This window comes from Cynocephalus volans, chromosome 1, assembly GCF_027409185.1.
Source record: "Cynocephalus volans isolate mCynVol1 chromosome 1, mCynVol1.pri, whole genome shotgun sequence".
NCBI classification, from domain to species: Eukaryota; Metazoa; Chordata; class Mammalia; order Dermoptera; family Cynocephalidae; genus Cynocephalus; species Cynocephalus volans.
The window spans coordinates 59,590,177-59,734,355 of NC_084460.1; the positions used below are offsets into that span (position 1 = coordinate 59,590,177).

Genomic DNA, 144,179 nt, shown 5'->3' on the forward strand with positions numbered 1-144,179 from the left:
CAGCTGTATTTGTGTGGGTCTGTTTCTGGGCTCTGTTTTGTTCCATTGATCTGCCTGTTCTTTCACCAATACCACAATGGGGACCCTGTCTGCTGGCATCAGGCTGGTTGCTTCAGACCTCCTCCTCTTCCCGGCCTCTTCCCCGTGCCCTCCCCTCAATTCTCATCAGTTTACAACCAGGGAGGAAAGAGGCTGGTCAGGGCACCTGACCGCAAAGCCCACACAGCCCTATGCCACAGGGGCACTCCCTCGGCAGGTGCTTTTCTCTGCTCAGCTGACCCTGTTGCATGTCTGTCTGATTCCACCTCCACTCTCACTACTTTCTTCTTTCTTCTCCACCCTGGCCAAGACAAAGTGTGAGTTCCAACTCAACCCCCTGAAAACCAGGCAAGAGGCGCCGGGGCGGGCTCTGCTGTCTTTGTTTCGCAGAGGAGGAGACTGGGGCACAGACAGGCACGTGGGAGCAAGGATGTGAGCCCAAGTCCCTTAGTCTCCAGACCAGGGCCTTTCCCTGTCACTGGTTTCCCCTCAAGAGGTAGACCCAGTGCAGGGCCCTTCAGACGGCCCCTCCTTTCCCACCAAATTGTCTCAGTGGACCTGAGGCTGGGTGGGGCTGGGGGGCTGGGCTTTTGTCATGATGTGATTGCCTCTTGGGGCATGCATGTCCTGTGTGATCCCCAGGGCTCTGCCCCACCCCCCACTTGTCTGGGCAAGGGCTTGACACAGGGATGCAGGAGGTCACTGGAACCCCCCAGGGCTGAGGTGGGAGAGCCCATCATGGAGCAGGGGGAATGGGTGGCCGCTTGTGGCTGTTGCCACCCTCACAGTCACTCTAGTCGTGCCTGGTTTATGAGCAAATAATCCAGAGCATTTGGTTCTCCAGGCCACAAACAGATTCCTCTGTTATTTAAAAAGAGGTGAATTTGGTCTACTTTCAAGCGACCTTGGCAGAGTTCCCACCCCCACCCCCACCTATTTTTTTCCTTGGTTTTGTTTCAGGGAGAGAAGGCGCCATGGGGGCGATCACAGTGGAACTGAGTGACAGCACTGAACCCTACAGTGCAGCCCGTTCCTCTAGTCATCAAGTCGTCTTTGTCCACGGCAACGTGTTAGTCTTCAATTCAAACACAGATGGGTAATCCTGGTGGGATTACTCCCCCTCCATTCATGCAGGACAGGTGATGGGAGCTGATAGGAAGCCGCATCCTGTCCCCACACATACTGTGCAGCAGCCACAGATACAGAAGGGGGTAAGTGGCGGGTTGGCAGCTCTCGGCGTGGTGGGTGACAGTGTTCAGCTGACAGTCAGCGTTTCTGCTGCAGAATAGCTGCACATAAAGCCATTTGACATATGCCAGGAAGGGACCACCTTCTACTTTACCCTTCTAATGACTTCTTGAAAAAATTACTCGATAGGCTTACTTAGCATAAGTGGACTGTTTATGAGGAAAGTTCTAAAATAAATAGAATGTACTACTAAGAAATGCTTTTTTTCTTTCATAAAAGGCAAACACCCAAATGAGATGGGCTCCCTATCTCGCTGGGACACCCAGGCATCCGTGCTAAGCTGATTAAAGGAGAAAAACAAATACTAGTTTGAAGGTCACATGCATCTGACTTTGCTTAAAAATATCCCAGCTCCACATAAGGCCTGCCACCGCCATTCTGCACTTCAGTGGCTCGTATGCTTTGCCAAGAGGAAATGTGTGCTCCATATGAACGAGGTTGCTGGGGCAGGGACGAACAGGACCCCTCCCCCAGGACAAGTCCTGCCTGGGCGCCACATGCAGGCGGCCGGGCCACCGAGTCTTGGGAGCCTCGGGACTGGCTGGAAGTCCACTCCCGGGTGCTCCGTTGTGGGGTGACTGCTTCTTTGCGGGCAGTACCTGAGAAAAGCACCCCACCTCCCTCAGCACTGGGAGGGGCAGCCAGGCCGCAGCCACAGGAAGGGGCTCACAGAGAAGCAGCGTGGGGTTTTCCTCCTCTGTGTCCCTGCATATACTTATAGTTCACAACTAAATCTCTTGATGACAGGATTTTTGTATTCTTTTGTTTTCCCAAAGAATGTGATTTCTGGCCTAACATAAATACTGATGTTTTAAAATGAAACCCTTTCACTCCTCCTTTACATGTCCACATTGGTGGCTCCTCTGACTTTGACCGAGCCCCCCCATACCCCCAACTCCCCAAGGCAGGACCTGTCTCTTGTTCAGGAAAAGCTCCAGGAACCATGGTCAAAGATCCCAGAACTGTGGGGCCCACAGCACCTGGCGTGGAAGTGACTGGATTCACTGGGGTCCGAGACCATGGAGAGGAGAGGACACCTCCTGCTTCTGCTTCTGCCGCCTCCAGGCTCTGGACAAACCCTCTGCCCCGTCGGAGAGTCATCTTCTGAGAGCCAGAGTCCACTTCTGGCACAGAATTTGACTCTGTGCAATAGTCTTTCATCTCTGAAAGTCTTTTATGCTCGCCCCATCCTACTTCTCCACAACAAAAGCTTGATATGAATCAAAATTTTAAAATTTACTTTGTGACCCAAAAGGCTTTGTTGATTTCTCCTGGATTAAGTTATTTTCACAAGTGCTATCATTTCACAAATTTTCAAAAACCATAAATATGTTGCAAACCGATAGACCACTATCACCACGAAAGGAGAATTTTACGAAAACCGCGTCTCAGTGAGATGCACGAGATGTTTCCCCAGCCCATGGCAGCTGCATGGGAGGGTGAAGACGACTGCCCCGAAGGCAGGTCCAGTCGCAGCTACTCTTCCTGTTCTGTCTTCATAGACACTACTGTCTAAGTCACTCTTTTATAGAAGGAAAGCACCCAAATGACATGCGCTGCCTGCCTCACTGGAAGCCCAGGCACTGTGATGAGACGCTGTACACACAGAGAAAAGTGGCAGGTGACAGCCCGGGGCTGTGTTCGCACAGACGAGGGGCACGTCACAGCAGTGTTCCTCAAGTGTTGTCTCAGCTCCTTCTAAGTCACATCCCCCAAATCAGAAGGTGATCTGAAATAAAAACAGTAAAAAACTGCTTTATCAGCTGTCAACTCAATTAGGGTTTTACTCAAGTGTTCTGGAAGCAAAGGCTTAGAAACCACTTGACTTGCAAATGGACCTGCTAGCCTGTCATTCTCTTTTTCTGGGATGGTTACTAGGGAAGCCTCATCTCGACTGTATCAAGAGACTGTCATTTGTCCATGATTCTCTGTCACTTGTTTAACCTAATATATTCCAAGGGGGCTGGAAACATTGAAATGTTAGTTTCATTGCTTTTTGGCCAATTCAATATTTATTGAAAAAGTGCTTTTATCATACCATTATTCTAAATGCATTTTCATCAAAACCTTGGGGTTACAGATTTAGTTCATTCTATTTATGGCAAATGCCCTTGATGTAACCTAATCCTCCTTCTCAAACCAGTGAACCAAATTAGACTTATTTTCCATCAGAAAAAGTCTGACCTACTTTTTCAATAGAAATAAAAGTGTTGGCATACTTTTCCAGGGATATTAAAAAAAGAAAACCACTTAGCAATAAGTTACAGAACACATCTTGTAAGATAAATTACCGAAGACAATAAAGTCAAGAATTTAAAACATGTAGATCTAACACAATTAATTGACCCACTTTATAACATACCATTAAAAGAAAATGAGTCTGTATACTGCTTTTCTTACTTAATTTGTAACACTTTAAAGAAACATTTGTAAATTTTCAGGTTATGTAGTAAGTGAGAAGAATGATAAGACTTGTGTTTATTGAACATTATGCTCACGCACTACACATTAAATAAGAATCAAGTATAAAAATCACTTTAAAATTCTTCCAGATTAATTCTGTTAAGGATCATGACCATAGTTTCCTTTGTGTATAATGAAAAAAATAGTACATATTGCTAAAAACTAACTACTCCAGTAGCTAGCACACGGTAATGGGTGTTTACAATGTTTTTTGAGTATTCATCGACAGAAAATAAGTGAAATGAGGACAGAAGCAAGAATCTGTGAGACACAGGAGAGGAGAAAAGTTAGGAGACAGTGTAGAGAACCAGAGAGGCACTCAGCGGGCACGAGGCACTCAGTTCACAGGACACCCAGCGTTCACAGATGCTCAATGTTCACAGACACTCTATGTTCACAGACACTCGACGTTCATGTGGCACTCTGTGTTCACAGACACTCGACATTCATGAGGTAAGACAAATTATCCACCCGTAATTGACTGCCATTTGGGCCCTACTGTAATCTGCCTGAGACAAGCAGATAAAAAGTCAAATGCACTAATCTAGTACAGTCAAGTTCTCAATTGAACCAAATTTAACATCTTATTAGTTCCCTCATTAACAGAGTTAAATAAATCTTTGACACAAGTGTACTAAAGAAACAATGGATGTCTGTACCTCTGCCCCAGTAAGACAAAACTTTAAGCACAGTCTCACTTGCTTTAGTCTTCACATCACCCCTGCCCTCAACATGCCAATATTATCCGACTTTAAATTCTGGGTTATTAAGGGTATGTTCTCTCTTTTACTTTGACTCAGCTTTTAAAAAATCACCATGAAACTTACCAATGTGCTGAAAAATTTTCCATCACAAACTTCTTGTAAGATTTCCTAAATTTTTCCCTCAATTCAATCATCTCAACCAGAACTTCTTTCAGTGTTGGTCTTGGTGTGGCAAAGTTCTGAGGCATTGTATGCCTAAGGATTTTTATTAACTCACAGTATGTCTATCAAATGTCTGCAGCATGGCTGGCTGTACCAAGTGAACAGCCAGGAACCAAGCAATATTTCTGACTCCACAGTGTTCACTATCACATGGGTCAAATGAACACGTATGAGTTATGTTGGAACAACACGTGTTAGGAAGAAAAACCATGCAGCGTGAGCAATAACATAAGATTCAGCTGATGCCTCCACAGACATGCATTTAAAACGACTCGCCAAGGAAGTGATTGCAACTTGAAAATATTCCTGATATTTCCTTCATTTTTTTAACTTGGAAAATTTACTTTTTACAGTATTAAAAGTTTTTGCTTTTGTGTAAAAAAGAAAAAATCCCACGAGCACTTACAGTACCATTGAAATGGTATTTTCAAAAGTCTATGCTAGAACTTTTTAAAACTTAGGAAAAATTTCCAAACACACCAAAGTAAAAGAATAGTGGTATAATGAATTCCTGTACCAGCCCCAACAAGTATCAGCACTTGCCCAACACGGTTTCACCTAAATCTTCTCTTCCTCTCCACTAACAGCTTCCTTCCCCTCCAAGAGCGTCTCCCACATCTCGTCATCTGCGACAGCTTCCGTGTGTATGTCTCACGGCATCTGGTATGGGCCACGGACACCCTATTAGCCAGGTGTGGGCACTCCTACTTTTATCACCCAAATATTTTAATATTGCTTTTATGCTTTCTTTCTCTTTGTCCCTTTCTTTCTCCATATGGTCTTCCAGTTGTGAGTGTGTTCCGTTATTTAGTCATCTATTGTGTTCACTATTTCAAATTCTGCTTGGTTCTCTGTTGTTTTCTTATCTCTTTTCAAGTGTTTATTAATTTTAAATTCTTGGACTGCCTGTTCTAAAATTTTAGAATATATTGTAATGGAATCTCTAATTCAATATTGCTTTTTTTATTTTCAAATGATTATACTCTTCACATGTCTTATTTCTCCTCATGAAGTCATTCTCCCCTGGGGGTACTGTTTACTTGGCCAAGAACTGTGCTTGGGGAAGGCAAGGCCTTGTTCCCACTGGCCCCAGGGAGCTGAGGGGCGGGGAGAAGCAGGTGAGCCCAGGGCGGGCAGGGCCAGGCACCAGAAGCTCACGAGGACTCATCTTGGCTCACACTCTGTGCCCCAGGTATGCCCCCTTTGCAACAGGAGGAGGGGCCCTTATGCTGGGATCAGGTGGGGTGGGGGAAGATTAACCCCCCAAACTTGCAGCCCCTCACCAGCACAGGGCTTTTGCGCTGCCCTGATTTTCTTTCCAAGGACATCTGGGAACCTGTGGTGTGCTAGTTAATACTAAACCACAGGCTTCCCCTCCCCAACACCTGCACGTGCATGTGAACTTGAGCTTACTGTAAGTGTCATGGGTATGAAGGATGCAGTGCACAATTTAAAACACTGATAAGTTATACAACACTTTCGTAACCCCCACAGGGTCGATCCTCACAGAATGCTTCCGCTGGTTTTTCTGAAGCCTTATGTCTGCCGCCAGCACAGGGCTGCACTGATGAGTGGGGCAGCTCCAACAAGCATGTTGGTGGGTGCGTGCACTTATGACCAGGTGAAGGTGGAGTGACATGTGTGCGCCAGAGTGTCCCTTGTTCAACACGCAGCCCTCTGCCCATGCAGGCGTTACTTCTCAGATGCTGCAAGGACAGCTCCTCCTCAATGTTTTGTGCCATTCACAGAGCAGCAGCTACTTCCTGAGGGTGATCTGTGTCTTCCCCTCCACTTTCTTAGATCTGGAGACAATCACAATAAACCAAGTCCTGAGTTGTGGCATCTGCAAATGTGCGGTGGAAAGCCTCCCCTGCTAACCGCAGACTAAGAAAGGTGGTATGTGCACAGGAACACAGACTGCAGTAGAGTGCAGCAAAATAATTAGGAAGGGATGAGTTTTGAGCATTTATTAATATAACTTAATTGAAAGTTTATATAATGCAATTTAAAATAATGATTGTGTTCAACTTGCAAAACTCCTGGAACTTCAGCTTTCGGCAGCAGCTCTGACACCTGGACCCGCACCCCACCCGCACCCCACCTTGTCAGGCCCCCTCCACAGTCCCCTCTGCGTGTGCTTTTACAGACCATCAGCTGGCCTGCCCATCTTCTCCGTGAGGCCCAACCAAGCCCCAGGACTTCAAACGGACCTGCCTCTCCGGCTCGCTCACCTGCTTTTTCTTCCCAGGCACCGTGTGGTGCAGAGAAGGCCGGCATGCTCACTCCTCTCTCCTCCCTGCAGCAGAGTGTGAGGGCTCGCGGGCGTGCTTGCCGATCTGTTCCAAGCACTGGAACCAGGGTCGGCACTCAGTACATTGTTGTTGTATAAAAGTTCTAGAACCTAACAATTTAAGGTCAGGCTCTGTGCATTCACTACCCAGTATTAAAAAACAAAGCAAAATTGTCTCCTTACTTGATAAAATACAGGACGTTTCCTCAGTGCTATCACAGAGCATGGCACTGGACGTTCTGCACAGTGCACCACAGGAGACGACTCATGGGGAAACACTGTTCTGAGAAGTTAACTTGTCAAGCAGAGGTTTCCTCCATTCTTTTCTCAGAAGCTTCATTATCCTTTTTCAATGCAACGTATTTTCATTTTAATGTTGCTTTTATCATGGGAAAAGAAATAAAATACTCATAGGTTCAAAATTGATGCAAAAGAGAACCCAGTTATTCGGTGATAACAGTGCTGCTTCTTATTTGCATGGTGCTTTTGATTTTCCAAAACATTTTTCTAAGTGTAGAGACATGAGAAAATGGACGCTTTTTTAAAAAGGAAGAGAAAAATCACTTCAAATCCCATCACGCATGGACCACAGCCAGACCTCCCCGGCCCTGCACGTGCTGTGCGCACACACGGAGCCTGTGGCTCGTCGTGACTGTGAAGCATGAGTGAGAGTACAACCTCACAGCCGACTCGATGCTCCTCAGGATGCCCTTCCAAAACAGGAGTCCAGCAGCGACAGAGTTCCACGCAACTTAGTACCCACACTGTCTCACAGCATCCAGACATACATCCCCCCCCATCCAGCGGGCACCTGTGGCTGCGTCTAGGTCCTCCTGTGTCCTCCCACCCACGTCACCCTCACACAGGCGCAACAGTAACATGGGCTGTGTCACCATCTTTCATACACGGGCAAGAGCAGGGCAGCTGTGTAGCCTTCCTCAGCACTACCAGCTATGGGACTGGAGCCCCATGTGCTCTCCAGGAAGACGGGGAAGAAGCCAACAATCCAAAGGGGCTGGGGGATCTAGAGACTTCCCAAGCCGGGTCAACGCACCACGTGCAGGTGACAAGGCCAGATGGAGTCTGGCAGGCAGCTCCTGAGGGTGGCATCGCCCATGGCTTTTCATGCTTTGCTAACTAGGACTGACCCCCAGACCTGTTAGTGGAGCCAAGGACAGAAACCACTTGAAAGGAAAAGAAAATCTCGGCAACAGTATAGTAGTGAAACATTTTATTTTTTATTGCGAACATCTCAACTCCTTTGTCTACATATGACAGCGTCTCATGCTCAGTCCCGGCTGGTCTCGGTGAGGAAGCTCATGCAGGCTGTAAGGTGTGGTATATATATAAATATACAGACAGAGAACACCAAGGATTGTATCTTAGCAACAAGTTTCTTGGCTGAATTACATTCATATAAAGTGTCCAGATTCTAAAATCAAATTAAAAGCACATAACCCAAAGCCTGGAAAAGCAAATGGCTTTAGGGGCTTACTCCATTAACATTCCACAGACTGTGCTTCTAATCATTCGTGCTCAGGTTTAGAAGAGCGGCCCATCCGTTCCTTACGCACCATCAGCTTATGCTGTGGCCAAAACAAGCATTCTTGGGGCGTGGTACTCGTCCCCCAAACAGTAAACGAGGGAGCACAGACGGTGCCACCAGAAGCAGGAGTGGGGCTCTCACGTGGAACTGTAAGAGTCACCATCAAGTCGGACCCACCATCCACCTCAGCTCGTCCTGGCACCTGGCGGGCAGAGGCCTCCCTTATGCCATTCCCCAGCACCACGTGGCGACCAGAACCCTGGTGTGGCAGCGCTGAGTGGCCACCAGCCTCCTCACCACAGGGAGATTGTCACTCGATAGGTTAGGGGACAAGGACACCACACACAAACACAAACACTCTGCCCTTTCCATTCATATAGTTTGGGGTTGATAAAAAATCTTTTGAGAGATTCTCTAATTTCACAGAATTTAGAGATGGGAAGTCAGCTAATTTTATTTCTCTTGCTGGATCAAATTTAGGATGGGGACAGACCTGATATTTCTGGTGTAAAATATTTTAGAAGTGAAAAAGACCCATCTGTGTTTCAACTACTGACGTGTTTACTCTGAGAAAAGGGGTGGTGTGTGCTCCCCACAGCTTCTCTAGGCCCGCCCTCAGATCTGTGCACGTGCTGCGACGGAGCTGCCACCCTCCGTGTGGCTGTTGGAGATCACAAGGAGCAGCAGCTCTGTCTTCACAAAGAAGGCAGTGACCTAGAGCCCGGAGACAAATACAGTTGCCAGAACAAACTCAGAGAAATCAATGCCTTATGATGTTGGCTTGTACGTTTTAAAACAATTGTTTTTAATTACAAAAAAAAAATCTCCAAAATAGAAAAAGATGACGAGAAGTTAAATGGAGACTCAATCAAAATGGCAATTCTTCGGCGTACCTTGCTGGAAGAGGCGAAACCTTCTGATACTCTGAGCTGGGATGAGGGCTGGTGAAGGAGGTTGCGACATCCCTGACCTGTGACGGTCCCTGGGCCCTGACCCAGCGTGCAAGAGCCCTGGCTCACATCACAGAACGCCACCCCACCTGAGACTCTGTTACAATGCTGACCTCCAACCTGCAAGACGTGAGTCATCCCAAGGGACAGTGTCTCTCTGGAATTAATACTTGAGGTTTAGCTGTCAGAACAGAAGAGAAACCCTCCCACTCCCCACGTGTCAAAAAGTCCTCAAAATTTAAGATTTTTCTCAAAAAATCAAGTTCCCATTTGTGCCAAATTTTCTAAGTCTCTAAAAGCAGATCACAGACACTGGATGCAAAGTGATGCAGCAGCGGAACCGCTCAGGTGCAATTGAGGCACCATGAGCACTGGGAAGGAAGGCAGGAAGTGGTTTCCTGGTCTGTCGGGGGTGCGGGGGGCATTTATTTGCTTTTTTTTTTTTATTACAGATGAGCTGTTCAAGTTGTCCTGACCCGGAAGCAGTGGGGCCTCTTGCCCCTGGCTAGGGAAGTGACTCCTAGATGAGGTGGTGCTCCCCACATGCCACCGCCCTCCTCACTTGCCCACCCACTCAGGACTCCTGGGCTGTCTGCCTTCCTTCCACCAGGACCCAGGCGGTGGTGTACCCTGTGCTGGGCCTGCCCTCTCAGCCGCACGCATCCAGCGGGGAGAGGCTCATGTGGTCCCAGGCCCTGCTCAGGTCCCACCTGATAAGGCGTTCATTTATGGGTGGAGGAGGCCACGCTCATTTCAGTTATTACCTGACAGGAGGGAAAAGACAGACATGCCGAACAGTTTGTGTGTGTATATGGAATATATTTCCACTGAACTTTGCAACCAAAATCCACATCTTGTTTTAAAAACTACATCCATCTATCAATCCCCATTAGAAAAAATATAATTTATAGGGACAAAAATAAAGCCACACAGACTCACAAGATGTTTAAAAGAGGCTGCTTTGGGGAAGGGCAGAGACATCACCAGATACCTTTCCTTCCATAAGTGCAATGAAAACTCCAGCCCTGTTCACCCCAACAAGACCCCCATGGCATGCAGGGCCTGAGACCCTGCTCTGACGGTCTAAGGGCAGTAGCCACCCCATCAGTAGAGGGAAGGCTTGTGTGGGGCAGACTTCCACTCTGCTGAACCTGGTTGCATCCCCAACAATGAACCCTGAGTGTCCCTTCCTGCCCCACGGGACAAGAACAACTGTGACGCATCCATATGGACACGTACAGGGAGGTCTTGATGGCCAGAGGCACACGCCTCCACAGCCATGATGCTCCAGTTCTCGAGGTCTGAGCTCCCGGGATCCTGGGAATGATGGTGGCCACTCTGCTCCTGTTCTGGTTTTTCTAAGCCCGTAAAGGACACAAAATACCCTGGTGAACAGCTCAATGCCACTGAGGTACCAACACCCTAGATTTGGCTGTAGCAGGTGTGTACTGTGGGGTGGGGTCTGCACCCGTCTCGGCCCACAGCCCCCGTGACAGCCGCCCCAGCACAACCTCCAGAGCCATGAGGGTGCTGGGCACTTTGCTCCGACTCCACTCTAATCCTGAGCAGACACAAGGCAACTGGTGCAAATCTCTGAGCTCGGGCCAAGGCAGGCCACACCAGGTCCTCAGCCATGGGGCTCCTGACCTGCTGGGCTGGCTAGCGGTCGTAGGGCCATCCTGTACGTGTGGGGAGCACATGTCCCTGGGTCCTCCATGAGATGCCAGCAGCACCCAAGCTCTCCCCATCATGACAACCAGCCTGGTCCACTGCACCAGCAGCACTGTCTCACTGGCTTTCAGCTTGACTCCTTTTTGTCTTTCAAACATGTCTTTGATAAAGCCGGAAGGAACAATTTAAACACAAGCCCGACGTGGTATTTTCTGAGAATGAACATCTATTAAATAATTCTACTCCTACCCCGGGAAGATCTTGGGGCAGCCCTTCCCATCCACAGGTGCAGAGCTAGGGGTAGAGGGGGTGTCTGCTCTGTGTTGGGCACTGGCCCCGGCTGATTCCTTCCAGTCCACACAAGCTAAATACTGTTTAAGAAACCCAGCAAGTGGCCAGTGTAGTATTACTGGACAATGTTTTATCTTTGATTATGTGAAGGAAACCAAGAAAAGTTTCCATGATCTGATCCTACAAGAGGTATAGAAGCTTCTAGAGGCAGCTGAGGACTATTGGGCCGGGTCATGACTCTGCAGAACCTGCATGTGCATCAGGGTCACGCCACGTCATGCTGGGGTCTGCTCCCGGGAGAGATGGTTAACATCTACATGTGAAACTAATAGTGGAAGTGCCTTGGAGAATGGGTACCTAAGTTTAGGTGCGTATGAGGATTTTCTTTAGGTTTCTATCTCCTACCTCTATTTTCTCACCCTCATCCACATATAAATGCTTTTCTGCAATTAAAATAATGTGGCATAAAAGTGACCTGACATAATTACTTATTTTGTAAACCACATTCCTAGCTCTGAATAAATTATTTTTTCAATAATTTCACACAAAGTAATTTCTATTTTCCTAAATTTAAGGAAGCCCTACTCAGTAGAACTCAATTTCTAAACGTAAACTGAGGTTGAAAGCAGTCACTGGATAATCAAAAAGGGAAACACTGTGGCAGAGATGCCAGGTGGCAATGCCAGACCCCAGAACCCCCACACCCTGCCCACCTGCCACCTGCCCGGCTCAGATGTGAGATGCCAGGATGACACCAGATGCTCAGTGGTCCCTATGACCCCCGTGCCCTCCCCAAGGTGTGTGCTGGCCCCAGCTCAGATGTAGATCCTGGGGGCCAAGGCTGGGTGCCCAGCAGCCCCCTGCACTCCCTCCTTGCACCCGCCCAGGTCAGGGCGTGAGTGAGAACTGGTCCTGCTCCGTGGGCTTCTCCACCCAGGCGCCCAGCCCTGCCTTGATGAAGGCTGTGAACAGACGCGCCTTGGCAGCCTGGTACTCCTTCGCCGCCAGCTTGGACTCATGGTATGTGTTGGGTTTAGTAATCTTGGAGCGTAGTAAGTGGGGGGGAACCTGCAAAAGGATAAAAGAACAAGTACGACTGTTGAAGTGGTAACAGGTGAAAATAAAACCTAGTAAGATGTTTGGAAAATGGCACTGAGTACTGCGCTGGCTTCTGGGGAAACAACCTGGGTTAAGGCGGTTCCTGTCTCAGATTACATCTCCCCAAGCACATGCCACGGTGTCTCTTCCACTGGCTGGGCTATCATCTCCCAGGAGCCGCCTCACCAGTTAAACAGGCAAGTTCTGAAGACATGCTTCTGGCAACCACAAACAGCTGATTCAAATTTCATTTTTAACTATTAAAAATAGCACCACTAGTGTTCTGTACCTTTTACCACACTGGAGTACCCTGAGGCATTCCCTCATGTGGCTGGCTGGCTCACTCTTGTGCAGATGTTAAGACTCACGTGGTGGCCAGCACGGGTGCTGCCCGTGTGAACAGGCCTGCAGGTGAGTGACTCCTGCCCCTGCATCCCACACCAGCCTTTATGCTGGCTGCATGAGAAGTAAAGGCTGTACACTTGACTCTAAAATGAATGAAAACTAATAATATACTGACTCACTGTAGGAGGTTTTATTCGGGGGGAGAAAGGGTCCTGTGTCTAAAACAAAAGGTTTACAAATCTTCATAGAGGATATAACAGAATCCAATGCAGTACTTGTGCTTCTGAGCAGACAAGGTGAGAGCGGCGTGACTGCCCTCCCTTTTTCATAAGGATTTTCAACATCTGAGCAGCAAGAGAAGTTTCCACCAAGAATACAGCCCCCAGGGTGGTGAGTTTCAGATTCTGTGGCAGGAAAGGAAAAAAGCTGCCTTTGAGACAGCTTTAAGATTTGAAGAGCCAGGGCCACCCTTCTAAGCAAGTAACAGAAAAGGTTGCAAATGATGACTTTTTAGGAAGTTGGGCATGATGGTATGATGATGAAACCACTTAAAGGAACTCAGGTATGAAGACGGACAGGCTGTGGGGAGGTGGAGCCGGCGCATCGGCCGCGAGGGCACCTCAGTACCTTGCCGTGCACACGCATCCAGCGACAGTACAACGCGTGCTTACACAGGCGGGACGCGCGGCCCAGCTCATCCTTCCCCGTCGTGGCGTTGATGACCTCAATGGCGGAATCGCCTACCGTCCAGTTGACGCTGAAGTTGGGCGCCTTCCCTGGCTGCCGCGCTTCTGCATTGCTGATCCCTGAAACAGCAGACACAGAGGAAGGTGACACGGAGCCTGAGCTCACACCCAGGGAGGGGTGGGGATGCCAAGCACAGCACTGGGTGCTCAGACGCAGGCACAGAAACAGGCACTTGGGGAGAATGCTGTCTGCTGAGCGTGTGTCTGCCACGGCTGGCAGCATTAGGTGGCTCCCCTGCCATGGCTCTGCTCTGCCTCCAGGATAGGAGCGTGCAGAGAAACTGCACGTGACTCACAGGCATGTGCTTGTCTGTGATGGGGTGGGCAGGCGGGAGGTTGACAGAAACCTAAAGCCACAAGACTTCCTGTCAAGTATGTCCTGGCTCACTGTGGGGCTAACAGAGGTAGAAAACTTGGCAGCTTGTAGACAGATGGGTGAGCCACTTCTGGGATGAATTCAGGTTCCTACAAAGTTGTGTACGTGTGGGCTGCTCCTCAGTGGATCATGCCGCTTCTGGGGCTCAGGCCCTGCACACGCTCCCAAGAGCTCGGGCACATTCAGGCCACATGGCTTTGCATGCATGACACCCACGTAACAGGAAACCCTCCTTTTAAACAAGTGCACATATATGTTTTTTCACTATATTTAAACTATCTCGTCTGTAATTATGGGCTCATTTTGCAAAGTTGACAGTTTTTTACAAGATGCTTGGATAACTGGGCATTAAATGCACATATTTCCCCCTGTATACTGCACGTGATGATTCATGACACACAGATGTTGCAGGCCACCAAAATCAAAGTGGCTTAGGACATGCATCTTTAGAATATGTTTAGACACGAACTGACCCATATTCTGGACCCATATGCTGAGCCATCAGCCCACTGGCCCAGGCAGCACCTGCACTCTCAGATGCACTCAGTGCAGTTACATTGCACTCTGGGGGCTGCTTCCCTATTGCCACGCTCTGCATTTGCCTTCAAAGGCCATTTACTCCTTCCTTGAACAGAATACTAAAACCAAGGTGACAGCTCACACCCAGGCCTTGTGCAGAGTGGGGAAACAGGCAGGTGTGGCAGCCTCTCTGAGTGGAGAGTCCAGGGAAACCAAGGTGGCCGGTGTGCACAGGGCAGAGTACCAGAGTGCAGCAAAATATACACAGAGAGAAGCCTGGGGACTGCAGAGGACATCTCTGAACACCCACACACAGAAAATACAGACATAAAAAGACCTAAATCAAACTCCTAGAGATGAAAACTACAACGTCTGAGGTGAATAATATACCTGATGGGATTAACCACAGGACAGAAACTGCAGAAGAAAAGATTAGTGAACTTAAAGACACAGCAACAGAAACTGTTCAAAATAAAACACAAAGAGAAAAAGAGGCTGGGGGAGGGAACAAGAAAGAAGAACAGAAAATCAGTGAGATATGGGACAAATTTAAGCATCCTAATATATGTGTAATTGGAGCTCCTAAGAGGGAACAGAAGATACATTTGAAGAAAAGATAAAACTTCTCCAAATTTGATGAAATCAACAAACCCACTGATCTAAGAATTTCACTGAAGCCCAAGAAACATGAATAAAACTACACCAAAGCATATCATAACAAATTGCTCAACAGTGTATAAAGAGAAAATCTTAAACATAGCCAGAGAAGCAAAGACAGGATGATGCAGATTTCTCAGTGGAAACAATGCTAACAGGAAGACAGGGGTCTACATCTGTACAGTGCTGAGAAGAAAAAAGCCTGCTTGACTGATCATCACTCAGTGCACACAAGTGAAACATTGCTCCGTACCCCCTAAACACACTTATTGTTGTCATCTAAAAAATAAAATTAAAAAAAGAAAATTGAAAGACAAACCACAGATTGGGAGAAAACATTTCTAAATCATAAATCTGATAAAGTACTTGTATCCAGAAAATAAAACTAACTCTCAAGATTCAGTAATAAGATGCTAACCAACCCAATAAATAATGCACAAAAGTTTTGAACAGTGTACTAGAGAAGACATAGAGATGAAAAATCAGCATGTGGAACGGTGCTCAGCTTCATCAGTCACTAGGGAAATGCAAATTAAAACCTCGATGTGTTACATTATGCACCTCTTAGGATGTGTAAAGTGACTGTCTGTACTAAGAGTTGGGGAGGATGTGAATGCCACAGCCCTCACGCACTGCTGCTGGGAACATGAAATGGTGCAACCACTCTGGAAAACAGTCTGACAGTTTTCTAAAAAGCTCAACACACGCCTGTCTTACGACCCAGCCATTCCACTCCTACGTGTTTACCCAAGAGAAAGGGAAGTAAATGCCCCTGCAAAGACCTGCACGGGAATGTTCTTGGCAGCTTCATCTGTAAGAGCGAAGACGGGAAACAACCTAAATGTCCATCAACAGTTGAATGGCTAAACAAGTTATGTTCATCAACACAATGCAATGAAAAGGAATGAATGAACACAACATGGATGAATCTTGAAATAATTAAGCTAAGTGAAATAAGCTACACCAAAAACGTACATTCCTTAAGATTCCATTTATGTAAAATCCTAGAAAATGCAAATGAATCTATACAGGCACCAGTGGTTGTCTGAAGATGAGGACGGGGAAGAGGTGGATCACCAGAAGCACTAGAAAACTCTCAAGGTGATGCATATATCCACTATTTTGTTGTGGCAATGGTTGCACAGATGCACACATCAACGTTTACTGAATTCTGTGCTTTAAATATGCAGTTTATTATATGTCAATTACACCTAATGTGAAAAAATACTACAAGATAATTTAAAAAGAAAAAAATATTATTCTCATTAAAAAGTAACAGTTGGTCATTGTGGAAAATTCCAAAAATTCACACAAACTTCAGAGAAGAAAATTAAAGGTACAAAACCAGAGACAGCCACTGTAAATTTGTGGTCCTTAAGCAGATATATGCTGTAGAATCAGATAGGAAGCTTTAAACAATAAGCACACTTGTGTGCCACCTCTGAGATTCTGATTGGGTAGGTTTTGGATAGGACCCTATCCACTGTCTTTAAAAGAAAAAAAAAAGCCCTTTACAAGTAATTCTTAAAGACTCTAAAGATTCTTCAATCCTCCCAAAGTAGTAATTCTTTTCCAGATGAAAGCCACCACTTTGATGCATACCTTCTAGCGTACACACACACACACACGTGTGCATGAACACATACGTCCACAATCACATGCTGACTTTTGTAACGTATTGAGATGATATAGATCCTTGCTTATACCCTACTCACGGATGAAGTATATTAATAAGTGTAAAATTAAACTATACTTAGATTCCTGGGTATATTGCTAAATTTGACTTTCTCGTATTTCATTTACGAGTCCTCTGTCTATAGTCATAGGTAATACTGTTCTGTGGTTTTCTCTTTGTGTTCTGTCCGGTTGTGCTATCAGGAGTAGGTCAACTGCCCTTCTCTGTGGCCTGGAAGTTTTACATAGAGGTGGAATTACAAGTTCTTTGGCAGACTGATTAAACCATCTGTAAATTTGTTGGAAGGTAATTTGTTGATAACCTCTTCCATATCTTCCCTGGAAATTTCCTTTGCCAGATTTTGTATTCTAGAGTTTGATTTTTTAATTTACATCTTCTTACTCTTTATTTTTGAGATTTTCAAATTTATAAGCATTAGAGATGAACAAAGAATTCTCTTGAAATTTTGATTCTCTCCTCCACATCTGTACATGGACCTCAAATACTACTGTTAATTTTATCTGTCATTATGTTAATTAGACCCGGCAGTGGAATATGTGTTTTATTGCTTTTTCACATCAATACCTCGTTTTTATTGATTTTAGTCTTTTTTTCCTGTTTCCTGTCACTCATGTCCTTCGTCCCCACCCCCTACCAACTGTCTCACTTCTACTTTCTTTCTTCTTTCTGTATTTCCTTTTCAGCTTTCCTGTTGCTTTCCCTCCCAATTTCTGCAACCATTTATTTTCAATCATTCGAGGCCATGATTTTTCTGAGTGTGACTGTGGATCCAACACACTGTTTTTGATTTGTGTACTCTAAATGGTCAGCAGTCTTAAGTTCTGGTTTCTTCTCTGATGTAGGAATTATTTAAGAGAATCTAACTTCTAGTGGCTGAGTTTCTGCTTTTTTATTTTAACCCTGCATAGCTAACCTTCAGTTTTAATGCCTTGTAGTCAAATAAATGTACACTGCACAGTTAATGAGCTTGGATTTAATTATTCATAATGGTGACTGCGTGGTGCACTGCAGCGCTGAGTAAAGTGACAGACTTGCAGAGAAAAGTGTTAACACTGTCCACAAGCCAGAGCTGCTCAAAGCACATCATTCCACATGCAAACTTCAGCTGGAGTCTCTCTGACCGATCCCCAACAACCGCCCAAAATCATGCCTTCATTTTGATTGCTTCATACTTAAACCATTCCTTTCCTGAATTGCTTTTTGGGTTTCCGGGAGTTTCCACTTTCATTTACTTTATTTTATTGTTGTCCACAAAAGACGTGTTTGCTCTCATCCTACCATTCAGCTTCTCAGTTTGGCAATTTGTTAAAATAAATTCACTTTCTTCTGAAAACATTCTTTTTGGTATTCTCTGACATGATTCTTTGTTCTAATTTGGAACTGTTACTTTTTAGGTTTGCTGTGCAGGCATCCTTTTCATTGTACTCTTGGATTTATAAGGCATTCTTTCTTGGATCCTGTATTTTTCTTTCTTAGATGTCTTTTCATTTTGCTAGAGTATCCTCAGGTGGTGGTGGTTTGTTTTTTTCCCTCCAAAAGTCTAAATTGGAGGTAAATCCTCTTAATCCTTGAATATCTAAAAATTATCACCTTGTTCCAATGCTTGGTTAATATTTGGTTGGATAGGAAATTATACAATAAAGTGTTTTCTCTTCAGAACTGGGAAGTCATTTCATCACTCAGTTCTGGTTTCCACTGTCCTGATAATGGTTATATAAATCTGATATTTACTGTAGTTAACTTGGAAGCTTTTTGCACCTTCTCTTTTATCTTTGGTATTCTGAAACTGCACATGGATGTGCTGGGCATGGATATTTTTCAGTCATTCTGCTCAGTATTTAGTGTATCCATTCAATTTCAATACTCATGTTTCTCTTCAGTTCTGAGAAATTCTCTTCTGTTATTTCTTCCTCTGTATTTTCTATTTTTAAAATGCTGTGACACACCTTGAGCATTTTGAATCAACTTTCCACATCTCTCTACTCTTTTCTCATATTTTGTGCCTTCCTGTCCAAAGTTTTATGAGATTTTACCTTCCCCTCTACCCTCACCAGAGTGTCCGGGGTTTTGACTCCCAGAGGAGATGGCCAGCCCCTGTCCATCCCGAGACCATGAGACACCAAGCCTTGTTAGAGCTTACCATTTATCACTGTTTGCTCACTTTACTAATTGCTGCCAGGACATTTCTTACCTTACGCTCTGGGGTTTTTCCGTTGACACAGTTTTGTCAGCAGTATTTAGATCTTTGGCCTGCATGTGTCAAGTTCCCACATGTCACTGAACTGTCCCCATGCAGAAGGTGGCAGCCTCAGGAACTTGCTCAAGGCCACAGCCTTTTAAGTGGACAGAGTCCAGGGGTGGGGGTCTTTTTCTGAGGGGTGGGAGTGGGTATCCAATTAGGAACAACTGGTGGGGGATATATGACCATAATGGGATTAAATCTTTTATGAACAAGTGGATAATGCTGACATTATGTTATCTTCCCCTGCAATTCTATTACTTCTCTATGACAAAGTCAGAATGAGGGATCACTGTTGAATGATACTTAAAGCTTTGAATTACAACAGTTTGCACTAAAACTAAACAGTCAATTTACTAACAAAAAAGTAAGACCCTAATAGTTCACATATTTTTTATGTTGTAAGCCAAATAAAGTGCTGTCTTTAGCAAAAATGGAGTAAATAAGGCAAAAAGAAAACAGCTAGCCTGAGGTTCCAACACTGATCATATGCTTTTTCTAGGGCAGAGCCACTTAATGGTCACAAGAGCATATTTGTACAAGTCCCTGGGGCCAACGCATTATGGGGACTAACACTGTGAGGAGCTCATCTTCCTGAGGCCGCAAAGCAAGAACTAGGGTAATGAGTTAATCATAGGCCACGGCGCAGAGACCAGTAAAAGCAGGAACAACTTGGCTGGTAATGAGAGTCCCTCTGTTGTTGTAAATTAAGTGTGCTGAATCAGAACTTTCAAAGCAAAAACACAGAGAAACTGTGAATTTGCCTAATAACTGACACAAATAAAAAAGAAGAGCTGCCATTGGCATTTTTTCTTATTTCCACCTTAAAGATATTTTCTAATAGTTTCCTCATATAGTAGGGTGATCAAAAATAAATTATGTGCATAATGATTAATAACAGGTATCTTAGGGTTACTATGGGTTCATATTATAGGAACTATTAGTCATTTATTAAGGATCCAGGAAAATGTATGATTTACAATCTTGACTGAAAGTGGCCTTTGTTCTGCACATAAGAAACAACAAAGACCTGGGCAGGAGTCACAACACAAGAATGACAGTGGGCCCAGCACCTGGCGGTGACAAGGATATAGGCCACCCAACAAGGAGGGGGCCCCTGAGACCCTCTGGGTCCACAAACAACCTGTCACGTAAGCTGGGAGCAGAGCACCTTTGAGACTTTCATTTTAATTTCCTTTAGGAAAGGAAACTCCTGAACCAATAGAGAAGAAAAAGGCCAGTTGAGCTGCATGAGAGTCCGTGTAAGGTGAGATGTCAGATGTCTCCTGAGCCCCTTCAGACCCCACTCCCCAGGGCTGGCCCTGGGCTTTCCCGGCCAGCTTGGACATGCCTCATTATGGTGTCTACTAATCCCAGGCAGGGTACCAAGGACTTTATACAGAACCTCTGGCCAAACATTCTTTCTTCCTTAGAGGGGGCCTCAGGGTTTTAAAAACCAGCTTTGGGAAGGAGCCTGAGTGCTGTGGTCCAGGGTGAGGGAGTTGATGTTGGGACCCGGATGGGGAGTGCCCCCCATGCTGCAGCAGGGATCACATGGGTCTCAGCCAGGCTCTGCATTCCAGGAAACAATATAGTCCCCTCCCCAAAGCATGCCCAGAGAGTGACAACAGCAGGAAATTCGAACTTTAGATGAAGGATGAAGGAGACCGACCAGGTAGGGTTGGGGCTGAGATGATCGCACACAGTGACCCTGCCAGTTCTGACTCCTCCCTGCAAGCAGCTTGCAGGAAAGACGTAGCACTCGCACACTGTCCTTGGTCGGTGCATGGCACGCGGTGGCAAAGGGTCAGAGTACAACTCTGAGCTCTACTTGTACAACAGTGATATGGCCCACAAGCCATGCTGTGTCTGCCAGCCACACTTGCTCTACCTGTGATGGGGTAATGGTGGGCTCCACCCAGGCATTGGTAAGGACTCAGGGAGGGAGGTAAAGAATTTGGCTCAATGACTTGGAAAGAGTCAGAAAATGATCTGAAGATAATATTCAATGAAGTATAATAATTGTTATTTAAAAAAAATCTACAGAGATGTCATCAATAAATAGGTAATTGTACTTTACCATTAAAGTTGTCAACACAGAGAATTTTAAAAAAACAACAAATGAACCCTGTTCCAGAGGATCTTAAGAGTTTAGAAGATACTGTGAGGTCATGTGGGTCAATCCCTCCAACCAGAACCCCCTGTCTCCATGTCCATAATAGACAATGTCCATCTATCTCAACTTGAACACTTCCAGTCAGGGGAGCTTAGTTCCTTCCAGGAAACCATTCTCTGGACAGTTCTAGTCACTAGCACATTCTTCCCCTTTGATGCAGAAGGAGAAAACCTAACAGAGATGTGGCAGCCCAGGTGGAGTCATCTTCTCAGGAGAGGACTCTAGAGCGAGAGCAGGGAGCTATAGGGGAGCAGTGAGGCACAGAAGACGGACCCCACACGAGTTTCCGCAGAGAACAGGGCAGGTGCAAAAGGACACCGTGCAAGGGGAGAGACAATGGCTTCGGAGTTCTGCTCAGCAGAATTTTGAGAGGCAATGGAGAGAAAATGGAAAAACTCTCTCTGAAGATTCGGCTGTCAAAGGGTTCAGAGCAGTAAGCAGGAGAAAAAGAAAAACTAGCCACACATCTAGGCTTAGTCTGTGGAAATTTCTAAGTTTTAAGAGAAAAAGATAAATTTAATCCTACTAGAGAGAATACAGAAATGAGGTACCGAGAAAGGAAAGAAAATCAAACTGGCCCTGTGACAACAGGTGACCGTGAGGGATGCCCATGGAGTTCTTGGGGGATGGATGGAGAGCCCAGGTGTCTGCAGGTTGTGGCCAAAACCCAGCACATGGTGAAGTCAAGACCCAGAGCACCATCCACTCAGGCTTTTCTTCCAAAAATAAAACAAGAAAAACCCCAAATTACCGTGTCCCCCAAATTAAGGATGTATTCCAGTAAAACAAAAAATAAATCTGAATGTGGAATTAAAGAGGGGGAGGCTGCAGGATATGGAGAACAGTGGCTAGAAGAGAAACTAGCAGCCCTTATGTTTGTGTCAAAACAAGTGCTGATACTATGGCTGTGAGGCTTATAAAGAAAGAAAAAGCATGGTACTGAAAGAGCTCCTAAAACTTGAGATGATGTCAGCAGAATCTGGAGAAGGAGGGTGGAATAAAAATGAGGCTTAGATTTCAGCTTTTCTCAGGTTCAGATTTTGCAAATGCTGATTAATTCTTGATGCTAAAATAATTTTTAAGTTGTTTAAAAATATTTGTTTTTAAAATAAGGATAACCACGGGGTAAAACAGAAATAAGATTCAGAATTTCCAACTACCAGTGTGAAAAAGACGATCAATTTAATCAATCCAGCAAAAGGGAAGTAAAAAAAAGCAAGATTTGTATCATAGAAAACGTGTAAAATGAAAAGAAGAATGTTGTCCACTGAGCCAAGATCTAGTCCCTCCCACCCCATTCAGGGTGGTCAATCAGTTCAGAATGATCCGTGGCATGGTTACGTTCTCTTCTAGACACATGACAAAGAGGAATATGCTTTTACTGCCACCTTCTCCTCCCACGACACTGATGCCTGCTCTTACCTGGAACGTGCATACACACTCATTCACACTGATGCTCCTTCTCTCTTGCTCAGTCCAGGTTCTGGCCGTATCAAATCGGCTCTCATTGCTGCACTGGACACAGAGTCAGCTCTCCCTACCCACTGTTAGGAACAGCTGTGGTGCTCCCCTGGTGGGGGGTGTGGCTTCCACTTGGCATTCCCAACAGCTTTCTTGCTATCTCCTGTCTGCCATGAGCCCACGCCCTGCTGCCACCTCCTCTGATCCCTGTACTATCTTCACAGGGGTCCCCCAAACTCAGATTGGATCATCAGGATTCTACCCTCAACGCTGCCTTGTTTGTTAATGTTTTGTGACAATGTTTGGCACTGAAACCAGACTATGTGGAGTCTCACCAATGACCCCCCCCCCCATGAAGCCTGTCTCTGTTCCCAAGGCCCCTCCCTGAAGCCACAGCCCAGGCGGCCAAGTACCACTGGTCTTTCTTCTCGAATTCTTGGGGAGGCTTGGACAGCAAACTGGGCTAGTCGAGGAACTCAGCCTCAGGGACCAATGGATGTAAATTACAGCTGGGACTGTCCTGAAATCTGCAAGTGCCAGACTTGAGGCTAATTTGAAAGAGGATGAGAGGAAGCTGGAGAGGCTTCATTCCAGAATGCCTGTCATGTGAATGGTCACGGCAAAGCTCCAACGTTCTAGCTCACCCTCAGGAAATTCTTCCTAAATAAAAACGTATGTTTATGCTAAGGGGCAGTTAAGTTCTTGTTCTAACCTTGACAGCATGAAAAAAAACAACCTATTGCTAGATTTTTCTCTCGATTTGCTTCAGTTTTTAGGTAATCCTGTTTCAGTTAATTTGGTCATTCTTGTGTTGCATTTATGTCCACTCTTGTCCCTCCCTGGAGACGCTGTAATTTACTTGGCACCTTGTTCATTCCCTTTTGCATGTACGAATGATCTTTATGGTAAGATGTGTGGTGACAGAGTACAACAAAAACGTGTGAACTGTACTAAATACGCCCACACGCTGCGTGTGCACAGCAAGAGGACCAGAAGGAAATAATCCAAGATGTTCTGGTTGTTCTGCTGTCCAGGTCACCTGCTAAAGGTCAGACCTAAGTTTTAAAAAAGTTTTCAAGGCTCTACTTTAGGGCCATTTTAAAAGAGTGTGATCTCCCTAATCTGTCAGGATACTGACATTTTCTGCTCCAGACTTCCCTTGCTCAGTCCCCTCTGACTTCGGCAGTGCCTGCCTGCTATTTGCCCTGGACCTCTGTTCAAAGGCTTTGCCTGTGCCTGGGGCACTCAGGCCCCAGACTCATTTCCTGCAATGCTGCCCCTGGCTGGCCTCACAGGGCTGTCCTGGACCAACTGTCTTCTCCAAAGTCACTGATTTGAACTCTTTTCAAGGAAAAAACAACAACAACAAAATACCACTGTTTCCAAAATAAAATACTTCAAGCAGTTTGCAATTCAAAAATAGACTTTGATGCTAGAGAGACATCATCCACCAGCTCAGCACTGAGTAACAGTCTGCTTCCTGATGCCGGGACAGCATCGCCTTACCGTCACAGAGCTGCAACAGATTTGTCCAGCAATGTCACACAAAGCCCCAGTCTACCCCCATCACTGGGCGAATGAGGAAACCGAGGCACAGAAGCTTCCAGCAAGAGAGAGCTATGCAGGGACCAGCCTCATGGCGCTTGCCCAGACTCTCTCTGCCACCTGCTGGGTCGGGTCAGCATGGACCTCACAGCAGGCGTGGCCTCCACAGCAGGTGCTGCCTTAGGGAGGCAGGAGGACCAACAGCTACATGCCTTAGTCTTTTTGGATTAGAGGGGATAGTGGGGAGGGGAGGATAAAGAGTAGATTCTTCTATACAGTTATATACATAGCCCCTTACCCTTGGGGGATAGGTTCCAAGACCCCAACAGATGCCTGAAACCTCAGACAGAACCAGACCCGACTGCCGTCAATCAGACCATGCTTCTGTTCATGTCCTCTACCCATAGACGTGAGGCTTCCCATCTTCACCACGTGCCTGTCTCACATGCTGTCATACTTCTGCAGCTGAGGAGGGATGGCAGAGCTAGCACCAGATCCTTCTTGCTCCTTCACAGCGTCACGGGCAGAAGATTCGTTCTCACCGCAGATCTCAGCAGCCTCAGCCTGCGGTTTTTTCTTTCTTCATCAAGTTGAGAACTTTCACCTTTTTGCTTACTCTTCTTTGACATATCCAAATTGCCAGGATTGACATTCTTCCGCTTTGGAGCCATCATGAAGTAAATTAAGAGTTACTTGAACACAAGCACCATGATCCCTCAAGAGTTGATCTGATCACCGAGATAGCTACTAAGTGATATCAGGTGGGTGGTGCAGACAGTGTGGATACGCAAGACAAAGGGAGGATTCACGTCCCAGGCAGGATAGCAGGACAGTGTGATAGCATTTGGATGTGTTGCCCCCTGAAACTCATGTCAAAATCTCATCCCCAACTTGGCAGTGCTGGGAGCAATGTGGGTTGTGGGGGTGGATCCCTCATGAATAGGTTAACACCCTGGGGAAGAGGGTAGTGAGTGAGTTTTTGTTCTATTCTCGCGAAAGCTGGTTGTTTAAAGGACCCTGGCACCTCCCCCCTCTCTCTTTCTCTCTCCCTCTTGCCACATGATCTGCCTGTAACCACAGCTGCCTGCCATTTTCCACCAGGAGTAGAAGCAGCCTGAGGCCTGTGCCAGATGTAGCTGTCCCAGAATCGTGAACCAAATAAACCTCTGTTCTTTATAAATTACACAGCCTCAGGTACTCTGTTACAGCAACACAAAATGGAATAATAAACAGTGTGAGACTTTATGATGCTACTCAGAGCAGCGTGCAATTTAAAACTTAAGAATTATTTCTGGAATTGTCCATTTAATATTTCATACCGCAGGTGACTGCAAGAAACTGCAACCCAGAAAGGGGGGGCTACTATACTTCTTTTTTTTTAATACATATAAACGCATCGGTAACTTTAAAGTCTCTATCTTGCACACACTATTTTTCATTGTCTTTTTATAAATATATATGCACTTCATACACTTAGGATATGATAAAAATACATTTGACTTTTATAAATGAGCTCTACTTTCAATATCTTAGAATATTTCTTTAGCAAGATGATCCTGTCCTTTCAAATTTTAGTTATGGGTACAATATTGCTTAGAGAGCACTATTCAAGAAGGCCCTCAGTAACAGCTATTTTTGAGCATCTCCTATGTGCTATGTATTTCACATGCAATGTTTTACGTATCTACACATATGAATGTCAACCAAAGCACTCCTACCTCAGTTGTAGAACATAGAGAACAAGGAGGGAAAATTATTTTCTAGCTCCTGAGAAATTCATACATCAATACACCACAGAATACTCCAACAGACATTGATGTTACAATCTCAACTTACCCCACCATCAAGTTTCATCAGTCTCTCTCTTTTGTTTTTCTTAAAAAATAACGGTTAAGGATAGGAAGCAGTAAAATTTTACCTGAGATAACTTCTGTTTTTCCCCATTCCTGCTTACTATGCCTGCGCTAACAGACATGTTTTCAGATAACATTCCATTCTACTTTTTCTCAAATAAAGACCAGCTAGTGGCCAAGCACTACAATACAGGCAGAGTTAACACTCACACCCAAGGAAATATGTTTTAATTTAGACTTATGGCTTTAGTTTTGAGCTTAAAAAAAGTAAGTAAAATGATATTTTTAAAAGGATAAAAATATTTTAACTGTGTCCTTTTAAATAAGAGTGAGCTTAAAAGTTAGGATCCCTGACTTCAAAAGCTCCTGGTTCACTTTACTGTTAGCCACTGAAATTCTAAAAAAAGAAAAAGCAGCAGCAATAAAGGGCATAGCGGGCAGCACAGGGTACCACTGGACACCCCAGCGTCCCTGGCACATCTCGGCCACACCTGCCGCAACCCCCAGAGTGAGCCTAGCACCACCTCCAGGGAGCCCTGCAGGTTCCACTGACAGTTCCACAGGGAAGCAGCTATCATCATGATGATGGACCAGGTGGCTCTGCAAGAGGATGCAAGACCCGGCCCAAAGTCAGGCCAGACAGGTGGCACTTACATGATTTCATGGAATCTATGAGACTCTGCCCTGAGACAGGAATGATACCATGCACGAGTGAAAGAAAAACAGAGGTGCCAAGCTCGGCTGTGATTTCCTCTACGAATAACAAGTTTCGCAATCATAAGAGAGATTAATCCTGCAGAGGGACTCACTTAAAAGGACCTAGAGACAAGGCCCAGAGGCCCATGTGCGCTTCCAGAACAGCTTTGATGTTGGTCCGAGGGCCTCAGATAGCCATCAGGTGGTGCTGCTACTCTGAGGATGTGGTCGCTGCAAGATCAAGGTACCTGAAGGAGATGCAAGAGCCACCGCAAGAGATACTTGCCGCTGAGCAAGGGCTTGTTGAGGGTGTACAGAGGCGGCAGGTCCTCAATGTTGGAGATCCGCTGGTACATGGCCCTGGAAAGATGGTCCCCGTGGTACAGGCTGCCCAGGATGATGCTCGAGAAGTAGATCGGCTCCACAAAAACACTGAGCAGGGACCCCTGGATGCCCACCACGTTCCAGCTGGGGGGAGAAGGAAACAGCCTTCAGTGGAAGGAGAGCCTGTTTGCGTCATGCCAACGCAGCACAACTGCAAGCCTGCCCAGTCACACAGACGTGCTGTTGGTTCTGCAAACACTTCAGCCACTTCAGAAAAGACGGCAACGACAAATTACAAACTGATCCAGCAGCTTAAAACTTTAAAGAGAAAAGTCTAGTTAAAAATTACTTTAAACTGTGAAATGATTTTTTGCCATTCTGTTTTCTCATGACACATTTACTGAAGATTGTTTCTAAAAAGATATCAATGAGCCACACAAGCTTCTTGTGAGAAACCTGTGGGAAGTATCAAAAGGGAAAGTATGTGCTTTTCACATTATTTCTGGTAGAAATGATAGCTCTTAACGGAGTCCTTGCCAATGTCACATTGGTTACTTCCTGTTCCTCCAAATCAAGACTCTGCTCAATATGTCGGAGCCTCTCGGAGCCACCCCGCCCCTCCCCACCTTATCAGTATGTAAGCACCATGAGGGAAGGGACCTTTTTCTGTCTTATGTACTGATATAGCTCAGGACCACAAATATGTATCTAGCACACACAGAAGATCAATAAATGTGTGCTGAATGGACAAACCCTCCAATTCCTACCACACATTCCTTCCATCCTCCTAAAAGAAAATTAGAACACTGAGCTCCCTACTTTATGAGGAAAGCATGAAATGATTCATTGCTTATAAAAAGCACAGCCCCCTTTCTCATGCAGATGAGAAGCCTATATGGGTTCAGACCATCTTTGAACTGAATTCAGTCTCCTGGGGCACTTTAAGTCAGTGATCTTGCAGAAAGCTGCATTTGTTAGGAGTCATTAATTCTGAACACATGCTTTGTAAGAGAATTTCAGGAAGCTTGACAGCTCTGCAGAGGCCCTGGGTGGGCAATGGTGTGGCACCACTGCTGCTCCTGCTGACAGCTCCTACCAGTGAGCAAAGAGCCCCATAAGGAACAGCCAGCATTGCACTGCCCCAGGATTAGAGGGTCACAGATGCAGTCAGACTCCACGCAGTGTTCCCTAACCACAGAAACCTTTGCAAAGATGGAAGTCACAACATCTCCTGGAGAGGCCTACTAAGTGTCCACACCTGCTCCGTGCCTGAGGACCCTGGGAGAGGAGTCCCTCACAGAGCCCCATGAAGTGCATTCAACTGACACAGGAGGACCACACCTATGTGTGCACACTTGCTGTACATGCTGTGCCGGGCGCCTGGGCATCTGTGCACGGCCTTCCTTCGCCTTCATTTTCCTTATGTTGTATCTTTGAGCATAGAATTCAGAGCACTGTCATTTGATCTGTCTCCCAGATCCAGTAAAGTGCCTGGCCTAGCTCTGAGAGACCAAGTATACAAGCGGGCAATGGCCAGGCTACATGACAAGAGAACTGCTCTGACCTGCAGCAACAGGCCAGATGGTCAGGACTTGGTCAAGGACCGCAGCTTCCCAAGTTGTCCACAGCCCCCTGCCTATTTCCAACTCAGGACCAACCAGGAAAAGCTACATCTGCCCCTCAAAACAAGCGAGCCAGCTACCTGCAGCTTCTCCATGCCTCCATCAGGGCACCCCTGGAGTCCCTCTTTCCCCACAGTAAAGCTGACCACCCCCCAGCCTGCCTTTGAATCTGTCTTGCCACAGCCAGCTCTGAACAAACAAGCTGCCCATCCTCACCTCAGTGGTCTTTGTTTATCCCCACATCTCCACACTGTGGAGGACACAGAGGTTGCATCACACAGACAACCCTCTGGGGCTGCCTTCACTGCCATCTGCCCACCAGGTGGCTGGGCAGACAGACGGGTACCATGGTGACCTCCAGCAGCAGCACCGTGCCTCCCTCCCCTCTCCCAGCCCACCACATACCACATCCCTTGGTCCTGTGGCTTGCACGCCTGGGGACGCTGCAGTGTCCCTGTCAGAGAAACAGCTCAGCCCTGCCCAGCACCTGTGCATCCGAGGCACCTCTAGGAGGCCTTCCACTCTCCCAGGAGGAGGGATGGGGGGACAGGGCTGTGGCCAGCAGGCATCCTTCTGGCCACCAATGCTGTTTCTGGACCTTGACTTTTCTGGCCATTCGGGCATTTTCTGGCTACCCGTATTGTCCCTTCTGAGAATATTCCTTGTTCCCTTTTCTGTTAGCTTGTCTCTGTTTTTCCCTTGAGACTATGGATAAGTGGCATACAACAAAAGCCTTGGATCTTCAGGGCTCAGGCCTGTGAGTTTTGACAGTTGCATGCTCGTGCGTGACCTTGCCTTCAACAAGACACAAAACATTCCCATCGCCCTAGCACAGACACCTCAAATCAATGCCTTTGTATTACTGAGCTGGAGGAATTAGCTTATATCTGGGTTCTAATTCTTTGCTGGTTACATGAGTCAGAAATCTCTTTTCCCAATATGTGGCTTTTCTTTTCTATTATACATATGAGGATTTCGGTGAGCTAGTATTTAAATTCTAATTTAACCAAATTTATTCATTTTTCTTTATAGTTTGGGTTTTCTGTGCCTTATTTAAGAACACTGCTTAAGCGGAGACCAGCAGAAACAGCCAGGTACTGCATTTCACACTCAGGTCCCATACTAATCTGGGTGTGTTCTGTGCACCATGTGATACATGCTCACTTTTCTCTGTCTGTACAGACAGCCTGTTGTTCCAGGTCTGTTCGGTGACCAGCTCATCATCTTCCATGAATGCTGTGTCCAGTAGGGACTACTGGCTACAGCCCACATCCCTTCCCTTCTTGCTGAGTGGCACAGCCTCGATCCTATTCCAGATGGCGATGTGTGAGGCCAGCCACCCTAGCCCTGTGCCTGCGTGCTTCATGATAAGCTGAGCTAGCTGGGAGGCACGCCCCCTGCCTTCCCGCCTGTCCTCCTTCCTGCCACCTGGAATTCAGACCAGATGCTCAACTAGGCAATGCAAAGACCTTGAAGACAGAAGATACCTCCTAGGTGGTGCAGGAAAGACAACAGAATCTGGGCCCTATGTGACCATGGGGCCACCAAAGCATCTCTGGACCACCTATTTCTGAACTTAATTTTCTGCAAGAGAAAAATATCTAGTTTACATTTTCTCTTAACTATAGGCAAACCAAATTCAACAGCACATTTAAAAAATTACATCATGTGTGTAATTTATTCCTGGAATGCAAGGATGGCTCAACATATGAAAATCAATTAATTTAACACTTCACATAAACAGAATGAAGGACAAAAACTACACAATCCTCTGAAATGATGCAGAAAAAGCATCTGACAAAATCCAACATCCTTTCATGATAAATACACTTAACAAACTAGGAACAGAAGGAAACTACCTCAACAGAATAAAGGCCATTTATGAAAAGCTCATATCTAACATCACACTCAATGGTGAAAGACTGAAATCTGTTCCTCCAAGATGGGAACAGGACAAGGATGCCTATTTTTACCACTTCTCTTCAACACAGTATTAAAATCCTAGCCAGAGTAATTAGGCAGAAAGAAAAGAAAGAAAAGACAGCCAAATTGGAAATGAAGTAGTAAAATTATATCTATTTGCAGAAGACATGATTATATATATATAGAAAACCCTAAAGATTCCACAAAAACTGTCAGGACTAATAAATTCAGCAAAGTTGTAGGATAAAAATGAACACGCAAAAATCAGTTACATTTCTAAACACCAACAATGACCAACCTGAAAAGGAAATTACAAAAGCAATCCCATTTACAAGAGCATCAAAAAGAATAAAATACTTAGGAATAAACCTAACCAAGGAGGTGAAAGACTTGTACATTGAAGTCACTATGAAACACAGCCAAAAGAAATGAAAGAAGACACAATTAAACAGGAATATATCCTGTGTTCATGAATGATATGGCTTAATATTGCTAAGATCTCCATACTACCAAAAGCAATTTGCAGATTCAACACAATCCCTATCAAAATGACAATGGCATTTTTTGAAGAAATAAAACAATCCACCCAGAAGTTCACATGAAGTCTCAAGGGACCCTGGATAACCAAAATAATTTTGAGAAAGAAAAATAAAGCAAGAGGATTCACACTTCCTAATTTCAAAACATATTATAAAGCAACAGTACTCAAAACAGCATGACAATGGCATAAAGGCAGACATACAGAACAAAGGAACAGAATAAACAGCCCAGAAGTAACCTTCATGCATACAATAAATGACCTTCAGCAGGCTGACAAGACCACTCTGTGTTAAAAGGACTTGGAGAAGACACTGAATCTCCTCAAAGGGTTAAGGGTTACAATATGAACTATAAAAGAAACTGCAAATCAAGAAAAAAAAAGACATGATATCCAAGAGACAAATGGATGTAAACGGGCAATTCAAAGAAGGTGAAAGACGACCAGTTAAAATGCAGTGAAGAAATACTCAGCATTCCTATTGACAAGACAAATGCAAATTAAAACCACGAGACACCAGTTCACAGAACGTGGGGAAACTAACTCAATGCCCTGTTGGCGTAAGGGCCACCTGGTATGACTGCTCTGGTGTGCGATCTGATATTACTCTGTGAGGTTAAATTTGTGTATGTATATGGATATATACCCCCAAATACCTTGGATATACGCCCCTCAAAACTCTAGCAAATGTCTGTGATGAGCTCTTTTAAGGATATTCAGGGCTACATGTAAAAGGGAGTAAGAGGAAATCCAAGCATTCCTCATGAGGGAAATGGTCCATGACTATGAAGAAATATCTGCAAAAGCCACAAGTAATTAACTGCCTGTTTATTAGAGCACTGGGGATAGTTCCAAAAACATAGGTTGAATAGAAATACAAGAAACAGAATGGGATATCCAGCATAATATCACTTCTGTAATTAACAACACACATATAAACTCCCCACAATGACACCTGTGTATTTTTCAAGAACACACACACATACATACTCACACAAACACATGAAAGCACACAGAAGGTGGATTGGAAGAACACATAGTAAACACATCAAAGTGGGTAACTGTGCTGGGGGCAACAGCTCAAAGCGTATGATTAATCCAGTTCTGTGTACTTGAGGGTCCCCAATAAGATTCATTAAAGAAAACCAACGCAAATGGTTTACAAACAGTGGAAAAGATGCATACGTGGGCACAAACACTGGTCAGTTTTGACAACTTCTGCTTGCTGTGGTAGCAGCAGTAGGGTTCCGACAAGGGAGATTTTTTATTTCGTATGCTTTTGTACCAGTAAGTGCTTTTTGCCATCTGCATATGTTATTTTCAAATAAATATTAGTTTAAAAATAAAAACAGGGCCGGCCCTGTGGCGCACTCGGGAGAGTACAGCACTTGGGAGCGCAGCGCCACGGGTTCGGATCCTATATAGGGCTGGCCGGTGCGCTCACTGGCTGAGCACGGTGCAGGCGACACCAAGCCAAGGGTTGCGAAGGAAGAAGGAAGGTCACTGGCTGAGCACGGTGCAGGCGACACCAAGCCAAGGGTTGCGAAGGAAGGAAGGAAGGGAGGGAGGGAGGGAGGGAGGGAGGGAGGGAGGGAGGGAGGGAGGGAGGGAGGGAGGGAGGGAGGGAGGGAGGGAGGGAGGGAGGGAGGGAGGGAGGGAGGGAGGGAGGGAGGGAGGGAGGGAGGGAGGGAGGGAGGGAGGGAGGGAGGGAGGGAGGGAGGGAGGGAGGGAGGGAGGGAGGGAGGGAGGGAGGGAGGGAGGGAGGGAGGAAGGAAGGAAGGAAGGAAGGAAGGAAGGAAGGAAGGAAGGAAGGAAGGAAGGAAGGAAGGAAGGAAGGAAGGAAATAAAATAAAATAAAAATAAAAACAAAGGAGAACTACTGGAGGTGAAACCAGCATCTGAAGACATGGGTTTTCTACAATCTGACCTGGACACAGGCTTCCAAGAGAATAACATTTCCTGAGGCATGCTAACTACAGACGTGTGTTTGTACAGCCCCAGTCTAAGCCTAACCCTCCCCCCAGGCATAGTTGTGTGGAGATGCCCTTCGTGCTTAGAACACATGCCTGTGATGGGGCTCACACTGTTTTAAGATATAAGTATCAATTACCCAAAATGTTAGCTGAGCAGTGAACTTGACCATTAAAGCTGCACCTACTACTAGTATGGAAACTCTTTTCTTTTTTCCTCTGGGAGCAAACAGTTTTACAACATCATAGCCTATAGCACATTAAACATGCATATTTAATCCAGAAGCCCCACCCCCCCAAACATCTGATGAAAGCTGGGGTACTGTTTTTGAAGGATGGGCACATGGGAAGTGCAGAGCCTCCAGGTAAAGCCCCCTTCATCTCTCAAGTGGCCCCTAAAGTGCCTGTTTAGAACCTTAGTCCTTCAGAGAATACTGTGGAGCCCTGAGCAGGGAATGGGGTTAAAATTCAATGGTTGTGAGAAGGGGAAATTGGAAAAGGCACGACTGAGCCACACGTGGGGTGAGGGGCTGGCGGTGCCACCGACACCTTACCGGGCGATCTTGTCGCTGCAGGACATGGTGAGCAGCCTCTCGCCCTGCAGCACCCCATCCCAAGTCTGGACGCTCGCATTCGAGCGCACGGGAATCGTCCCCTCTCCAGACTCGATTTTTGTCCGTAGCTGTCCTCTCGCTTTGCGGTTTGGATGTCTGTCTGCTGGTTCTAAGAGAGAAAAAGAGGGTTAAAAAACCCACGGGTAGTAAAACATCCACTTAATTTATTGAAAAGCACATTTAAGAATGCCCTAAAAATTTTAAATATAGTTTATGTGTATATATGCATATATTTATGCTATATATATAAAATACATATATAAGTATATAAAATGGACAAGAAGGATATAATATAAACTACAATCATGAAAGTGGTCTCCTTGGGAGACAAAGGGAGTTTCCATTTTAACTAAAATAATTTATTTCTATCATTAAAAATAAGCTGAAGCAAATAGGACAAAATGCTAACATTTGCTAATCCTGGGTGATATATATATTTGTTTTTTTCCCCTGTATTTTTAAAATTTCAAAAACAGATCTAGATAGATGCAGAGATAAGTCCATAGAACAAATGCTAAAGCATCCATAGTGATCATCTCTGGGTTATGTAGGATTGGATTGTTCTTGTTTTTCTAGTTCTTTAAGGTGAAGTGTTAGGTTGTTCACTTGCCATCTTTCCATTCTTCTGAAGTGAGCATTTAATGCAATAAATTTTCCCCTCAATACTGCTTTTGCAGTATCCCACAGGTTTTGGTATGATGAATCATTGTTTTCATTAGTTTCAATAAACTTTTTGATTTCCTGCTTGATTTCTTCTTGGACCCATATGTCATTAAGTAGAATGCTGTTTAATTTCCATGTGTTTGTATAGTTTCCAGAGTTTTGTTTGTTATTAATTTCTAGTTTTAATCCATTGTGGTCTGAGAAGATACATGGGATAATTCCAATTTTTTTGAATTTATTGAGACTTGATTTGTGACCTAATATGTGATCTATCCTGGAGAATGATCCATGTGCTGATGAGAAGAATGAATATTCTGAGGTTGTTGGGTGGAATGTTCTGTAGATATCTGCCAATTCCAATTGGTCTAGAGTCTTGTTTAGATCTTGTGTTTCTCTACTGATTCTTTGCCTAGATGATCTGTCTAATATTGACAGTGGAGTGTTCAGGTCCCCTGCTATTATGGTATTAGTGTCTATTTCCTTCTTTAGGTCTAATAGAGTTTGTTTTATAAATCTGGCTGCTCCAACATTGGGTGCGTACATATTTATGATTGTTATGTCTTCTTGATGGATCAGTCCTTTTATCATTAAGTAGTGTCCCTCATTGTCTCTTTTTATGGTTTTTAGTTTAAAGTCTATTTTGTCAGATATAAGAATAGCCACTCCAGCTCGTTTTTCTTTTCTGTTTGCATGGTAAATCTTTTTCCATCCTTTCACTCTTAGTCTGTGTGAATCTTTATGGGTGAGGTGGGTCTCTTGTAGGCAGCATATAGTTGGGTCCTGCTTTTTGATCCAGTCAGCCAGTCTGTGTCTTTTAATTGGGGAATTTAAGCCTTTAACATTAAGAGTTGTTATTGAAAGGTGTTGATTTATTCCTAGCATTTTATTGGTTGTTTGGTTGTCTTAGGTGTCTTTTGTTCCTTGCTTTCTGATTTACTGTTTGGTTTCTTTGTTTGTTGGTTCCTTAGGTTGTAGATAGTGTTTTTGTTAGCTTGTTTTCTCTTCATGAATGCCATTGTTATTGTACTAGCGGGTTTAGATTTTTCTTAGGTTTTTATGGCAGTGGTAGTTATTTTTCAGGAACCAAACCCAGTACTCCCTTGAGGATTTCTTGTAAGGGTGGTCTTGTGGTAGTGAACTCCCGCAGTTTTTGTTTGTCTGAGAAATATACTATTTGCCCCTCATTTCGGAAGGATAGCCTTGCAGGGTAGAGTATTCTTGGCTGGCAATCTTTGTCTTTTAGTATTTTGAAAATATCATCCCATTCCTTTCTAGCTTTTAGGGTTTGTGATGAAAAGTCTGATGTTAACCTGATTGGGGCTCCCTTATAGGTGATTTGACGCTTCTCTCTTGCAGCTTTTAAGATTCTCTCTTTGTCTCTGAGTTTTGCCAATTTGACTATGACATGTCTTGGAGAAGGCCTTTTTGGGTTGAATACGTTTGGAGATCGTTGAGCTTCCTGGATCTGAAGATCTGTGATTTTTCCTATACCTGGGAAGTTTTCTGCCACTATTTTGTTGAATATGTTTTCAATGGAATCTCCATTTTCCTCCCCTTCTGGAATACCCATGACTCGGATATTTGAGCGCTTGAGGTTGTCTGATATCTCTCTCAGATTTTCTTCCATGTCCTTGATTCTTTTTTCTTTCTTTTTGTCTGCTTGTGTTATTTCAAACAGCCCATCTTCAAGTTCAGAGGTTCTCTCTTCAACTTCGACAAGCCTGCTGGTTAAACTCTCCGTTGTGTTTTTTATTTCGCTGAATAACTTCTTCAGTTCAGCAAGTTCTGCTACATTTTTTTTCAGGACATTGATTTCCTTGTATATTTCCTCTTTCAGATCCTGTATACTTTTCCTCATTTCATCATGATGTCTAGCTGAGTTTTCTTGTATCTCATTCAGTTTCCTTAGAATTATCACTCGAAATTCCTTGTCAGTTATTTCAAGGGCTTCTTGTTCTATAGGATCTAGAGTATGAGATTTATTAACTTTTGGTGGTGTACTTTCTTGAATTTTGTATTTCTGGTGTCTTTTTTTTGGTGTTTATTCATTGTGGCAGGGGGTTTCACAGTCCACCGGTTTAAGACTAATGACTAACTAGGATGTTGCTGTGGTTGCCAATTTGGTATGGCTCCCGCTGTGACTGCTCAGTTGGCCTCTAGTGTCTTGTGTGTGTGGTTGCCTCGGGTCTTGGGCTTCTCCGGGGATCCACCTTTCTGGTCAGCTTGTACTCTGCTGGGCTGGTGGATCACGTACCACAGGGTGTGTGATCTCTGTTGAGCTTTCACTTTCTGTACAGGACTTCTCCCCGTTCCGTGTGCTCTGGCCCAGGCTGTTAGATCGTGCAGTGGCAACCCCACCGGGTGTGTGGTTTCTGTCGAGTCTCCGCCTCCCTGGCCGCACGTCTCCCCCCTCTGTGCACACTGTGCTGGGCTGGGGCGTGTCTTCTGCACCCCTCGTCTATCAGCTGGGCCTTCAAGACCCTGCTCAGCACCGCCTCGCCCAGGAAGTCTACCAGGTTTCTGCTAGGCACAGACGACCGGTCTCTCTGGGTGCCTTTGTAGCACTGTGTAGATCTTTCTCGGGTCTTGTTCACCTTTGTATCCCCCCGGTATAAACCGAGTCTAGTGCCTGCCTGCAGCCTGCTCTCCGGCAGGTTCAAGCGGACCTGGGAACTCTCCTACCACACTATTCCCAACCAGAAATTCGTTAGGCTTTTTTCCAAACTGGTGGTCGCAGAGATGGTATCTGCCTCCCAGTAACAGGAAGTTTACCGGGGCCGGAGTCCAGGGTGTGGTGGAGTGACAGTCAGCCCGCCCGTACTTCCTAGCCCTCCCAACACTGGTCGGACGCCCCACACCCCCAGCCCTGCCAGAGAACCGCGGAGGGAGTGGGAGAGGAGGTCGGCCCGCAGGGTCCGGAAAGCCCCGCGCCAGGCCAAGCAAATGGTCTCAGTGATGGCCGAGCAGGGCGGAGCTGCCCGCACCTGGGAAAATGGAGGCAGCACCGTGGCAGTGAGTGGCCTGGAGGTGCAGGCGGGAGCCGCGTGGGCATCCACCCCCCGAACAGAGCTGTGCCAGGGATCACTCACAGTGCTGTGCCAGGTCGGGCGCTCGCTCTGTCTCTGGTTTGTTGCCTTCCGTGTTCTCGGCGCTGCCGCCTCGGGCTGTTCAGTCGCGGCGCCGCTCGGGCGCTCCCAGGAATCTTCTTTAATGCCGGCCTGAAACCTCAAATCCTGAATAGGGCAGCTGGCCGCCTTCAGTGCGGCCCCAGCCTCCGGGATCCTGGCTGCATCCACAGCAGCCCTGGCGCCGTGTTCCCTGTTTCAAGACTCGCTTTTGCAGCTAAGAATCAGTTCTTTTCCTGCTCCACACTTCAAAGCTGTTGCCTGTAAATGAGGCAGCCTCTCCTGCCGGGGGGGGCAAAGTGGCGTTGAGCCCCCACGACCGGCCAGCAGCAGCAGTCCTCCCTTAAGAGATGGCGAGAGGAAGGTCCACAAGTTTCCCGGCTGCCTGAGGCCCAGTGGCCACCTTTTCCACCTCAGCTACTCCGCGCCAGCCGCCGCAGCCGCCGCCATCTTGAAACTCCTCCTCAATTAAGTTTCAATAATAAAAAAACACAACAACCAAGTTACTCTCAAGAATGATGATTCTGGGGTTGGTCAGTTAGCTCAGTTAGAACATGGTGCTGATACCACCAAATTCCAAGGTTCAATCCCTGCACCAGCCACAGTCTCTCTCAAATGTTCCTGAAATGGTCCATCGGTTGAAAAGTTGAGGAGCTGCAGTTTTCCAGTCATTCCATTGGGAACAATAACGTAGTTCTCACGCCAAGGCAATGGCACTAGTCACATCTATCCCCTGGTTGACAGTTAATGTACGATGCCATAAAGTTTACACTCTTTGGGATGCTATCTGGAATGGCAGGCCAATCCAGCACAGGAATTCGGCAAGCCTCAAGCTGCTATCCCTGCTCCTTATCAAGACCAGGTTTGGGCCATCTGCCTCTGGGTTATGTAAATATTGGTGATTTTAGTTTTCTTTCTTACCTTTTAAAAATATTTAGTAGTTTCCAGAGTGAGTTTATGTGTGACTTTTATAAAGGAAAACAATGTAATCAAATGTTTTATTTGGAATTAACAATGCTTGAGCTTGAGTGCTAAATGCATATGCACAGAAGTGTGGGACAAAATGTGGTTGCTACAGCCACCTCGCTCTTCATTAGTGTCTGTCTGCTTCCGAGACACCAGCCAAATATTTCAAATGCACATGTACTAAATTATAATTCACCAGAAATATAATTCAACCAAAGGATCACATACATCTCTGATTTAGAGATATTTATTGTACAAATTTAAGTACTGATACAATTTTGATTTAATGCCCTTGCTCCATTCTAATTAGTTGGTTAATCAGAATCAGCATTTTTCACTCATTAAAATTTTCTAATTAAATTATTAATTGGAAATAAAAGAAATGCACGCTTTTATACTAAGTCCTATCAGACCCACATCGAGAGCTGAAATTTAAAAAAAGAAAAGAAAAAAAGGATATTAACATGGGTTTGTTCTTTTATCTGTTACTACATAATGATACATTTTCTTGAGAAACAGTCAGTTGTTGAAAAATCTAGTTTCATACCTTCCAGTACTGGCTCGTGTGGTGAGAAAATTCTAGCATCTCCACAGGGAGAGGTGCTGATGTACAGATGAAACTGGACATTTTCCTTCAGTTTGAACCCTCCCCGCTCTGATTTCTGAAAGATGGATCTTTTCTGATCATCTTTGTTACTGAAAGAAAGTGGCAAAAGTTAACATTTAAAGATGTATATGGTCAAACTTTAGTCTATCATACTTTGAAATAATTTTCAGACGCCAGTATCTAGCACAGGGATAAGACAAATTTGAACTGAAATTCATCTTCTCTGTGTTCGTGGTAATTAACACCTTTTTCGTCCACCCAGTAATGGACATGTCCTGCAATGGGAGCAGCCCCTCCTTCCTCTCCCGCATGACTTCAAAACAGAGAGAAGGCATGTCAGGGAAGCTTTGCAAAGAAAAGCAGTTTAGATAGATGATTAGCTCTTTCTGGAAGTTCTATTTATATCCCTACTGCATAAAACAGAATCACAGGGTCTTAAGTACAAACTTGAAATTTACGACCACGTCACATCCATGCACCTGGGTGTGTGTGTGTATTACAATATAGTCAACTATTTCACAGCTTGAGCATCCTGGGAGAATGGGATCCAGTCTTGTTGTTACTGACACTTCAAGTTACTGTTCTGAGAACTTTTTAGTGATTACAGAAACAATGAAAGGTTTTGCAATGTTCTCTAACAGGAGGACATTTTTAAGACACAGCTTCCTGTGCTTCTTTACTTACTGCACTTACTTCAAGTAAAGCTCAAGCTGTGTATAAAGAAATCTAAGCAGGGATCTTCGAGATATTATTTCCGCATGGCAGTCATTTAGTGCAAGGCCACGATCACTCATGTATTCGCCATTGATACATTTTGTTCCTGTAGAAACACTTATCACCTTGGCATCTTTGACATCTGAGCCTGAAAGACAAAAGAAATTGTCTTCTATAATTCACAGGCATGCTTGTGAATGCACCTGCGGTCTGTGTTGTATTCTCAGTGACTCAGGCTCACCTTCACACATACTGTTAACACCCAATCTTTAGCTGGGCAAACCTGTGCACTGCAAATAACTTCTTATTGAGGACCCACTTGCAACATTTCTGGGAAGCTAACCTTCCATCCTGTTTAAGTGTACAGACTCTAAACCTAAGGAAGTTATTTCCTCTGGAATGCAATGAAGTCTTTTCTTGGACATTCACCACCAGAATACAGAGAGGAAACACTATGTACAGGTGGACCCAATGGTCCAGTAATTAATCTTGAAATCAAATGTCAAAGCACTGAAGAGTTTAGGAGGAAAGGCCGAAAGGCACCCAGAGGACAAGAAGGAAAACAGAGTTAACGCCCAGTGGTTTCATCAGTCAGCTGCCACCACTTAACCATCCCAGGAGTGAAATCACAAGCAATGGGAACTTCCCTAAAGGGATCACTCTGGTGAGGTACACCACTGACCACAGACATGATGCAGAGACCCCGAGTGTAACGTGACAGCACACTCATGCTCACAACAGCTATGCGAATGCTGTGCACACCTTGTGGCTGGTCTGGGCCAGGCATGTTAGAAACTACTCTCAGAGCATCCCCATGACATGCTCAGAGGCACAGCCTATTCCTGTCCCCGTTCTGCAGGTGGGGAAGCTAAAGCACAGAGGGGTCACCGACCCGCCCAAGGCCACTCACCACGAGAGCTCAGATGTGAACAGGGCCATCTGAGGTCAGAACCTGTGCACCAGATGCCACACTGTCTTGGGTTCGGATGTTAATTTTGGCTTTGAGCAAATGGTCTCAAGTGAAATACACACTGAGATGCAAATGCTCCCAAGAGGTGATTTGCCTCTTCTAAGGTGGTTAAAAAAAAAAAAAAGGCAAAAGAGCATGACTAGCTCACTCCTCCCCTGGAGGAGGCATGGAAGCTCGCTTAGGGAGCTACTTCATTCAGCAGCTGAGGTGCTTTCCTTTAGTAAAGTACAAGGTGACAGTGAAGAGAGAGGGGGAGAAGAGGCAGGGAAGTACAGGTATCGAACACTGGAACAAAACTGATACCCCAGTCACTGCTCAGGGCACCTCCTCCTCCCCCAGCACACCCTAGCTGTGCCAAGTGAAAATGCCATGAGGAAAGCATTGGTTACTGCAACAGCAGCCGTGTTTCCCAGGAGGTCATGTGGTGATTGGCATGGAGGACTGCAGAATCATGTTCCTTCCATAATCTGACAGAGGTGAACTGCCTCAGGTGGAAAGGACAGCACCGTCACCCACACAGGACACTGGGGGCTTCTCCCTGGCTGGCAATTATTGACAGACCATTCCCAGTTCCTTCCCTCTCTGACTTCTATGGCCTGCTGCCTGCACTGTCTGTCCAGGCTGTGCTGAGCAGATGCTGGGTGAAGGGAGGGCCCCACATGGCAGGAGCCCCTTCCTTGAGTCCTGCTCTTCCCAGGAGTTGCCCACAGGGAGATGCTGCTAAGTGTTCTCACTCCTTGGATGCGGAAGAGGATTCTAGGGACTCCTTTCAGTACTGGGAAATTCTAGATAAACGCAATAGGCTTTCTTCTGCCATCCTAAATCGTGCCTTTTGGGATTTTCTACTCTTGCTGGAGCTTCCTCCCTCCCCAATAAAAGTCACACAGAAACTTATCTGGCAGTGTTAATTTAACATTAATTGATAAATCAGATAGATCCTAGTTTCAAGTGAAGCAAGGATTGGCAAGTCTCCTGCTCTTTTCTAGAGCAGGTTGAGGCCACTCACACAGTGAAGATGGTGGGAACTGAGAACTTACACAGCATGCTTTCTCCAAATGAAAATAAGCTTAGGTTAGAAGGGTGAACATTTATGGAAGAAAAACGTGTGTAAGTACAGATCCTGCATTCACATGTGGCTGACACTCTGAAGGGAAAAAAGAAAAAAAAACCCTCCCACTGGAGTGTCACAGTGGTTTTCACAGATCAAGAGCATTTCCCATTTGTTAATCGTGAACACAGGCAGGGCTGAATACAACACCAACATGCTCACCTGTTGTCATGACAACCCCCGCGAGCACTTTTCTGCGAGCGTGCGGGGAGGAGAAGTTCTCGGTCAGGTCCCCAAACTTCCCCAGGATGAGGCGTGAGACAGCATCTGCTAGCACCTGGGTGAGGAGCATAGACAGGGTTAGGGCCCAGTGCTCCAAGAGCAGGGCTCATCTTCAATGTCATTACTCACTCTCTCCACAGTGACACCTACAGACCGCTTCTATTCTGGAAAACCACAAAGGTACATTTGGCAAACGTGTGTGCGCATGTGTGTTTCTCTTCCAAAACATTCCTTGGAAATTCAGATGCCCACGCATCATGCACGGCTCTGGCTGTGAGTCCTTCAAGGGCCATGTGGGAGCGGTGGCTCATGGGGCGTGAGGCCACACACGCACTGGCCCTGTCCTCCCACGAGGAACCGAGGTGTGGGGAGGTGAGAGTGCCTGCTCAGGGCCAGCTGCCCCACCTACTACCCACCCTGTGCTGCTCTGGTGGTGCAGGGGACTCTGATGCTCCCCTCGTCTACACTTCCTCTGGTGACAGGACTTTTGGAGGAAGAGCACAGCCCATCTCCTGCCCTTTGTCATGTCTACATGCAGCTCAGTTAGCTCAGGGCTGCAGGAGGCTGCAAGCACACACTCGGGGTGACAGGCAGAATCACAGGCAAGAGAGAGGGGCAGTGTGAAGATGTGGCCAAGTGAGAGAGTCACTAAGCCGCACACAGCACCTGCCTCCCATGATGCCTGTTAGACGTGTTTCTCTGCTGATTCAGCCTCACCGCACACGTGCGCTGGCTCAGCCCACTCGCTTGGAACCTGGCACCGATCCAGAGCTGGTAAGAGCACTGACCACGCAGACTGAATGATGTTATAATGCACTAAGGCTAGTGCTTTGCGGGGTTAGGGGTTACCTCAGATAACCACTTGCATTAAAGGGGATACATCTCAGAAGCAAACATACTTGCTAGGTTTTGGACATGGTCTCATTTTTATGGCTTAAGATTTATCTTGGATGTAATGAGCCCATAGTTTTGGGGAAATGGTGCCTGCTGAAGGCAGATGTTAGGAGCCAAGACTGACTCATGTCCCACCAATCCCACACTTGTCTGGACAATCAAACGACCACTAGGCAAGCCTAATGTCCCCAGGTTGGCCCTTGATAAAATACTTCCAAAATGAATGTGAAAGTCATTTATCCCAAATGATGCCATATTTGGAGAAAAAAACAGGATGTTTTCCTCCTATCACTGCACCAGCAAACACCAGTGAACCCCAGAAGATAGTGCTCAAGGCAAGGACGTGGAGAATGGAGAGGGATCCAGGGCACCTTGGGCAGGGCACAGCAGCACAAGTATGAGCACAGCAAGGCAGAAGGACTGCAGGCAGCAACACAGCACATGTGACTAACACAGAGGCCAGGATACCAAAGAGAGAGAACAAGGCGTTCGAATTTATACAGAAAAAAATATTGAGAGGTTAAGGATAAGCCAGACAAAATAAAACTTTCCGTAGGTTAGACACATCTCCAAATCTTCACTGAAAGGCAGAAAGAGTCCAGAAATACTCAGATCAGAGGTCAGGCACTTATGTCAACACTTAGTTGTGAGACGCAGGGATTTGAGGTACATGGGTAGTTCTTAAATCCTCTTAAATGGATTACTAGTCTCATTCTGCATGGTTAATGAAGCGACACCCCCTCTAAATTTTGGAGGTGGATATAACAAAAGTAACATGCTCTTAAAAGTCAAATCCGTACCACACGCAGTCTCAGGCAGTATGTTTACCTGCAATGACACGCAGGAGCACAGAAAACCCTTCGCCACAGCGGGCTCCAGGGGTGACGGCTCAGTGACACCACCTTAATAAAACTCGCTATGACAGAACACACTGCAGTCACACAGGGTCAATGCTGTCTGATTTCATAACCCCCATCTGCCACTATAATTACCACGAAGACAAAAATCTTAAGACCAGTGATGTTTGACCTAAGTCCTTCAAGAGTCACTCTGGGAAAAGAGTAAGGGTTTATACCTACTCTAGAATGTACATTTGAAATTTCTAGTTGAAAGATAGCAGGGCCCAGCAATAAAGCCATGGGACTGATTCTGGGGAGTCCGCTCCTGGTTCCTCTGAGGAATGTGCGATTACATTCTTGAGCTAGCTGGGGGCTCTGGAAGACACAGTGGAGGCAGGGCCCCTGTAGCAGAGACTGGGGAAGACACAGCTCCACTCTCAAGCCCTGGGGGTTCTGGAATACCAGGCCCAGAAACTGGCACTTGGCGCCTGCAAAGCCTGGAGGAAAGTGACGTCAGGTGGGGATGGGTTGGCCCCTACCCACCCACACCTTTCCCCATAGGCTGGGTCCCAAAGGACGCCCCTCCCTAGCCTTCTAAGACAGGAGCTTGGGACCTGTTCCACACTGAAGTCATAGAAGGCTCCCAGCTGCACCCAGGGAAGCACCGTGCACATGGGGACTTCTATCCGCTTCCCCTCTGAGGCGTTCCCAGTCTACCCTGCGAAGTCCCAGGGAGCTGGGATTTGGATGTGATCTCAACGGTCTTGTATACCAGTCTGCTGACATTAAGGGAAGATAAGTCACATCAGACACTGTTTTGAACTCGGGCTTAAATATTTTAGCAAACAGTAAACTTGAAAATAAAAAAATCACTTGGGATCTTGTGCCACTTATAAAATAAATCTTATGATTTATAAAATTACAAACGGACTAAAAAATCTCATGAATAATGTTAACGAAAGGTTAATAAGGGAAGCAAGTACTTGGTCCATATAAAAAATCAGTAAAATACTTTGAATATATTACTTTATACTGATGTTGTACTTGGTTGCTTTAGGCAACATAAAATAAATTTTCTTCTTTTAAAACTAAGAACTGCTAGTCACCTCAGACTGCAACTGCACGGAGGTTACTCTAATTGCATAGCAAGGCAGAATGGGCCACAGCACAGCTGGCTTCTCCCAGGAGAATGCGAGCTGTCCTACCTGCAGATTTTGAGTCTTCATTTACTCTGGTCGAATGCAGTACATGAGTACACTGTCTTCAAATTGAAGAAAATTTTGACAAAAAGGAATAGGGGATAAGGTCAAAAGAACAATTTCTGCAATACACCAGCTAAGAGATCTAGGATTTAGAGATGAGAACTAAGTGCTATTTTCTCCATTACTCTTACTCTTTCATATAAACCACTCTGAACCCATCCTGAAACTTTTCTTTTCTTTGCCCTGATTTTACCAGTTGGGGGGTAGTGGGGGAGCATGACCAAATGTAAGCGTGGCTGACCACCTCTGGCTGAGCAGGGGAAGCCCACACGGCTCCATGTAGGACATTCAGTGGGCACTACGGCACTTGTTGAAGGCCCCCTCGGCCCCCCACCCCTCTGACATGTGCTCAGTACTGCTGCTGGCTCAGTCTCTGCCTGGACAGCACCACACCCTGGAAGCCAACCCTGCCACTCTGGCCCATACAGGGTTCTCAGCTGTAGACTGGCCGGCATCAGTTGTCTTGTGCATGAGATTTCTGGATGAGACCTTTCAAGAAAACACCACTGACCTGGGGACAAAGTTCCAACATTCGGGCTCACTCTCCTCTCTCCTGATAAAGGCTTCCTATGGGATGAGGGTCACTATGGCGGGTGTGGGGCTAAATGGGAATTATGGGTTGTGATGCAAATACTTCCCTGGTAGATGGGGCCTCCAGTGTCCCTGCCCTGCACTGCAAAGGCCCCAGTGGGCACCAGGATTCGGACCAGCTTCTCAGTGACCACATGACCCTTGAAATCAAGGAAAGGCCACCTGGAAGCCAGACTTCCTGGTAACTATTCCTGGAGAGAACAGAGTGACATTGAGGTGAAAGTCAATAGTAATAATGAAAATCAAATGCTGTTTAAGAGCAGTGGGCACGCGTTTCAAAGCAGTGGCATTTTTCCTCACCTGCGGTAAATGCAACTGAAGACCCTCACTGGGAATAGGCTGGCGGGACGGCGTCTGATCCAAGTGCAGGTTAAAAATGGTTGCCAAGGCCGACTGCGCAGCCCGGGCTTTTGCAAGTCTCTTGTTCCTTCCTGAGCCTTCGAAGAACCGACCGTCCACAACCACGGACATGACGAAGCTCTTGGCGTGGCTCTCCCCGCTCTCGGAGAGGAAGTCGTACTTCAGTCCCGGGCGCAGCTCGTTCAAGATCATCACGGGGTTCTTCCCACTTGGGGGTGGGAATGGCGGGGGGACAGCGAGAGGAGGCTGAGTGAGGTTCGCAGGCACTGGCGACGCAGACAAGCTGAGGTCTCCACTGGAACTGAAGGAGTCATCCCCATTGGAGCCCATGTAAAAGGGCGGCTCCAGCTTGTCTGAAGTTTCAAAGCCATTGAACAGCGTGTCAGGGAAGTCGGCCTGGTCAGACGTGAAGTCTGTGTTGACGGACAGGGTCCTCCCCATGGCCAGATGGGCCTCAGAGGCATTGGGAAACTGAACGAACGACCGTAAGGCCTTCTCCGCAGCATGAAGCTTTGCCTTTTTCTTTGTGGGGCCAGAGCCCTCGAAAACCTGCCCGTTCACTTCCACGGACATGACAAACAAGGGTGCATGCACAGGTCCTGTCTGTGACAGCAGCGTGTACTGCAGCCCAGGCTTGATCTCATTCAGCTGCATCAGGGCATTCTTCGGTAAAACGGGCCCTGGCGTTTTCCTCCTTTTCTTCAGGCGGTACTTGGAGTGGCCATTGCTGCCCTCCTCCAGGGGCCGCTTCCTGCTGGTGCCACTGCCACCCCCGTTGGAGAGCTGAGCAGCCTCGCCAGGCCCTGGTGTGCTGCCTTCCTTGGGGGGCACGTTGTCCAGATTGCGGTTTTCCTTAACATCAGTGCTGCTGGAACCTGCGGTGCCCAGAAAGAGTAACTTACAATGCCTTCGTTGCAGGATCTTGTAAATGCAAAATTTATAGATTCCTTTATCTCTCTTTGTAACTGGTTAAGTGATGTGTGCTTATACATTTTATTCCTTGACATATACATGAAGAACTATACATCGTCACAAAAAACTATTGGCCTCAACTGAAACAAGTTACGTGACACTTTGCTGAATAATGGCTAATACCTTTTTTATTTAGTATCAACAACTCCTTTTGCATTAAAAGGTGAAATTTTAAAATAATTTTTTCTACAGATATTATTCTAAAGCATCCAGAGAGATTTTGTTCAAGCTTATCAAAATGTTGCATGATAAAATTAATCCAACTTATATAAGTCTAATGAAACGACAATTTAATACAATCAGTATACAGATAAACTACGTTTTATTTTAGCATTTTTGTTCTTTTCAATATCATTTTCCTCCACACTATCAATGGGTTTTGAATTGAAGCATCTCTCAGAAGAGGAAACACTATTTAAAAACATGTATTAAAATGTTGGTTAGTTTTTCAGGTTTAAAATATTCAACCAACACATGTAATTATTTGATTCAGTTTATGAACTAACCTTAGAAAACTGCTTATATAATTGTGTAAATTATTTTGGCTTTTTAGGAATTATTTTAGGAGGATATGGCTTTATTCATTTAAAATTTTTTCATTAAAAATTTTCATTAAAAATTCATTAAAATGTTTTCATTATATATGAGAACTCATTTACCTCTGAATCCTTAATACATTCCATGATAGAAAAAAATATATAAGAACAAGATATAAAATTGAAGCTGTAAGCAAGCTACAGCTTCCTAACTTCATAAATATATCTGGCAATTCTGTCTTTTTAAAAAACAATTATTTGGTGGATGTCCAGAATAATTTGTTTATCCAACCTTTTAAATGTACTTTATATTTAAAACTAATAAGGAAAGATAATTTTAGAATTCTAAAAGTGAATGGCAAAATAAACATAATTTTGATTTTTAAAAGGGTAATAAAAAAGTGTTCACTCCTCCCTTTATTAAGCTTTTTTAAAAAGAGAAAAAGAAATCATTCTTTTTCATTATGGTTAGTTTTAGAGGCCGCCTATTATATGAAGCCCAGGAGTAATGATTATAGGGCTTTGTGATGTTGTTGATGAAGATGTATTTAAAGATCTTCTACCACTAGCTTTCAAAAACCCATAATAGATATTTTAAGGAACCAAGATATTCTTAAAATTGTAAACCAATTCACAAGTGCCCCAATATGGTGGCCTCAGGATCTATTTCTACTATATAATATAAAAGTAGATTTTCATTATGCTAAGCAAATTGAAAAAACTTTAAAAATGTTCATCAGCTCCACCCATGGGAAGGTTTAACGTGACAGAAAGTTCTGGTCGTCGGCCAGCGCCAGTCTTTGAAGTCAAAGATCGCTAATTTCCAGGGCTGTCAACACTCAGCCGAGACATTAAAGAACAACCCTGGTTTAAACTCAATCCATGGGGAAGCTGATACCGCACTGTGGCAGACATCAGGAGATTTATAAACTTTTTACCAACATCATTTCTCCAAAATACTCCTGACACACACACCACTTCTCCCAGCTGACAAAGCTGATGGAATGGACACTAAATTTTCATTTATAACATCCTCCAGCAAAAGCTCGATAGGTTACTCCTTTCGGTGCTCAAAGGAAACAAAAGGTTAAAAAAAGCAGAGCCAAGATGGAATTTAGAGATTAATAAATTGAGCAAGAACATTACATACTAGATTATTGCTTACATTTAAATTCTGTTGCTAAACAGAGTTATCAGTATAGAAAATCAAATCATTATAAATGTATTCTGACATGCATTTAATCAAATATTTATAACCTCTGAAATAATCAAATGCTTTCTTTTCAGAAATAAAAATAATCAGTATTGAACTGACAAATAATCTTGAGATTATAAGAAAAATATACTGTCTATAACACAGTTCACATAAATTCTAAATTCTTATTCACTTCAGAAGCACTGAGGTACTGCTCATATTTCTTTACTAAAAACACTACTATATAAAGGAAAGGAAAATACCAAAATTGAAGAAAGACACCCCACCATCACAACGTTTCTTAAATAGATGCTTTCTCTTTATATATCATGCTACTACATTTCATAAATGTGAATATTAAACATGATAAAACTTTTTATTGCTTTCAAAATGATATAAAATACAGGACTAGCATTTCAAAGTTTTGGCACTAGAACCAACAGCTCATCTCCCAGAAGAATTATTCGGAAGGATTCTTTATCACGGTTATCACAGGATTCATTTGGGGACAGTTCTATAATCTACACAACCATGACCAGATGACTGCGGTGTGGACTCCAGCCCACAGTCCCGGCAAGACGGCGCTCTGGGGACTCTGCACACACATAATCCTCACATGGAACACTGCACTGTCAAGGCACAGGTGACATCTTCTACAATGAGCATGTGAGCTTCAGCTGTCTCTTAAAAACTGGTAAAACTGAACTGGAGTGTGGAACGTCCCAGTAAAAACACAAAGCTGGGTTTTAAAAAGACCTCAAGAGTGTGATCAATGAGGAAACCAACTTGAAAAAACCACCGCCAGCAGCTAAGGGCAGCGCACACACAGCAGAGGAAGAGAGCACACTGGTCCCAGGTTCCTAAACAGCACTTTGTAATGTTTTACGCTCCCACCCCATGGGGACGGACTTCAGCTGAAGAGAATGTTCACTGTGCAGTCCATGTAACAGAAGCCAGCCACGCTCCGCAGTACCTACAACAGCCTCAAGAGGCAGAAACACAAGGCAGGAGCGTCTGACTGGGTGCCTGATCTACATGACAGACAGGAGCAATCCCAAGACCTCAGCTGATCAATTTGGGGTGCAGTCACAGGGAAGGGCATTGGGTTACGTTCTAATGATAAATAACCACTGCCAATAACATGTTACTCATCAGTTAGAGCTGTGTGTGCTTCCTCAAGACAAGTAAGAATGTAAATACACACATATATTAGTTAGAAAAATGATGTTGTCAATATAATTTCCCTACTCTACTCCCCAACTTCTGTGGAAGCATTTAAACCTTATTTAAATGCACTGCCATCTGGGATTGAAGATAACAGAATAGAGAACTGTGTTCACCAAACTTTTCACAGAGAACAGTGTTGAGAAAAGTTGGTGTGCCCCTGAGGCTCTCCATCGTCTCAGCCCCAGTGAGGACGGTATGGAAAGAAGAGACACAAAAGTGAGTTTTGGTCCACACCAGCTCTAAGTCTCAACAAAGTCGTTGGAAACTTAAGATCAACAGACTCAAGTGCATCCTCTGCATTTGAAGAGAAATATTTATGTACTATTATCCCAAATGACCAGGTATTTAAATCAATCTCAAAGGTTATCTTTGATTTGCATAGATAAAAATTCAGAGCAATCTCATGAGAGCCTCGCAATGAGACAACTTTGCATGAAGCCATGCAGCTTTATGAGATGTGCATCTGGAGGAATATCTCCAGTATAAAAATGATGGGCCTATGACGATAATGGGGAATGGAAAATCTAGACATTTGCTGCAGGGAAAATCCACAGTAAATATTGATACCCATTATAGAGAATATATCAAAAATTAAAAACATGACACTGTCGGAGATCCGGTACACCTGGGTTGCACAGAAACTCTGGCCTGGGCTCTAAAACGGGTCCTGGTCAAGATGGCAGAATAGATGGTCCCCAGTGTCACACCCTCCCACAAATCAATGAGTTTACAACTATAAAAATGTAACATCACCCAAGCTGGGGCCACTGCAGCTCAGGTAAAGAGGAGGAAAGACCTATGGAACTCATGAAGGCAAGAGAAACCACAATGAGAGAAAGAAAAAACTGCTCTCAGTGTTTCAGCCCATGTCGGCTTTAATGCTGGAGCACATGGAGCAGGAGCCCACAGAAGCTGCAGCTGTGCCCTTTAGATGGAGTTACTTGGAGGCGGAAGGGGAGAAGAGGACTTTGGTGGCCCCCAGGACAGCAAGACCACTAATAGGGCTCCTGTGGACCCACGCAGGAGTGAGGAGCCAAAACAGCTGAAAAGGGGAGCCATTCAGAGGCCGGTGAGTCAGCGCAGGGGACTGGTGCAGGGCCTGCCCCATGGGAAGTGTTTGGAGCATGGGCGGTGGGGGAGACAGGCCCACCTGGAGAACACTGGGACACAGCAAGGTCAGCTGATCCACCCCTCAATCAGCACAGGACCACTCAGAGGAGACTGGTCAGGTATGCATAATTGCATGGGGTGCAGTTTAATGAAAAAAATCATGCCCAGATCAGAGTTTCTACACAACCCAGGTGCACTGAGTATCAGAGCCAGAAGTACCTATAAAGTCAACCATTAAACCCTGAGCTGCACAAAAAGTCTTCCCTAGGGAAACAGCAGGAAAGCAGCAATGTAGGTCAACCACACAGCTCAAGTACTGGTTCCCACAGGAAGTTCCCTGTGTTATAAGCAAAGGACAAAAAATTAGTTCTCGCCCAGGCACACCACCAATGCCTTGGGGCCCACTAGGGGACATGAGGCATGGAGCCAGGGGCAGGACCCTCACCCACAACCATTCACACCGCCAGCACCTTGAGGCCCTACCCAGGAACCCAAGGATTGGAGCCGGGGACCTGATCCCACTCCCACATCCAGGCACACCACCAATGCCTCAGGGCCTGCCCAGGGACCCAGGGCTAGCAGCCAGGGACCAGACCCCCTTTCCACAGCCAGGCACACTGTGACAGCCTACCTCAGGGCCCCATCCGGAGGCCCGAGGCATGGAGAAGAGGACTGGACCCCCCTCCCACTACCAGGCTCACTGCACCAGCACCTAAGGGCCCACTCGGGGACTCAGGGCATAGAGAAGGGGACCAGACCCCTCTCCCACAACCAGGTTCATGGTGCCAGTGCCTCAGGGCCCACCTGGGGACCTGGGGCATGGAGAAGGGGACCAGACCCCCCTCCCACAACCAGGCTCACTGTGCCAGCGCCTTGGGACCCACTCGGGGTCCTGGGGTATGGAGCTGGGTATCGGACACTCTTGACAACCAGGCACACTGCCAGCACCAAGGAGCATGCCAGAAACATCTCCATCTAGGTGGCCCACCACAGCCACCATGATAACCATGGCTGCTGTGAGAGTGGCTAGATGCCACAACCACCATGCAGATGGTCCACCAGCCACTGGAGTACATTGACACAAGGAGAGTCACCAACAGAGATGAAGAAAGAAGGAGGATGTCTCTCTCCACAGAGCCCATTTCAGAGTGATGGAAGAGGCATCTGCTCTATGATAGTACTGGGGGACCTGATCACACCTCTCAACATTGGACAGATCATCTAGGCAACAAATCAACAGAGTAACCATTATTCTTTCAGGAGAGAAGAAATCTAGGGTGATTAGATGGGGGAGGAAAAGGGAGATGGGGAGGGATTGGACAAGAGGCATAAATAATAATTATGATTTGTAACAACATACATGCTGGTAATATTGATTTGATCAACATATCTCAATGTTGAACCCCCAAAATTTGTATAATCATTTTGATTCAATAAAAATTTAATAATAAATAAATAAATTCTCTAAAATGAAAAAAAAAAAATGACACTTTCAATAGCCCATATCATAGAAAAAATCAGTTTTCCTAAATTGGTCTCATTAACTAAATTGACCAAAACAGTAAAATTTAATGGACAACTAGCCACGTGATACTGCATGGCAGGCCTAGATCTTACTCATGTTTTCTTCATCTTCTACATCCATGGCAAAATACTTGTGAGGGTTTCTTGACTGGCGGAGACCGTTTCTGTCTAAAAGACAACAAGAAAATAGCATTTAGTGTGCCTATTACGTGAGTAACCAGAGGTAAGTCCACTCTAGGGAAATGAGTATCTTACTACTACAAGTTAAAGGCAAAAATCATAAAACAAGAACATTAGTCTGCCACTTGGGACAGACGTTCTTATGCTCTGGCACCTCCTCTTCAGTGTGTTCCAGCACACCAAAGGACTCCAGACAAGGACTCTCCTGGAGGAGAGGCTGTGGAGGTGGCAAGGGGTCACAGCAAGGGAGGCCTGGGGGCTCATGCACCACTCTGAGGTGGGTAGGCTTGATCCTGGGAATGGAGGGCCACAAAGAGCTCTGAACCAGGGACACAGGTGGGGACATTCACATCTTAGCAAGATCCCTCCTGCAAAATGGACTGAAGATGTACCACATCATGACAGACGATGACGGAACTCAACAGGATCCAAGCCACTGGCCATCTGATCTCTGCTCTGGGTAGACTTTTGGTTTGGGGTTTAAAATAAAGCTCTCCAGCAAGAAACAGTGCCCCAGGCATTCCACTACTTCTCTTCATCCCAAACAGCATCTCATATAGATGAAACTAAAATGCATGTAATTGTTAAAATTCAATCTAATTTCTTAGCCATGTATAACTTATTATTTTATCAGCAGGAGAAACCACAGGAAATCCTCAAAGAACAATTACTCCAATTACCTAATTATTAACAAATTTAAGAGTTGCTTCTTCCTAAATATTTGAGATATATTTTGTAAGATTGTACTAATAAGTTATCTGTAGTAAAGAATCTTATCAAATTGCAGTTGAGGGAAAAGAAGGTTTGCAAATTTTGTAACCACATGTTGCTATGTATACAAATGAAATTTACATTATTAATCGCTAAAAGAAAAAATGCATTGCTTTTAGGAAAAAGTTGACTAAAACATGCATATATCATACATATTTCATATATCTCAAATATATGGTTTTCATAACAATCATTTGTTAGTAATTTGTTTCATGTTGAATTTTTAAATTTTAATTCTTTTCATTGTACATGTTTCTGGGGTACAGTTTGTTTTAGTATGTGCATATATTGTATCATGATCTAATCAGAATACTTAGCACATTTGTTAATAACTTTTAATCTTGCTATATGTCCAGCAAATTTGTTGCGATAAGTTGAATGAGTTTCCATTTAGAATCCTTTATTCAAGCAAGTTTTCCAGGTAGCTTTAAAAGCATTATTATTTTGTATTCATTAATCACTTCGAGATACATTTTCTGAGAATCTGTTGTATGCGAAGCACAGGGCTGGATACTGCAAGAACCTAAAATGAATCGACGGACTCTGCAATTGAGAATTTACATGTAATGCTGCCTGGAGAGCTGATCACATCAAGGAATTCTTGTTAATTATTTTAGGTATGGAAATGGCAGTTATCTTTTGTTGACATATACTGAAGTATTTACAGATAAAATGACAGCATCAGGGACTTACTTTAAAATGGGTCAGCATGGTGGGGAGAGAGTAGATGAGGAAGCAGCACGGGCCCTGGGCGCCCTTGATGCCGATGTGGGTCCAGCACGCAGTTCTGTGCCTGTTCATGTCCTAATAGCTCCAGTACGGGAAGTTTTACTAAAAAGGTCTGGAATAGGAGGTCAGATGCCAGACCACCACACGAAGGGGGTGTGATCACTAAACCAAGCCTCAAAGAGCGTGGGGGGGTGGCACACTGTGAAAACGGAGAGTAAGGAGCATGCTCGAAGGCACAGAAGTCACATAGCTGAGGCGATGCTGAGAAACCCACACCCGTAAATTCGAGAAACACTATATATAAACACGTTCAAATGACTCTATTCTTATTAGCTGAAAACTGGCTTTAAAATAGGCAGGAGGGATTTCCTCAGTGGGAAGATGGGGAATATGTATTTTTCCCTTTTCTTCTTGTTCAGTACTACTAAAAACCCTGGACATTATTCATTAAAAAAAAAAAAAGAGAGAGAGAGAGAGAGAGACCAAAAGGTGGGGAGAAGAAGGCAGACCAGCCAGGGACATCGAGGCCTGTATTAGTCCGTTTTGGTTGCTTATAACAAAATACCTGGAACTGGGTAATTTATAAAGAAAACAAAATTTATTGCTTACAGTTTCTGAGGCTGGGAAGTCCAAAGTCCACCTGGTGGTGGTGAGAGTGACCCAGGGGTCTCATATTGCAAGATGGTGGAAGCAGAGAAAGCAAAAAGAGAGACAGACTCTCCTTTTAAAGCCTTCAGAATCACACCCCTGACCACCATTTTTAATCTATTCACTACTACACAGTCCTACAATCTAATCACCTCTTCAAGACCACACCTTTCAATTACTATAATAGGATTTCCCACCCTCTTAACAGTCACAGTGGGGGCCAAGTTTCTAATACATAAAACTTGGGGGACACAATTCAAGCTTCGGGGAGTTTTTTGGGAGCTGGAAACAGATTGGACATAATTCAATCCACTACAAGGCCTGAGGCAAGGGATGGTGATGGCCCTGGGTTTTCCTGCTGCTGCATCATCCCAGACTGAAGGAGCTGAAAGCCCAGAAGCATCAACAGGCACAGACCAGAAAAAGCTGCCACAAAAGCAGCTCTCTCTGGCCAAAGGACCAGGAAAGGGACAGCCCAGCAAGTCAGAAGTTTTTAGACAACACCACAGAAAAACCTTGACCCTTCCCCACCCACACCAGGCTGTAATGCGGGGTCAGACAAGAATGAGGAGCCACACCCTGCACTGCCTCAGGCTGTAATAACACCTTCCTGTCCCACACAGCAAGGTAGAGTCATGGGAGATCGTGTGGAGAGCCTGGACTCTCACCCTGCCTGGCAGCAACAAGGCCACCCCTGTGTTGTCACTGGAGGCCATGGATAGAGCAGGGAGAGGTCCTCTTACCGCAGGGAGGGATCAGCGGAGGCCTCATGGGAATATGGACTTCTCCTCCACCCGGCAGTAATGAGGTGGTGCCCCCTCCCCTAACACAGGGGAGTATGGGAAAGTCAGCTAAGAAGAAAGGTCTGAGTAAGACTCAGAGTCTCATAACATGAGCAGGTTCCAATCAAAAATCACTTGTCACACCAAGGACCAGGATGATCTGAAACTGAATGAAAAAAGACAATCAACAGACACCAACACTGAGATGACAGCGATGTCAGAACTGTCTAACAGCCTTCCTAAGACGGAAGAATGAAGGGGAGGACTCGGTATAACAGGCTGCAGCACTTACTGCACAGTGTAATCATCAAGACAGCTTGGTTGGCAAGGGACAGACGAGCAGATCACAGTGCACTGGAAAAGAGAACCCAGTCCTAGACCCACACAAACATGCCTAACTGATTTTGGACAAAGGTACGAATGCAATTTGATGAAGGACAGACAGCCTTGCTGTAGCGACTAGACATCCATAGGCAAAAAAATAAACATCGATCCAAGTCTTACACCTTATACAGAAATTAACTCCACGTGGATCATGGACTTAAAAGTGAAATATAAAACTATGAAACTTTTAGAAAAATCATAGGAGAAAATCCTTGTTATCTAGGGCTACGAAGAGTTCTGAGACTTGACACCAAAAGCACAATCTGTAAAAGGAAAACTGATAAACTGGACTTCATTAAAAACTTTTGCTCTGCAAAAGACCTTGTTACAAAGATGAAAAAAAAACCCAAAACTACAGACTTGGGGAAAATATTTGAAAAACATGTATCCAACAAATAGAATATATAAAAAATCTTCAAAACTGAACAGTAAAACAAACAATCCAATTAAAAAATGGGCAAAGACATGAAGAGATATTTCACCAAAGAGGACACACAGACGGAAAATAAGCACATGGAAAGATGTCCAATGTCGTCAGCCTTTAGGAAGACGCAACTCAGAAGCACAGTGAGATATTACTACATACCTATGAGAACGGCTAAAACAACAGCTTGTGACAAACCCAGTGCTGGTAAGGATGCGGAGAAACTGGATGGCTCAGACACTGCTGGTGGGAATGCAAAACAGGCTAGCACTCTGGAAAGCGGTTTGGCAGTTTCTCAAAAACTAGACATGCAGCTACCATATACAACCCAGTGATTGCACTCCTGGGCATTCATCCCAGAGAACTGAAGACTTGTGTTCGCATAAGTGTTACTTCCTGCCACTGCTTGTGAATCCACATTTTCTCCAAATGAAAAGTTTAACTAAAAAATAGGCAGAGGCACAGAATAGGCTAATTCAATTCTTGTATACAATTAATCAATGACTGGTTTGCTGGAGAAGGCTGACTTCTCAGATGCCTGGAACAGGAAAAACAAACCTCACAACGGCAGCAAAAGCAAGTCCTGAGGCCCAGGAGTGGCCAGCTCCAATGCAGCCAACTCATTTGTTCAGTTCACCTTGCTCTCCTGCTCTTACATATTAAAATTCTAAAAAAAGGACATGGAAAATGTCTCTCAGTAGAAAATAATCATGCTGGGTGCGGTGGCGGGTGGGTACCTGTGTATTCAGAATGGGAGCTAGAAATCTCTTGTAGAGCAGAAGCCAGCGTTTTCAGCTCCTACAAATGCCAGCTCTTGGACCAAAGGTTATAAAACAAAACAAAACAGCAAATGCAAGCACTGTGCAGCATTTCAGATAGCCATTTTTCTTTCATTTCAAAAAGAACCTCTTATGACCTGAACCGTCAACACATAAGAATTAAAACTCCATCAAAAATCCCACATGGAACAAAATTCCAAGAATGGCCAAGGAAAGAAAAGCTTTATTTTATAGCAATATTCAACGATCTCTTCATTTTTCAGGATGCCTCCTAGAGCAATAAGAAGTAGCTGAAGCTGGGAGGTATGAAAAGACTGCTGAACTTGGCGTCAGAGACCTGGGGCTTCAGTTTAACTTGATTCCAGTTTCAACTCCAACTTTTCTTTCTTAATAAAACCAGATAAGCTGATTCTTAGGTTCATGTGGAAAAATAAGTAGGTTTGAATGATCAGGAAAACTCTGAACTAAAGGATAGTTAGGTGGGGTTAGCACTCCAGATTGGAAACAAAAGAACCTCTATACCCAAACCACGCACATGGACCAGATGGAGCCACAGCTTATGGGCCGACAGAAGATCAGTGTGATGGAATAAAAAGTACAGAATTAGATCAGAACTCATTCAGAAAGATAACACTTGGTAATCAAGGACATATGAATGTGCTTTCTAATGAACAGGACTGGATACTTGGTAACCACATGGAAGAAGATCAAGCTGGACCCACCAATGCCACTGAGTTACAGTGTCCTTATTTCTCCATGGGTTATCTTTTGATTCCGAATAACATGATTAAGTTGGCAACGTTTTATTTTTTTTAAACCAAGTGGTGGGTGAATTAGTTATTTGTCATATTATTCTTTATACCTTTTTGTAGATGCTCATGTTGTTAAGCAAAAGTATAAACAATATATATAAACATAATGCTCCCATCTTCTTCTGACAGTATTCCTTCTCTCCGTGGTGCAAAGTGAAGCAGCAGGCACACCTACCTTTAATGAAAAAAGATATTCTAGAAAAAAATACAAAGACCATGACTTATTTATATTAAAGATGCATCAGACCTTGAATATTCTCTATTGTGCTATCTTTAGGAGTCCACTAAAATTTTATAGATTAAAACATACTTAAGACAAGCAATGCTATGGGTTGAATTGTGTCCCCATAGCATTAACCTATGAGAACGGCTATTAACCCCACTGTGACAGTGTTGAGGGTGGGAAATCCTATTATGGTAACTGAAAGATTACCTTTAAGAGCTGATTGTACTGTGAGGACCACGCCCTAGTGAATGGATTGATCCATTCATGGAGTAATAAGGTGAAGGTTTAATGGGTGGCCATGGGCGTGGTTCTGATGGCTTTACGAGGACAGCAAGTGAGCAGGTTTGCTCTCTCTTGCTTAAGCCATCCACCATGTGACACCCTGCATTGCTGTGAAGAGTCATCACCCACCAACAAGGCCCTCACCAGATGTGCTTCCTGGACTCTGAACTTCCCAGCTTCGAAACTGTGAGCAATAGATTTCATTTCTTCATAAATTGCCCAGTTTCAGGTGTTCTGTTATAAGCAACAGAAACAAACTAATACAAATGGTAAACTTGATTAAAATTAGTAACAATTACTACAGATTACTAAATAGATTTAATCCATTTCTCCCTTGAGACAATTTTGAGAAAAGTTTTACATACCCTTTATGACTGTTATGGATTTCATTTCTAATAGCTATAAACCACAAATGTAAAAAAAGAAGGTTAAAGTGGAGATTATTCTTGTTTTTACTATAAATCAAGCAGCTTGCTGAAGGCTAGATTAATTTTGTAGCTATAGCAAAAAAATTAAATGATGATTTAATTACTTAACAAAGGTAACTGAAGTATAAACCTCTCACATCATTTGAAGGAAGACAATCTGAAATGCAACAGGTGAATTGTGCATGTTTAGAGAATACACTTAATTTCATGATTTGTATTTTGCTTTCAATATTATCTAAATAAAATAATATCACTAAAGTTTTCAAAAATATTCAATTGATAATTTTTTACAATGGAATATTTTCCTTTCTAGGAAATCATCCACACAATCTGTTAACCTTCAGAGATTTTGTAAACATTGAACAAGGTGTACACAGTCAGTGTACCTACCGTAAACAGGATTTGTGCATAACATTTAGCAAACATTTTTCTTCTAGTTCAATCAAAATGGGATAATTAAAATAAGCACAGCAATGCATAACATTCATCATATTAAGTGGAAACATTGAGGAGAAGGGGAGTCACTGAACTGGGACAAGCAGCAGAAATAAAACGTGTGGAGGTAAGACTCCAGCTCCCCACGCACAGCTGGCCCTTCCTCCCCAGCGCACTCCTCTCTGGACTGACTGCCTGCTGTTCCCACCAGACCCCGAGCTCTGTGTGCACAGCACTCAGCAGGGTGCTTGCCAGTGTGAAGACGGCGGCTGCTCCCATCTGGGATGTCCCCACTAACTGATCATGTCTAACTCACACTACCTGTACCATGTTGTCTTTCAGACCATGTTGGCTGTATCCACTCTCTCTGAAACATGTCTAAACTTAACAGGATGCTAATTTACTTCTTAAGTCCTTAGATCAAAAGCATTTGTGAATGGAATGGCTTTAAACTGGTTACTATTGAGGTGAAAGGTTTCTGTTCAGTTCAGTCATGATTAAGCAGTGCTTTCCGGACAGCTAATATTACTCTTTTTCTTGCTGGGATCACTCTCCACTGGAAGCTGATGACCACCCTGGAGTCTGCAGGATGATAGCCAGCAGCACAGGTGAGGGAGTGTTGGGTGAGAATCCCAGGCTGAGCCTGTTTCTTTCTCTAGCTCTGCAGCCTTGGCAAGGCCCTCAAGCTCTCTGAGCCTGGGCTTGATCAGAAACACATCTTAGCAGGCGAGTCTGCAGGTGGGGCGAGTAGCTGCTCATAACTTAATGCTGGCACAGTAACTGTGTGCAGCGAGTGCTCATGGGCATCAGCTATGCTCATTACTACAGCAGGATAGGGCCAATGGGACAGAGCCCCATATTCATGCTTCTGCACATCCCCAGTCAAGTGTGGCTGTTTGTGGTGAATAAGATCCCTAGCCTCACTTGACACTGCAAAAAACTGGTATTGACTGAAACACTAGACAGTGCTGACCATAGCAAACAAATATAGGCCAGTGAATCCTGCCAGGTTATTTGCAGTATAAATCCTATAAAGCAGGTCTTTAAACCCTGGCTATTTATACTCTCAGGAGAATTAAAGTAATTCTTACAGAAAGATATTTCAAAGTCATGTCTCAACTTGTTTTCTAACTGTTAACCTTCCAGGTGCACATCTACCATGGATTTTATACTTAACGGCACAGTGACCACAACAAAAAATAGAATAATAAAACACAGAGTTCAATTTGTGGAAATTAACACAAAAGGAGTAAAGACCAAATTCAGCATATTCTGCCTAGGCAGAACATTCACCATAGCCAAATGATTAGGCAGCAAATAAAATTCTATCTTGTTTATGAGAAAGACCCATGACGTTATAAGTTAAAGCCATATCCAGAAAGAATGAGAATTCTAGACACATAAAATCTAGAATATTCTGCTTATGTTTAATTAATTAACTATACATAGCATTGTGATAACTAAATAGAATTAAGCTACTGGGAGTGTTTCTAAAAACATGATCATCATAGTAAAGCAGCATTAGGGGCAACTATAAAGGAACAAAGCCTGAATTGGATAGCGTTGTAAGCGTTACAAATTTGGATGAGACATGTAAACAGACTGATGCACCAACACCGTGAACAATGAGAAAACTCAAAGCAACTCCTCTGGGGGATTTAAAACAACCAAACGAAAAGAGGCTACACATGTGTGCTCGAAAACCTCCAACTATAGCGATGGTACCTTCTCCTCCTCCACTCCAGCTGTGTTGTGTGAGTCTGTGAAAATGACGGAAGCTTTCAGAGTGAGAGTGCCTCACTGTCAGGGTTAATTTTTTCACCCTGAGTCCACTGGATAAGTGACCATGTGCTTCCCTCCCATCTAAGGAATCTTTGTCAGAAGGCAACACCTTCCAGGTGAGTGGAGGAGACTTGGTGACCTTCCTGAACGTAAGAACCAAGTTTCTTTGGTCAATCTTTCAACAGCCTACTACAATCAATAATATAAAGACAAACACCCAATTAAAAAAATCGTAGATGGATATGAGCAAAATTCACAAAAGAATAAATACAAATTGGCTTTAATAAGCTTACTTTTTAAAGTTTCCTTTCATTCTTTGGAAAGTAAACAAAGATGTCAGCTGTCAAACTGACAGAGACAGCGTTAACTCACAGGTTGGCTGAGGTACAGGGAAGGGGTCACTCTTCATGGTGAGCAAAACCCACCCAGCCTCTCTGAAGCCAGCACGTCCAGGCCTCCTGTAGGGGTTACCCTCTCAGCCTGACATGCCTTCTCCACAATGCCATCCACAAGAGGATAGCATGGAAGCAAGCTGGGTGAAAAAGGCACAGAGGGGCCCATCCGCCTCCCACTGGGCCCCCAGAATAGAGCTAGGGGCACAACCACCCCTCTGTGTGCACATGTCTCCCCCAAGGCAGAGGTCAGGCATTAACTTCTAACCCTATTTCCAGTACTAGGAATGGAAAGAAAACTTTAAGGCTCTGCTCGTTGTTTCTGTCACGGTCCTCTGTCCTTCAAGTGGATGCACAGAAACGGCATGTCTGAAAGACTTGCCTGTTCCATGCTTGCTCCACTTAACACAGTCTAATTAAGTTCCTGCTTATTTGAAAACTAGTTTATGTTCTGGAATCAGATGGAGAAAAAGACAACCATGTAAACTGTATTTTCAATATCAACACCAAGAACTGACACTGTTAAGATGTGCCCTGGATCCAATTTCCACAGTACTTCAAGTACAATTTCACAAATCTACCTGCATATACGTTAGCTTTAGAATTTCAACTGTTAACCCAGAATGCATTTGCCTATCCTTGGAGTGCACCCTCTAGCTGAGAAGAGCCCCTACCCTGGCAGCAGGGTCCTACTGGTGCTGTGAAGCCCATCAGTACAAATGCGATGAAATATACCCAAACATCTATCCCAATAGGTTCTAGAAAGTCTGGACCTTCTATCCATAACTACTGCTGTTTTGGAGGTTAGCAAAATTCCTTACTTGGGCCCTTCTGTTGGCAGACATTCCTGGAGAATGATGTCTTACATTCTCATCAGAGACTAGGGAATATCCCTCCCCCTATACACAGCACAGCTGCACAAATCACATAAATCCACCCTCTTCATCCATCCAATGGTGTATTAGTCAGGGTTTTTCAGAGAGACAGAATCAACAGGATATGTTATAATTATATGAGAGGGATTTATTAGGGGAATTAGCTCACGTGGCTATGAAGAAAAGTCCCACGATAGGCCGTCTATTAACTGGATGCTGGTAGCGTGGCTCAGTCCAAGGCCTCAAAAACCAGGGAAGCTAATGGTGTCCTTGGTGTAAGTTCTCGAACCCAAAAGCTGAAGAGTCTTGAGCTCTGATGTCCACAGACAGGAGAGAAGAGTGTATCCCAGCTCCAGCAGACTGAGAGAGAGCTTCACCTCTTTCTTCTGTCTTTTGTTCTCTCTGGACCCCCAGCAGATTGGATTCTTCCCACCCACACTGAGGGTGGGTCTTTCACACCCAGATCACTCAGACTCTCATACTAATCTGTGCTGGAAACACCTGAAAAGATTGCTTTACCAGGTTTCTCAGCATTCCTTCATCTAACCAAGTTGACATCTAGAATTAACCTTCACAAATGGGATTTCAGGTAGCTCATTCCAGAGCAAACTTCAAGCTTGGGGTTGTTCCCTTGCCATTGCCATCCTGTTACCTGCACCTGTCTTGTGCATGCCTGAATCCCTGACACCAGCATGAAGAAGGTTCTAACAGGTATTTGTTGGATGGATAGATGGATGGATGGATGGATGGGTTGATGGGTGGATGGATGATAGATTAATGAATATTGAATGGATGGATAGGTGGGTGGATAATATATAGATGGGTAGACAGATGAGTGCTGAATAGATGGATGGATGGGTGGATAAATGGATGGTAAGATGGATGATTGATGAACAGATGGATGGGTGGATGTGTGGATGGATGGATGGATGAGTGAATGGGTGAATGCATGGATAAACACCATCCCATTCTATACCTCCAGCTGTCATCATGCTCTGCAACTCACAAAAAGGTGCTCTGTTTGCAAGGAGAGTCATGGCTAAAGCCAGGGAAGGAGGCTGGCAGGACAGCCACCAGCTCCCTCAGGCACTGCCTGGGTCATCTCTGGCCAGCTGGATCTGCTCACTGTGTGAAGGGTGGACAGAGCCGAGTCCCCCAGCAGTACTCAAAGGGAGCATATCTCTACCGGTCTGTATCTCTCTTCTGCAAATATTCCCACACCCTGTTCACTTCCCCATCCTGGAAATGTGGGGACCCAGCCTCAGTCTAAAGCATAGTTCCTGCCCAGATGTCAGTGGCTTCATTTGTGTGCAGAATAACTGGGCACAGACAAGGCTGTTGTCACATGTGGGACAAACAAAATACCTCATAAGAAAGCCCTTACTCTGGAAATACAGGACCCATTCACGTGACATGTGGGGGGTGGGGCAAGGTGAAGACTGGTCAGGGTGCAGGGATGCCCCATGGGCAGGGTCTGCTGCTCCCTAGCATCAGGCCTATGGCGTCTGGGCTCCTGCAGGCTTTAGGCCAGCAGCATCTTCCAGGGTAGCAGTGTCTGCTTGACAAAGATCCTGGTCAGTACTTAAATTGCACGTTATTCTTCCTCAGCCTTATGTTTCTGATAATTAGGCTGATGCACCTGAGTCTCACACAGTCTATAACCCATCACTCGCCCAGTGGAAGGGAGTGGCTGCAGGGCACCCCGGAGTGACAAGGGTCACGGGAACTGCGCTGCGACTGGAGCAGCTGAGGCAAGGAGCTTGCTGCTGCACTGTTTACAGTGAAGAGTAACTTAAAAAGCATACATCATGCCAGTCTTAGGAAAAACACAACTCAATACACATGATTTGCAGCACCTTAAAATTGTACAATAAAAAACATTACACTTCACATCTTATAAAAACTTCGCCAATTTGGTATCAACAGGATGGCTGGTCTTAACAATACCCATCACTTTTAAAGGCATTTTCATTAATTTCAAAGACAGTGCATATCATGAAATGTCGAGAGCAGGCACTAACATACAGCATTATGCTGTTTAATACACTCAAAATGAGCTGACTCACATAAGAATGACAGAACACCGGCCATTCAGTGCGTGGGCTCAATTTTACATCTGTTAACACTCAATTTCTTAAGACGTTGGTCTGAAAAGGCAACATATTTGAGCATGGTTTTCCCACTGTAGAACAGGATTCTGGAGAGTATGAAAAGGATGTTCTGAGCTTGAATTATGGTAAGTTCCAAAAGAATGATGATGGAATTACTCTTGTATTTCTCAGTATTTTTTCTAATTTACATGTTTAGCGATGAGGATCCATGGAAAAGCAGCGGCAGTTCTGAACTTAGGGAGATTAATCACAATTCTCTGCAGTGTTGGCCTCTGCCTTTGTTCTACTTTTCTGTTTGTCTCAGGACATCTTGCCTTTTAAAACTGAACTGAGGAAGCAAAAACAGGCCAACACTGTCACCTCCACAGGTGAGAGTGGAGTGACTCAGGCTGGCTGCCAGCCATGACAGCAGCAGGAGGTGCCCGCAGCACCAGCCTGCCCTGCCTCCTGATCACACACACCTCCGCAGGCACGGCACCCACATTACTCAGGGACCGCAGCATCCCCACCCCCAACACAGACTTCCATGAGGTACTCTCTAGTCTTTATTTATCAAGATGCTATGATCATGAGTTGCTGACTTCGAGATTAATTTCCTCCTCTTCTTTTTAGGAAGCAACACTAAAAATTGTGGCTAATTCTATTTCCTGAAGAGAAAACCATCTCTTGCCACAGAATACCCCAAAGATCATATGGTGGTGAAAGGTTACGTTCTAGTCCTATCAATACTGAGGCAACACGCAAAAAAAATAAAGGCACAGGCACTAAATCATGACTGTTTGTCTGGCTACTCTTGTAGCTAGAAGCTGCTTTCACTAAGACACTTTCTAGTAATCATTTCAAATTATGCAAAGAAAACAAATTGTCAACAGCTTTTAAAGCAATAATTCATCTTCAAAAGCCAGTAGTTTGTGATTTTTATAGTCATGGACAACTTTGGAATCTGGTTTTAAAAAGTATAGAGAAATTTTAAGGTCCTAAAACATTAAGTTGAATTAAAAACTTAAATTAACCTGGAGTCTTGAACGTGAGGAATTTGCTCTGTCTTCTTTCAAAAGGAAAATACTTTCACAATGGTGGCTTCAGTCTTGCTTTCAACAGCATTAAGAACAGTTTTCGTGGAGAAAAGTCATTAATACGGGGCAGCTGTAAAGAATAAATCATGTAAAGCATCTATCTCTAGATGAAAACATCTTAATGCTCAAAGCTATGAACTTCCAAGATTTTGCAAATATCTTTCCAAAGATATACTTCAGACTCTGACACAAAAATGGTTTCTACATGTTTACTGACCTGCTTTTAAATCTCCCTTTTTAAGTTGGCCCCTACCTACCTAAAATTCTATAAAATTCCAACAGAAAAAAGGAAAGCACTTTAAAAGGGAAGGTAGGAAGTAACCGGCACCGACAGGATTAACCCACATGGAAACGCGTCTGCGATGCTGCACACTCGAGGACAAAGACTGAGTGAGTTACCTCTCCTCTCAGAGCGCTTCTTGCGCCTCCTTTTGCACCGACGCCCCATGATGTGGAGGAAGGCCCCCAGAGTCAAAGTTCCAGGCATGAGCGATGCCATGCACTCTGCGCCCCAGCTGCTGTGCATCCCTCAGCCGATCGGGAGCAACACAGCGAGGCAGCTCTGTGAGCCGACAGCGCCACACAGCCAGCCCTGCCGCTCCTCCTCTGCCTCAAGCTCATTCATCAAACTGCAGAATTAGGCAGAACTGGGTTGAATGGGCCCCAGCGCCACTGCGACTTCCTAGCACACCACCCAGAAAGTGACATGTGACAGTTAACCCTCGGTGCAGCCACAGACAAAGCACCACAGAAGTGCCGAAGCCTGCGACTCTTCCCAGGGAAACAGAACTCTCCCAAGGCAAACACCTCAAAGTCCTATTTGAATAGGAACCCTAAAACAAGGAAATGGAAGTATTAACAAGAGCACGTTCAGAAAATAAAACTTCCAGACAACATGATGTAGAGGTTCAACTAACACAGTCTCCAGGGACGAAACACTTCCATACACAGTGCTCATGAGAGTGCGGACATCATGAGTGCAGCCCCTGAGACAGGAAACCACACACCACTTCCAGACGACACCCGTCCCCATTCTCCTGTGTGTCTTGTTCATCACAGCAGCGCAGGATGTGGCTGACACCTTCGCTGAAGGATGAGCACCCCAGGGTGTGGTGGATGCTGGACCTTTTATGTTCTCCACCGTGTGCAGCAGATGGACAAGCACAGCCAGCCCACGACTAGCACAGTGCCACGACCAGCCAGGGCAAGCAGGGCACACAGCCACACATGCACATCACAGGGTGCACGGTGCCACTGTCAAGCGGCACCCCACACTCAGTGCTGGCACAGCACAGCCCGCAGCCCTACCTCGTCTTGTGGAGATGACACTGCCAGGCCCCAGGGAGAGGCTCTCCCATCTCAGGCCTGTGTCATTGGAACAGAAGGCAATGCATCCAAAAGCCCCTAAGACTGGCTGCCTCAGGAGGGGTCTCATTATGAGGCGATGTGAGCAGAAGCAGCACATAGGTAAAAGAAAAGACAAATTATTGAACTAGTCAAATTCTTTCAACACGATACAATCGCCATCTTGTGTACAAAGTACCTTTTCCCAGCAATGTCCAGAATCCATTCTCCAATTTATTATTCCAAAGGTACACACAAATTAGGGGAGTGTTCAGGACAACACGCATGGCACCTGAGGAATATTTTTGCTCTATTAAGTGATTCTTATTACTCTTAAAGTGTGTGTAAGCCATGATACACTCTACACTGGCAACCAGATGAACAATGGATGCCAGAATGACCAATAGTCTTATTTTTAATAAAATTACTAATATGATTTAACTAAATTTTTGAAGTGTTAAATTCAGCTTTATTTAAATAATTTTTATTTAAACATTTGATATTAACTGTAATTCATATTTTATAACTTTTAATAGATAATTTTGAAGGAATAATTTTCTGAAAACAAAAAATTATTGCAATGTTTTGCTTTGTTATTTACTTAACTTCATATTTTGATAGAAATATACTCAAATTTTCTATACTTTACATTCAACCACATATGTTCATTTTTAATCCTTTAGGCCAGTGGCTGGCAACTTTTTCTATAAAGGGTCAAGTAATAAGTATTTTAGACTTCACGGCTATATGTCTCTGTTGTATTTTTTGTTTTGTTTTTCTTTATTTTTTAACAACTCTTTAAAAACGTAAAAACTGTATAAAAACAGGCTGCAAGCCAAAGTTTGCCAACCCCTGCTTTGGATTATTACTGAATATTATCTGAAAATTTTTAATATAAAACAATTAGCAATTTTACTGAAATGGAAACAAAATAATAAATGTTATGGAATAAATATGCACTACTTTATAAATTATGTCTTTATTCTCTTACACATTCAAACATGAGTAGCCTTTCAACACCCAGATATGCACAATAACAACTGAATTCAGCTGTCTGATACTTTGCCAACTTTCAGTCATATAAAAACCATAGACTTACACATATTTTTCCATCTTGAATGTGTACATGTCAAGGGAGGAGGATAGAACATATTGTATTAACAGCGTGTTGGCATGATTTAAATCTTTTAGATATTTGGACACAACGTGGACCCCCACCCCTGCAATGTCAGGGTTGGCCAGGTGCCAGACGTGGCAGGGGCAGCCCTGGCGATGCCCCATACGGCTGCTCATGAGGAAGACCCACAGCAGCAGCTCATCAACACTCTTGGAACAGCACTGATTTACTCTTGCTCCATGTTTCCGACACAGGGGACAAGCTGGTGTCAGGAAGTGCATGTAAGAAGAGGGAAGGCGAGAGAGGATCCACCACAGGAGCAAAGGCTGAAGACAGGGAACAGGGACCACATGGGGAGCCAGCGGGGGCAACACTGAATGGCACACCTGGGAAGCTGCTGGGAGGTCCATGCTGCTGGACGCAGAAGCCAGCGTGTCTGGGACAGCACACAGGGCCAGACCTCGAAGGCCTTTCATGCCCAGGCAATGCCTTTGCACTCTTTCCTGAAAGCTGTGGAGTGCTGGTAGATTTGCCTCCGGCAGCAGTAAGGAAGTGGACCAAATTGTGCAGGGAGCAGATAGGAAGACAGGAGACAGGGAGCAGGTGACAGTCACAGGTCAGCCAGAGATGGAAAAGGCCTACAGGCTCCCACAGTGGCATGGGTAGAGAGAGGTGGGGAGAGGTGGACTGGGCACAGGAGAGAGAAATGGCATCCCCGAGACGGAGAGGACATGAGAGCAAAGCTCAGCTTCTGACAAGTGTGTTGGCAATGCTCAGCAAGCAGCTGGAAGTATAGGGTGGGAACTCAGCTTCTGCTCCTTTGACCTGTTACAGAACTCGGAGTCAGCCATGACTTCTCGCAGCGCTGACTCTTCACAAGCCGTGGGCTGGACGGCTGCTGTGGGCTGGACGGCTGCTGTGGGCTGGATGGCGGGGATGGCTGCGTCTTACTGGCTTCCAAGATGCAGGCCAGTCGCTCTGTAACATCGTTTCTCTCTCCATCAGGTCCTGTGCAAACCTTCCCAGTATGCTTGAAGGACACTACTGTAAGGGGAGCCAGGCTCTGGAGCCCACCTGCCATTGGGTGGAGTCCCAATTCCCACGGCCACTTCCCGCCTTCTCAGAGCCACTTATCTGCATCACGGGGCTGCAGCAGGGAGTGCATGAATCAGCACGTGAGGGCATTTAGAGCCATACCTGACACCAGTGAGGAATCAGTCAATGGCAGCTATTATCCACCTAAATTCCTTTTCCAGCTCAACGAGGCTGTCACAGCCCTGGGGACATAGGAATCAGCGGGCAGCTCCCTTAGGCACAAACAAGTGAAAACCATGGAGGAAGTGGGGCTGAGAGAAAAGCTGCCCCAAAGGCTGTTCCCACGTCTGGGACGGATCCCTTTGGGAGGAAGGCTCCTTTCTCACAGATTGTTAAGCTTGTGACGGGATGGGGTGTGTGTGTGGGGTCGGGGATAGGGTATTAACTTTTCTTTTCCTTTTGTAGATGGATCAGGAAGAATTGTTTTAAATTTTTTAATAATTTTTGACAGTGACACCCAGAGGCCTCTGGTGCGAGTCCAGGAGGGCTATACATGTAGGACAGACCCAGCCCCTCCCTCAGTGAGAAAGAAGGGGCAGGGCAGAGCAAGAGCCGTTGCTGAGGCTCATCAGGGAGACCCCAGAGGAAGCACTGTGGGGGGCCAGCAGGTTCAGACTACAGTCTCATCCCTGCCCCCTATGGTTACCATGGTGACCATATGGGACCGATGCCAGGGGGCTGCAGAATATGCTGAGCAATGTCGAGGCACGGGGCACAGCCCACAGCCCTGGGGCCAGGAGGGCTGGGGAAGCCCCCTCCTTTGCCGCTGCTGGGTTTGTACTGCACCCCAGAAGACCTGGCCCGAGATAGATAAGATGACCCATTTTGGCAAAACAGGTATTTGGAAAACATCAAATCTCCCTTTACTCTCTCCAGTTTAAGGTAGCATGCTTTATAATTTCATATTACAAGTCGCCTTGGACAAAATCCTTACCAATGGCATGCATCTGTGCTTAGTTCCCTGCTGGGAGTTCAGAATCTACTGTCAAGTTCGGGTCTCCAACACAGGAATTCAAAAGAAACCCACAAGAATGAGAACCAAGAAACCACAAAGACTATTCAAAAGGAAACCATTAATGTTCTTCAATTATTTTAAGTTGGAAACAAGAAAATCTCTCTGGACCTATTTTATAATACAAAGTCACTTACTGTATTTAAAACTGTGTGAGGGGTTTCTGCAGGTTTCTTTATTAATTATTCCCTTGCCACATGTCACACAAGTGAGCTACACAGCCATGAAAAATGACCACATGCTGTGACTGACCAGGTTTGAGAAGCTGAGGACTAGCCAGAAGCTCAGAAAAACCAGAGCTTGTAAACTGACCTGGCTGAGAAGACCTGCACCAGGTGCTGTCTCATCCCCTCCGAGGAGGTGCCGGTGAAGGCTGGAGCACATGGCTGTGGGGACTAGCTGCACTGGAGTCTCAAGGCAAGACCCTAGGGTCTCCTAATAGGGATGGAACCAAGGAAGAAAGAATTTGAGAGGTGGAGCTGTAACTTTTTGATCTCTCTTATCCAGGAAAAAGCGCTGAAGACTGTCATCAGACCAGATCAAACCAATCACAGGCAGTAAAAAAAAAAAAAAGGACAGATGGTAAGAAGCTGTCTGGATTCTGGATTCTTTATGACAAAATTATTCTGGGGGAAATAAAGTACTTAAAGAAGTCAGGTAAAATCAAGGATGTCCCTGGTTGATGGACACACTCAGATTTTTTAAAAGTAAATATAATTTCTTTGTGTTAGGGTTTTCATTTAGGTTTGGCCCCTCTGGGAAGCTGAACTCAACAGTAGCCTTCCATCTCTCTAGTTTACCTCCACTCCCACCACATCTCCACAAAGAGGCTAGGCCACTCCCAGGGAAGCTGGCTGCACTCTGTGCCCCACTGGCTCCAGCAGGACAGAGCCCCGGATGAGGCCAGGACCAGCAGAAACCAAGTTGCCCTGGCTACTTCCTATCCCAACTTTCCCAACTGATATAACTGCTAACTGCCCCTTTTTTTGAAATGAGAAAAGTATAATTTGCCCATCTCCATCGTAACCCTTGCCTAAGAAAGACAAGAGTTTTACATCAAGCCATGTCACAATTCATAAAAAGTATACTCATAGAAGAAACACTGCAAGTATACATATACTTCCATAGCCTAAAATCTCAGTAGTATGAGTAGGATAAATCTGAAACCGTAAACCTGATAGGAGTGATGGCAAAGGCTGGCGTTATGTAAAGACTGCCACCAGCTCCTTGTTGGCGCATGCCACTCCAGCAAGCATGCAGACTACGGCATAACTGACAAAAGTCAACTCCGGTGTGATTTTTCACGATCTATCAATCTATCAAATACGATACTACTTTAAGTGAAAATACACTAAAACCACAATCGCAATAGATATGCTGCCATTCAAAACTACTTTCTGGATTACAGTCAACATTGTGAAAGCTGCAACTGCAAATCTGTTGAGACCCTTGTGGGCATCCTCCCGATATCCGTGTGCCCGTCTTGGGTTCTGTGTGCCCTCTTGTCAATGAAAGCGGTTGCTCTGTGTTTTCTTAGATACTGTATTTGTCTATTTGGCATCATTCTTCACAGGACCAATCACATTGACTCTATTTCCTTATTGCTGATGCTCTGGCATTTGGGGGCCTTATAGACCCAGGGAGAGACTGGCCCTCCTGGGGCTAGCAGATTCTCAGGGCTAGCACAAGGCTCAGCCTGGAGCAGGCCTTTCATGCGCAAACCCACCAGTCCCAAGTATAGGTGGCCCCAGCCACTTCCTTTATCCGATTGTTACAAACCAAGCCAAAATGCCCCCTGCCCAAGCCATCCCAGGGCCAGGTACTAGGCAACGCGAGATCTCCCCTATAGTCCAGAGCCCATGGAATTATTCAGATGAGCCAGTCCTCCTGTTGCCCTGCCCCCTCGGTCCCTTCTGCTCATGACCGACACTGGAGCTCCCTGTGGTCCTGTATGGCATGGCATACCCCCAACCCTGGAAAATGGGAGTAACAAAAATCTCCTTGCCATGGCACTGGCCTCTCTGCATCATCACTTGGTCACCTCCATGCATTACAATCCCATGGCACAAAGGAGCCAGCAGAACAGGTCTCCAGACTTCTTGGTTTAACCACATCAAGTCTATGTAGGTTCCTTGTAACTGCGAGTCTACAAAACATGAAGACATGCCGTCACACTGTAACCCTGTCTGATGTCTGATCCATGTTCATAAAAAAAGCTGGATAAACACGGCGGTGATATGTACCTGCCTTCATCTTGTAGAGGGACCGTTTGCTTTTTCCTTACCAGATGACACAGCCCAACGCACAGCAAACCTTCCCAGCACTGTAAATGCCACATTTTCTTGCTTTCTTGAGAGGCAGAGCAATCTAGACTCTCCCAGCAAGACAAGGCAAATGGTGCCCTAATTGTGGTAAATCTGTGTGCCATCAACTGGAGAGGAGACTTAATGGGGTATTGGCTCTTTTATTGCCCCTTAATTACTGTAGAGTCATTCCACATAAAGTTGCCAGAGTTGAAGCAGTGTCCTGACTCTGTATCTAACATTTTCTTCTTGCTTCTACTTCCCATTTCTTCTTTCAACTTTTAGGATTATTTAAGAGAAACATAAAAATAGAATGCTTGATTCATGAGAATCAAGAAATTCAAAGCAGAATGGTAATGACTTACTGTATCAGATGTGGTTTCTATAACAATTAAACTGAAAGTCTACAATTTAAAAAAAACACTTTAAAGCTCTTCTTTTTCAACTTTTAAAAAAGTACAACAATTTCTGACTTCAGCTACCATGTCTTTGCAAGTTAATAACGATTTAATTCTAGGAGAATGTCATAAATAGCCATACACCATTTAGCATCTGATATTCCTAGTATCTAATTAATTTTATTTTTATCTATGTCCTCAGAGTAACAACTCTAAAGTTTAATATCCCTAAAATATTAATTTAGGTTAAAATTCTTAGATTATTTCTCTACTCTTACAAGAAGAAAAAAAAAGGAGTTTATTAGAATTCTAAGCTCTAAATGAGCCAGTTATTCATTGATTATTTACATAAAATCAACAAATGGGAAACTATAACATTACTTAATATAATATTAAAGTGCCTCAGAAATGTTTGTTAATAAGAAAAATAGCAAATATTCATTCATTCATCCAACTAATACTTATAGAGCACCTAATATGCGCCAGGACCGTCCTAAGTGCCTGAGACACACCAGTGGACAAAGAGAAGTTAACATCTCCTTCCACAGACTGTGTGTCCTAACGAGGAGAAGAAATACAACCAGCAATGAGTGTCATAAACAAGCAAACAGTGCAACCGAGGATGATGGTGGCTGTGATCCCAGGAAGATGGTTGGGCATGGGATGGCAGCGGCAGCTCTGGCGCCACCCAGTAGCAGCCAGGCGGCTGAGTGACTGCAGTGCAGTGAACAGGAGAGAGCGGGCAGAGATGAGGACCAGGAGATCCTGGAGGATCAGCACAGTGAGCCACTGTGAGGACATGGTGGTCCCTAAGCGGAGGGGCACCATGGCAGGGTTCTGATCAGAAGTTTCAATCCAGTTCTGACCTAGTTTTGAAAAGGAACACTGGCCACTAGCAAAGAACAGCTATGAAGGGGCAAGGGCTGAATCAGGAGACAGGAAAGACCTGCACAAACACACCCAGGGGCTGAGCGTGGGGGAAGGCAGCCTCAGTGCACTCTGAAGATGCAGCCCACAGGCTTGAGACGGTATGGACATGGGACTGAAGCTGGAAGGAAGGAGCTGCTGAGATGGGAAGACAGTAGTGGGGGTGAGGGAATCGGGAGCTCAGTTTGAAGTCTGAGGTTGCAGACATCTGTACATCCCCAAAAGAAGACACTGGCTGAACTTGGAGTCTGAGTCTGGAGAGCAGGAGGAAGGTCTGGGCTGGAGACACAGGTGTGGGACACACCTGAAGAGGTGAGACTGGGTGAGACCTCCGAGTAATAAGCACAGATAGAACCTGGAAGCAGGCCACTGCTGGGAAGCTGGAAGAGGGGAAGGAGCAGTGAGCTCTGAGGGAGCAGCCCCCAAGGCGCAGTGCACACCACGAGTGTATCAAGTGACCACTGCCCTGTCAGCCACTACACATACATTAGTTCACTCAAACTTCACCAGTTCTCAGTAAAGGAGACTCCGAAATGACTGTACGAGGGGAGCCTGGACACAGCCACCGTTTGTTCCACAGCCAGCAGGGATGCCAACCAAGCTTCTGTCTGTGTGAGTAGAGCTGTGCAGTCTACAACCTGCACAGCTGGACAGCATGGCCATGGTTAAGGCAGAGCAGTAACCAGTATCGAGTCCAGAGCTGGTCCCTTGGTCAAAGCCCCACTCCACCTCCTACTAGCCAGAGGCCTTGGGCAAGTTCTCACACTCTTAGTTCTTCATATCCTCATCTGTAAAACACAGATGATGATGCAAGTACCTGGGTTTGCTGAGAGGACCAAGTGAGGACGGTGCACATGACACAGCAGGTGCCCCAAGCTTCAGCTGTCCTTACAGCATGAGTGCTAAAGCGTTTTCAGGAGGAGTGCCCTGACAGGGCTCTGTCCCTTGGCCAGTGTGTGGCCCTGGGCAAGCTACAGAGCCTGATCCACTCTCAGGCTCCTCTTTATAAACTGGGACCCAAGCTCTTTGCCCCCCTACTATGCTTCCCAATTAAAGCAAAAACATGAATACTAAAGTTTGCTTTTTTAGTATATTAAGATTCCTTATATAATGTTAAGTCAAAATAATTTATACATATTTCTTTAACACATTTCTATTTTCTATAATAAAACGGTTTCAAACAGATCAGACTAAGTATAATTTCCAGTCTACTTGCAACATTCCTCCACTTGTTCAAGATAATGAATTCAATTAAGTCTTTTTCATTTCTTTTAAGGTGACTTTACCAAGGAATTTTGGGTTAAAAATCAAAGTTGACATTTATCAAATGAGTTATAGCAGGTTTCGGATGTGAAGGACAAAAAAGAAAAAAAGAAAGCAGCCAAAAAAAAAAAGGGGGTGGGGTGAGGTAGTTGAATTAAGAGCCCTAGCTTTATGAGAGAGGCTAAAGCAAGGAAGCAACCACAGACAGTGGACCACAGTGGCTAAGGTGTCCCATAGGTAGCTGATGTGGCCCACAGTGGCTAAGGTGGTCCACAGTTAGCTAAGGTGGTCCACAGTGGCCAAGGTGGCCCATGGATGGCGAAGGCAGCCCATGGGTAGCTAAGGCTAGGCACAATGCTGGCAGCAGCAGGTGAACTCAAACCTAGGAGGCCTAGGGTTATGCACAGAGAGCTCCAATTCTCAGTTACAGACTGAATGAAAATTTTAGAGAAATATTTGTATCAGGCCTGAACATAAATTTGAAACTAAACTATTGATAGCCACTGTTTAAGCAGGTATGTCTCTAAAGACTAGTATTTAGGCAGCCTTTAAAAACAATGCTTACTATGACTGACTATTAAAAACAAAACAGAATACAAATTTCTTGAAATATAATCTAAAACTGGTTGGTCCTTCAAAGAAGACAGAGAAATTTTGTTTAGTCTATAGTAAAAAAAAACCCTATGGCCAAGTTAATCTATTTATAAATGATTCCAGACATTTTTTTTTTTAATTGGATATGTGTAGATTAAAGAAACTACAGAAACACACGTGTATAAGAAATATACAAAAGGGACCAAAATACTCAGGTCAGACTGAAGAACACAAAGAAGACTAAATGAAAAAGAAAAACATTAAAAGGAATACGAAGTCGGACAGCCCGGCCCCATACATTGGAGAGCCAAAGGCACACAAGTCATGGTTCTAAACACAACAACTGACAGGGAAAATACTCAAAGTCACAACAGAAGGGACTCCCAGAAATAAATACCCAGATCTGCCACTGAAGGGACACTCCCGTTCCTAGAAAAGATGATCAAAAGCACTGAGAACTCACACTTTTTACAGCAATGGTACAGCGGTCCCCCTTCATCCACGGTTTTGCTTTCTGCAGTTTCAGTTACCCATGGTCAACTGTGGTCTGAAAACATTAAATGGAAAATTCCAGAAATAAACAATTCCTAAGATTTAAATTGCATGCTGTTCTGAGCAGCATGACAAAACCTCGCACTGTCCTGCTGTCCCGCCCGGGATGTGAATCCCTGTGTCCAGCGCATCCACCCTGAAGATGTCATGAGCCCTTTACCACCTGGTAACCGTCTCGGGTATCAGATTGACTGTTGCGGGATCATGGTGCCTGTGTTCAAGTCACCCTTACTTTACTTCATAATGGCCCCCAAGCTCAAGCAGAGCGATCCTAGTGACTCAGACATGCCAAAGAAAAGCCATAAAGGGCTTAAGTGACAAAGTGAAAGTTTTCAACTTAGTAAGGAAGAATCGCAGGCTGAGGCTACTAAGATCTGTGGTAAGAACGAATCTCCCCTTGTGACACTGTGAAGAAGAAGAAACTGGTGCTGGCTCTGCCACTGCATCTCGGCCACCAAAGTCATGCCACCGTGTGTGATGGACAAGTGCACAGCTAACCTTAGTCCTTAGTAACAGGTACGCATGCATAGGGAAAAACACAGCACACAGGGTTCAGCATTATCTGCAGTCTCAGGCATCTACTGGGAGTCTTGAAACGTGTTCCCCACTGATAAGGGGTGACCAGTAAACTGGACTCCATGAATAAAGAATCGTAAAGGAATCCAGACTAAAACCAATCAAATTATTAAGATAAAGTCGGGCTGGACAACAGCAATGAAATATTACAAAGTTCTAAGAAAAAGAAAGCATGGCTCCAAACTTTGGTTACAGTCAGGCTGTTGTTCACTGTGAAGGGGTGGAGGTGAGGGTGAGGGTTCCTATGAAATCCCCAGGGGTGTTGTGGTACTTCCACTCCCAAATCCATGGAGTCCTACAGGGAGTAGTCTTAGGCCTTCATGTCCCATCCCCACAGACCCAAGTGCCTCACAAATAAAACGCAGTCTCCAGGACTCACCCCACCCCACGCCATTATCCTCCAGACTGCTGGAGGCCTGGGATGGAAGATTCAGGGGGGATTGTCCTGGGACTTCCAGGAGAGCTAAAGCCTCCAGTAGAGCAGGAGGCACCAGGGATCTGAGTGCCCTTCCTGGGCCATTACTAAGGAGGAGGCTTTGTGGCAGGCCCTGCACCTGTTCTGGGCCAGAGAAAACTCTACTGGCTAAATCTCCTTCACTCTAACCTTCTGGAAGTCTGTGACCATGTGGGCAGAATGTGAGCCAAGACTTCTGGCCCCAGGATACGTGGGTGACCCCTCCAGTGCCTCCCCCACCCTGCTGCACTGTCAGGCTCAGAGGAGTGTGAGTCGGGAGGGAAGGTGGGAATAAGTGTGGGGTGCAGCCTCATTGGTGACCACACGCAAGGTGAGACAGGCATCTATGGAGGAGCAGTTTTAAAACTTAAATATTTAAATCATTCTTTATATTGCCAACTCTGCACTAAGGATCAAACACAAACATAAACAAATTTAGTTCATTTAGTCATTAAAATGGCAATCTGTTACCACATATTTAGAACTTGATAGTTTAGGCAAACTTTTTTGCATTTTATCTTAATCATTACCTATTTGAAATAGTAAACTAAAGCAGTAGGACAAAAATTTGCTACACATAAACTGTACAAGCAAAATAACAGTATTTCTTAAATTGGAAAAGATGTATGAAACTATACCTTCTAATTCCATAAGACAGTAACCCCCTTCCACAGATTCAATTTATTATAGTTAAATTTACAAATTTTGTTTATAAACCAGATCACTCACTGAATTAAACAAACTGTAAGTATTCAATGCCACTGCCTCATGTGTCCTTTAAAACGATTAAAGTAAAGCCAGTGAGTACAAACTTTTCAGAAGGAAGTGGGCACCTGGGCTCTGGCTGGGAACGCATGCAAACATATCCTAATAACATGAAAACAAGAGGCTTTCTCATGGGTTCGGATCTCCATACCAGCCAGCTACCAAAAAAAGAAAAGAAAAAAAAGGCTGGCTGGTTGGTTCACTTGGTTAAAGCACAGCCTTGTAACACCAAGGTCAAGGGTTCGAATCCCCGTACTGGCCAGCTGGAAAAATTCTCAGTAGCTGCAGCACAGAATGCTGTCCAAACTGCTCAGTGTCCCAGAAGCGATCCTACAGCACCATCTGCTGTTGTGTGGTGCAGCCCATAACGCAGCCCAAGACCCACAAGCTGGCCTGTTCCCACAGCTTGGTCTTGGTGTTGTGCTGAACACAAGCAATGTCATAGAAATCATCACTAGACAAGGTCACTCTGTGCCCATGGAAGGTCAGGACATCTATGTGGGGCAAGGAGAAACATTATGGGGCAAAGGAAATGTGCTCTACCTTGATTGCAGTGGTAGAGTGATAACTGTATACATTTGCCTGAACTTACAAACTGTACACTTAAAAGGGTGATTTCTACTGCATGTAAATTATACCTCAATAAATCCAGTTTAAAAAACAAAAATTCCAGGGAAAAAAACCCCAAAATGTATAATAACATTACCATGTCAATTTGAAATAAAGCGAAAAATAAATGGATTTCAAGAAGAACAGATGCGATGGATTCCAGAAAACAGAATTAATGAGCTGGAAAAGCCTGGATGTAAAATGAGGAAAATAAGTAGTTGCTCTCTCAACAAGAAAGCAAGGAGGGCATGGCTGCCAGCACCCATTGTGCCCTGCGACCACAGGGCTCCATACATACTAATGTACTGGACCCTCACCAGCACCCCACAAGGCAGAACTGCTGCTGTCCCCACTTCATGGATGAGGAAACCAAGCAGAGAGGCTGAGCCGCCTGCCCCCAGGCACAGAGCTGGCAAGGGCAGGCGCGATCATACCACTGCATGCCATGTAAGAATGCAAGCACACATACAACTTAACCCAAAAAGGCACAATCCAATAAATGAAAATGTGGCATGACTTCAGCAATTACCACAACGATATAAGCGCCATTTATAGATTTGAAACTTTGACAGAACCATGGCTACAGAACAGACCATGAAGTTTTCTGCTGTGATGATGTAGATGACAGACAGGATTGCACAGTGGAGGTGTGCCAGAGTGAAGGGCAGGTGAGTGCTCTCGTTGTCTCACATGGACCCTGAGCAGGCAGACCACAGATGTTCCTTGGACAACCAGCAGAGGAGTGTGGCTCCAGCACTGGCTGGCAGACCCAATGCTCATCCTCGAGCCCCTCCCCTGCCCCTCCCCCAGGGATGAAACAAGTGTTAAAGACTTCTTTCCTCAGCCTCCATTGTGACCGTAGATGGCCGCAAGGCTCAGTTCTGGCCAATGATATATAAGTGGAGGTACGCTGGAGGCTTCTGGAATATTCCTGATGACAGCCAAGACGTGAGCTGCACTGCCTGCCCTTCTCAGTTGTTTCTGCCTTGAAAGTGGATGTGATGCCTGGAGCACAGCAGCCATTCTGCCACCATGAGGGAATGGTTATGAGAATGTAAACGCTGACCCAGAATCCTGACAGGGTACACACCTCTGAACCAACCCCAGCAGAGATCTACCTCTGAATCATTTACTTATTTATGTAATAAATAAGTGAATACATTCCAGGTTGTTTAAGACACTGTAAGTCATATTATCTGTTGCTTTCAGCCAAAAGCATTCCTAAATGACATAGGAAAAGAAGGAATGTAGGAGAAATATAAGTGGGCTAAATCCTCTACCTGAATTGAAAGTCGACAGATAATATATAAAGTTTACAAATCAAAAAATAGCAAGTGTCATATTTGGAAATGGAAAGTATGGCTGGGTCTGTCATCACTGCCCCAACATCCTGAGCACACGGCCACCCACGGAGAATGAAGGCCCCAGCCTCCCTTGCCACACGTTGTGGTCACATGACCAAAGTTACATCCAAAGGGAAGAAACAGAAGTGTCAGGGCCAGCTGTGCACGCACCCCCCACGGATGAGCCCAACACGGCAGGCCCAACACCAGGACAGGAAGAGCCTGCAGCCCCGACCACTGGAGCCAGTCCAGCCCTGCCTGCCTAAGCACCCTCTCTTGCTTAAGCCCCTGCTATGTTGTGTCTCTCCCACTTGCAACCAATCCTAACGAATACAGAAATATAAGTATCTAAAACTCATTTAAAAAAATCAGTGATGCCTCTGAGGAGAGCACGGGCTACGGACTGCCACTGCTCATGAAAGCCCTTCTGGGTTATGTGACCTGTCTACCTTTAAGGAAGATGCAGTCTCCCTCCTCCCACCACATGCACCCACACACTCCCTGCCTCGCCTGCTCCCTCCACTTGGAGTTGTCTCCTGCTTCCGCCTGCTGCTCCTGCGGCCTGGGTGCCCAGCCTGGGTACCCACCGCCCCACACTGACTGCCTGGAAAACTCGGGCTCAGCTCCCCAGACTCATTTCAACCCCCGTGTCCACAAAACTCACCTGCCCCTGCCTCCAGTAGAACGGGCCCCTCCTCTTACCCCCTTCCACAGTACCAGCTGATGCTACTGCCATCGCAGGCCCCTCCCAAGCCCACTGGACTGTCCGCATGTTGAGGGCAGAGACCATGTCTGGCCTTGTCCCGCACCTTGCTCAGGCCCTGCAGAGTCTCGAGTTCCATCACTGAATGAAGAATGCACCACCCTTCCTCTACAGCGACTTTGTACATTTCATTCCTTTAAATCTGACTGGAGGACCTTGACTCCTCACTACTGCCAGCCACTCCAGCATGACCACACCCCAAATGCTGCTCCAGTCCACGCCTACAGGTCACTCATGGGCCAGAAGACTGAGGAAGGATGCCAGTCGCCAACAACGGTCAACAGCTCCTTGGGCATGACTATAACAGGGGGCTAAGAAGGTGGTCAGGAGTCAGACGTCTTCCAGAATTCTCTGCACAGCAGGAGCAGGAGGCTGGTTAATTCTGCACTGAGTGCCTTACACAGCATCAGTGTGTCCACAAGGGGGTGCTGCCATACCTCTACAAGTCCCTCCATGAGAAAAAGCCACCAGGAAATACTGGAAAGAACTAAATTCAGGTGTTCCTGAATCTAAAGATGAATCATCTAACTTCTTTCCTTTTGTGTACCAGTCTTAAAGGTATCTGAATCCACTTAAATTTAGTCATGACCAAAGCACAAAATGGCTGAAAGAAAATTACTGATCAACTTCTAAGAACTTTAGATATTTATGATTTTACACTCAACAATGAATTATTTATTCAAGTTGTACTTTTGAGCTTAATTATGTATTTTTTTGGAAACTTAAAGCCACAATACATACAAACTGGGAATCTAACCACTTTTTAGAAATTTTTCAAACTTGATGCTGTTCAAACCAAGCTTTACTCGGATTATTTTTAATTTTTAAAGTGGGAGACAATCCCAAATCACTATCTCCCTTGTTCCGTGTGCACTAGCTCCCCTGGCCCCTGTGGACACTGGCAGTGGCCACATCTCCCCCACGCCCTCAGCACAGAGGGCTTTCCTCCCTGCATGGCAAGCTCAGGTGTTGTTAATGAGAGAAGCCAGGTGGGGCATGCCCTCAGATGCCACCTCTGGTATGGGGACGTCTCCTGGGGCCTTGTGAAAAGTAAGCCCCTCGAGAGGTATCTGCCCCTCGTACTAGCCAGCCCAGGAGACACAGCCTGGTGGTGGCAGCATTATTGTTCTCACTCCCCACCTGCCGCCAGGGCTGTTCTGTCCCCCCTTGTCCCTGGGGCCTCGCCCAGTTCCTACTCAGAGGGCTGAGAGGATCTCTGCCGGATACAGGGATGAATGGGTCCAGAATGCTTTACAAATCTTTTTGAGCATTACTACAGGTTCCATGAAATGGAATTCCCAGAGTAACAAATACCAAAACTCCATTGCCCACTCTGGCAAACTGAACTCCATTTATTTCCCCCGTTTATTTCATGTCATCTTCCCTACATCTAGCATGTCCGTAGTTTTTAGCTTGGGCTGAGGCCCCAGCTCTGGGGAAAACAAATGTTGAGGACACACATGTTTTAGAGAGGGGTGTCTCCCTCCCATCAAGCAGAACATGCTGAAAGACTCAAACCTTCCCGCTGTCCTTAATGCCTCACCCACCATGAGGGTACTGGAAGAGGGGATGGGACAGGGCTACCTCCAATTGGAGGAGATTTCTTTTGCAAGCGAGTTGTCAAAGTATCCGATATCCAACAGCTGCCCACCACCACGTGAGACAGGATCTTTCACTCCTTCTACCAACTTTGGCAGGCGGAGCGCTGGTCTTGCTCCTGTCCCCTGACCACCCTACTGTCCGGGCTCCAGCCCTCTGTATCTGGGCTGCTGCAGGATGAACTGTGGCAAGAGACTGTCATGTGTGACTCCTCGTGTACTGGCCACTGTTCCCACTCTGATGCCACCTGGTTTCATAGCTGCTGCTGGCCTGTACACCAAGGGGTCTCTGGAAAGGAGTTGTGGGTGGTCAGATTCTTACGACAGTGCTCAGCTTCATTCCAACCCTGTCACCAAGGGCCCACCTGAGAGGGTGAGGGGGCAGCAGTTTCCATCCAGCCCCACCCATGGTCCAGGACCATGGCACCCTCCTGGGGGGGCATCCCAAGGCCCCTCCTCGTGCCTTGTACCTCCCACCACCTGGGCCTCCAGGCTTCCCCCGACCCCAGCCCACCAATGTGCTATTCAGCTTGCCCCTGCTTCTTTCCAGTCTTTCCAGTTTGCCTACTAAATTCTGAAATGTGTATAGTAGGTTTGTTGACCTCAGAAAGTCTTCCTGGACCTCTGCCTGCGTCTCCTTGAGGCTTTACTTCGCCTTTTGGTGTAAGTCAGTTTCTGTCCCTCCCAATCTTTTTGCCTCGTCAGGAACTGTTTCTTCCAGGTTACCCAGTGTGGTTTTCTCCCCATCAACTGCTGAGCCCTCCGAGGTTGGCTGTCATTTTCTTTGCCTGCTTGTGGTCATACATTCCCTCAGTACCTGTAGTCACACCATTGAGTCTCAGGAGAAGTGGACAGCAGGTGGCAGTTCTGCCCTCTGGGTTTAAATGCAGCCATGGACAAGGCACTTTGGGATCTGGAAGTTCTGCCCACCACCCAGTCCTCCTTGAGACCTTCCAATTCCAGACTCAGTGGAATCGAGAACCCAGATCAGGTACTGCCCACTGGCTCACCCCTTGGAGGGCTGCAACACCGCTGTGAGGGGCCAGGTGGTGAGTCTTTTAGGCTTTGCAGACTACCTGCGTCCAGTCTTTGCTGCATACTCTCCTTTGTTTTTCAACTCCTCAGAAACGTAAAAACCATTCATAGCTCCCAGGGCCCAGAATGTGCTCACAGGCTGTGGTTGCAAGTCCCTGCCTCCGAAGACCCGGGCAGCTGCAAAGAAGTCTCTGCCCAGGCCTCAGGGCCCACGCAGCGTCAGAGGCACTGGTGCTCAGCGCTGTGTGTCCACCACCCTCACCTGCACAGCTTGATGGGAAGACTCACGTCCCTGCAGCTTCATCACTAGTGAGGTCTAGCCTGCAGTGGCCCTCAAGGTCTGCTGAATGCAGGAGTACCTTTTCACATGCTTATTGGCCATTCAGATTTCACCTTTTATGCCCCAAATTTCATTGTACTACTGCCTTGTCCTATTGATTTATAGGATTTTCATGTATTAGGGATTCTGGAAACAAAGCCAGGCCTCTGTCAGGTACACACTTGTGTCAGCTGCACACCTATCATGTACAGGTGTAGCAGCTTCTTTTCTCCATCTGTGTAGTGTTGGTATCCTGCCCTGGTGTACCCACTTTGTATAATCCCCTTATCTTTTGGGTGGGTGGGCCTGTGAATATGATGGGATATAGTGCCATATGTGGTAAATGTGAAGGGATTTTGCAGATGTAATTATGGTCCCTAATCGGCTGACTTTAAGTTCATCAGAAGGGAAATTATCCTGGCTGAACCTGACCTGAGCAGGTGAGCCCTGGATGGGAGAAGTCAGAGAGGTAAGGAGCCAGGGGGACACTCACCCACAGGCCTTGAGCAGCAAACCACCAAGATGTAAAGAGGGCTGCGTGGCGGGTACAAGGGGCACACAGAAAGGGCCGCATGGTAGGAGCTTTTATAGATGTTTTATATCTGTAAGTAGTTAATAAATGAGCTTAAGGACTTCACGGCAGGGGGCAACAGGCAGTGCCAGAGTTGAGTGCCTCAGGCCTATAACCACAAGGAACTGAATTCTGCCAAGAGCCAGTAAGCTCGGAAGAGGACCCCAGCCTCAGATGTGATGGCACAGAAACCTTCACCGCTGACACTTCAAGAGTAGCTCAGGGCTCACACTTCTGAGCACAAGCTCACACACTTAGACAGCCATCCACTCCACCAGGGAAGTGAGTTGGGATCACCAGGACTTTGAGCCCAGAAGCCCATGACTGCAAAAACTGATTAATGATCCACAATCCAAGAGGAATTAACTAAAACTTAAGGAACTGATTAGGAAACACTAATTATAGCTCTTTGTTTAGAATCTTGTTGGTATTTTCTTTAATGTTTTGTTTTCTAAAGTATGCATAAGGAAGCCCTTTCTCTTTCTTCTTCGTCTGTCTCTAGCCCTTAATCTAGCACACTATGCTTTCGAAGTTTAAATGAAAAGTTGTTTAAATGGCATCTTACTCCCCTTGCCTTTTGGAATTCAGGAACAAGTACTTGCACTGAGCCACTTCAGTCTTCCTGACAATGCAGCTTACTGCGCAGCTTCAAAAAGACTCTGTGCAATTGCATCTTGGATACAACTGGACAAAGACTGTGTGGCCAAACACATACCTGGAGTGCCTTATTTGAAATGACTCTCGCTTCCAGTGTGACTGCCTAGTAAGCAGAAAGAGTTTGTGCCACGTGCGGAGCCTGGGCCTAGCAAGCCCCCTAGGAGGCAGGCCCGGTCCCTGTCCTTTATGAAGCCCTGTCTCATGGGATTAGTCAGATGTGGACTTCCTGCCAGGCCAGCAGTGTCAACAAGTTCTGAGAGCCTCGAAATAAAGAAATTCATCCACATTTTTAAGTACTGTGGGCAAAACCTAGTGGGGAGACATTTCTTGGGTTTGGCTTTCTAGTTTCTGAATAGAAGAGCAAGTAAAAGCACTTTTAAGACTCTGGAATGACAGAGGCTAAAGGAAAAGCCATCTTAGTTCCCTTTCCCATAAAGCTTCAGATGGAAACAAACTCCCCAATCTTGATAGTTGCTCTCCATCTGCTCCCTTCACCTAAGGGAGCCGTCCGTGCATTAACACCTCTTATTGCACTGACACAAATAAATCAGGAAAAAAGACACCTGCTCCTGCGCCGTGACAGTGACTAATGCCAGAAAAACACAAGACGAACTTCTCTTTCTTAACCAAAATCTTATTTTATTTCAGAAATCTTCTGGAATACTTATACACTAACACATCATTTGTGCTCAATAGGTTATTTTAGCCAAGAAATTACTCTAAAGGGAAAAATAATCAAGTTTTTGCCACAACACCCAAAGACTCAGAATTCAGCACAATGCAATAACGTGCTGCCCTGGAAAGGCCTTTGTTGGTGTCACAGTCCACCTGGTCACTGACTGCCAAGACTCCCACACAGCAAACGAGCTCTGCACGACACTCACATGACAACTCACCAGGACCACCCCTGGACACAGGACAGCAGATAGCACCAGGATACCCAAGGAGGGCATCACGAATGACAGTCCCCTCTCCCGCCCCAGCCCCCAACAGCCCCTCTGAAAAGCACCAACTCCTCAAGACGCAGCTGCCTCTGGGTACTGGGCTCCATCCTGCTGCCCACATCTCTTTTCAGCCAAGGCTTCAGGAGAACCCTGATCCCTGACCTGCTGGCCACGTGGCTGTGCTACACTATGTGCAGAGCATGTGGAGGCAGTAGTGCTGGGTGGTGGCCACATGTGAAGTGGCTTGGCCACCACAGTGACACGCGCACTCCCAGACCTCGTGGGGCAAGCAGGGTCATCCCAGAAAAAAGAACTATCCTGACCAGAGGACTCCATGCAGGAGAAAAAGCTGTTCACAAGCATCTAAACACAATGTATTTTCCCATACTTCTAATATCTACCTGATTTTCCAGAAATGTAACTACTGTGTAAAAGCAGGAAAGACTGAACTCTGCTTCTTTCAGAGTTAATCCATAAGATATACACCATGTCATTAAGTAACACCACTTGCTCTACAGTTTTTGGCTGGGGTCGCCAGCTGAGCACCCCATATCTGCAGTGGTTCTACTGAAAGCAGCAGTACCTGAGCATTTACACAGTGACATAAAAAGAGTCTTATTACATATTTTTAACTTCTTTTTATATCACATTTGGTCATGATGCTGCTTTCTAAAACTATATGGCTATAATTACATAAGGTTTATAAGATAAAATAAAAAGGGGCATAAGAAGTGTTTGTTATGACAGAGTGTGTGGTGGCGACAAGAAACACTGAGATAAGCTTCAAAGTCTAAACAAGAGTCAGGGCCTCTTCAGGCCCTCTCCACATTTGAGCAGCTGGGTTGATACTGTAAGAATTCCAGTGTTACTCTTGACGTCCAAACCTCAGAAGATAATCTCACGCATTAAGACACCAGAAAAAACTTCAGTCTTCAAGGAATAAGCAAAGGCAAAAACAGCAAGCCTGCCAGAAACTGAAAATACCGTCCCCACCTGCAACGCTAACACCAGGACCCAAAATTGACTTGGAGAAAGACTGATGGCACAGGAACACTGGGGATGAGGTGTGCCTCCGCCTACACAGACATCTTCAGTAAGAAACTCTCACGTACGCTTATTTTTTATTTCAAACCACCATGAAAACAGAAAAGAATAATACACAAAACTATTTGCTGCCAAAATTAGCTCTCATTTTATGAAAGAAAAGAAATACAAGTACAAAATTTCTATGCTGAAGCTACATTTGTTAGCGTTGGGCTGGCAGGAGGCACTGGGTTCACAGTGCTGCGGTGTCTTCTCACCCCCAGCCCTCAGCTCTGCTTTCTCAGCACATGCTTCAGGGTCTCCTCTGGCCTAGGTACTTTCTCCATGCCTCTAAGAACAATTTATTTATGCAGAGGATTATAAATGACTCGTTCCTCCAATGCATGCTTACAGTATATAGAAATAGAGCATAATTAATGCAATGCTGCACTTCCACAGCACATTAAAAATAGGCGGTCATAAGTTAAACTTAACTTGGCAATACTAACCCACAATGTGTCTTTCAGACCTGCTCCAGCTCTGGGATTTGCATTGTCTTTCAATAAATTTTGGTTATAGAGAAACCAATTTCATATTACTAATTGAGCTAAAAGAAGGGCTATGGCCAAAAATAAAATCCCTTCCCACCGGCAGAAGCAAGAGTAAAAATAACCTTGATTTGCCCTTCCCATCCTCTGCCCACATGCCAAAAAAACAGGCATCCATTGAAGATAAAACAAAACCTCTTTTTAACCAGTTCCCTTAAATTCCTGACATTTACAGACACAGAAGTGACCAGCGGGGCCTCTGCTGGCACAAGTTCAAAACCCAGTGGTCAGATGTGCACGTCTCTCTACTCCCCGATGGCAGACCCCATGGGCTCCCGGCCACTGCAGCCACCCACACTCACAGCCACCTCCATGGCCCCAGATGCCATCTGAGGACCCCCAGTTGACAGTGCAGGCATCCTACCCCTCGGTGTCTTATGAGCGGCTCCCAGTCTCTACCATGCCCAAGGGCACCGAGACACACAGTGCGAGTGAGTGACCACATGGATGGCCACAGAGCTGCACAGCACATGGCCACCTCTGACAGCACTTTCTTCTTCCCTTGTCCTGTCTGAATCCATGAGAAAAGCTTCCCTGGAAATGTAAAACTTGACTTTCTATAAGTCACCTCGCAGGTGTAAATAAATGAGACTTACAGCATACTAACTTTACTGGGATTTTAATATTTGTTTCAGCTTCCCTCAAAAGCAGATGCTGAGTCAGGCAACAGTCACCAAAACTAAGCACTGAGGAAATTTTCTTTAGTCACCTCAAAGAAAATGGCCATTGATGGTAAAGGGTCGTCGCCAAGCCGAGCTCAGTGCCTGGCCTGAGGCACTGACAGTAAATGTTGACCTGAAGCCAGAGAGGCGGCACAGCCATGCAGAGAGAGGCTGAAAGGCCTTAGGGGCACGTTGACAGCAGCAGGCAGTGTGCGCTGGAATGGCTCAGTGACGTGCACTCTACTAGTCAGGCCCAAGCCTTGACCAAGCAATTCACACTGAGCAAGAGTCATCTAGATGTTCACCAGTCAGATCTCATTAGGTGTTTACAGGTTTTTACTTACCTTGAAACTTGTTTGGGGCTTATTTTTGAGCTGATCCTGAGGGAAAGCGTCTTTTGGCATGAGTGGAACTGAGACACTGTCTCAGCAGAGCTGAGACCAGGAGAACCACATGTGTGGCCAATCTGTCCCCTTTGCTCTCCTTCAGCCCTGCATGCCTGACTTGGAAGGCTCCACTCTGTGGGACAAAAAGATTCAATCATTTCCCATTCGCTTAATTCAACATTCAAAGCTTTTTCACCTCTTCAGAAGTGAACTCTCAGACAGTAAACACTCTTACTTAAAAGTCCTCTTCCTCACTACAAGTTTAAGTTATTTTAAACATATTCTTCATGAATTTTTAAAGGGAATACATGATACTCAGTCATACCTGCCTCCAGATGCCCACAACAGGTAGATGCACAATTAAAATCCATAATCAGATCCTGGCTAGCCCAAATACCAGCACAAACAAACACCAGTACACATACCAAGGAGTGAGGCTTCAGGCAAAACCTTGTATGCACTTCTCTTCTTTAAAGTGAAACACACACATGCCCTGCACGTGCGTGCACAAGTGTCTACGTGAGCATAGATGCAGAAATGCACGGGTCCCCCCTCCCAGGCTCGGAAGCCATAACGCATCCCTGCTTCTGGAGGCAGAGGCTGTGAAACAGCATCTCCATCTCATTTCCACTCTGTGTGAAAATGTTTTCAACTAGCAAGCCACTAAAGAGAGTATTTCAACATGCTTACATACTTACAAATCCTTAATATGTAATGCTAGTATTTTCTTTTTGAAAAGCAAACTGATATCCAGAAGGGAAAGTCTGCAGTGGGGCTTCTCCACAGCAGAGCTCCCAGCTGGAAGTCTATAGGAGCAGGTTCCAGGGATGTAAGGGTTTCTGAGTGGGCATCTGGGAGAATGAGCCAGATGTAATGATGAGGTACCTCTGAATATGGCTGAACTCCTAACTACACAGACTTGGTCAAGTCACCATGAGATTTCCCTGTGCCACCTGTCACTGATGCAGGTTCTCAGAGGAGTGAAGTCTGATGCCATCTTCCAAATCTCCCATCTGTGACATGCTTGTATTCATCTGTAACACGTGTCCATTCATCTGCTAGGACAGCTCTAAGACATGCTGAGACCTTCTGCTCTATACAAACACCACCAACTCCAAGGACTATCACCACTGATGCTTTACCAGCCTGGGATTATGAGCCCCAGAGTTGTCGTGTCCAGCACTGCGGCATCCAGGCCAAGTATCCAGAACTGCCCTGTCATCATGCTCCCTCATCATTACGCCAGCCTCAATCCCCAGGTAACCCTCCCCCTGGGTCCTAATCACCACACCTGGTGAAGAGCATAGAGAAGTGACCCATCTCTCAACACCACCTCCATTCAACAGCAGCCCAGCTCCATGACAGGTTCACTCCCAGGCGGCAGTGCAGAGCCAGCCAAGGGACAGCAAGCCCCAGCAAGCTTCTCCTAACAGACACCAGGACCACAAAGAAGTAAAATACCATTCTAGAAGCTTTAAGCACCAAGAAGGCCTGACGAAACAGAGAAAGAAAAATACAGCAGAAAAAACATGAAACCAAGACTTACAGAACTGGGTTCTAATAACTCACCCAGAGGGCGAGCATGGGCAGGAAGTCTGACTTTCCTGAGCAGCAGGTTGGGAAGCGTCCAGCACCAGCCAGCCCAGCCACCCTGGAGGGAGGGAGGTGACGTGGGGGTGGGTTTTGTAAGCTGCAAAGTCTAAGCATAAAGTGTCAGAATAACTGCCAATAATTCTAACTGGAGTATATTTACACTAACTGTGGTGATAAAAACTGCCATACTTCCCCAGGGTACAGAAGAGGTGTCAGTAAAGGCACAAGCTTCCAGGAGAGATGGTCCAGGCTCCCTCCTGGCCCTGGCTTCGTGGCTGTGTGCCTCGCCCCATTCCAGGCCTGCTCACACGAGAAGCCAGTGCTGCTCTCAGCAGACGGTGCACTGAGAACCAAATGGAGGAACAGATGTTGGGTACTCAGCCCAGTGAGTAAAATCATAGGAAGGGCTCAATAAGAGGCAGCCAAAGACACAGGGGTCTTTTTGTCATGGGGGAGCAAAGAAAAGCCGTTGACAGAGAGCTGAGAACAACCAATAAAACAAGCAGACAGAAAGTAAAGGGATGAATGATTTGAACTGCACACTTGCCGAGCCACCTAAGTGAGCATATGTGAGACTCTCCTCCTACAGACGTGTCACACATCATCTTTCCAAGCACACATGAGCCACTCACAAAAACAGACCATATCCCAAGCCAAAAAGCAAATCTCAACATATTTCAAGTGACTGAAATCAGACAGAGCTCATTCTCTAATAGTGAACTTAGAAATTAATAACCCAAGTATAATTAGAAAGTCCCTGTATGTTTGAGAGTTAAGCAATACACTTATAAATAGTCTATAGATAAAAGATAACAATCATAGTAGAAAACAGAAAGTATTTAGAACTTAAACGAGAAAAGATTACATATCAAAATGTGTGGCACTCAGATAAAGCAGTAAAATAGAGGGAAATTTATAGCTTTTATGCTTACGCTAGAAGAGGAATAAAAAAATTAATAAATACCCACCTCAATAAGTCAGTAAAAGAAGAGCAAAAGCCCAAAGAAAACAGAAGGAAGAAAATAATAAGAAATTAAACTAGTGTCAGTTACACACAAAGATAAACACTGGCTCTCTGAAAAGATGATACAGTGAACAGTCTCTGGAAAGACTAACGGAAAAACACAGACATAGAGAAAAGGCCCAAGTGAACCTTGGAATGGAAGGAGAGGGTGGGAGAACTGGGTGGTCTCCATGCAAAAACTTCACTGCTGCTAAGTGGACATGAGTCCTGGGGCCCATCCCCAGGATACAGTGGACAAGGCACTGTCAGGTTCCAGGCCTGTGCTTGAAGAGGCTGTGAGCTCTCTCTGGAGAAGCCAGTTCAGATGCCATGAAGTGGTCCAAGCTAGCCATGTGGAGAGGCTTTGTGGAGAGAAAGATGCCCAGCCAGCCCTAGGTAGGTGCCAGCCACGTCACCCAAGAAGCCTTTGCATGACCTGGCTGAGGTCCCAGTCACTATGTAGCAACAAGACACTGATCCCCTAGTCACTAGCATGATCGAGTGGTAGTTGTTTCATGTCATTAGGTTTTGGGATGAGTCATTAGGCAGCAAGAGATAAAGATAATGAAAACAGAATTAACACTTCAAACTATTACAACACAAAAAATATAACAAGAGGGTGTTATGAACTTTATTCCAAAAAGTTTGTAAACTTAGATTAAAAAATGAACAAAGTCCAAGAAAAATACAACTTATCAAAACTCAGGACGAAACAGAAAAATCTGACTAAACTACAAACATTAAAGAATTACAGCCAGGAAACAAAAACCATCCTACAAAGAATACTCCAGGCTGAGAGGGCTTCTCCAGAACATTCAACCCAATATCCAACAAGAACACTTCTGTCAAGATGAAGATAGGGAAGTAAAAGGACAGGCCAGTCTTACAAATAAAAATGCTAAGCAAATATGAGCAACTCAATCCAACAATATTTTTAAAATGTGCTCGAGCACGATCAAGTTGGATTCATGCTGGGAATACAAAGATGATTTAGTATATGAAAGTCAATTAATGTAATCCACCACATTAATAATTCAAGAGAAACTTAAAAGAATATACTGATGAGTCCATTTACATAAAGTTCAATCACAGGCGAAGCTGAACTATATTGCTTAGGTATGCATGCTTAAATCGTAAAACTAAAGAGAAAAGCAAGGACGGTACTACTTCAACATACAGGATAGTAGACACATCTACAGATGAAAGAGGGTTGTCATCAAGGAGAAGGAAGGAAGCTCTGAGGTACACAAGTTATCTGTTTATTTTAACCTGGTGTACAATTACATGACATGCAATTATTCTTTTATATGTGCACTCTTCTGTATAAAAGATATATCTCACAATAAAAATATATTAGAAAACAATTAGGCAATGGAGCAAAAAACAAATGCCACCAAGGACAACTGTGAAGGATCCAAGTTGCTGCTATATAATTAATCCTATGTAATAACTGACGATTGCAACCAGCTAACTATTTGCAGTAGTCAGATAAGAGAGCTCACGAACACAGGTACAGAACAGTTACAAGATTATGAGAAAGGTTAGGAAAGGCGGGTAGAGGTTTTATATTCCTTGCAAAAAAGAAGAGAGGAACTGAGGAGAGAGAAAAATAAACCTCAAGGAAACTGGTTTGAGGTACTAGGAAGCAAGTTAGCAAATGAGGGCCAAGAGCTACAATCCTACCACCCATTTCTCAACTTGTCATGAGCCACCACATGAAACCAATAGGGAGCGAGGCAGCCCAAAAAGTTGAAAAGGGGGAAATGGAAGTACCGTGGGAAAAACAGCTCTGTGGCTTCTCTGGCCCCCACCTACTGACATTCCCAAGGCCACAGCTCAGCTCCAGCCCCAGCACCACCACCTTTCCGGAACTTTCTCCTGATAACTGCTTCTAGTCTCAGGAAATCCTCTTCTGAAAATAGCTTGGCTCCAAATTAGTCCAGCTGGAGGGGTTTCTGCAACAGGTTTATATCCAACTACTTACTAGCAAAAGGAAATTCAAAGGCCAGGGCAATGCTGTTAAAAAGAGGGATCATTTAAGATTTGACATGCCTAAAACCAATAACAGGTACAGTACAAGCTGTATTAACATAAATTTATCACTCACAGCACTTGATAGATTTGCTGCGACAGTAATAATTGACCTGATTAAACAAAGCAACTGTTTCCTTTTAAAGGAAACATAATTTACCATTATAATTTAATTAGACTACGGAAATTAGGGCTTCGCTCTGCCAAAACTAAGTCCTATCATTTTCTACCTTGTAGAAGCATAAAACTAATATTATTACATGAGTGTGCAGTTAAACAAATGCGTTCAACTGATCAGATTCACTGTGTTTTGAGACAGAAACTATTTCAGGAAGTACAAAGACGTGACATGCTCAAGGCAAGTGAATAACAAGCACAGAGGAAATAACGAATCAACAGAGGAATGCATCCGTGACAGTGGCTTCCATCTGAGGTGCCTGACTAGTCCTAAGAACTGGTAGCCACCAAAGGAGGACCAAACAGGAGAGGACACAGCTGGGGTCTGAGTCACTGCACCCAGGGGGCCGAGGAAGGGATGCAGAGATGCCACCTTAGCTGAGACAGAAATGCCAGGAGGGATCTGTCAAGACTCTCAGCTCAAGGGAGGGAGGAAGGCCTCTGGGTAGCAGGCTGGGGGAGGACTCATTGGGAGGCAGAGCAATCCCACATGTGTTTTCAGAAAGACCCCAGGACAGCTCTGAGGGCAGTGGCTGCAGGGTGTGAGGTAGCAGCTGAGGGAGAGACACAGGATGATAGAAATGGGAACCCTCAGGCACTCAATGACCAGCAGCCCAGCAAGAGAAGAACCCGGGAGTGACTTGAGGATTCTGGCTCTGTCAGATGGGTGTTTGGAATTTTCAATAAGCAGAACCAAAAAAGAAAATCAAAAGAACGGAGGAAATTTCAGAAGATACCTGCTTCAACTGTTCTGAACTATGAAATCCTCCAAATATATGAACTGAAGTCAACTCACCCTCCTAAAAGAAACTTGGAATGGGTTATAAAAAGAACAAATAAAGAAAACCAAAAATCTCTACATAGACTAAAACACAAAAGCCAAGTAATAAGAGTATAAGAAAGAATTAAGCAAATACAAATGCAAATTCAAGAGACTTTCTATAACTGAAAGAATAAGTTCAAGCATGCAAGTAGAGTTGTTGAAGCCCTGACGACAGTCAGGAAGGCCCCACAAATTGGGTAAGGGACGCGAAGAACGATTACAATTTGTAATGATGAACATGCTAATAATACTGATTTGATCATCACATATTGTATACAAATACTGATAGTCAACTCTGTATCCCACAAATATGTATAATCAATTATGTTTCAAGTGTAAAAAAAAAGATTATTAATTCCTGAGCTTACTTAAGGACTGTGTAGCTAAATGAAAATAGCCTCCAGCTCCGCACATCTTCATATACCAATGTTACATAAACCTGTGGCTCTCATCAATTTCTTTCACCAGATCCATGTCAAGTTAACAAATTCTCAGAAGCCCTTAATCAAAATCCAAAAGAATGTGATCTCTATATTTCTATACATAATGTTATAATTTTTAAAGTATTCAGTGAGGTTACTTATCAAATACTAAGAATTATTATAATGTTTTACATGTTAAACTATTATTATATCTGACATCCAATGCAAGGAGATGAATTGTCTACATATGAAAAACTTTTAATCATTTTCAACAGAAATCTCTCACATACATTTCCTCACTTTCTTATATAAGGTGTACTAACTGTATGTTTTTAACCAGAAAATGCCTACTGTTTCTCTCTTTTGGCCAGAGAATAGACAAGAGAAAGGGAGAAGCTTCTTGGAAGGAAGCATGAATGAGGACCATGTTTTCCATGCCACGGCCAGCCCAGCCTTCCCGTGAACACAGGAGGAGAAGCAATGGCACAGGTGGGGAGAGGCCAGCTCTGGAGTCTGAGTGCTGTGCAGAAGTCAGGCTCCACCACTAGCCAGCTGTGAAACCCTAGACAAGTCACTTAACTCCTAGTTTCTTCTCTCTCCTCTTCAGTAAAATGGGGAGAAGGCAGCACCTCCCTCCCAGGTTGCTGCGAAGGTTAAACGAGCTGGGAATGTGCTTACAGATGGCCTTACACACCATGTGAAGGGGACAGCAGAGCTGACACTGCTTCCACCCGGGGCATTCTGTCGAAACCTGAGGTCAAGTAGGGCACAAGGGACAGAAGCCAAAACCCAGGGCCCCGGGCCTACCCAAAGCAGGTAGAGCAGAGACACTCAAAAGCCAGAAGTGTACCTGCCACAGCAGCACATCCAGGGCCCCCGAGGACAGCAACCTTAAGGAGGGCACAGCAAAGGAAAACACCCCTGGCACAGCATTGCCAGAGCCGACCTCCCAGGACTGGAAATCCCAAGTCACACCATCCGGCTGCTCCAAGAGATGTCCAACTGTGACTTCTGTGTGAAGTTTTCCTGAACTCATGGTGCACAGACACTTGGAAGACACAAAGGCATATCCTGTCTGGAAAAACATACCACCATCTCAGGCCTCTAAGAATTCACTCAAATCATTGTCCAGAGAAAATGAACACCTTACAGCGAAATCGGATCACCTCACAGGGAAACAAAGATGTGAGGGAGAACCAGCACAAATGAGAGACACAGGAAACAGAGCCTCGAGTGGGCTGGAACCATCCACACACACGACACAAGCACAAAATAACACTTAAGGAGATGAAAACAGGTGGGAAACGGGAAAACAAAGAATGACCAACTGGACTTGGAAAAAAAAAAAAGACAGACCTTCCAGAAATAAAAAATATGATGGCTAAAATTAAAAACTCAGTGGAGAGGTTTAACAGCACCTGAGACACAGCAGCAGAAAAAATGTGTAAACTGAAGAAGTGACACAGAATGCAGCGCAGAGATGGGAACGTGGGGGAGGCGGGGACAGAGTGAAGGTCTCACAGAAGCAAGTCTGCCTAACTGACCCCATAGTGTAGACCCCAGTAAGCACACCTCTAAACACATCACGGAGGAATGAGGCAAAGGGCGACAGGAGTGGCTGCAGGAGGAGAGAGGTCGGCAGAGCTGGTGAGAGCTCAGGTGTGCATCAAGGAGAGCGGAGCTCGTGCCCGACAAAGCTCTTCTTACAACGAGAACAAATAAAGATGTTTCCAGACAAATCACACCTGAGATAGTCTGCCACCAAATGAAACCCTAAAGGACACATTTCAGAAGAAGGGAAGTGACCCTGGAGAGAATACGTAGCAAAGAGGAAGGAGGATGAAAGGAAGCGGCACATGGAAACTGCATAAAGTCAAAGCACGAATCTTACACAAACTGTTCCAGCAAACAAAAAAGAGAGAACATTCCCAGCTCTTTATGAGACCAGTATAACCTTGATGGTAAAACCTCTCAAGGATGTTCCAGAAATTAAAAATTAGTGTCCAACTTCTCTTATGCACACAGACACAAAAATCATAACCAAAATTTAGGAAATTTCAATTCAGTGACATACAAAAGACAGTACATCACAATTGAGTTGAATACATATATACCAATAAAGTACAGTTGACTTAATATTTGAAAATAAATCAATGTGCCGTATCGACGGTAACATTTCTATTCAGGAGTTCTTTAACTTAGATTTCCCAATAATTCAAATTGATATATTTCCATTACCACAAGAAACCTAACACTTTTCTCAAATAAATACACTGTACCTGTGGAAAATAATTGAAAACAGAGAGAAAAAGGAAATAAACAAGCTAATAAAAAGAAAACAAATGTTTTGACCAATGATGAAATAAAGGCCAGGAACACGCAAGCCTCTCCATGCTCCCTGCCTTGGTAGGGAGGGCAGTGAAGTTCAGGGCTATGGGGGTAGTGGGGATTATATCCTTGGAAAATTCCAGTGTGTCCACCATGAAGGCATCACGAACAGAGCCAAAGGATGTGGCAAGAGCTGGACACCTGGACTTGTAGACTTTGTTAGTTTTTTTTCCACATACACGAGGGCCCCTGAGTGAGGGCCACGAGGAGAGAGAAACAGATCTGCTCCATACTTCTAGCTAGGGCAGGAATTCTTTTTGTTGTGACAGGCCGGTACAGGGATCCAAATCCGTGACCTTGGCTACGCTTTAACTGAGTGAGATAACCAGCCAGCCCACAGCAGGAATTCTTAACTGAGGGTTTGTGAATGGGCTTCGGGTAGCCCACAGAAAGTGTAAAATCATACACAAATGATGTGTTTATATGCCCAGGTGCATTTTTCTAGTGAAAATGTACATAGCTTTAATCAGATGCCCCAATACCATGGCAGACTGTGAGCCCCCGGCCTGCATCTGCAAAGCCAGCCCTTCTGATGACAGTGAGACCAATGTGGGGGCCATATACCCTCGGCCTCTGAAGAACATTCCATTATCAGTGCTACCTTTGATTTATGATGGATTTCAATAGCTACCACTGCTTTTATAATTATAATGTGAGTTTTATTTTATCATTTTCACATTAGTTTAATGTGAGTTGTTAGAGCATAGTGATGAAAATTCATGAATTTTTTTAACCACAATTTTTCAATAAGTTCAAAGTACCATAAATTATCTCCATCTTTACTGCAAAATGTATAGACCTCCCTCAAATTCGATGAGGTAGTGACATTTTATTTATTAGTGATGTGCTGACAAAGAGCATATGAAATTTAACTTGCAACACACTATTCAGGGCAAGTGTAACAAAATTACCCAGCTATTTTAAGTTCATGGGGCACTCTTACATAACATGAAATGATGCACAGAAGTACGACATGTCTCATAAAGGACTTACATACGCAGCTGACACATTTACTGGAACTGGATCGTTTAATTTCTTCCCAATTCCTTGAAAATGTTGAGCAATATTTCCACTGGACAGAGAACACAACCACTGTTGGAGCTGCTCAAGGCAAAGAATCCCATCTCTAAGTGATCTAAAAAGGCTTTTAATTCGAAATGGTGATAAAGTACAATTTTCTTTCAGTTCCTCCCAAGACCCACCAATATATTAGAAAAGTACCACAACCGTGCTGAAAAATGACCTAGGGGTCTCAGCAGCAGATGAGAAAGCCTGCATCAGTGTTTGCAGAACGAAGCAGATGAAACCAGGCTGAGCAAGAGAGGAGAGGAAGCACAGAGCAAGACAGCAGGGTAAGGGCTGGCTTCCCAAAGAGGAGGGCCATGCAGCAGTGCTTTCATCCCAAAGAAAGTGTGAGGGCTTCCAAGGGGAATCCAGGTATGGACCCTTGGGCCTGGAAGAGAAGCAGATTAGGGCACAGGGGAATGCAAAATCCAATCATCACACTTGAGGCCAAAGAAGGAGTGAAGGAGAGAGTTGAAGAGGTTCACCTGCAAGACAGCAAGCATCAAACTGACACTGACTTCTCACTAACAACACTAGACTCTGGAAAAATAATAGAGAAAAATTTCTGAGTTTGAAGGGAAAATGATATGAACCTAGAATTCTAGACCCAGCCAAATCATCAATCAAGTGTATGAAGAAAATACCTGCAAGTTTAAACATCAGGTGCAGGAACCCAAGAAGCCTGTCAGTCATGCACTCCATAAAGAAGTTGATTAAGGAGATTCTCTAGCAAAATTAAAACAGAATCCAAAAAACGAATATCATGGGATATGAGAAACCATGGCAACTGAAGCAGCTACCAGGAGCACAGAAACCTAAAAAGAAATTAAGAGTTTCCGTTGAAGGTTCTCCTTTGACTGGCAAGAGTTTTGTGATACAGAATTATATTTCATACTACTTGGTACTACAGTGAAACATATTTATATTATCATAGTAGTATAAATGCTTCTTCCTTATATTAAAGTTTTTAGACTGAGCTTGTAGAAAAAGCACCGAAAGCCTAATAATAGATGAGAAACAGACTATGAATGTTTTAAACCTTGTCAGTATAAACCTACAACTTAACTCACAAGAAACTAAGAGATGGGTAGGCACTGTTTGTTGACTCTCCACATGAACTAACAACCAGAAGATGAATAAAAATTATGATGGTAACAGGAACTTAAAACAAGAGAAGAAATCACAAACTGTTTACCTCTGGAAAAAGGGGGAGAAAGAGGAAACCTTTAAGTTAATTTACACCCATTTGTGGGCTGGAATTGTGTTTTTTACCATGTGCTGGTATTACTTCAGTTTTTTAAAAAATAGTTAAATTAAAAGGGTACCCTTATCAATAGGGGGCTTATTAAATAACTGCAGTACATCTATAGAACAGGATAATATGCTCTCATAACAACTGAAGTAGAATTTTAGAGCAAATGAATAAGTCCTCACACACATTACACATGAAAGCAGGAAAGGCATAAGACTTCTGCAAGAATCCCTGGGTTTAATTGACACAAATAAAAAATGTCACAACTATTAAATTTAAATAGTAAACATGTACACATTTACATAGTAAACATCCTTCAAAACCCAAGAATGCAGAAAAAGGGGGAGAGCTTATGTCAAAGTCAACAGACGTACACCTACAGAAGTCAGTGATCTGACTGCTAATCTGACTAAGACATAACTAGCATGTTCTGAGGCCAACAATCCAGTCGTCAACTCTAACTGGGTTTCATACTTCTAGATCTGTCAGGGATAAGTTGGTTGATCAAGAGACATCAGAAAGCTGCTAGTCATCCTGAGCATCTAATGCCTGATGAAGAAAGCAGTGTGCCATGTATCCAACTCAGCAGAGAGTTTCAGCACATCACACAGGCCCTCACCCATTACTGACCATATGACCCACAGATAGTCACTAGGACTAAAGTGGATCATCTCCTTCTGACCACCAGCAGATGAGATCAAATGTCCAAAATCAGGTATTTTTGCATTTCTGGGATGAAGCAATAGACTAAATTCAAGTACTGTTTGTCACCAGAAGTTGGTTACCTTAAATCTTTCCTGGGCCCTCATAAAGCAAGAGGTTCACAGAGCTTGTTAATGAGTGGGTAAAGAACTTAGGAGCTTGAAGAAGTGTGCCTCCCAGAAAATCATGCTGCTCTGCTGTGGTGGTGGCTGCTTTGAATAAAAGCTGGCTGATCCATGCTCCCCAGTTAGCCAGCAGGTCAGTCTCTGCACAGTACAGTGTGACCCACGTGCCTGGGATTATGGACACAGAGCTGAAACTTGGCCTGCTTGAACATCCAGCTCCCTGGCCTCTGGCTCTCTGGCTGCATTTGACCTGCAGTGGCTTGAGCTCTCCATCCTATAAAAGAGGGTTAGTAACATGCCTACAGTGGGGGGCTACAGCAAAGACTGAATAAAATAATCCAGGCAAAGAACTCAGCCAGTTCCTACATCAAGTAAGTACTCAGTAAATGTTAGTGATTACAGGATCAGGGGCAGTGACAATGACCATGATAAACTGACAATGACAACTTAACAATGTTCTTGAAAACAACCAAATCACTGAGCCAATGGGAAAACCCAGTATGCTCTTAACCAACAAAAATTAAGGACTGTTGAACAGTTTTAATGTTTGTTTCAGTATAATCAAGCCTTTAGAAAAAAAGTTCAGCTCAAGACCCACCTCCTCTGTGAAGACATAAACACAAAGCCCCCCCCAACACTGGTCTCCACTGCCCGACTGCTCATCTGCCCACGTTATGACAGACGGACTTGATCCTTGAGCCTCTTTGAACAAAATGACAAAGGTTTCCCAGAGCACCACCCTGAGGACTCTGGGCTTCCGTGTGGTCCCCATGGGAAAGAATGTCACGATGGCACTTCAGCATCTCCCACGAGGACAGCAGCGTGAGCAGTGATGCGCACGTCCTGCCTTTGGCATGCCTGACAAACTATGCTTCCCTTCTATAGTACTGTTTTATCTGTGTGTTCTACCTAAAAGGTTGTAAGCTTTTCAAGGGTGGGAACCAAGAAAGCTTCAAAGTATTCTCAGGCCCAAGCCAATATTTAATAACAGAATATGCCAAATAAACAGTTTTTATTCAGGATGGCAACCTCTGATAAGTAGGTAGAACATGTCTACTAATTACAATATTCATTAAAAGGACGCTTTATGCCACAGACATGTGAGATCAGATGGTTTTCCTCAATTTATAAAAGAATTCTGGTGCTTTAGCAGGTACTCAAAAATATTTTTAACTAACTGAATATAAATCTTATATGCGATATTCATAACAGATTACTTTAAAAAGTAAAAGTCAATTGTGAATTCCAATTTGAAATCTTTGAAAAGTTTAGAAAGTTGCTAAGCTAAAATTGACCTTTGCACTTGTCAAGGAAGGGGTCGTTGGGCTGCAGCTGTGCTAACACATTGGGAAGAGTTCCTTACAGTGCCTAATACTAAAGACCCCTCAAGTGATGCAGTCACCCCGGGCAGGGCTGCCTGCTGCCAGAGTGTCGGAGGCTGTCACACAGAGCCAGTAAGAGGTCAAGCACTACAAACACTTCCTTCCAGTGCCATTCAAAACACAGACAAGGAAAGAACTGAGGTTAAAGGTGAAGATTAACATTTTACAACACATTTTAAAATTTATTATCATATTTTACTCCCACAAATAGCCCTAGGAAGGGCATTCAGGCAATGCAACTAGATTCCCCTTTTCATGGACAGATAAAACTAAAGAGAGTTTAGTTGACACATGAAATACTTGGACATTCTGTCTCCAATGCCAGCCGTCCCCCCACGGCCCCACTCCTGGCCCCATGTGCACCCAGACAGCTGTGGTGCCCAGGACACACACAGCCGGACACACACAGCCCCCACAACTCACAGTGTGTCCTGCATCCTTCTGGTGACCTCCTTGGACTCTGGGATCATAACTCTGGGAATCACTACCCAAACGCCCAGGACTTCCCAGCATATACATGTTACCTTGGGGTAATTATTAATCATGGGCCCCTTCCTTCTCAGACGGCCCCATCCAAGCAGGAAATCACACGGTCCCCTACTCATAACACAAGCCTGCACCCCCAAACTGGAGGTGAGAGCAAAGGTCTGCAGAGGCTGCCAGCTCCTTACGCCAGGGCAGACCAACCAAGAAAAATGTGGTCCCTCCCCCTTTATTTCTACTCAATGGCATTTAGAACAGGATCAGAACCTCACCATGAAGCTCTGCACGAGATGAACACCGAGGGAAGGCTCACCCCACTCCCCATTCCGCACAAACCCTGGCCCCAGCCCAGAACGGCTGAGGAAGTGGCGAGGAGAGAAGGGCCATGAGTGCCCCAAGGTGGAGTGGGGTGCCTCCTGTGCCCATCACACATCCACAGCAGATATGGAGCATCTGTGCCTTTTAAAAACTGAGTAAGACAGGCAAATCCAGAAAAGACACCTGAGGTAGCTCAAAAATGATGAGCCAGTTTCTACAAATTTCGAGGAAAAAAGGTGATATTGAAAAGAGAGATGTAGGTGGGACGAGATGTGTGGAGATGCTGCCCCCATGTACATCTTCCCTGATGGCAGAAGTTTCAACTGGGCACTTCCAAAGGCCCTTCAAAAGAGAAGTCCAAATGATCACAAAACATGTAAAAGAATGCTCACTCTCACTAGCAATCAGAAAAATGAAAATCAGAACTAGAGAAATGCAACCGCACACCTAACTAGAATAGTGAGAATTAAAAAGACAGAATCTCCCAAGACAATGGATGCCATATGGGGGTGCAGCTAGATCAGGAAGTGGGGCATGGGGACCCTCCAGCACTGTCCATTGACACTGAAATGTGCAGCCTCGCAGCGCCCGCCCACCTGGCAACACCTGTGCCTCTTTATCAAAATATAGGTATTGGGATGGTCAGGGCAGTTTTACTCCTAACTGCCAAAACTAAAACTACCTCAATATCCAGCACCGGCAGAGTAAGTCAGTAGGTCAAGCAGTGGAATACTACCGATAGCAATAAAGATGGACCACACTACAGTAACAGCACAGGCGAGTCTCCCAAACATAAATCTGAGCAAAAGAAAGCAGACACGCACATAAACACCCTCTGACTACAATTACGTAAAGTTAAAGAACAAAAGCAGAGCATAGAGGATCTTTACGGCAGTGCAACTACTCTGTGTGATACCGTAATGGTGAATACGTGTCCTCACACATCTGTCCAAGCCCACAGAATGTCCAACACCAAGAGCTAATCCTAAGTAACCTATGGGCTCTGGGCAATGTTGTGTCAGTGCAGGTGCTCCAGCAGCAACACATGCATCAATCACTCTGTGGGGATGCTGACCGGAGGGAGGCTGTGCGTGTGTTGGGGCAGGGAGTGTATGGAACTTTCCATACCTTCTGCTCTATTTTGCTATTAACCTGAAACCGCTCTAAAAAATGAAGTCTATTAATAAGTTAAAAACAAACAAACTGGCACACCTATAGCCCGGGTTGCAGGACACATGCTCAAGTGACAAACCTATTTGTCGCCCATGAGGTCAGTGGCCAGTGTGCCCCCTGAGCAGGAGCAGGAACTGGCGGGGGCAGGGGTAGCCAAGGCAGGCTCCAGGGCTGCTAGTGTCCTGGCGGGGGTGCAAGTTACACATGAGTTTGCTTCGTGACACTTCACTGAGCCGTGTGTTTATGCTCTGTGCTCTTCCTGTGTATATAACGCTTCTCAACAACAGAGGTAAACATTGTTTTAAAAGTCACTGCTGACGAGTTGGAAGATGAGAGTAGGAAGCATGAAGGGTCCTGAGGAGATGCAAGTATCACCGTCTCTCTTGAGAAGGAGTGTGGGAAAAGGGCTGATGTCCATAGACGGTAGACAGAGAAACACAGAGCCTGGGAAGTATCCTCTGGAAGAGTAAAAACTGATGACTGCTTTTATGAAGTGGTACAGGAACCTCTACTACAAGATTTAATATGTATATTTATTACTTTTTAAAATGGTGGCAAAAAATCAATTACCTAGCCCAAATAAAATTAATCCTGACAGCAACTGTAACTAGAAATATTAAAAGTGCAATAAATGCTAGCAGCTCCTTGACTATCAGATTTCGAAGGGGATTGATACATGCTTGCATGTATTAGGGTGATTCCTCAAACTACTATAGGTGAGGAGTTTAATCCCCTAGAAATTAAAAGACATTCCCATCAGCAGCAATATTTAGTTTAATTCCTGAAGAAAAAAGTAAACAAAAAACAAATAAATAAAAAACAATAGCACACAAATTCTCCCAGACCTGGCTCAACTGGCTTGTATTAGTCCATTTTTGTTGCTATAACACAATACATGGAACTGGGTAATTTATAAAGCAAATGAAATTTATTGCTTACAGTTTCTGAGGATGGGAAGTCCGAAGTCCATCTGGTGGTGGTGACAGTAACCCAGGGGTCTCACATTGCAAGATGGTGGAAGCAGAGAGAGAACAAGAGACAGACTCTCCTCTTCTTCTAAAGCCCTCAGAACCACGCCCCTGACCGCCATTTTTAATCCATTCACTACTGCATGGTCCTACAATCTAATCACCTCTTCAAGGCTCTGCCTTTCAATTACCATAATGAGATCTCCTACCCTCTTAACACTGTCACAGTGGGGGCTGTTTCTAATACATAAAACTTGGGGGACAAAATTCAAGCTTCAGGGAGTTTTGGGGGACATAATTCAATCCACTACATGGCTTTTTAACACAATGGTCCTCACGGGTACCTGCACCTGCGTCCCTTCTCTCTGGAACCTGCTGGGCATCTGGAAACACAGCCACTCCTCAGCATACATTGGGCTGTTTTCCAAATCAGCCGAAAATGAGGAAGCAGTAATTATTTCTTAAAATAACCAGATTCACATTTTAAGGTTTGTTTCACGAATGGAAAATGCTAAACACACTACCCTGAGTTTAATTCCACCACTTCCAGGGCCTATTATTGTAAATGGCTCCTCGTCAAGGGAGAAAATTATGTAGAGGAAAAAAATCTCACATTTCCTTCTCAAAATTCAGAAGTGAAAAGGTCAAGTAGAAATAAATACAAAGTAAACTGACTAATTTGAGCTTCTTTTCTCCATGCACCAGCTAACAGAGCAGGAAGTTAAAGTTAAAAATAAAAAAGGCCAGAACTTTTGGGAGACGGTGCGATGGCATGAAAATGTATGTTCATGCTGATTTCCACCTGAAACGAGACCATTGTGCCACCCATAGCAACTCTTAGCTTTCTGCTAAATATCTATGAAGACAGGGGAAAAAGAGAAACTTCTCCTACCACAGCTGAAAACTACATACAGACAAACAACATCACACACAGAATTACCTACTGTACACTCCAAAGTAAAATTTCAGGAATAAATAAATAGTTTTTGCTTAAAACCAGTTTGAGTTGGCTTTTCTATGAACTGAAACCAAAAGCACTCTAAGAGGTATATCAAAACGTTGAATTTAATACTAAACCTGGAAACAACCAAAAGGTGCACTGATAGGTTAAAAATACTACAGTGCGTCCACTCATCCTTCAACAAACACTTGAGTGCCTTCTACAAATCCGGAGAATGGGTCAAAAACAACAGCCTCCATCCACGCAGAGCTTGCAGTCCAGGGGCAGTACACATGGTGGTGCCACCTGCCATGAAGAACAAACCAGGCAGGAGCTTCAGCACCCGGCCCTGGTCTGGTCCCAGCTCTGCAGCCGAGAGCCACACCGCCTTGGTCGAGCAACTCAAAGTCTTTTGCCTCAGTTCATTCATCTGTAAACAAGAGCCGAAACCTAGCAGTGCCCACCTCCCTCAAGTGTCTGCAGGGCCTGCTCGGCTCATCTATCGTGCGGCTGGCTTGGCTGGGGCTGCAACTACATGCCTTTCACAGACGGAATACCACTCTTGTAACTAAATCCTGTGTTCAGTCTATATCAGACACCTTCCAGTCAAATGCATTATGAAATCCACAATAAACACACCCTAAGGAAATAGGAAGCTGAGTGGAAACTCCACAATCTAACAACCCCTAGGTTTGGGGATGAGGCGTGGGGGTTGTAAGGAAGAGTAACCCACAGCAGAGGGGGCGCCTGGCTGTGTGTGCATGCGGGAGCTCGGGGAGAACTTGGTTCCCAAACACCCACTGACTCCCGTGATTAGGGCCTACATCCTGAAAAGTCTAGGGACATTGTGTTGCTTTTGTTATAAAGTCCATTTCAAAGCACACTGTGAATAAAGTTGGAAATTAATAATCAGAAACGTCAACGCTCTCTTTGGAGCTCAAAAGGCAAATTCTTCTCCGCCTTTATTTACAAGTCATTTCTAGTTACGTGCTTACGTTAGTGATGACATCAAAAGTGAGAGAGTTCTAGCCAAACAGGTGAGAAATGGTGTCTCTGAAGTTGATGGGCCATTTTCACACACGTGTGTGTGTGTTGTCCATGTTTTTTGCCTATTTTTTTGTAGGATTCTGGGCTTTTTTCCCTCAAGTTTTAAAATACTTAGGATGTAACAAAGATTTTCTCACAATTTATATTTTTGTCTTTTGACCTTGTGTTTTGTTGCCCTGTTTTGGGTCAGGCAAATTTTTGATCGCAGTATTTTCTAATGTGGTCGAATTTGTCACGCTTTTCTTTTGAACCTAAACTTTAAGTTACTCTTGTAGAAAAAAGCCTTTCTAGCACATCGGTTGCATTCACCCTGTTCTTGTTTAACACTGGAATCATTTCATTTTTTACATTGAGCTCTCTGATCCATTTGGACCTTATTCTTGTGTGTGGTGAAGGTGTAAATCTAATGATGTCTTTTACAAAATGGTGCCCAACTGTCCCAACATTTATTAAACAGTCCATGTCTGGCCCAGCAACCTGAGCTATTACCTTTATCATACACCACATTTCCATCTGTATTTGGTCCGTCTGTTCATGTACCATGGCCAAACTATTTTCCATAGAGTCTTAGCTCACTTTTCTCTAAGTTTTCTAGGTATTCATGCTTGTTTTACTACTTCAATTTTAGAATCAACACATCTAGATCAATGAAAAAAACTGACTCTTGCTGCTTTCTTATTTTTATTGGCATCACACTAAATTTGTAAATTAACTTAGAACTGATATCTTACTGACCTCAAGATGTCCTAACTGAAAGCAAGCCATATCCTTCTGCCTCCTATGTCTTTCTCAAGCATTTCATCGCCCTCTGCACGTAGGTTTTCAGCAGTCCTTACTACACATATTCCTGAATACTTTATGTTCATTGTGACTATTGCTAATGGGCTTGTCTCTTCCATAACATCTTCTAACTGGTCATTTTTTGTACATATAAAAATTATTATTGATGTCTGTGTATTAATTTTGTATCTCTGCTACTCTGGTGAGTGCTGTTATTATATGAGTTATTTTTATCATTGAGTCTCTAGGGCTGTGCTGTCCAATATGGTAGCCATCAGCTACAGCACGGGTAGCACAGAAGTGGAACATGCCCACTGCTGCAGAGTTCTACTGGACGGGCCTACACTTGGGCTTTCCAGGTACACTGCCAGCAGAGCCAGCGCTGCTGCTGCTTCTCCACATTTTATGCCTTTGTTTTCTCTTGTCCTTTACTCAGCCTGGCCAGTGGGTACATTACGATTCCTCTATAATTATTAAGGAGACAGCACATCTTTGTTTTGTGTAACTTCCTCCTGCCTTGCCACAACCCCTCCCCAGACACACTCAAGTCCAGCACCTCCTCCCTGCTTTGGGGAAGTTCAGTTGGTGAAGAAAAGAGACAAATCAGCATCCCAAAAGTTTCCCGTGCCATATTCATTCCCAATGGCACTTCTTTACCTTTCTGGACCTCATTTAATTATATTTAAGCACTTGTAATAAGACTTGTTTCATAGAGAAAAATAAAATTTCGATCTGGGACAAACTGAATGACTGACATTTGTGCGTCCTGAAAATGACAGATATTTAGATTTCTCAATGTTTTTATTAAAATTTGAAATAAAGAAAACACATTTCTGAATCATATTTCTTTATTTTATATTCCAATAATCATATACCTATCATACCTTTAAACATATATGTAATTTTTGTTAGACTGTGGTTCCTCTCACCTGCATTCCACCTGCTGGAAGGACCCTCACCTATCATAGATAGCAGTAAATATGGTTTATAAAAGTAAAGTAGGCTCAAATTTTTTAAGTTGCTGGGAAAGTTCATTTTGTATTAATTTGTTGTTTTGACTAATTCCCAAGTCACTCATTAATAGGAGAGTAACAGAAAAGGGGGACTGCAAAGACACAAAGGCCTGGCCCCTAGAGCTCTCCTCGGGTTGACAAGGGGAGACCCGCACCTGGGAAACTACAAGTGCAGGTGTCAGAGCACTCAAGCCCTGTCCCTCCTTTGTCTCCAGGTCAAATGAAGATGGCTTTAGACACATGCTGATGAACACACTTAGAACAATAAGATAACTGACAGATAATATCTGTACTTAATACAGTACACTAGTCTAGGTTGCTACATTAAACACAATCACAACCCGCACTGAACACGAAGCACTTTGTGAAATATCATGAAAGGGCTTTAAATTCAGCCCACAACATAGCCAGGTGGAGAGGATCTATAGAAAACCTCCCATGGGATTTAACAGGACTGCTGCAGGATACAATTTCAATAAAGTCAAAGATGTTATCATTGTGAAAAGGAAAAAAGAAAAGCCAACAGCTTTGAAAGCCTGAAATCCAACTGATAACACTTGAGAATCTAAGAACAACTTTGTCAACAAGTCGAGAAGCAAACAATCCTAAAACATGAAATGACACCAGGGTAACTTTTGTTCTTATAATCTCTACACTATATTGTTTATATTCTCTTACAGTTCTTTTACAGAACAAAGACAACAGTATCACTAGCAAGACAGAGAAAGCAAAGAAGCTGATTTCAGCCAAGATTCCTAGAGATGAGCATACTATAAAAGAAAACTCACCCAGCAAGTTCATAATCATAGACTGGACAGTGGTGAGCTTCTCAGCACTTCTGCAGACAGGTGAATCATATTTCAAGTCCCCCATCTTCCCACAACCCCCAGCACATTTACATAAAGGAAGCCAGTTCTTGAAATTATCTACATACTCAAATATACTCTCATATATTTGTATGAAGCAAATTTAATAGGGAGCATAAAAACAGCACAATGTTAGAACGCTTTTATCTTTACACTGTTCAAAATAATTCAGTACTTCCTTAGTGCTAGTTCTTATGGGCTGTCTCACTTAAAATATACTCATCTAATTGTGATCTGAGAACCACCGCAGCAGAGAAGGAACATATGGAGGACCAGTCAGGAGCAACTGAAAAAAAAACAGAAACCGGGCCTCCCATCTCTTATCACACTTAAAAGGCCACAATGAAACAAAGCACCTCCAAAAAACAATCATAAACTACACAAATATTAAAATGTGAAAGACCAATGGTGCATTTAAACGTAACAGAAAAATCACTTAGAAAGTAACACCACACACATCACAGGGCATCACTTTATCACCATGCTAACCCCACTGGGTGAGTTTCTTCAATTCCAGTGTTATCTAACTCTGTACTCAGAATTCAGGAACTTCATTTTGGGGTACTTTTCCCTAGGGAAAACTACAGACTTTGTATTAATGTCTTAAAAACCAGACCTCTTGCAGCCAGTAGTCACCCCAAAAACTTTCCAGGAGTGTATGTGGAGATAGCACTCCATGGGAGGCCTCCTGGTGGCTGTCAGGAAGCTCAGTACGACAGCATCTGTCACCCACGGGCCGCCCACAAGCTACCAGGGGAGGTCCCTGATTTCCTAAACCCTCGTTTGCCACTTCAGATGCTTCCCTGCTTCAAGCCCTTCAGTGATGCCCTGCAACTCTAGCTGTGTGATCCAGCCAAAGTGTACCACATCAACTTTGCTAGGGGTTACTGCTAGCAAACCTGACAGGAGTTTTGTCTACAATCTGTTAAAACCTTCTCCTTGAGAAACACCTCTAGTTCCCCCTGGTCTGCCCTCATTCCTCGCACCTCCAAGCTACAGTAGGACTGTCCCTGCCCTAACCCTAACTCTCCGCTGACTCAACTTTTCCCTCTTCCTTCCTGGAATCTAACTCTCCAAGGGGTCCCCAGTTACATGGGTGCAGTGGGTAACAGCCTCTCTCCTCTGCCTTGCTCCTTTGCAGGCCCCCACTGCATAGCATAACTCCAGAACCCATCTCTTAACAGAAGGGACTGTAACCACATAAATGCATCACATTAAACACAAACTAACTGCATCCCCAACACAACTTCCTCTCAGCCAGATCAAAAAGATGCCTGAGGCCATCCGAGGCTGCCCAAAGCCAGTCAAGGCCTCTCGAGGTGACAGGTGACAGACGGGAAGCCCCTGTAGAAGGAGAGTGGTGGTCCTAGCAGACTGAAATGAACAGACCTCGCTTGCGAAAAACATATAAAAATATATAAGCTGATGAATATGCAACTCCAGGAGGGACTCGTGCAAATGAAGCCCTAGAGATCAAGAGTCACTAATCCCCAGGCCTGGTTTGCTAAGGGTGTGCTTACCATTTGGATTTCAAAACCAAAAAAATACATTGTTTTAGGGTAATAAACAAAGGTGATAAATCCACAAAGAAAACCAAAGGATTAACACAAAAGTCGGGATAATATTTAGTTGGAGCAGAGAACACAAAAAGAATGTCTAACAAATTATTAGCTTTTCAAAAACACTTTAACTTTTTAAATAGACTTTATTTATAGAACCATTTTAGATTTAAAGAAAAATTGATCAGATGGTATGGAAAGTTCCCACATATACTCCTAACCAGTTTCTACTATTATCTTAACATTAGTATGACATATTTGTTACAATTAATGAACCAGTATCGATACATTATTATTAACTGAGATCCATGCTTTAGTTGGATTTCTTCAGTTTTTACCTAGTGTCCTTTTTCCCTCCCAGGATCCCATTTGGGACACGTAACCTTTAGTTGTCAGGTCTCAGGCTCCTCTTGGCTGTGAGCTTCTCAGACTTTTCTTGTTTTTGATGGCCTTGACAGTTGCAAGGACCAGTCAGGCATTTTTTAGGATGTCCCAAGATTGGAATGTGCTCATGATGTCCTCATGGATAGGAGCAGGGGTTGTGGACTGCTGGGAGTGAGACCACAGAGATGATATGCCCTTGTCATCACATCCTATCAAGGCACACACTACAACATGACCTGTCACCATGACGCTGACCCTGGTCACCTGCTGAGAGGTGTTTATCAGGTTTCTCACTGTACGGTGACGTTCTCCCCCTCTCCATATTGTCCTCCTTGGAAGAAGATTGCTGTGCACCACCCACACTTAAGGTGTGGGGAGCCATGCTCCACCTGCTCAAGAACGCAGTGTCCACAGAATCTATTTGGAATTCTTCTGCACAACAGACTTACTCTTCTCCCCCACTTACTTATTTATCAATCATTCATTTATGTCAGTATGGACTCACGGTTATTTATTTTACACTTTGGGCTACGATCCAATACTATTTCGTTGCTGAAACTGTTCCAGCATTGGCCATGGGGAGCTCTTTGTGTTGGCTCCTGGGTTGGAGTGATGTGCCCCTTCAACGTGGGGGTTTGTGTGTTGTTTCTGAGCACCACATTACCTTCTGGCACTAGCAGGTGCTCTGGACTCACCTTGTGTAGTTCCTGCCCAGCTTTAGAATCAGCCATTTCTCTAAAATGCCCTCTCTATTTTTTATATGCTCTTTTATGAAACATGCAGGTACACGTTTGAAAAATATGCTTGTGATAGCTGAGTTTGCTACTTTGAGTCTATCCTCCTCCCTATAACAGCACCCCAAATACGCTGAGAAAATGGCCTTTTCCCACTGGACGTTGACTGGTTGAGCCTGTAAAAGGGCTAGCTGCGCTGAGTGGGATAGGGAGGAAGCCTGAACTGCTGGCATGATTATTTCCGAGAAATTAAAAATAATTTTAAACTCTGTGCTTATAAAAAGTAAAGATCAAATCAAAGTAAGGAAGATCATACTAAAAATTCTGATTTAGAATAAAAATAAGCATGCTTACTTTAGAATAAACTATGCCTGGCAGAGATTCAAGATGCATCTTTCCCTTGTCTTGGAGTGACTCTGATTAGGCTGAAAAGCTGCTTGGAGTTCTTTGTTCCCAAACCAGATATGATTACACTTACTCATATTGCCAGTGACAATGAAAGGTAGAGCTGGAAGATAGAACATTACTGGTTTTGTTTTGTTTTCCCAAGAAGCCCAAAGGAAACAATACCATTATAAAATCTAGAATCATTTTCTTAATTCTCAGAGAAAACTGAGTCCCCCAAATTTTAGAAGACTTGGCTAGGAGTACAGCTTCCTCAGAAATAAAAGTCGAATACAGATCTATTGACTTCTTCCTCAGTGATCTGCCTCAGTGATCTGCCTCAGTGATGTCCACTCCCCAAATCTTCATGGCTCTGTCTCCCTAGTCAAACTGAGAAAGGAGTAGAGGACATGGGTCAGAAAAAATGAAATATCTTTTGGGGACTCTCGGAGATCCTGAACCCAAAGGTTGGAAGGGTATATAAAGTGAGTATACGCGATGACCATTTCTTATTATCTTTCCTAACCATATCCAGAATAGAAATTTTACTCAACCAGAAAAAGCCCCGAGTATTAGTGAAACTACATGTTATTATTGCGGTTGAAGAAGAAAGTACTTGTAAACAAAACTCGAGAGAAATGATAAGTAATGTGCTAAAAGGACATGAGGGTGAGTGGTTCCTTGCTTTTACGTCCTTTGCCAGCACTCTAGTGTGTGGGGCTTACCACCTCGGTCAAGCCCTGTCATTGCATTTATCACACAGACTGAGATTAACCTTCTGAAATATTGCCACTTTCCTGCTCAGAAATCTTCAATAGCTCTCCATACCCTACCAATAAAGCCCACATTCCTTACTCTGATATTCAAGACCTTGTAAAATCTACCCTAGAATTTACCTTTCATCTTATTTCCTATTACTCCCCTGTCGCTTTACTCAGTCTACAGGCTCTCCTTCCAGTTCCCTCAACAAATACACTTTTCTGCCCCCAGAGCATTTACACATTTTCTTGTATTTTTCTATTTCCTCCTTCCCATTCACCTGCTTGTTTTTTTAAGACCCAGATTAGATATCACCCTATTCTAGTTGAAGGGGAGCCTTTCATTTCATTGTGCTTTCATTTCATTTGGCATTTATCATATCCTTCCTTAGGCTTGTAGATAACTCCAACAGCTCCAAAACTTGTTTACAAATTATCCAGCCCTGAGAACCACTCTTTGGCAGGTCCAACAATCTGGTGAATTTAAGTTATCAGACTCAACTTCCTCAGTGCCCCACATCTTCACATCTGTTCTTCCAATTTAAGTTCCAGAATAGAGACTTCACCTTCTCTAAGTCTAGGCGAATGAAACCTTCTCTAATTACCTAGAACTTTCTCTTCTATTCCATTTCACAAAATAAAAATTACCCTCTTGAATACAAAAAAAAAAGAATAAACTATGCCTGGCAAAAAGACGCACATTGCTCTTTCCCCACACAATTATTAGGGGTGCTCTTTCCCAGTCCATAGGCAGCAGGACTGTGGTTTGCTAACATACCCAGTGTTCATAATTTCAAGGGTCTATGTATTAAGAATTCACAATCAGGAAAATTTCACACGCTACCTGCGTGGAGAGAAAAATCATAAGGCTCTAAAGATGGTGAAGTTCATCACAATTCTAAAAGCAAAAGGATCACAGATTGAGAAACAAGGTACCCTTTAAACTCCGATACAGGAAGTAAATGTTAAACACTAGTAAAACGTTTGAGAAGCATTTAAAAAGTCTTAGTTACATCACAGGTAGAGTTAGAGAAAAAGTAATCATAATGTCATGGTTTTAAAGTAAAAGCTCTGTGCACGCGCTCTAAGAAAAAACGTTTTCCCACGTCCTCTAAAACGCCGGAGCCTAGGTGCCTGCGGGCCACGGAGAAGGCGGCACAGACCACGCGGCACTCGGGGGCAGCTCGCGGCTCCGGGGCTGCGGAGTGAGGCCGTGCGCAGGGCTCAGGGCGGGCGCGAGGCAGGCGGGCCAGGGGCCGACCGTTAACAGCCGCGGACAGGGGTTATGCCACAGCGCTGCTGCCCGGACCTCGCTGGACAGGACCCCGCGGGACAGACGCTCCGGGCAGCAGCCGCGACCGTCACGCTAGCGAGGGGACGCGCCCAAGAGCACAGGCATGGCGGCCTGGCCCGCACTGGCGCTCTTGCTGCTGGCCCTGATACTGACCGCTCAGACCCGCCCAGAGCCCAGGGACGCCGCGCCCACCCCGACCCCAGCCGCCACCGCGACTCTGACCCCGACCCCGGGCAGCAACTCGTCAGTGAGCCAGTCTCTGCCCGGCATTGTGCTCCGCGCCCGCAGCTCGTGCCCCGAGCCCGACCAGCTCGTCCTGCTGGCCCCGCTGGCCCTGCGGCCCATCCTCGGATAGGGGCGCACACCTGCCGCGTCCAGGCCGCAGCTGGGACTGGCCCGCCCCAGCGTGGCGACAAGCACCTACCGGCCACTGCCTCCACTTGACTTCACTCATAAAAATGGGTCCAGAAAAGAGAGAATCCCACCGGGACTGGCTTGGATCATCAGGATGCCAAGGTTACACCTCCTGCGATTCCACGAAGAGACTCAAAGGAGATGCGACATCCCACTGAGTTACAGATGGGGCTTAGGAACTTGGGTACCTGCAACTCTACCTTGGGAATTAGAAGATATTTTACCTTTACTTTGGTTCATTAAATGTATACAGTCAAAAAATGAGGCGCTGTGCTAAGCCACTGTGTTTCTCGGTAGAGCAGAGTGGGCGGGGCTAACAGGCACTCCTAAACCCCCCACCTTGCGCCAGCTCTTGCAGGATGCTTTGGGGAAGCCACTTCTGCTCTGGGTCAGTGAGAGGGGCCAGTGCAAGGAACACCCACCATCCCCCCCAGTCTGCTAGTAAGTCTGACTGTCCACTCCACTTTCCTCCACACACTGGCTCAAGGAAAGAGCCTTGTGTGTCATTTGCAACCTGATTCCAAAGAGTGGATGTGTAGAACCTCACATAACCTTCAAATGCTGCTTTGTAAATGTCGGTACATGATGAAAATTTTTCACAAGTTAAAGGTGATCTTTTTAAACATATACTTTAAAATCTTTAACATGAGGGGAGAAAGGTAAATCTAGCATGTGGAAAGGGAAGGCTTAGAAGCTTGCCTGTGTTAGGTTCACACACATTTCATACTATTTCTACACATTTGTTTTTATAAATCCACGTTTGGAGTACTTCTTGTATAAGTCAATATGTTTAGTAGAACCGGGGACTAAGCCTCAAGTGGATTCTGGAAGGTAAACAATACCACCATCAAGGCACAGACACCTTCTCTGAGCATCTGGTTCCCATCACACACCAGCATTCCAACATCCAGGAAAGCTTTGGGGCCTTCATAACCAGAGACATGGCAGTTTTACAGAGCATGCCCAGAAACACTGGATGCAGCCAATCTCAGAACAGAGTGTGTGAACACACTTCACAGAGTGGACACTGGGCATGTTTTAGATTGCACATGGCATTTAGTAATTATGCTTTGACGTACATAGCTTAAAATGATACAGTATTGACTTGCAATGAACATAAATGGTAAATAATTTTTTTAAAAGGCTCACAATCTAAAAAAGACCCTGACTTAAAAGGTTTTATACTAGGCATTAAAGGATGACCAATTATAGCTTTATTTGACATGAAAGAATAATGAAAATGCTTTCCCCCACAGGAAATTACACTTCCTCAGTCACCAGTCCCACCACCTCTCTCAAGGAGTAATGTTGAAATAACACCCCTTAAGAGAAATTCTGAGGGGGAAGACATGGATGAAAATTCCTGTTAGGTTATGACCCAAGGTTTAATTTCGGTCACAAGCACCTATCACATTTCATCTCTAAAGCTTCCACCTGTCTGCTGGTAAAACAACTACTGAGGTATTTGTTTTGTTGGGGGAAACAACATTCCTATACTGGAAATCACTTCTGCTCTACAGCAAGATGGACTGGTCTGTAACCCAAAAATACTAACAACCCGGCCTCCGATGGCAAGAAAAAGGCAGCGTGGCCAAGGGTAAGCTCTGCCAGCTACCCAGGCTGCACCAGGGAAGTCTCTGCCTCCAGAACAGTGAACAGATGGACCTAAGGCTGAAGTGCTCTACAGGAAGCCACACAAGTGCCTGACAAAGTGGTACAGCAACAGCAGCCTTCAGCGCACACCTAGCACTTGCTGCCTACCAGACGCTGCCACAGTGCTTTACCTGACCACTGAGTGCTCACAGGAGCAAGGTAGGTGCTAGTATCCCCACTTTTCAGGTGGAGAAACTGAAGCCCAGCAGGTTAAATAATGTAGCAAGATCATACAGCTAGTAGAGCATAGCACAGCTATGCTTAGGCAGTGAGGATGATTCAAACCCAACAGTCTGATTCCAGAGACCAGGCAAACAATCCCTTCCCTCAGCTACCTCTCCACTGAAAACCCAGAGAACACCTTCGCAAACAGGTGGTCAGGTTGGTGCTGGTGGCAGCAGGGGCCCAGCCAGAGGAAGAGCAGCACGTGGAAAGCCGTACGGTGGGAATGAGTAAAGCACACGCAAGAAGCTTCGAAGAAGCCGTGAGCAGGACCTGAGCACACACGGGGAGATTGAGAGAGGCTGGAGACAGGTGGGAGCCGGGTCAAGCACAGCCTTGGGGCCAAGGATCAAGTTGTAGTTTTATTCCAGATGGCAAAGGCAGGTCACTGAGGACTGCAGGCACAGGGTAAGATATGACCTCTAGCTGCCATGAAGAGGGACTAAGAGCACAAGAGAAGTGCAGGGCCCTCTTAGGGGGCTTTGGCAGAGGCCAAAGGAGAGAGGACGGAGGCCGCCAGCTGTGGGTGGCAGGAGACACAGAGAAGCAGCACCTGGTGGAGGTGAATGCGGAGACAGCAGGCACAAAGCGAGCTTGGGCACCAGCTCAGATGGTGGAAGGGAAGGCGAGGAAGCTGGGATGACGGCCAGGTCTCTAGCAACGGGAGAGGTGTTGGTGACATTCACTGTGAGGAGAAAGGCTAGAAGCTTAGGAAAAGAAAGTGCTGGTTCCAGATGTTCAGCTAGAGACCCTGTGAAATATGGGTCTGAGGTGGCAGGTATGAAGAGCTCCCTGGCAGGCCTGGGCAGAGGGCCACGTGGAGCTCGAGATGGAAAAGCAAAAGCTGCCTCCTTGACTCTTCCTCGCAATGAGCTCAGAGTCAGTATGTCCAAACAGACCTGCCGTCCTGCCCACCCCGCCACCAAGGCCAGTGCCGCTCAAGCCCCATCCAGTCAAAGGCACCACCTCCCATCCTGCACAACCCACCCATGTGCCCAATACCCCCACCAGCCCAAATCCATCACCCGCCTCCTGCACAGCGCCACTCTGCACCCCCTCTGCATCCATTCTCCAGCCTGCACCATAGTGACCCTTCCTACCTGATGGAGTTTGGATGTGTTGTCCCCTCCAAAACTCATGTGGAAATTTGATCTCCAATGTGGCACTGTTGGAAACTGATTGAGTCATGGGAGCAGATCCCTCATGAATGGATTAATGCTCTCCCTGGGGAAGGTGGGGTAGTGAGTGAGTTCTTGCTCTATTAGTTCCCGCAAGACCTGATTGTTTAAAGGACCCTGGCACCTACTCTCTCTCTCTCTCTTGCTTCCTCTCACCATGTGATCTGCTTGTACTCGCCGGCTCCCTGCCACTTTGTGCCATGAGTAGAAGCAGCCTGAGGCCCGTGCCAGATGCAGCTGTCCCAGAATCATAAGGCAAATAAATCTCTTTCCTTTATAAATTTCCCAGTCTCAGGTATTTCTGTTACAGCAACACAAAACAGGCTAAAACACCACCACAACCTTAGGTTCATGCCTCCAGCCACTCTCAGAGTAGACACATGCTCTGCCATGGCCAAGGCCCTACCCTTGGCGCCAGGTTCACACCCAGGCCCTGAGCACATCCTGCCTAGTCCTTAAACCAGGAGGAGCCCCAGTTCATCACCCCCGCCATGATGCTGGCCTCCCTCGTTCACACACGAGACTCCAGCACAGACAGGGCTCAGCTCAGCCTTGCCAGCATCTGCTCTTTTGTTCTCAGTTGCTAAAGAGAAGGTACTGTGACCATCTCTCAATGGAAAATACTCTTTAAAGAGCTGAAAGGGCCAATTTCCCCACTCTTACCAGAGGACACTGCTGAGAAGGTAGAGGAAAACACAACCCTATATCTAGCTCCCAGCAGAACACATAAGGAAAGAAACCGAAAGGAAAGAAAGAGGAAGCTAGGTGGGAACAGGTGAAAGGAGGGGAAGATTCCTCCCAAATCCCAAATGGGCTTCCCCAGAGGTTCCCTCATCTCTTGAGAACTCTTCTGAATGATACCGAATGGATTCTTTCTCTAGTAAGATCAACCCCAGGAATGACGGAAGCCTTCGAGGATGTGGGTGAAGACATCAGAGGTTCTTTCTGGAGGGATGGCTTGCCAGAAGCCATTCCAGAGACAGAAATTACTGCCCCCTACAAAGAAAGGAGTGGGGGGGGGGGCAGGGCACTATGGGTACTGAGCAACCAGCAGCCAGCCCAGACCTGCAAGAAGATGAAAGGGCCAGCACTACTGATGTGCCCACCAGAGACTGCCCTGCTCCCAGACTTCTGATGATGTGAGAAACAGCAAAAACCTTCCTCAGAGGAGAGGGGCATGTATCTTTTGCTCCTCTTGCTCCCCATGGACAGAATCCAGCTCACTCATGCTTCTCTGCAGAAGGAGGCATCTGGAAGGAGGAACCAGGTCCTGTGTGGCCAGCTACGTCCTCCTCTCCTCTTCTTGGCTAGGCCCACTCGCAGCAAATGTGCTTGGGTCTCTTCTCCTGCCAAGGGGAAAGGGCTTGTCCCCAGCCATGCTCTTCACTAGATGGGTCTGTCTAATTAGGAATAAAGAATCTCATGAGTTTTACCTAAAGCAGAGCCTGCATCTAATCTCCACTTGCCTGTCTGTGCTGTGTGTGGCTCTCAACTGGTCCACAACTTGAGATGGTAAAAAATGGTGCTAAACATAGAACCTCGAGACCCCCACTGTCTAAGCCTCTTCTAGTCAAGCATCAGGACTCCCTAAGTCAGGCCTAGGGCTTCCCGCTGATCCAGCCATGGGAGACCCTTACTCTGAGCCTGATCACGTTGAGCACAGACCTTGCCCCTGATGTCCCGGCAACCAGAAGTGGCCTATAACCCTCTTCCAGCCAATGAGGTGGAAACTTGGAGTTTTCTGAAATGCTTCTGTGCCTTCCTGATGGAGACATCGCCCCTTCCTGCTTCCCCTCCTTTCTGGTGGAATATCAGGCTAGAGACAAAACAGCCATCACGTGACTAAGGAGCCAAGCATAAGAATACAAGCCACACTCTGAAACAACAGAGTGCAGAAGCAGGAGGGTCTGGAAGTGCTGGTGGTGGCATGGGACTGTTGTCCCCACCCCAAGCTGCTCACTTCCCAGGGTGAGGGGCCCAAAGACTAGCCAATTATCTGCCACATGCTGCCAAACCAGCCCTGACCCACCCACAGGCCAAAGAGAATGCCCAGGACAGGCCTGTTGCAGAGATCAGGTCTGGATGCATGCAAATCAGTGAAGAGGGAGTCTCTCGTGCTCCTAAGACAGGGTGGAGTGGGAGAGAGTTGTAAGGGAGGAGCAGGGGAGATAGCCTCTTCAAGGAGACAACATCTGAGCCAATGACTATGAGGAGCAGGCAGCAGCTTATAAACTTCCACACAGAGGAAAGGGCAGACACACGAGGAGCAAATGCAGGAAAAACAGAGGAAAGCAGGCCAGGGATTAGGACTGTGGACTCTCTCCTAAGGGGTCAAACTGGGGGTTAAGGATGAGATTCGCACCAGGAGAGGTCACCGCAGTGACCATATGAAGGATGGACTGCAGGGGAGCAGGTCTGGACCCAGGAAAACCAGTGAGGAGGCTGCTGTAGCTTAGATCAGGGTTTCAAGGGGAAAAGATGAAGCAGACATAGGAGGAGGAACTGATAGGGCTCACAGAGACAGTGAGCGAAGGGTGAGGGAAGAGCCCAAGGCCAAGGTCACTGTGGGAAGCAGGGAGGGGCAGAAGGGACAGGGGGTTGGGGAGAGGGATCCAGAACAGGAGCAGGTCATGTTCACAAAGCCCAGAGCTCAGGGCAGAGGCATCTGCTGAGGGCAGGCAGGCGCAGCCGCCACAGGACTGCTGGGGAGACACGGGGGTGGGGGGGTACATAGAAGACTGAGCCAGAAGGACGCCAGTTGGCGCAGCCCCACGGAATCCAAAAGAAGGGCCAGTTCTGTAAAATGCTGCTGAGACACTGAGTACAATGGGGACAAAGTACTGACACTGACCTTGATGAGAGACAGGTCATCAGCGATTTGGAAAAGCCATTTCAGAGGGAGAGTGAGGCCAAAACCAGAGCAGAACAGGCTGAAAAAAAGTCACGCAGTGGAGACGGGAGTTGGGCACACAAGCGGCATCCAAGGCTGCAGAGGGGCCGCCACGTAAACCTCACCTGCTCACTGACCATCCCACCCAAGTCCAGGTCTTCAACTTATCTTCCTTCACCGCAGTTGCTGTTTACATCTGCTGTCTGCACCCTAGAAGCTTCCATGGTAGCAAGGACCATGTCTTATTGCCTCTTCACTCTATGCCCACCTGCAAGGGGCCCTCAGGAGAGACTGGCTAGAAGGGAGGGCAGGAGAAGGACCATGTGGCCACAAGGCCCACACGTTGGGCCACAGAAACTAGTGGGAAGAGAGGCAAAATCAGACGCTGATCCAGGGTGGCTGCTCCAGCATGGAGGACACATGCAGACCTGGTGGAGCACCCTGGCACACATGAGTGTGGGGGATGGCAGTGGTGCCAAAACATCTAACCCCCACCATCCAAAACCCCTCACCCAAAACCAATTAGTGATTCAAAAGCATGCTAGGCAATTAATCAAAAACTTTCAAATAGTTTACTTGAAGAGTTTCCTGTGTAAAGGCAATTTCACACAACACACTTGTACTGGACCCAAAATGGACCCACGGCACTGGGGACACCACACTGCTGCTCACTGAAGACACTGACCACCAGCCTGATAAAGCTGAAGGCTATGGGTCACTGACAAGGCTCCACATACACGATGAAAGTTGTGCTTCACACCCGACTGCTCACGGAGTTGTAAAAAGTGCTTTTGGATGTCTCTCTGTTTCTAAATAATTTTTTATATTTTATTTCTCAAAAGGGCCTCACTTTTTAAACACAAAATCACCAGAAATCCATCTTATGAAAGAGAACACTATATATAACACTCAAATCAAGAAACCACCTTCTAAAATACTATAAATAAAAAAAGTTCTAATCAAGTATAGCCATACAAATAATCACATAGGTCACAAGGTAAAAATAGCCTCAACCATCGAGGAGTAACAGATCACGAATAAAAACAAAGCAGTGTAAGGCAAGGTATATCGAACTATACGAGGGTATTTCAAAAAGCTCGTGGAAAAATAGAATTAAAAGATAATACGATCTTTCCATGAACTTTCTGAAGTACCCTCGTATAATCTGATTTTATCACACTTTCTGAGCATCCACTGTGTGCTGTACAAGGTCACAAGCCCAATCCTAATGTGCTCACAAGGGCAAGTAAAATACATATGTCCAAAGTTAAAATTAGGAGAACACAAAGTAATTAAGTTCTGGATGTTATTTAAAAATCCAGGAGGAGCCCTTGCCCTGAAGCCTCAGCCTCCAGGGCCTCTTGTCCCTGCCTGAGATTCCCAGGGCTGCACTACCTCCCCTCACCTCCAAAGCAGGAAGAGCATGGTGACGACGACGGAAGATGAGGCCAGGCTAGTGGGCAGACAGGCACAGCATGAGAACACCGCTGCATACATGCACTGTCAGACTTCAGAGACAGCTGCTCCTCAGCCTCAAAAAACCCAGAACGTTTCAACACCCCAAACCTTTACTACAAACATTATAGACCTAGCGCCACAACCACAGAATAAAACACAAAATGCATCAGAAAAAGACCAAATCAGAGAATAGCAGGCACGTGGCCCAGAGGGTTCCGCACCCCAGAATGCCTGGATCCTCTTCCTATTGCCAGGGGCATCCAGCAGGTATGTCTAGAAACCTGCCAGAGGGAGCAGTAACCAGACCTGGAATAGCCAATCTAGGTCCAGCAACATTCTCCTACCTGAGATTAGGAGGCCACCTTGCGAACTGCCAAGCAAAGACGAAAACCCCAGCAAACACTCAGCACCACAGTGCCGCGGGAACCAGGCACCAACTGCAGACCCCTGAGGATGAGTGGAGGTGGGAGCCAGTCCCACTGCAGTACAGGCAGTGGCCTGCCGCTTCCTTCCTCACGAGACTGCTTGTTCCAGAGCCTTGATTTCCTGGTTTTCATTGTACCCATTGTGTAAATATTTGGGGGGGGGGGGGCAGTTATGACCTGAGACTCATCAAAACAGTTTCAATGGCCTAGTGACAGACTACCCGTGGCTACAGAAAATTAAGCTATCCTTGACTTTAGAAAATTGGATGTGTTGCTAGTTTTGACATCTTTAGGACCCAGACTCTAGCTTCAAGAAAAAAGTAAAAAACACAAAAATGTGCGGTGATGAATTATTCCTGTTTTATACCAATGAAAGGCTTTATTTATTAAAATTACTTTTAAGTAACTATTCAGGAAAAGGGTTAGATTTAAGCTATAAAGAGCTTACTGATTTCCTCTACCTCATTTGCTGTTTTGAAACAATCCTTTATTTTGATCATTACAGTCGTCCCTCAGTATCCACAGGGGATTGGTTCCAGGATCCCAGTTGGATACCAAAATCTTCCATAATCAAGTCCCTGATATAAAATGGCATAGTGTCTGCATATAACCTATGCATATCCTCCCATATACCTTAAATCATCTCTAGATTACTTATAATATCTAATATAGTTGAGCATCCCTATCTGAAAATCTAAATCTGAAATGCCCCAAAATGCAAAACTTTTTGAGTGCCAACATGACACTCAAAGGCAATGCTCACTGGGGCATTTTGAATTTCAGATTTTCAGATTAGGGATGCTCAACTGGTATGTAGTCTGCAAATATTCCAAACTACAAAACACTTATAGTCCCAAGCACTTCACATAAGGAATCTCAACATGTACATGTAAACAGCTGTTGTACTGTATTTTTTTTAATTTGTAGTATTATTATTGTTCTATTGTTATTTTTTAGTTTTTTGATGAGTATTTTCTATCTCAGTTGGTTGAATACTCAGATATGGAACCCATGAATACAGAGGACCAGATATACTTCAATATTTATAGAAATATGTTTTGTTTTCCCTGTGTCGTGATACTATTAGTATCAGTCTAGTGAGCTGACTTGTAAATTTAAGCTCAGATAAATAAGATGCATCCATTTTTAAAAATCCAATAGTAGCACAACAATGAAAAAAAAATTACTTTTGGCAAAGGCTCCTGAGTTCTGATTCTAAGATTTAAAGGTAATCTACCAGGATTCAATCTTCAGATTAAAACTTGATCTCCATAACTGTTACCTTCAATGATTAAATTCCAAGGTATAACTGTACAAAAAATAGATATCTGTTCCATGAAAAATTTTTCTTTCATATTCATTTTTTAAATCTCTCTGCCCAACCAGTTGCAATGTGGTAGAAAGAATGAGGAGAGAAATCAGGAAGTCAGCAAGTAAACAAAAGGACCTTAGAGATGTCTCTCCTTCCTAAACAAAGATCCCAGCTTGTGGAGTACACTAACATTTATAAAGCAAATGTATTTCAGAGGGCCAAACTTCTAAAGCCGTGTAGTTTCAGGTATAACCTAACTTTTTAAAATTACATGTAGAAATGTTAAGCTTGCAAAAGACAGAAAAATTTCCCTGGACTAAAGTCTCTGTCGTAGATAAAGAATTGTAACACAGCAAAATTGCTGGCTCAAGGACAGATGCCCTTGGAGCAGGTTAACATAGAGTTACTTGATTGTTATGTAAACATACTAAGGAAATTGCTGTAGGAAAAGCCAGTATTTGCTAAGAACAAGCTTTTGTTGGTGGACTGACTTAACCTTTTGCAAACTGCATTATGGAATGTCACTTTGTTATTTCACTGATGTTACCAGCCTCTGTTGTTAAACTATACATAGCCATAACTCCACCCAAGTTCCTTTCCTGTAACTTTCTGGCCTGGGGAATAAATACCAAGAAAGAACCCCAGTTCAGGGTTATTTTTCCAAGGAGGAATGCCTCTCTCTTGAGGGTTCCTGGAAAATTAACCCCTTTGGGGCTTCTCACTGCTCAGAAGAAATGGGCTTTAAGTAATCCTTTTTGCATCTCCATCACCCCGTGTGAGGCAAAGTGACACACGCTGGTAAAGAAGGCTAGCCTGCAGGATCAGGACTAGGATAGAGAATGTGCTACTGGCATTGGATCTCAGCTCAGAGCCAGGCTGTACCTTCTGAACCGATGGCACAAAAGCTGAGTGACCCATCCTTCCTCTGAGAGTTCCCCTCTGCATACATGATACTCAGGGACCAAGAGCAAATACCACCCCAGACTGTGCCTTGTCACACACTCTGTTCCTCAACATCATCCTCCAGGAAATGAGAAAAGAGGAAAGTTGATCTCTAGGATCTTTCAAATTATTTTGAATAAGTAAAATAGAACTATTTAATCTTATTAAGATAAAATACTAATTTTTAAATTGAAGACAAATTAATTTTGCAAAGAATTAAAAAAGCAAAAATGCAAATCAATTTAGCAGAAAGACAAGCAGATGAATTTCTGAGGTCTACTGCCCTGCATCCTAATTTTCTAGCCTAGCCCACCATAATAGTTAAACTAGATCTGAAGTCTTCTAATTCCTTCTTCTCCCACAGGAAAACCCACTACTGTCCCTGGACTTATGTAGCCAGCAGAACGGGGAGCTTTACTCCACAGGACACCAAAGCACACTGTAAATGTGTAACAATGCTGGGGGCGAGGAACCTGGGGGGTCAGGCTCTGCCCCTCAGAGCCACCAAGCTGCCAGAAGACACAATCACCCACACAAAGCTGTGAACAGCACCTCACACACCCTACTGCTCTCCCTCCAAGCTCCACAGAGACGAAACTGGAACAAGGTCTCACGACATCAGAACTGCAGTGGAAAACTGTAAGCTCATCCGCTGCTCCTTGTTAAAGTGATGACAGATTGTGCACCATAAAGTGTCATTTCACCAAACTTTTCCAGTTACTGCACTGTTACAGCCCTTTACACATCAACTTTCCTAATGCAAAAATCACCAGATTCAAGTCTTTTATCTTTCTATTGTAAGAATTTAGTGAAAGCAGAAATAATTATACATAGTTAAGCTAAATGTCAACTAGAATCAAAGCAGAGAATTTCAAAATTGAAGCGGTGGAAGAAATCAGATTTAGGGTTGATTTAAGAAAATACCAGGGGCAATTACAAGTGGATGTCCAAGTAAGGAGAAAATTGGCAAGGGCAGTCAAACAGGAAAAACACAGGACTTAAAGATACATCAGAAAACACGCTCCGTGAAGACAGGGACTGAGTTATTTCACTCACTACTATACGTTTGGCATCCAAACTGCCTGAAACACAACAGGTGCTCAAGAAATACTTGTTCAGTGATTGCATAAACCAATAAATGAAAAAAGGTCTAGTTTATACTAAAATGATGAAGAGCTGAATGAATATAAGAAGACAGCAACTCCTCACATTTAAGGAAAGTTATCACAGAAGCTACATTGTTTTCTAATAAAGCCAGTGCCACAGTAGTAATCATGGGTCAGATGCTCAAGTTTTCAGTAAAGATCATTACAAACCTTGTATTTTACTGTTCATAAATGAGGTGGCCAAGGCAGTTCTTAGGGGAAATGTAGAGCTGTCAAGGCACAGAACAAAAAATAATGACTTGAAAATAAACAAACATGGCATTCAATCCAAAAGTAAGCACACGATGGTGTTGGAGGTCAGAGCAGGGGTCACCTGGACAGGGTGGGAGTGCTGACCTGGAGAGGCATGAGGAAGCCTTGGGGCTGACCTCAGAGCACAAAGACATGAAGTCATCGGGCTGCACACTCAGGTCCAAGGGGTACACTGGCACCAGCTCACACCCATTCACAAGAGAAACAGTCACATTTTCAGAAATGTTGTGAGTTTGGTGACAGCTAATTGGTAGCCTGAATTAGGCCACGGTAGGAATATTTATATGACGGAAGTTAGCAAATGCTAAAAATCAAGGCTTTACACACACACACACACACACACACACACACACACACACACCCACCCACCACTGAAAGCCAGATGTTAAACATATACACCACTGTGTATATCTAACAATATGTATACTATATCTCAAAAAAATAAAAAAATCTGGGGGTCTTGGGGGTGGGGGTGAGGAGGGACTCGTTTTTTAAAAGTAAAAGGTATTAAAATAAATAGTAAGTTTAATTTAGCAGTGTGTTAAAAGCAGGATTTTCCTCAGAATGCAAGTATGTTTAACATCAGGAAATCTATTAATGAAATATACTATATTAACAGACTGAAGGGGGAAAAAACCATATGATCATCTCAACAGGTGCAGAAAAGGCATACAGTAAAATTCTGCTATTCGTGATAAAGATTATTTTTAAAAGAACTCTCAGCAAACTGAGAAGGTAACTTGCTAAACTAGATAAAGGGTATCTACAAAACAACTACAGTAATTTCACACTTAATGATGAAACACTACAGGCACTCACATTAAATGCAGAACGAGAGAAGCCTGCTAATCATCACTACTGCGCATATCTCACACTCAGCATGGCACCAGAAGTCCTAGCCAATCAGCAAGGGAAGAAACTACAAAGATAGAAAGAGGCATTGTATTCACAGTGTGATCCTCTACCTAAAAGACATGAGGCACAAATGACAAGCTGTGGACACATCAACATGTAAAAATCAACAGCCTTCTGACACAGCAACAACAAGCAGTTAGAAACATAATTGAAAAAAGAGCTTAGCATGTGACAAAGGTGGTGTTTCCAATCACTGGGCAGAGGGCAGATGACTCAGTGACGGAGGCAAACTGCTAGCCAATGGGAAAAAACATTACATTCCAACTTTGAACTGCACAAAAATAAATTTCATATGGATCAATAAGCTAAATGTGAAAAAAGTATATAAAACTACTAGAAGAAATTAAAGAATATGACTATTGAGGTAGGGAAAATGTTCTTAGACAGGACTCAAAACCCCAAAGCCATAAAAGACTAATACGACTATATAAAAATTTTAAACCTTTTGGGAAAAAAAAATCAAATCCCAAGACCAAGGATAAACTAGGAGAACACTTGTACCATGTGATCCAAGGCTCGATGGTGTCTCTGGTGCCCGTCAGTCAGAATCCCTAACTTCTCCTGGGAGTAGCACCCCTCCCCAACAGGAACCATGCAACTCTGACATGCCTATATTTTAAAGAACTGTACCCTCCCACTGCAGGTATGGGATGTACAGCTCCAAAGTGCTTCACACTGGAGCTAGGGGCAGGCAGTATTCCCAGAACAAACGCACCACATGATTTCTCATTGAAAGCCACGCTGACACTCCCTCAGAACTTGCATAGATAGGGAGACAGAGGCAGGGGCTCTTCTTGTCCTCAATGGTCATCATCAGTTATGCAGGTATCTCATCATATTCTGTCCCGTGCTTTCATTTTTAAATTTTTATTTTGAAATTTTAGATTTAATGAGAAGGTTGAAAAATAAACATAGAGTTCCCATATATCTCTCACCCAGTTTGTACTGAACTCGTAGATTCTGATGTGAGCGAGTATTAGAAGCTGGGTAAAGGATGTATCAAAATTATGAAATTAAAAATGCCACAATACACACTATTAGCTCAACTACAGACCTTATTTGAATGTCAGAAGTGTTCCCACTACCATCCCCTCTGTTCCAGGATCCATCCAAAACCCCATGGTGCATTCAGCTGTCCTGACTCCTTAGTCTCCTCTAAGATGAGACCAATCCTCAGTCCTTCCTTGTTCTGATGACCTGGACACTTGAAGAGCACTGGTCAGGCATTTCACAGGATTTCCCTCTACTGGAGTGGGTCTGAAATTTCCTCATGAGTGGACTGTGCTGATGCGTTTGTGCCAAGAACACCTGATGACAATGTGTGAGCGTCAGGGAACACAGCATAGGGGGCAGCGTCTTATTGCAGGTGACGGTAACCTCGATCACTTGGGTGAGGCAGTGTCTGCTGGCTTTCTCCACTCTAAAGTTACTATTTTTCCCTGTTCAATAAATAACTTGGGGAAGAGATACTTTGAGACTAAGCAACTATCCTGTTTCTCCTCAAACTTTCACCCACTGATCAGCACTGGTGCATGGGGCTTGCCTGGAAGTGGTCATCACCACAGCATCTGCTAATGGTGATTTCCTATTTCCTCACTCTGTCCACACAATTAATTGGAATTCTTCTGTCAGGAAGAGCCACCCTTTCTCCTTTATTTACTTATTTTTTCAATTATTTGTGCATCTCAGTAGGGAGCGGTGGATACTCCATGGATCATTAACCCATACTACCCTCATTTATCTCCTTGCTCAGACTGACCCTGCTCTGGCTGCCAGGGTCCCTTTGGTGGCTCCTGTGGCATCTCGACATACCCACCCTTTCTGAGCACTTCCTTACTTCCTGGCACCATGAGGCGTTCTAGACTCACCTTCTCCAAGGTGCCCTGCTTATTTTTGTGGTGAATTCTATGTAAGTGTACTCACTATTGCTGGGGGCCACTGCTCCTGGGCCTGCCCAACAGGCAAGCTAGGAGACACATAAGCTGTATATATGCTGCCCTGTTTGCCTGACATACATGTGCATATCTGCTTCTGTACCTACCTGTACATGCACCTATCAAAGACCATGGGGCCATACGGATACCTGATTGCAATCCAACACCAGGGCTCCCTCCAGCTGTCCTCTTTCAGAGGCCATGAGAGACCTGGCTCAAGTTATCCACAGATGTGTGCTTATATGTCATTCCCCATGGACTCATACAGTAGTTCACACTGCTAACCCTTAACTCTGTGAGAAGCCAATTTACCACTAGAGTACAGTACTTTACATGGTTCTTTTTGTCTTTAGACTTACAAGATCTATCCCACCCCTCACCTGTGGCTCTGCTACTGTTCAGTACCACAATGAGATGGGTTTCTGGCTGTACTCCACTCTGGGTCCCTCACTTCCTGGTTGATGCTGTGGAGTATGGAAAATGTTGCTGTCATTCCAAGAGCTGGCCGTACAAAAAGGTGTTCTCAGAGAAGCATGGCGGCCCCACAACCCGGTGTCCATGCCTTCCTTTCCCCACTCCCACCCACCCTCTGCAGTGATGTGTCTCTTCTGATTCTGGTTCACACTCCCTGCATCTCTTCTGCATAAGTGTGTAGACAGCGTGCATTTTGTCACAGCCCCTTCTTCTCATGTAAAGGGCACACACAAGACGTTCCTCAGCACTTGCCTTGGTCACCAGCACATCCTAGAAATCATCTCCAACCAGCTCACAGAGATTGTCCTCGCTCCACAGAGGACTCTGTTGGGCAGATGTACCAGAGATGATTTACCCTGTCCTGCACATGGACATTTGGGTTATCCCACATGTATTGTCATACTGTTGGAGGTGTGTGTCTTAAGGGCAGATTCCTAGAAGTAGAACTGCCAGGTAAAAGGTAGGTGCATATATGGTTTTATAGGTTAAATATGGTTTTTAGTATGCCCAAAAGTACTTCATTAATTTCCTCTTCCTCAAGTACTGGGAAACAACAGTTCATCTGTTGAGGACCTGACAGTGCACACCACAAATAGGACATCCTCTTAAAAAAGCGTAATAGCTTCTGCACGACTTTATAACCATATCTCAACCTGGAAGAAACTGCTCAAGCTCAGTGCACACCAGGACAGACCTCAAGAGAAGCCATCTGGAACCAAACAAATGGTCTTTACTAGCACCACTTGTATCAAAGAAATGTTTCTGTCTTAACCCCACTTCCAAGTTCATGTGGGCTCCTGGGAATCTACCTAAGAGGCAATATTGCCCACACAAAGATGTGTTTGTTGATGGTCAGAGTAACGTTATTCATAATAGTCAAAAAGTGGAAACAACCAAGGCCCATCACTGGTGAGGGATGAACAAGACATACTGTATCGTGCAGTGGAGCACCACTCAACAAGTGAAAGAACAAACTACTGAGACCTCTGCAAGACAGTGAACCTCAAAATCATGTAGCGTGAAAGATACCTGGCACAAAAGATGGCACAGGGCATGATCCCATCTGTATGAAATGTCTAGAAAAGGAAAATTTAGAGAGACAGGGCGTAGACTGCCCGGATGGTTGCCTCTGGCTGGGGTAGGAGTGAGAATCAACTACAAATGAGCAAGGGAACATTCTGGGGTGATGGAAATGCTCTAAAACTGGATGGTGGCAATGGCTGTAAAGCCCAGGCATCCAGGAGAGTCACCGAATCATCCACTCACAGAGGGTGTTTTTCACGGTAGCTATTTACAACAAAAGAAAACAAAACCTCCATAGAATACCTCTCCACCTTTTATTTTCTGCCCATGTCTTCCCAGAGTACTCTAAAAAGGTGAGCACTCAGACCATAACTTGATCAGACTCGCAGCTTGCATTGTTTCGTTTAACAATCAATTAAGACCGGGAAAACACCTGGATCAATTCCTCAATGCAATGTGAAGAGGCACGCAGAGCAGGGCCTACATCCACACAGAACTGCCCTGTCCTGGCTTCACTCTCAGTGAGCAGTGTTCGACAGATCGCTTTTCCAGTCTACAGCATGGCTCAAAACATTGTTAATAAAAAGGAAAACCTCCCTTTTCCTACAGCAAGGGGTTTCAGTAATAAACAGAACTAAAATCCATCAAGCACTTGTCCTTCATGCCTGTGCTGCGTGTACGCCTACGGCCAATTCACACGTGGAGAATTTAAGGTGAGCTGAGCAGGAGACTGCATGTCGGTCATACATAGGAGACACATGCTCAACAATATCCCGTAGGTTTATGTGATACCAGCTTTGTCTATGGAAATGTAACCAATTCCCTTACGGTTTCACTAGAGGGATAAAATTAAAGAACCAAAAGCTTCACTGTGAAATGATCAAATATGTCATTCATTCAACCGCATGTGGATAAAAATCATCTACTACTTAACATCAAAAAATACAGAGAGAAAAAAACCCTAGTTCATCAATTTTAACCCTGCTCTATTCCTTGGTAACACTGTAGCACATATGCAAAAGGACAATGGGTCAGCAGGCTCCAGAAAGAGGTTTCCCTGTGACCACTTCCAAACACCAGCTGAAATGCTATGCAAGTGATTTTTTTCCACACCTTTTCAGTGATAGGAAAATTTAGATTGAATTTTATGATCCCAAACTGTGGCAGCTCTGAGATACTGTTTCACTCCTGTGAATTTCATGTCTTCTTGAATTAAGATTTTTCAGCCTCATCTCCCCAAACCAGCTTCTATCCTCAGCAAATAATAATTCACTTTTTACTGCTTGTACCACTACTTTCTTGGCATTGGTTAATTTAAATAAAAAATTATTACACGAGGTTCTTTAAAAGTTTAGATAGCTTTTTAATGAAAACAAAGTTTCAACATATTAAGAAAAGATAATCCTCTCAAGTATTGTAACAGAAGCAAACCATAAAACCTAATGTAAAGATGATAAATTCAACTCAAAAATAATAATTGTTTGACTATTACTTTAGGTAGATACATACTCTGAAAATGAATCAAACAACTGATCAAGACTAATAAATATGCATTTAATGTGACCCATTTCATTAATATCTAAAACAGAGTGGATATAAACAGTCAAATCATCACTATTTAAACTGTGGCCGAGCATGTAAGTCTCTGGAAACCATTAGCTCTTTTAGATTGACTTCAGGCTGTTTACGCTTAGGCCTAAACCAAGTAAAATGTATACACGAATGCTGTTTCCATAACTCTTCAAGTACTGGTCAGGAGGCACATCTATGGCCACCCAGCATCTTCTGAATCCCTTTCTCTGCTGGGACACCCCCTGGGGATGAGTACTCTCTCCCTGAGGCAGAAGCCAGAATTCCACTGCCTGCTCTCCCTCACCCAGGGAGCACAGAAGGGACGGGCTCTGCCTCACTGGTGCACAAACACAAAACCTCACCTCCCAAGAGAGAGGTCTGAGAAAGCATGTGCCTGGTGCAGCCCACTCCTGAAAAGGGGGACACTGAGAAGAGAGACTGGGCTTCAGGAGGCAGCCATTGGCAAAGGCCCACCAGCAGCACCCATGCTCGGTCCCATGGTCCCACAGGTCATCAGGCACCGCACCTGACTCCAGAGCTTCATGCAGATTACATGAGATGCTCCCTTACGTCCTTGTACAAATTCCTTTTCTCAATGAAATGAGCTCACCTTGAGTGAGTGAGCACTCGGTGGGTAAGAGAACTGACAAGGGAGGGGTAGGGACTGAGCTGCTGTGCACTGTCCATAAGTAAAGCACAGGAACACAATGCCACTCTCAGACTGACTTTCCAGCCTGACTGACACGAGGATCCTTCGAAAAGTTCACAGAAAGATTCATGTATCTTTCAATTCTATTTTTCCATGAGCTCTTTGAAGTACCCTCATATATGTTAACAACCTCAATTTCTAACTTTATAATTTTAGAAGGGGGAGTTAATATTTTATACTACTACGCTTTAGTCAGTTATGATAAACTCTAGACTTACTGAACCAAAGAACAATCCCTGCTCATTTCATTCACGACAACTAACGTAGTCTAGTTAACGAAGACTAGTCCCTTAAGACTAGGAAAAGGGAGAAAGGAATCAACTATAATCCCCTGGAGTCTCACGCTTTCTCGTGGAATCAGAACCCATCACTCTACTTCCCAGGCCCACCTCCCTCCCTTCCTATGTCTCACCTCTTCCAGCAGTCACTAAGTCGAGAAGTGACAGGACACTGCTGTGCCCAGCGCCAGATTCGCGCATGGGTCTCAGCAGCCACAACAGGGAGGGACACCACCTTACCATCAGACAGGATTGCACATGGCTCTGCAGTAACTATCTGTGAGACAACTGAATGAATGACCCTAGAAGCATTCACAACTTCTTATTTCACTCTGACCTACCACAGTCCTCCAGAGACAGAACAAACCTCAGAAACCACCACTTCAACCACCCTCATTCTACGTGCAAGGAACCTGTGACAGAGACATGGTATGAAGAGAGTTAGGGCTGGGATCAGATCCCCAGATCCCCAAGTTCTGGGACTCTCTCCTGTTTGCTGCTCTACTAATCAGCTTACAAGACACGCTTCCTCCAATTTTTAATTCTTCTAAACCTCCAAGTTGAATCAGATATATTTTTCATTTTATTTGGCTGTTTTTTTCTGAAACCTCCCAGCATTACACAAAGCATTCTTGTCTCTGTAAAGATGCAGTTATAACTACTACTTCTCCAACTGTTACGGGTGCAGCTGTTACTTAAGAGAATGCATTTCAACTACACGTCCTCCCAGAGGGGTTAAATGATGCTGGCAGGACAGAGCATTTTTTCAGGATGTGGACTCCCTGTTTTTAACAGATTAGTTCATTATGTTACACTTTATGGTAATACAGCAATTTTGAATATTTTGTAAATGTTTCTATTCTACAGAGAAAAGAATGGAAATCTGGACATAACACAGATATATGGAGCATAATCACATGACTGATTCACCAAGTACAAAAGCACACAGGGGCAATGCGGACAGAAAAAACCGTTATGTTTTCAGAGGCAGACAAACTTCCTTGATTCAGGTTCTACCACTTACTACCTACATAAAAAAACTAAGAAAAAGTTGCTCACTCATTCAGCAAATAGTTATGAGTGCCTGCTGTCTGCCAGGCATTGTTCTGAGCTCTCAGGATAGATTCAGATCAACAGCCTTGCCTTCCTGAGGCTTCCATTCTGGCTGGCCCGGCTGTGTGGGAAGGAAGGCAGTGGTGGTACAGACAGTAAAAATAAACAGAACGGAGCTCAGGACGCACCATGAGCGAGGGTGTGCAGAGTAGTGAAGTGAGGGCTGGCATCAGCCTGGAGACAGCTGGAGCCAAGGCCCCGAGGCTAGCAGGTGCGACAGTAGGGGACAGCAGGAGAGGAGCCTGCTGCAGGGCTGTGAGCAGGAGAGGGACATGGTCTCACATGGAAAGGCTCAGCTCTGGCTGCTGGTTAAGAACAGGCGAAGTAGACCAAGACTGGAAGAGAAGAGATGTGTTAAGAGGCTACTCAGGTTTAAGCCCAGCAACAGTTTTCTTAGTAAAAGAGGATGATGACTGTTCTGCATAATAGGAACCTCCAAAAATCATCATGAGAATTAAGCTAGATTAAACTCATTTTACCATGCCCAACACATGCTAAGAGCTTAATAAACGTTAGCTAATTATCCAGCTTTCCCAGGAAATCACTGAGCCTCTTAGCATCAGTTTCCTGATCTGAAAAATATGGATAATGAGACCTTCTACAAAAGACAGTTATGAGGAATAACTGACCTAAGGACAAGGACCTCTAAAGAGTGCCAGCTCTTCCTAATAAAAGTGTAAACGTACATATCTGTGTTTTACAAACAATGTGTCATACATTTTATAGACCATATGTAAGTATATACAAATATTCTGCATATCATGTATGAGGGGACAAGTGATTTGCAGAATCAAACAGAATCCAACACAAAATGAGGTCTATACCTGAAGACTCTTCACCTCAGACCTTTCTGTACTTGGCATGGTCAGCACTCGCAGAGCTTGACGAGCCCTTTGCAGCTCTCCACCTCCCTCATCTCCTAGGCCCAAGCCACCACCCACCACCAAGAGTGTTCCCATCTGCTCCCTCTTCTCCAGCTCCCCCCATGCCACCCGCATGTGCAGAAGCCCCACCTTGTTCTACACTCCTTCATCCCTGGCTTGGAACACTCAAGAGATGCACACTCAGGCACCTCAGTCTTCACAACCATGCCATCCACCCTCTCACCAGACAGTGGCTGCTGGTCTTCCCTCAGCGACTTGCACACGCAGGTGCTCAGCAGGCTGTTCCTCCTGCCCGGATGGTCCCGTGCCCTCTCCTAACATGATATGCTCGTTCTCTCCCTCTGGGCCTCAGTGTAGCACCCTACTCAGAGAGGCCAAGCAGGAGATGCACTCTGATGCCAGCCACCACAGCCCTTGCTTCCGTCAGTCACTGTCTTTGTGACAGGTTTAGTCTGAGTGCCGCAGTGTCAGCTCAGAGAGGCAGAGAGTTCCTCCTGCTCCATGGCATCCCTCCATGATGACTCACACAGAGCCGGCACTCAGGACAGCCTGCACCTGAGAGGAAGTCAAAAGTTTTCCACACAATGTGAACCAGCTCCCCACTGCACGGATGAGGGAGAGGACGCCAGGAGTCAGGAGAGGCTTCTTCACATCCCGTCTCAGTGGCTGAGCTGCCCAGCAGATGGCTACTTTCAAATTGCAAACCTAATAAAATCAAATAACCACAAATAACACAAACGAAAACTCATGCAGGTGAGATACTGTACCAATTTAAGAGAGAACTTTAACCAAATGATGCTGCCCCAATGGAGCATAAACATATGTGAACACAGCCCTAAGCAACAGTACCTGCCCTCCTCTGGGGTTAAGGTGGGGAAGTTCATCTTAAAAAACTGGTATTTCCCTCCAGATCTTTAAGACAAATCAAGAACAATTGGGAGCCAAGCCTTCTAGTCCTCTGAACAGTACTGAATTTGGTGAATAAACATGCCAACCTCTAGTTAATAATATTTGGAGAAAAATGAATTTTTTAAATAAAGAAAAATTCCATTTCCACCTGCATCTTTCTGTAAAGATGCCCACAGCATGTTCAGCACTGTAAGTTAGTGAGAAGCAGGATCCTAAGTCCTAGGGCACAATTCCCAAGTTTTCTGGACTGAGGACAAAGCCATATTTTATTTTCCATTCTCCTTTCAAAAGGGCAGCACATCTTTAAACATACTTTTGAGTGAATGAGGCCCTGCCTCCCTCCTGCAGCTGAAGGTCTCCATTCCTCCTGCCTCCCTGTCACCTTCCCGAGGACTTTGGTCCTGCAATTATCCCCTGTCCTGACACATTATAAATGCTTCCCTCTCTACTGTATTATTCCTATTAGCTCATAAACATGCCGTCATCACTCTCATTTAAAAAATAAAAATAAAAAACTCCCTTGAGCACACATCCCCCTCCAGCTACCATCCTTACTCGGCTTCCCTTTTAACAAAACTTCCTAAAAAGTCATCTCTACTTAATGTCCCCACCTCCCACTGTTTCTCCACTCATTCTCCTCTCTCATCACTCGACACACCGATCAAGGTCACTGATGGCTTGCCTCTTATCAAATCCAATAGGACATTCTCCCACCCCTTGAGAAGGAGTGAACCCCTCCATGTTTTTTCTCCAGCCTCCTGAGAAAGAGGAACTAACTCATCATTGTCTTGGATTCTAGGCCACTAGACCCTCCAAATTTCTTCCTTCTTCAGGAGACCCCTTTTCAATGATGCTGACCTCCTTCTCTTCCCCACTTGTAGACCTCTTGCCAAAAGCCCCGGGTCTGTCTTCACCTTCTGCTCTTCTGCATCCACACCCACTGCCCAGCCTATGGTCTCAAATACCAGCGACATGCAAATGATTCCCCAGTTTACATATTTGGCCCCAACCTCTTCTTGAACCTGACCTTGAATTTCCATCCACATCCAAACCTCTCCACTCGGATGACTAATCATGAAAGTAACAGGCAGATAAATCTTAAGTCCTGCTGGTTGGGTCCTATGTCAGGAACTTTAGCTCAGTTCATCGACTGATTATTTTTATTATTATTATTCCTAATTTATGGATGAGAAAACTGAAGTGCAGATTAAATACCTTGCTCAAGATGACATATCTAGTACGTGGTGGAAGGACAACCCAAGCCTCGCACCCTAGGCCAGTCTGCAGGTGTGACGGCTGAATTATGCTACCTTCTGAACAGTCTCAAGCATCCCATGTCCAAATCCCAACTCCTAATTTCCACCCCAAACACTTGCTCTTCCCAGACTTCCCCATCTCATAAATGGCGACAACAAGGCATCAATGCCAAGTGAAAAGCTGATTTGGAAGAATTGGATTCTAAATGTAAAGACATTTCAGAACCACTTTACTTCATTTACATTTTCCTTTTTTATGAAAGTACAAGAATGATATGATTTTTAAAGTCTATGAGTATAAATGAATCCTAATAAGAAAGCACTGTGTCAGTCTAACTGGCAACATTTTCCCTCTGTTAGTACATACAGAAAATAATGATGCACCTTATAAGGATGATGTCTTACATGTGCTGATCTGATCTCACCAACTCCACCCTGGTCGGAGGCACAAGTGTGATCACCTGGCTTCCACAAGAGCCTCCCTGATCTCCCTTCTGACACTCCTCCTGCCTGCAGTGGTGATGGTAGGAAGAGCGACACACGCAGCAGTAACAAGTTAAGGGAATATCCCGTCTTTGCCACTTGCTGTATGACCATGGGTAAAGCACTTAACTGTTCTGTGCCTAGGTTTCCCCACCTGTAACATGGAAATAATAGTGATAATGCTACTTTTTGGGCTGTCATAAAAATTAAATGAATTAATACATTTGAAGAACTTAGAACAGCCTGGCACATCAAAAGCTTCTAATAACTCAACAGCCAGAATGACTCTCTTTAAAGATAAGTCAGATCACGTCATTCCCTTGTAGGCAGGTAAGTAGGTAGATAGGTAGGTAGGAAGGAAGGAAGGAAGGATTGCTCTACCAGCCAGCTGCCAAAAGAGGGAGGGAGAGAGAGAGGGAGAAAGCAAGGCCCTCTAAAGGTTTCCCATCACACTCACCATAGCCTATGTGCCCCAACAAGATGCAGCCCTCCAGCCTCTCCAGTCATTTCCTGCCACTCTCCTGCCCTCCCTGGCCACGATGGCATCCCTGATATTATCAGCTCATGCTCACAACAAGGAAGCTCCAGGCCCAAGGAGTTTATCCCAGAGTTCCCACTGCCTGGAAAGCTGCTGCTGCCAGGGCCACAGCCCAGCTCACTGCATCCCTGAGCTCCATCCTCCCACCTACCCTGCTTCACCTGCCCCTCACAGCACTCAGGACACTAGTTGCTTGTTTACTGTTCTCTTCCCTCCTCTCTGTAACATGAACCTCACAGGGCAGGAACTGTCCTTGTCGGGCTCACTCCCATGTCTCCAGCACCTAGAACAGTACCAGGTGCACAGGATGCACCCAGCAAATACCTGTGGGATCAATGTGAGAATGAAACACAACCAGGTTAAGAAATCACTGACCCAGAAGCAAGCAGAGCTTCCCTTCCACCACACAGTCGTCCCTTGGTACCTCTGGAGGACACCAAAACTCGCAGATGCTCAAGTCCCTGATGTAAATAAAATACCATAATATTTGCATATAACCTACCCTCATCCTCCTGTATACTTTATATCATCTCTACCTCACTTATAATACCTAATACAATGCAAATGCTAAGTCAGTAGTTGTTATACTGCATTGTTGAGGAAAAAAAATGACAAGAAAAACATCTGTACATATTCAGCACAGATGAAATCTTTTTCCAATTATTTTCTATTCCTTCTGCTGTTGGTTAAATCCATGGATGCAGCACCCACAGATACAGAGGGCTGACTGTACTTCCAATAAAAATGCTATGCTCCTCCTAGCTATTGTCATCCCCATTCCTGCTCCACCTTAATTTTAAATCCATCAAAAGATGTTAAACCTAAAATCAAAGTAATTTTTCTTTGTAAGCTCCTGGAACATCTTATAAGCACACAGGTGGAGAAGGGCAGCAAGCAGTACTAATCAAGTTGCCAAAAAAAGTGATAATGACTTGATGTTACTGGTCCTGGCCCAACAGCTGTCAAGCTATGAAGCAAAACTGCAAACAGAACTGAAGACTTCTGCTGGCTGCCACATCTTCCCTGTCCACACTCCAGATAAAAAGCTGAAACATAGGAAAGAAAGTCACTCAAGGAATAAGGAAGAAATTTTAATGACTTCAGTGAACAATTTTTAAATGAAATTCTTACTATTTGTTTTTCCTACCTCACGTGGTACGAACGTATTAAGTAAAAGGTTTTTTTAAAACACCACCATTTCCATCACACCAAATTACAGATTTGGAAACTCATACTTTAGAAAGCCAAAACAGAAAACCATCAAGCTTTCCAATAAAACTGGACCTCTCTAAGCTTTGTAGTTTCATACTAAGCCTGACAATTTTTCTTAACTTTTTTATAGGCTGGTCAATGTATAACTTTACCTATCAATCTCCAAAGTGTATTTTCTAACTACCTCATGTCTATTTAATAATATTCTTTGGTCCTACGTACTTATAGAGCTCATTACAGCATTCAAGGGAATAAAATCTAGTTCTTAAATAAATAAAACTTGCAACTTAGGAATTTTGATAATAAAAAAATGATTAGTAGGTTTTGCTTGCATCCATGTGTAAGAATATACACTGTAGCATTCTTTATTATAGGAAATATCGGAAACTAGATTAAAACACATACAACTGTGTATATATTTTGACTACTGCTGGGACAATGCACAATCCAGTAGCTGCAGCAGTTGGAGGAACTGAGTGGCTGGGGATGGAGTGGAGTGAGGCTTCACATGTCCTTTCACACCTTCTCAGTGTACTGTGCACATGTTTATCTTTTTAAAACTAATAATAAAATTTTACAATTTCATAACTAAAATTATGTTTTATTTTTAAAATTTAATGCTATGAAAGAGATTAATAAAACAAACTGCCAGTAGCATTTTTGGCTTCTGACTATCTTGATCAGCACTGTAATCTCCCAGGGCCTAAAACGGGGGGGGGGGGGGGGGGGGGGGGGGGGGCGGCTAGCACATAGCAGGCCATAGACAAGTATTTGCCAGATGAATTAAGTTTGTTGTATTCATTCGCCACACAACTATAAGTTCAAAGAATTTTCTTATTCCAAAAGTCTAAAGGCAGTCCAAATACTTTACAACACATAAATCCACAAAGAAGTGAATGACCTATGAGCCAAGATGTTTTTGCAGATGATGTTATCACGGCATAACTAATCCTCCTCCCCTGGCCTTCCAGCAAGGACTGCATGAGCACAGCAGCCCCAGACACATGTGTCATCAGTTTCTCAGAGTCAGACCAGTTGTCTTTTCACCACTGTCCCTGCAGAAAGCGCTCCTTTTCCCCTTCCGACTACAGCTTCCCATTTGAAGTAGATATAGCTGAATACAGTCTCAGCAACCCTGAGACATCTAACAAGGCGTAAGTTACAGACAGTGCATTCCTTTCAAAGCCGGCCTGAGTTCATCCTCTCTCCACCACAGGCAGGATCACAGCACCCAGCCCAGCGTGTCTCATCGAATAGTTATCAAGCCCCTGTTGTGGATGTCCACGCATAGAGGGTCCTACCCTCTGGAGGAACCTGCACTGAGGGACAGTTAATTCTCTCAGCCAACCTTTCACCTTTTTTTCCTTCTCCCTTTTCCCTCTGGGAAACCCTCAGCCGGTGAAAAGGGTGAGGCAGTTTCAGCCCCCCAAAAAAGATGGTAATCAAAAGACAATTAGCTTTTGTATTGCCTGAGAACTGCTCTTAGGACAACCCAGTGTTTTGGAAAATGCAGCCCTGGGTGGCATCTTTCAAAGGAATAAAACACAGGGGTAAATTTAAGAGGGAACAAAGAGGAGTAATACATATTGCTATTCTCAGTAAAAACTGCTGTTCGATCGTCTTAATTATGGAACCAAGAGTAAAAAAGCAAGTTTGAAATCAAGCCACTTTCGTTCTGCTTCGAGAATGGAACGCAATAGTGGTTAGTTTTAAAAAGAAATAAAATGCCTTTATCAAAAGTAACAACAAAACCTGCTGGCTAAAAATATCAGCTGAAACCAAACACCTCCGTGCGGGGTCTCCGACACGTACATCCAGACGGCGACACACTCAGGTTCTCCGGCACGTGAATCGGGACCCCAGCACGGTTTAGCCTCCGCAGCCCAATCTGACACCTTCCCTCCCACCATCCACCGCAGTAATTTTCCTACTGCCTGTGTGAACACGCCAAAATTCACCTAGGACCCCGGCTGCCCCCGATGGCTCCCAACCGCCACCGGCGCCCGGCACTCGCGGGGACACGGCGCCCTCGGAGGGAGCGGCCGTCCCGGGGCGCAGCCCCGTCCCTGGCGCAGACTCCCGCCCCGGGACACCGCGTCCCTCCTCAGAAGGCAGCCTGTCCACGGGCTCAGCCTCCCCTCCCCTTCCCAAAAGGCAAACTGTCCCCGGGCGCAGCCTCGCCTCCCAGGGGCGCAGCCTCTCCCCGGGTGCGGGCCCCCTCCCCTCCCCACGCGGACGCGGCGCCCTCGGGGGAGCGGCCGTCTGGGCGCAGCACACCGAGCCGCACGGCGCAGCTCTCCCGCCCGGCGCGCTCTCCCGCTGGCCCCGCCGTGGCGCCCGGGACCGGCCGCGGCCGCAGCCACCTGCCGGGCGGGCGCTTACATAAACGCCGCCGCCGGGGCCGGGGCCGCCGCCCGCGCCGCGCTCACCTCAGCCGCAGCGCTGCCGCGCCGGGCCGCTCCGGGACGCGCCCCGCTCCAGCGGCGGTCCGCGCGCGCCGCCTGCACCTCGGCCGGAGGAGCGCTGCGGCGCGGCGTGGCGCTGGCCCCGCCGGCCCAGAGCCCGGCCGCAGACCTGGCCGCTCGGCCACTGCCGCCCCCGCCGCCGCCTAAGCGCCCCAGCGCCCCGGCCCTGCCGGCGACTCCGCCCCCTCGCCCGCCCCCGCCTCCGGACGCGCGCACGCCGCGGGGCGGGGCAAACGCCAAGGCGACGTGCGTGCGCGTGCACGCGCCTCCGCCAGTCCTCCTGCGACTGCGGCAGCCGAGGGCCATCCGAGAACCGCCTGCCTGCGAGGGCGCCGGAGCAGCCTGACGCTTGACCCGCCTGTCGCCGCGCAGCCCCGCGGTGCGCTTCCCTGGGAGAGCGGGGTCGCGGGCCGGAGTCCGCCCGCGGTGGCCGTGCGGGCACCGGGCGAGCTGCCCCTTCGAGCCGGCACGTGACTCGCACCTGCACCTGCCCATGCACCTGCTCCTGCACCCGCTCCTGCCCCTGCACCTGCACCTGCTCCTGCATCCGCACCCGCACCGAGCCGCGTGCCGGCGCTTCAGAGAGCGGCCGGGCAGAGCCCAGAGCAGCGGAGCCCTGGCCTTGGGTGCTCGCCGCGGCCCTCCCTGTCCCCGGTGTGTTGCTCTAGCTCTTACTCCTCCCTGTACACGTGAAGGAGAAACGTTGGTCACGGTCCAAAAGCTCCAGAGGGGGCTCCCTGGCCAGTTTAGAATTCTCGTTGAGATTAGAAGCAGGTCCAAGTCACCAAAGGTAAGGTGCTTGTGGATTGGTTTGTTTTAGTTTGATAGTAAAGGCATCTTACAGCCTTTTTACAGTGTACGCAATAAAGTTCCTCCTCTATTTACTCACTGAGTTTTCTGCAGGTATACAGACAAATGTTTACACGGATGATGATCAGCGTGTGTAGAAATGCAGCATTTTGGAAGACCAGAATAACCAGCTCAAGGCTGCAATTCTGTTGAGGAGAACAGAAAAGGAACTAAAAGCCCAGTGAGGAAACATCTGCAGTCCATGAAAACGGGCCCTTGGGAGCAGGGACGTGAACCCCAAGGGCGCGTTTGGCTGTGGGTGGTTATTAGGGAAAGCCAGGTAGAGAGAACAGTCAACTGTGGGGGAGTGGGGGCAGAGGCTGGACTCCAGGATCAAGTCCAGGTCCTACCACTGCCTCAGGGGCCTGTCTTTAGGGCAGCCAGCTGACAAGCCCCTCACCCTGCCTGTCAGCTAAATACTAGGTAGTGTCCAAAGGGGCACCTGTTCACAACTAAGTAAGAATCACCTGTATGCTTTCTAGGGATTCATCCTTGATAAATATGCGCATAAAGGTTTTGTATCTATTTCTGTGTAACAAACCACTCCAAAATGGAGTGACTTAAAACAGTCATTTAACTGTTCCCGATTCTGTGGGCCGGCAACTTGTGCTGGGTTCCACTGGGATGGCTGTCGCACATAGGGGCCATGTGTCACCCCCCATGGGTGGGCTGGCCAGAGGTACTTCTCATGGCGGCTGGTCTCCACCAGCAGCAGGAGAGAGGGCAGACTTTTGCCTCTGCTGGCATCCTGGTTCTTCCTGTCTCACTGGCCAGTGGAAGTCAGTGGGGCCTGGGCAGCTGGGCCCGAGCTGCACAGGGGCCTGGACAGAGGGAAGCAGGGTTCATAGTACTTGTCACTGTGGCAGGCTTCCAAGGCCTTTGTTCAGTCATGGTTTGTCAGAGGGAAAACAAGGTAACTAACTACCTGTCAGTAGGAGCTAGTTATTCAACCTTCATCCTCCTTGTCCCTTAGCAGCAGTAAAGAGAGAGGATGGCGGCTGCGACCAAGACCTTTGCACTGCTCTGCAGAGACGAGCAAGGGACCTATGATTGTCCTTTCCTGTTATACTACCTCAGACACGGAGTTCTCCCTGACTTGGAAGAACTGCACACGGAACATACCTCTTTATGCTAATGTCGAGAGAAGGCCATTTCCAGTCCCCCGGGGCCACTCCTGGAGCATAGGGATGCCCAGAGAGGTACCCATGAGGTAAGGGTCTTTGGGGAGGAATCCTACAGTTTCCTGAG

General features: G+C 45.2%; 1 protein-coding gene across 1 annotated transcript; it reads right to left on the minus strand.

Annotated features, from left to right (window-relative positions):
• Positions 1 to 8,213: 8,213 nt before the first annotated feature.
• ADARB1 (adenosine deaminase RNA specific B1) lies at positions 8,214 to 76,383 on the minus strand. Its single transcript, XM_063093549.1, has 10 exons — positions 76,340 to 76,383; positions 52,801 to 52,875; positions 46,084 to 47,018; positions 42,138 to 42,252; positions 39,877 to 40,045; positions 39,124 to 39,272; positions 33,763 to 33,931; positions 27,118 to 27,299; positions 13,495 to 13,673; positions 8,214 to 12,492 (listed from the first exon to the last, which is right to left on the minus strand). Exons 2-10 carry the CDS (start codon positions 52,826 to 52,828, stop codon positions 12,313 to 12,315), a joined length of 2,106 nt encoding a protein of 701 aa, XP_062949619.1. The 5' UTR covers positions 52,829 to 52,875; positions 76,340 to 76,383; the 3' UTR covers positions 8,214 to 12,312.
• Between the last annotated feature and the right edge of the window lie 67,796 nt (positions 76,384 to 144,179).

Coding starts and splice junctions, on each gene's coding strand:
- ADARB1 (XM_063093549.1), bottom strand. CDS start 52,828: ATGGATGTAGAAGATGAAGAAAACATGA. Junction 47,019..52,800: donor AGAAGATGAAGAAAACATGA/GTAAGATCTAGG, acceptor TGGGCACCGCAG/GTTCCAGCAGCACTGATGTT. Junction 27,300..33,762: donor TGCAGCGACAAGATCGCCCG/GTAAGGTGTCGG, acceptor TTCTCCCCCCAG/CTGGAACGTGGTGGGCATCC.